Genomic DNA, 144,179 nt, shown 5'->3' with positions numbered 1-144,179 from the left:
AAATCACTTTATGATCCTCACTTTGAGGTGGAACTGGAAAAGAAAAACGCAAAAGGAATTCTAACGAAATGTATTAAATTACTGATACACATATTTTAAATACGCCGACTCGAACTGCTTGGTGTTTTTATTATTGCTCTCCACCTCGACTGTTTCGGCGACCTCCTCGTTCGTCTGCAACACTCCATCCTGATCGATCACAGCCTCCATCACTATCGTACTGTCTTGCTCCTCCATGTACTCGAAGAACTCCTCCTGCGACTCTTCCTCGAGCAGAGTCTCCGTAACGACGCCGTTGACGATCGAAAAATGTGAGGCGTTTATTAAAATATCGTCGGTGTCACCGTCGTAACGATAAAATCCCCAGATCCACAGCTGATTCTCCATGCACTTGATGTAGCCGAGCACCTTCGAGAAGAAATTGCTTATTTCGATCTTCGGATGGTCCTCGATAAACTGCCACGCCCTCAGGACGTTCTTCTTTTGGAAGCTGCTCAGATCGCGACCGAACGATTTCTTGTCGGCTCGCGAGTACGTGCTATTCAAAAACGCCTCCAACTCGATGATCTTCTCGATTATGTGCGTGACCGTTATGCTCGTCTTGTGCATTTTTCCCTTGGTCAGCAGGAGGAAATCCCTTAATTTTTTGAAAGGCGCGATCACGTTCTCGTTAATGCGATTTTCGAGCTTGTGCACGCAGAACAATTCAGGCGTTACGTTGAGGATCCACTGGGTGCGAACGTGATCGAATATCGGTCGCGTCAGTTCGGTGATATTAAGATTCTTCGCTTCCAGTTCGATGCTATTTAAACCGTCGAGTATCGTGTTGACAGGAAGTAAGGGCAGCATGAGGAGCATGTGGTAAATGTTGCGGAAGTACGAGTTCGTTTCCAGATCGCGCGAGAGATTTAACGAACAGATTTTCTTGTAGATGTTCTGGGTGTAGTAGAAGACGGATCCGCCGATAGTGGAATCGACGTACGTTTCTGTTAGAGCGTAATATAGGTTTGCTTCATAGTCCGTGACGATTTCTTGCGGGCGTAGTTCTGGTGCGAGTCGATCACGCAAATAGGTGAAGATTTGTCGAAATATCAACTGGGATTTCTTATTGATGATGCCGAAGAGAATTGGATAGTACTGTAATTACCGGTTAGATCTTGCTGACTTATAACTTAGTACTTACGCTTTCCTCTACCCAAACCAGTACCGTTAGAAGTTGATACTTAAAATCTTCGGTCGTGTCAATTTTGAAGGAAGCATCGACGTACATGACGGTGCTCTTCGAGACCATCCGAATCGTCTCGACGTTCGCAAATAGAATTGCCATACTCGAGTCTTCGCGAACGGTAATTTTGTCCTGATAAAACTGCTGGCCGGAGTGCGTGAAATGCAACTTGTCAAACATCTCCATTTCGATCGTCTTGTAAAATTCTTCGAACGAGGCCACCGGCTTCATCTTAAGCATCAGTTGATGCCGACAGATCTCGTTTATGACGTTGCGCAACGGAACCACCTGCCTAATTTCGGGATCCCTAAAATTAAAACTTTACTTCGGGCGCGAACCCACCGCAGATTGCGTACTGAATGCAGGCGTCTTCGTATATAATGCGAATATTGAGCGTCCTATCCGTTTGCATCTTTTTCCTCATTACGCAAAAGAACATCTGCTTCTTCCTTATTAATTCGTCGGGCGCGGGGTGGTTATGGGCCGATAACACCTCGAGCTCGGCGGCAGGATCGCCGTTTTCCAGCCTCTTCTGTTTGGCTTGAGCCGAACATGTGGGAAGGCCGCATCGCAATTGTCTGGAAGACGAAATGCTAAATGTTTTTGAGGAGTTACTTTTAGTGAAAAACGTTCTCCGAATTTTGTATTTTTATCACTTACGTTTTACGCGAATTATCAGTGAAAGAAATTGAATTCCGTATATTTTTATACGTCTTAGTGAAACTGTTATTTAATTATTTAGATTTTGCTTATTTAGGATTACTTGTATATTTTTGCCCAGTGAGGATATAATTGTGAGTTAATGTTTTTCAAATTTACTGAATAAACATTTCTAATTATTAAATTCAGTGAAAGAAAAATTAATTGAACTCTTTCCTATTTTAACGCTTAATCTGAACTAGCCTGGAAGTAAAAGTACAGAAGGTAGGTCCAAATGTACTACAACAAGGAAAAAAAGAAGAAATTTGAAAAAAGAATTTAATAAATAGAACCACGAACCTAAAGTATTTATCAATAATTGTTACTTTCGGTACAACGGAATTAAATAATTTGAAATCAAATTGTACAGCACAGAAATTCAATGAAGTTCTAAAATCCCCCTACTAACTAAAGTCCGCTGCTCACATTATAATTGTACCAATTTTCTCAGACGTTCAATTAATGCTAAATACATCTCAAGAATAAAGAAAAATAATATTGTCTTCTCCCGTTGCACTAAGGTAAATATAAAAGATAAAATAAAAAATAAATCGAAAAAGACAATCTTGAGGCGCAATTCAAAATATTGTTTACTCCTCAATTGTACCCATGCGCTATGTTCTTCTTTACTGGAAGCATATATGGTTAAAATGTCTCCGTGAATAAAAACGCACATCTGATTTTACAATATGCGATATGCTGACCTTTACTAGAAGCATATACAAATATCACTACAAATAAGAAAGATAGCGCATGCGCAAACCTGGTGTTTACAATATGCGATGTTTCCCTTTACCTACTGGAAGCATCTTTGGTTAAAATTTCACAGAAATATCACCATAATAATAAAAAAGTTGGCAATTGCACAGTCTGCGCCATCTGATTTTTACTATATGCGTTATGTTTGCTTTTACTACAGGCTGGAGCACGAAATGAAACAAAAAAATAATGAACACTAGGAAACTGGAATTTGATTTTTATCATAGTGGAGAATAATGAAAAATGTCTACCTTAACAATCCACACACTACTGCAGTACTCTTTCAAGCATGTCTTCAGGTATTCTTCCAATTTCAACCTCAATATTGTTCCGTAGGTCTTTCAGGAAGCCCCAAAGAAAACATCTAAAAAGGTTTTCATTCTAAGGCGAGTAACTTCAGCGCATTTTCCATGCATTGATCAGTACTTCCCAAAAGACCATAGCTATGTGCGCTATGTTTTTCTTTACTAGAGGAATCTATGGTTAAGTTTTCAAATAAATCTCCATAAATAAGAAAGTTGACATTGCGCAATCTGCGCCGCATGCGCATATTAATCGTCAAGATTTTTCTTGGTTGAAGTGCCATAGGTATAAACTACCAAATGCAAGAAGAACGAACTAAATATCTTGAAAACTGTAGGAATGGATAAGGCCTCCGACGGACGGACGCATAGAGAAAGCGGGTTTCATGCTTTTATGCAATACCTACGTAAATATTGTATGCAGCTCAAAATAAAACAATTATTTACACGAACTAACAAAAATGAATCACATTGGCGCAAAGAAAATAGCCCATATTTTGCATTTTTTGGGTTTTTGTGCATATTTAAGATAGATTAGCATTTTATTCACTTTTTAAACCATTTCTATTACAAAACAAGTTTCCAGTGGTACTAATTGCAACAATTAGATTTTTATTTATAAATTATAAAGATAAACAAATAATAATTGAAATTATATAAAAATTGTAAAATAGAAATAGAACAAAAGAAAACAATAAAAATAGAAAAAAATGAAAAGAAAAGAATAAAAAAATAAATGAAATACAAAAAAAAATATGGTGCCCAAGTTTGTCAAATTATAAAACGTCGACGGTATTCAGTTCAGCATTGATTTATAATGCAAGCACATTTTCAAGTTCAGCAAATGAGATGACGAATGTTGGCTGGGGAAAATGTTTCATTTCCGAGAAAATTTCAATGATTTTTTGTGCATTATTGAATTTTTCATCATATCTTCATGCTTTTTGCCATATTTGTTGCGCAGTGCATATTTGACGTGTTTTCATACATATAAGTTCTTGAGTTTTTCAAACCACCAATTCCCTTCGAATAGTTGCGTACATATAATTCTTGTTTTCTTAAATTTAGGAATTTGTCTGGACCGTCGATTTTTTAAATTTTTCTGAATTTCAATTCTCTTCTTCAAATTTTCGCTTTTCTGAAATCTTTTAATTGTTCCGAATTTTTTTGAATTTCGATTCCCTTCAAATTTTTACGTTTGTTTGACTTTCTGAATTTTTAGAATTTTTCTCTTGAATAAATTTTTCCGGTTGAATCTTTGAATTTCTCTAAATTTAATGAAGCCTCTTCTTCGAATTTTTGGTTTTCTTCAATTTTTTGAATTTTCCAATACTGAAAGTTAGAAATTTTTTATTTTTTTCAATATCCCGAATTTTTAAGATCGTTTCCCATTCGAAGGTTTACGTTTTTTTTTTAATTTGAAACGGAGATATGCATGTTGTGGTATTAGCTCAAAATGGGATACAATGGGAATTGAACACCATGAAGAACAGTTTCAAAGCATGGGGAAGGTTTTGAGTTTTTATTAAATGTCCTTTCTTTTATTTTGTTTCAATATGTTATATGTAGTTTTCAAACTTTTCTACTTCAGATAAGTGATGAGAAATTGAGACACGCCGTCAAATATTTCACGACTGGGGACCTAGGAGCGGAGCGTCGCCTGTAGCATAGCAGCGGCCATACACTTCTAATTAACACACGTTGAAGTCTTTCTTCTGTTATTTTTTACAGCACGCTTTGCGATTTTTCGTGTCCTGGCCTGCTCAGTTGTGCAGTACTCCTCGTCAGAGAATATTTTAACATGGATCCAACTGTTGTGTGGAAGTATCTCACGAAAAAACATTTGAAAAACGGCAAAATTATGCAGAGCGCACCATATGCAAGTTTTGTAACTGAATCAAAAGATCAAACAAATGCTGCAAAACATAACACCAGTCAGGCACACTGGAATAGAATACGGTAGGTAATTCTGTAACGTAAATTTAATATCGTGATTTATTTATTTACAACTAATTAGCAATGAATTTACAACAGTCTTGAAATTGATTAATTTATAACAGTAATTATTATTTATCACTCACAATTTATAACATAACACGAGTGGGAGACTAATTCTTCACTTCGCAACGGTATTGGAACTGACTGAAGCACATATTTCTCGAAAGTTCTCAAACACTCCTGAATCTTCTAGAATGTTTTCGAATAAACACGTCCTATTTTCCACATCCGCTTTCGTTTCTTATCGCCGATGACTAATTTTTATTGCGCCTCAATGTCTATCATGATTTCTAGAATATTCGCTACAATACGAATGCGTGGCCATAAGACCTCAATGAGCACACGTGCGTGAGCACGACACGGCTCTATCGAGCCAGTAAACGCATGCACAAACGAAACGTGTACATAAACATAACCGCTAATTATAAGGGGCTTTTCTGGACGCTTACGCGCAAATGAAGCAAGTTTTCGTGTAGAGACCATATTCTTGGTGGTCAAAACTGTGTTTTACTTTTTTATTAGGCGGAAGAAAGGAGACTGATAATATTCTATCAAGAGCAATGCAGAGCGCAGAGCGTTAGGGCAAATTTTCGTGTGGCGGCCATATTCTCGGTGGTCAAAACTGTGTTTACTATTTGTTTATTCCATCAGCTGTTCGCTTATCTTGGCCAGTGGCGTACCTCCATTGTACTTCTATAACAGTATAATGAACGGAAAAGATGCATACATTACGACGTATTCGCGATGGAGATTAGTCCTCTGGTGGCAACACATTGTAATTACTATTGGTGGAATAAGACCGCCATGTTGTTTATTTACAATGGCCAAAAGTAACCAATTTTTTAGTTTTTACAACTGTAAAACTAAATACACTTGCAAAAATTCCATTGGCAATCAATGTAATTAGACGTTAAAGAGCAAGGATAGTTTCTCAAGGTCATCTGAGGTCAATGGCATCTCTAATTGCATTCTCAAAGTCAGCCAAAGTCGATGGCCACATTTTTATGTGGGGTGTAATTTCATTCTCAAGGTCGTCCGAGGACAATGAACCCTTTGTGGTATCAAATTATGTTTTGAAGGTCATAGAAGTTCAATGACCTCATCTTGTGTGATGGCCAATTACATTCTTGAGGTCATCCAAGGTCATTGTCCCCATTTGTGTGGTGTCAAATTACATGTTCGAGATCATCCAAGATCAATTACCTCATTTTTATGTGGTGTCTGATTACACTCTCAAGGGCATACAACTACAGTCAAATAGAATTACTATGCGAGTACGTTAGGATTGCAAAAAAAGTCTATTATAAGTAACCGCCCTCGGACGACCTTGAAAATTATTGGGATCAATGACCTCGGACGACCTTGAAATGTATGGTGTCAATGGCCTCGGATGACCTTGAAAATTAATTTGGGGGTCAATGGCCTCGGATGACCTTGGAAATTAATGGGGCCAATGACCTCGGATGACATTTAGAATGAGGTCACCGCCCACGCGGCACGCGACTTTCACCTTGACCTAATTTCCAAGGTCACCGACACGGGTCACTCAACTTTCACCTTTGCCTATTTCCCAGTCACGCCCTGACCTTGACCTACTTTTTAAGGTCAACACCAGGTGGCGAGCGACCTTGAACTCGTCCAGGATCCGCATTGTATATCTACTACTGTTGAAGGAACTTCATTTGTGGCTGGCGTTCAATTATTTTTTTGCCATGAAACGTAATAGTAGCCCTGTCTGCCAGTTTTACTGTTTTTGACTAATGATTTTTGTTTTGATAATTCCAGTTTTACGTTATTAAAAAAGTATTTATTGCGCCTACTCTTTACTAAGCGGTTATGAACCAAATTCGATAGGTACGTGCACTTGCAATTAGGTAGGAATGCCACAAATAATAATAAAAGTTTAAATCGAAGAATACCTACTGTTTAAATTGTGGTCAGTGTAATTGTCAACGAATAGAAAGGTCGTTTTTAAGTTTAATCGACGTAAGGGAATGTTGGTGAGTTGTAAAGTTGTATGAGTGCACTAGAAATTGAATGATAAATTATGATCCTTTATTTGTAATTAGAAAATTAAGTTAATTACGTGTTCAAGCTAATTCAAGACAGTCTAGAGTTCTTAAGAAAAAGGTCTTTTAGATGGGATAAAATTTTCAAGGCTCAATTCACTTTCAAATTAGTACAATTTCACTTAAAAATCTGCAAGAATAACCCAATATTACCCAATAGGTACCACCTATACACCCCATTTGTAAATTACACCAGCGCCTCTAGTGTTAATGTGAATCGCGAATCATTTCACTTGTTGTGTTGTGGAGAAGAGTATATTGTTTACAATTTCAACTAAATACGTTTGTATTTACGATATGTACCTATTGGGACGCCAATGAACGGTAGGCGGCCATGTTACTGGTGGGCAAACAAATTAAATTTGCTTCACTAATCACTTTCTTCAAGTATGTGTATCCCGAGATGTATCCAGTGCATCTTTGCCTAAGCACTATCCTTCTCCCACCCAAGGTCTTTAAATTTACCTGTTACACCCTGTACAAAAATTCTACATTAAATTCTAGAATAAATTAAGAAATTGCTAATAGCTAAAGGCTTTTTTTTAATGTATTCTCCACATGTAGAAAAACCATGTATTTTAAAAATGGTTTGAAAATTTGACATCTCTCTGAAATATGCCTGCACTCAAAACTATTACCTATAACAAAGCTACTTATTATGTACTTTCTAAATTGAAAGAAACAATTTCAAAATTCGGAGACAAAAACAATCTTAGGGGCAGGCTAGATCTATACTTACCTCATATCACCTTTGGTTAAGCCAATTTCAAAAATATACTCATCGGCTTGAATAAACACACTCTCATAAACGCCATACCGTGTAACGGCCGGGTACACACCAGGCTTTGTGTATGTCTGCAAAGGCTTTATCTTGACACCCGGGGGCAACTTTAACCCGCCTAGGGACAGCGACCTTTTGTACTTTACAGGAAAATTCGATTTCATCACAATCTTTTTAGAGGGCTGCACAACGGGCTTCTCCTTGCCATTTTGCTGCAGACTCTCGGCAGTACCTTCCTCGAGAGTCGTCAGGATATCTTCTACAGACACACCGTCACTATCACTGACAGGTTTCGCCGTGTCGTCCCCGTCGACTGACTTCGCCTCCCCAGCAGATCGAACCTTTTCATCCCCATTGCCGTGAATCTCCTCCATATTTCTCTCGATATCGTCAATACTCAACTCGGTTTTGGGGACGACAGTCTCGTCATCGGCATGGGTCGAATCTTCGTATATAACCTCAAATTCGGAAAGCGAGTTTATACTGACCCCCTCCTCATTAGTCTTTGGCCTCTTGGTGGAGTGATCCGTGTCCGAATCTGACGTTCTCTTGCGTTCCTGGCCCAAACAGCACGCTCTCATAATCGATTCGGAAGTCAGACACTTTTTTCTAAATTTGTACACAATTTTTAATGTCGTCAAACACGCCCTGCAGATATACTTGGGAAGTTCGTCATCCTCGTTGATCTACAACGGAAACATGCCTCACACATTTCGACTGGGTAATTACTTACATTTAAACCGCTGATACAGAGATTAAATGCGGCAAAGATAGTTAGATCGTCCTCCAAGTCATCGGAGAGGTGTGTAAATAGATTTTTATCCGACATGCAGGCACGGCACATGACATTTTCGTCGGTTTCACTTTCGCTGGCCAACGAATTGCTATCGTCGTCGCTTAGGGCGGCATTGTTGTGCGAGATTGAGGGTATTGCCCCCCGTTTTAGTCTCTGAATGGGGCGACGACCTAAAACAGTCCACTGAGTGTCTCTTTAGGCGCGACATTTTACCTACTTTTACTGTAATCATCATCTCTCAAGTCGGCGGGTGCAAAATGCGACAAACAAACGAAGCTGCTCTGTTTGATTGTGGAATTGTTAAGTTCCAACCCTTCCAACCACTTCTCCCTCACTTCTAAATCCTTTGGAAACGGAACGCCGGCCGTGTTTTTACATTTCGGTACGATGCACCTCGTAGGGTTCATTGCGAATTTTTAATACAAATAGGTGTTAGTTGCACATATATCGAATTAGTTACACTAAACATGTGTTGGTTTAATGATTATTATATCCCGTGGCAACGTTCCCGAATTGCCCTTTTATGGCAACGATTTCAGTTTGGCAGAAAACGAATGCTATTTTTGTCAATAATAAACACACTAACATTAAGAAAAAACGATATCTATAGTTTGTCGTACACAAAAGCGAATACTAGTGGAGTAGGTCAAATGTACACTATGCGCTGACAATTTCCCGCCTATTTTCAAATGCTAATTGATATCAAATGACTACAGTCTTAAGTAAATATTGAATTTTGCTGAAATGGATTAGGTTTTTAATTTAACTGCAAATCGAATTCAAAGTGACTGGCAGTTTTCGTTTTACTTCCCAAACCACACTCTTTGTTTTATATACAGGGTGTTCCTAAATATGATGTACATGGAGAGGTCAATTCATTGGTTTGTTAACTAAAAATGTAAGAATTAGTAATTACCAACTAATGCGTACACTTAACGTAGAAGTTTGCACATACCATCGACATTATATCGTTCACAAGGAATCAATTAGAAATTACACTTAATTCCAAAGTTCTGCGCTAATTTGTACACTAATTGCAATTGATGTCATGCGCACAGCGTTTGTATTTTAGAAGATTTGTTCAAATTATACATATAATATGAAAATTGATAAACTCATTTCGTCTCCACATAGTGGGTATGATTATTTCCAGAGACAAGGTGCACTAAACGTAAACAAAGGTCGTTTATTTATGTCAAAAACGCGGCTGTTACCGAGTTACGCTAAAGGACATATTGCTCATATCTATGGTAGTGAGAATCTATAGAGTGATGTTTTTTCAGCGGTCATGTTGTATAACGCTATTTTCTTACCGATTAATATTCCATTGTAGTGTACTTAACCCCCAGGTTCTACGCTAACTTCACACTACAAAAACACGGAAATAAAATAAACCCGGCAACGTTTAAAAATGGCCACCCGAATGACTATTCCCTCTAAAACTAAACAAGATCCCGCTTAAATTTGAAAAGTGGCACGTGATCAAACATCTAAGGCAGGGCCCCCTTACGTTAGTTGTAGACAACGCTTTGACCTGAAGCACAGTAGGGAAGGAACGTTAAATAAAACACTGAAATTGTGAAAAGTTTGTTTAATAATGATTGTAATTATTATGATTGTGAAAACCCGGAAATTTAGTTGATGTACATTAATATAAACAAAACAAACAAAGCCAAAAGTGTCGTACTCTCGCAAAAGTCACTGCGAAGGGTAAAAAGAGTACGGCGTAAGAAAAACCTTGCAGTTTGATTAAAACAGTCCAAAAGTTAATTAACAAAATATTTTGTAAAAGTTTAAGCAGTAGTTAACAAAGATAGTAAATGCATATACACAATCTTGGTTACACTCAAGGTTAAAGCAAGTTTTTGGGGACAATGGGTCAGGTAGGAGCAGGTACCAAGATTCTGAGAAAGGGTTAAAAGTACAGGATGTGACTCATCTTTGGTACAATAAAGTCCTTTTGTTGAAAGCAAGATGGAAAACTACATGGCCTTGTAGGCAAATTTGACTAAAAACAAAATATGTGGAAATTATTGAATCGCCACTCATTTAACGCACATAGATTCTAAACTGAAGAGCTTTGATTAGCGTAATCTCGCTCCTGCAAGATGGGTAGTCCGCCCCTGGTTTCGGGGTTTCGAACCTACAGTTGGATGTCGAAGACAGTGCACGGAATTAGGTGCCCTAACACATAATTATAGACTACAGTTTCTTTTTCCACCTCCCGTGACTGCTTCATTCACGGAGAAAATTGTTAGTAACAAACAACAAGTCAGTACATACATTAAACGAATCGGTAATTTCCACATATTAAAATAAAATGATCAAAACTTATATGACTGTAACTTCAGGGACAAGACCAAGTAATCAACATCAATAAACATAAATTAAGCAAACATTACACCAAAAACGTAAACAATTACAAACAATAGCATAACGGTATCACACATATGATTGCATTGCGGTTAAACCAAGTAAATTTCAAAAACAAATATTCAAACACACAACAAATATAAAATGCGGCAAACAAAACACAAATACGATATAAAGTAATGCAAAAATTACTACCTGCATTAAATAACACCAAAATAACAACAAACATTTATGGAGCGACGCGTTCACTACCGCCATTCTAGACAAGATGCCAAACGTAACTCCCGTTCGTGCTTTCTAGGTGGCGCAAGCAGCTTTTTTCCACCTAGAAATTGTATGGTTGCCAACTCTCCAAAATGTATGTATCGTCGTAAGCTGTATATACAGGGTGGAACCTTTCGCCATATATATTTATATATATTTAACATTCTTATGCCATCGTCGCCATCTAGGTATTTCCTTTGTAATCAACTAGTTTAAACGTCAATTCTTCTTGTGGTAGAGTTCTTTTACTTAGTTCTTTATTTTTGCCACTAGAGGCTATCCAAGTGTTATAGATATCTTATTAAAATAGTTCTTTGTTTTGCCGCCCGAGGTCGTGCAGAGCTGTTATTGGTGCATAGTAAAGTTTATGCTCGCGTTTATGCTTTTATACCCGGTTGTACGAGCAATCCGTGTTCGAATCAAAATTTTGCTTTTGGTTAGTTAACGAAGTTGAATTATTGATTTTTATTGAGTATTAAATACGATTTACCTGATCAATGTCAAAAGTTAAAATTGTTTTCGCTATATCTTATGTGCCGCGCTATTCACTACCTCTCTTGTTTGTTTGTTTGTTTGTTTGTGTCGTTTTCTATTACAGATTGGCAGAACGCGCCCTATTGAGCCCACAAGGTTCAAAGGTACACTATTTCCGACGCCCCTTGATATAACTATTGATTACGTACTGGGTTTTCGATACAATCGAATTGTAATTACTATTTGTTTGAGATCCATTAAACGATTATAGCATTTATATAAATTTATAATATATAAACTAAAACTTAGGTCAACCGTTGTTGTCTATGGGTCAACTCCGCTTATTTATTCATTTACGAACTCATTCTCCTGACCTGACCTGACTGAGGAAGGGAGAAAGCAGAGGGGAGTTGTTTTGTATACTTCAAATAGTACCAATTTATGCGTAGTAGTATGTACCCCGGGATTCTGATCTAAATTTGAAATGTGTGTTACGTCCCTATAAATTTCCTTTTTTTTTTCTTGCAATATTTTAATGTTTTACTTTGACCACACCGCGCGCAATCGCAAACACACACGTTTGGGGACAACGTTACCTTGACGAAATTTGACAACGTCCGAATTTGATTGCGCCGTCGCTCTCTCCAACTGGTTCTCGCTTCAACAAGACACCTTTGCATTTTTCACCTCCTGGCTGACCAGAGAAGAAAGGAAAAGTATCGCTTGTTTTTCCGTTCGCGAGGGTAGCAAGAGTATCCCCACAATCCCAACTTAGTCTGTTTCCAAGATTGCGAGGGTGGCAAGATTATCCCTCAATCAAAGAGTAACTAATAATTATTAAGTATTCTTTGCCTCAATCCCCATTTTCAACTTTTGCGACTATGCGCAAGACTCATATCGCTTACGTATACGTACGTAAAAATTACGTTCATTATAAACACCTTCGTATGTTTCTATACAGTTCAACTTTGCGAAATTTTAGGTTTTATGTATTTCTTGTATACGTTCATTGTAAACAAGAGGCGCTTTCTTTCGGTGATCCAAACGCGTTTGGATTGTCAAATCACGTTCTTTCGAAGTGTGATCTTATAATATGATTGCTAAAATCGTGAACAAACTGAACATAAAAGTTTTATGATCACGAACTCCTAACCTAAACCTATAAATGCAAGGATATTTTTGCTAAAATATTAGTTTAGTCAATTTTCGTAACTGAAGAGGAGCATAATCGTGCAAGTACTTCCACTTGTATTTAAATTATTTTCATAATCCAAACAAAAAATACCTAATTCGAATGCAAATGTCTACTCCGTAAACTTAACCATACTTTAATTTAAATTCGCGCGTTCTTTCGTAAAACGTGATTCTACTAATCACGATCTCGAAATCATGATTGCGAAGTAGTCGAAAGAAAGCGCCTTATCACTTGATAGCAAACCGAATATTTATCTAAAATCTGATAGTGTACAACTGAATGCGCCCAATAATTTAAAATTGCCGCCTCCGTTGTATTGATAGTGTGGTACGCAAATCGTCCGATAGGGTACGAATACCGACCGATACATGCTATTTTAATTGTGAAATCGAGAAATAAAGGTATCAAAATTGTAGAATTTTGGGGTCATTTTAAAAAAGTGTAAAAATGTCTACAATTGCAAGAAATTTCCGCTCAATCGCTGTTAGGTCGCTTCGTATAAGGTCGTACTCCAGGCCTGCCATTGTAGGACTCCAGCGCCTGCAAAGTCAAAACGTTGATAGACCTCAAACAGATCTAATATCAAAACAGGTAAGTGTCTAATTAACTAGTGGAAAATGAGCATTTTTTGCCTCTTAAGCTGTTATGTAACACCTAACCTCTTTGTCTCAGTATCAGGCACGATTCTATTCACCGCAAATAATTAAATCGAAACCGTCAGTTAAAGAGATTGAAGAGCGTGTAATCAAAGTGTGCTGTGCATACGATAAGGTCACTGCTGATAAGGTATTTACATTTTTTCTTCTTTGCGTTACAGAGGCTGTCTGTGCCACTAGTGAGGAGTTACAGCGCGAAACCGCCCCTAACTTTAGACTTTATATCAGAACGTGTTTTATTGGTACTTCGTCTTTACGACAAAGTCGATCCTTGTAAGGTATGAATTCTCTAACTAGTGGTACCATGGCAGTCTCTTTTTATACTACACTCTCACTAATCGGTATTGTATTTCAGCTCAGTTTGGAGTCGCACTTTATGAACGACCTCGGTTTGGACTCCTTAGATCATGTTGAAGTTATAATGGCGATTGAGGACGAGTTCGGCTTTGAAATACCCGATATGGATGCAGAAAAATTGCACCGACCTAAGGATATTGTTAGATACGTCGCGGATCGAGAAGATGTTTATGAGTAGAGAGTTAAGGCTTTTTTAAATCTGTCAGAATTATTTAATTATTAAATAACATGTACTGTTCATGTTTTGTAAATTTAGTAGTGTCCGAATGTGACTAAATTTGTTCCTTTATGTGTCGATTTTATGAAATTGCTGTCTAAGGAAAGAGTAACCCTACAGTTTAGACTACGGTACTTTGGAGATGCCAAATTAATTGGAATTGGGGGGGCAATTTTCCTATTGAAGACACCACTACTCGTTTGGCTTCACTAAAAATATGTTTGTTTTGTTTCCCTTCCAGTTAGGAGTATATTGTAGTTGATGACTTTAGACATAGAGGAAATACAATTTTCTCTGGTTTAGGACTTTAGGTCATAGCGTTGTTTACAACTAACGTAAGGGGGTTCTACGTTACATGTTTGATCATGTGCCACTTTTCGATTTCAAATTTAAGCGGGATCTGTTTAGTTTTGGAGGGAGTAGTCATTCGGGTGGTCATTGGGCTTATAGTTAAGAGCAGTCCCAGCATTAAGTGTCGTAACTCATATGGTTACAGTTTTTACCATCCCCGTGACCGTCGCTTCACAGAGTGTTAATTTACAAACAAAGTCAGTACACAAACACACACCTGATTCTGCATTGAGGTTAAACCATGTAAATCTCAAAAAGAAAGATGGCAAATTATTACAGAATATAAAATGTTACATACAAAACACAAATAAATTTTAAAGAAATGCAAAGATTACTACTTGTATTAAATAACAACAAACAAAAACTGCACGACGCTTTCGTGACGAAAAGATGCCGTGATGTAGCAAGTGTTGGTGCTCTAGAGAGGGCGTCGACAGCTTTTCCCCTTCTAAAATTACGTGGTTGGCCGCTCTAAAAAATGTGTGCATCATCGTAAGTTGTATAGACAGGGTGGAACCTCTAAATACCTATCGCGTATTTTCTAGAGCAATATGCATACACAAATATGATTTTTGGGTACTGCGCATACCGTCGAGTGATTTTCAAAAGCGGTTCACCCCGGGTAATTGTTAATTCTTTCAGGCAAAGGAATGAAATTTGGTTTTCTGATGTTATTTGAGCAGATACAGAAAAATAAAAAACACTTTCTCATTGCCACTTTTTGAGCTCTACAAGACAGCATTGAGAGATTTTTAACAAAAAAAATTACAAGAGAATTGTCATTATGCACTCAGAATGTCAAATACAGGGTGTCGCATTTAAAAATAAAAAATTAATCCAATTTCCAGCTCAACCGGAAGTGACAGAAAACAATTGAAAAAGTATACAGAGGCGAACTAGCTTCGAGAGTCACCCAGTATACGATGCGTTTCAAAAAATAACCCGAAATTTCGTTTAAAAAAATGTATTTTATAACAGATGTTAAATTGACATTTTAATAGGTTTGAGTGGGCGGACAAGTCTCTCTTTAACAGTAAGAGTAGATGTCAATTAGTTTTTTCCTTGAAATTCATACCCGAAGTTATGACCACACCGTATATTTGTGAAGTGAAACAGCTTTGCTGAACACTGTATCTGGAAGCGTTTTAATTTGGGCGCTCGGTTACTAAGAGACCATAGTTTCTGAATTTACTTCATTGTTCTATTTAATTCTTGGTGTTCTTACACCATCTTGATGGAAACGATTATATTATCTTTGTTTTTCTCATAGCAGACTCACCATAGGCCTTTATTGTTGACATTTCACACACTTTGTTGCACTTTATTTCATCTTTTTTAAGCAAAATGTGATACAAATATGTTGATGCATTTTCTTTAACAAATAAAAATCGTCGAGTTCATAAAAGCACGTCTAAGCTACCAGTAGTAAAGAATAAATGCAGCTGAACATTTTATCCACTAAGAAAGGGGACTGATAATATCCTATCAGGAGCCATGCTGTGCGTTGAAGCCTGTGGCGGCCATATTTTCGGACACAAAGTTTGTTTACTTTTTTGCATTTTCGTGTTTATGCGATCCTTCAAGTCTCGTAGTGTGCGATTAATAACATTATTGGACAATGGTACATTGTAGTGCACGGAAGTGATAGCCAAAAAACACACCAAGGAATATCATTTCACAGGTAATTATAGGTTAGATTTCCGTAAAACAACAAACTAATTTGGGCTTCACTTTACGATCACTCCTCACTGCTTCCTTCTCCTTAATTTTATCATCCTTCAGGAACATAATAAAAAAATACTTTCCTCTTCAAACCCAAGTCACGAACTATAATAATTCCCCTTACTTTCTGAACGCCCCTGGTAGTTTTAGGAAACTAAACTAAAAAATTATTCATTTTATTAAAGCAAAGGCAATTTAAACGAAAGTATTAAATTTACTAATTCCTCAAATAATCCATTCTCCTCCGCATTTGTAATTCGTAATGCTGATTGATCAATTTGGTCGACAACACACACTCATCCTCCAATTCCAACTTGCACTCGCCTAAAAATTCGTGTATACAACCGTCCCACGTAAATATTTACCAAATACTTTTTACTGGCAGTGGAGGAATGAGCCAAAAATACTTCTTCTCCAACATTGTCGCTATACCGGGAATACTCCAAAATTGCCTGACTAGCGTCGGATATTTGGCAATGAGTTTTAGACAGTCTATTTGCAATGACGGTGGCTCGGATAATGAGCACGTGATGCGCATGGCGGAATGAGCGGCCGTTGAGCAAACCATGGGGTATAGGTCGCATTTTTTAACATTTGTAAATGCGACTCCTGTAAGCAAGCGAAGTAAGACACAGACTTGGAAGAATGCTGAAGATCACCTAAAGGTCTCCGATTCAAGTAGTAATGTAAAGTACCAGTCCACATATCAAGGTATACACCAATTAAACTACCCATTGTAAAACAGGAACCGTAAGATCGAGTGAGACAGTTATGCTGAATGAAACCGGTGTACGAAAAACCCCAGGACTCCCTATTGCAGCCTAACATACTAGAAAATCGCAACTGCCATTCGGACAAGACCATTCTCGAAGTGCCCACCCCGATCATCTACAATGACCAACGTTAATAACTACATTTAAATCGAAGATATATCACCTACAACGTCGGTCCCGTAAAGATTGGTTAATATCTTAATCTCCCAGTAGTGGTGAACGTTTTGTTGCAAGGGAAGGTTGCCCTTAACGGCAGCCGTACCCGAACTGTACGTCGGATGGAATAGAACATCGAGATTGTTATTGGATAAGACAACGTTAGGGATAGATAACTGAGAGTCAACTTCCCAATTCCACTTGTGTATTGGTTTCTCTTCGCCACATTTGCATTGTAAAACGCTATGAAAGTTTCGGTCTCTCTTCGGCAAGCTGTTTACGCATCTGCACCAAGAACCAGAGACATCAGCATCCTTTGCAAAATAATATGATATCATGGACATTTAATTAGAGCACCTTAAAAGCAAGGACAAGTACAACATATGTGGTTGACTGTTGTTTTGTATTTTTTTGCGATAACGACAACAGCATTGAAGATAGCAACAGTTGTCAACATATACAGGATGAGCTAACTAACACACTATACAGAGCTTTTTTTATTTCAAAACAAATTTTGATAAACAAAACAGGTCCATAGCCAAGCGGGGTTCAGACCCACCTAGAACGTATTCATGCCCCATCGGGGAACTATAGCTAATGGTTTTATAGTTCCTTTACAAAATATAAACCTACTCAACTCAATTTATATACAGGGTGAATTTTTTTTCACTTCGTAAACCGTAACGTAAGAGATACTAAGTCGGCTAAATGAGAATTTTATGCTGATTAATTATCGTATTCATAATTTCTTGTGACTCTATTGCTCTATAAATAGCAAAGTTATGGCCATAAAACCGAAAAATGTCATTTTCGAACATGCGCTGGCGTTCATTTATTTTCAACGATATCACTTTTAACAAACTCTTAGGGATTTTATCTCGGCTTAATAAAATATTCATGACTTGTGGGTTTCGAGTAAATCACACTAACTTTCTAATTTATTATGGACGCCATATTGGATTTTGATGTCACTAGATGGAGAAAAAATTACAAAATCGGCGATACCAAATACTATAAAAAAAATTGTATTTTATTTGGAAATTACAGTTTACAACGTATTTCTTCAAGAAATAATTCCATGGCCGATTGTGATTGAAACTAATTCATACGTTTATTGTCCAGCATAATCGCAATACGGCCCAACTAACGTGTGGGTGGCAAAATGTGGTAGGCCGATGCCGCAAGGTTCCGGTCCGTCGGGATTAGAATAGCGTTACGAATCGAATGTGGGCAGTGTAACATGTGTTTATAGAACTTGGGAGATATTCACTCATATAAGTGGCAGAGAAAACCGGACCAGCCTCTACATTCTTTTCAGTCATACAAATGTAAATGTTTGGAACAAGATAGTCACCCACGGTTTCAGGCACTCAGTTTTATGTTATCACCAATGTTTATTCATAAACATAAGCACTATCTGCTTTATAGTAATTGAATTTGTTTATAAATTCAATGCTGATACGCGCCCTGCAATTTGAAATCATGCGCGCGTAGCATGAGTTGCCTATAGAGCAGGCGTAGTAATTAGCAACTCGTACGATGCTCATTCAACCCATTATCACAGATTGTTAGTTAATCTGTGCCTTACACCGACTTTTAGGATTCAACCCATACTGATACAGGGTGTTACATTTGAGCTGTGCCTTAATATAGGGTGACAGGGTATTGGAATTGTTTAAATTTAAAAAATGGTAATGGGTATGCTCTTTCCGATTTTGTAAATATTTGTTCAAAATGCCTATCCCCAAGATGGGACGGCATACAATTCATGAGAACCAATAAAGGTCGCCACTGACAAATTGCAATGTAAAATTATATTGAACTTTAAGAATGACTCCGGGCTTATACAATCATTTCTTAGGGTGGTTTTTGAAAATATAAATTCTCCATACATTACTCTACAGCGACTATATAAGGTTTTAATTAGAACAGTAATTACTACAATATTGCTACAAAATTGCTAAAATAAGACAACACATTTTATTTTTTATTATAAACAATTGTTGAATTTTAAAGTATAGATAGGCGCTGTAAAATTGCTCCTCTTCTTACAATATTGAAGGTTTTGTCATTTAAAATCCAATATTGCGGCCAGGAGTCATTCTCAAAGATTTCATTTTTAAAAAGTTACATCAATCACAATGGCGACAAGCAGCAGAAGCGCAGCTATTTAATTCTAGATGTCGCTAAGGTACAACCTAAAATTGGCGCGCGTTTAAATACTTCTGCAAAAATATTATAGGGAACTGCTTCATTCGATTTCAATGGTGAGAAGAAAAGCCCTATTTCGACGAGCTTTGGTATCTGGTGGTTTTTTAAAAAGTGTGCTGGAGCCGCAATTAGTTTTTGAAAATATTCCGACTACCATTTCTTACCCAACAATGAGTTATCAAAATTTCAAATAAATTTAATCCAGGTAAAATACTTCAAATTTGAATTCTATGGTGCCATTTGAAAAGTAGGTAGCAGCTTTCTGATATTTTTGTTAAACGTACCTCACAGCTAATTTCCATGGAAACCAATTTGTTCACATTGAACATTATCTAGTGAGCCAAAAAATTGGATCTTAAGCGTACCAAGTTTTCTGAGATTGTGGCTTGAGTTCGAATAAATGTGATAATTTGAAACTCGGATTCGAAGGTGCAAAGGATTTAAAAAAAAATCCGATTTCAAAACATTTAAGGTTTCTGAAATTACCTGCCCCAAGCTTTGAGATTTGCACTTTTGGCACACGCTTAGTATATGCCCAACCACGGTCGTATTGCTCAGCTGATCATTTTTGACATGGGCACCAACCCAATATGTCGCATGATGAGATCTTGCACTCCGTTGAAGGTGGCTCTTATTATCTATTTTAGACTTCATTGGTCAAACGAATGAGAGCTAATTTTGAGAGTATGAGCTGTATCTGCTCATGGGTTGGCTCCCTTAGAGACAAGCAAAGAGGAATAAAATTTCAAAAAATTCTACCGCACCAAGCCCGCGTACATAATTTAGGTTTAACCATTATCGCGTAGTGCTGTATATCCAGTGGGTCATTTTTGGCGTAAGACCCCATTTCTTTCCAAACATTCGCCTACAGGTCCATAAAGCCTTGTCTAATCCAGATATTTGACTGCATTGCGCCCGCGGGATGGGCCCTCCTTATAGAGGAAAAGTCGCCTCTGTTCCCAGGGGAGGAATTCTTTTGGTAAACGGATTAAGGCAGGGCTTTGTCGTACTTTACAAAGACACCTGGAATTATTTCAGAAGTTTCTCCGTCGAATGGTATCTTTTCTGAGATATCGAATATGTTTTATACAAAAGTTTTGGGGTTCTTCAATGCCTACTAGGCAGTAATAATTTTAATTATACAGGGTTGCTCATAAAGGCGCGACACACCAAAATTGCATTTTTTAAATGGAACACCCTGTATATTATTCGATATTTCAATTCTTCACTCAATTTGTAACGTTTTTTGTGATTGTTTGGAATCATTATTTATTGTTTTTTGTTCAATTATTAATGGATTCTCTCTATTTTAAGCAAAATTTGTTATAAGCATATTGTACCTAAATTCAATCGTTTCCGGGTTATCGACTTTTGAAAATTAACGCTATTATTTCAAAATTCATTAATAATTGAACAAAAAACAATAAATAATGATTCCAAACAATGACAAAAAACCTTACGAATTGAGTGAGGAATTGAAATATCGAATAATATACAGGGTGTTCCATTTAAAAAATGCAATTTTGGTGCCTTTATGACCAACCCTGTATAATTAAAATTACTACCGCCTAGTAGAGATTAAAGAACATTAAATCTTTTGTTTTGGACTTTTTTTGATACCTTGTATATTTTCCCCGCCCGATCGTCGACCGTTTCCATACTTATCAGCGACCCTGTATGTTATTTTACACCATGTCACCTGCGTACACCACAAAAGTAGAAAATTTTCCTAACTCAATCCGACGAGTCGGGCTCGGACACTGTCGGAGTGACGTCAACATTTCTGTACCTCTGATTGACTGTCAATTCAGATTTGGACACTGAAAAACCGCAGACAGGTCTAAAATCTTGGTTAAGTATTCATTGCGTTTACTTAAAACCAAAATATATTTTAACTCGCAAGGTCGCAACTGGTAACCGACCTTCAAACAGTTCCAAGACTGGGCTACTAGATCAAAAGTTACAGCCCTTTGAATTTTCTTTCGAAATTGGTTTCTAGTCTATAACTTTTGATTGAGAAGTCTGATCGAAAAAGTACGAATTGATTTGGATTCTACGCACCCAACTTAATAAGAAAAAGTGTTTTCCCGAGAAATTTTGGTGTAGTCGATTTTTGGTAAAAAAAGGAAGGTTGTACACTCCTTTTTTTGGCCCAAATTACGAACGTCTTAATTCAAGCAATCAGTATTTTTCTTGTTGAATGGCTTTCCGGAACATAAATCAAATTAAAATTGTGCCGCAATATCTCCGTTAAAACTCCGTTATAGTTGCTCACTTTAATACTTTAATAACCATATAGGCGACCTATCTTCGGAATGAATTTTAAATTGCTGTCCAGAAAGTTACCTTATATACAGGCTGATTCAAATTCGAGGGCCACCATGGGGATCTCGGGAAGTGTAAGAGATAGGTAAGTAGTTTAAATTGGGCGAAGTTACGTATTTTGCAGTTTTGAAACAGGAAAATTTCCGATTACTTTCGGAGATATCCGGAAAAACACGAAATTTTGCAAAATCGTTTTTATTTTTTACTGAAGTTATTTAAAAAGATATTTCGAAATAAATGACACATTATTATGGACACTTTTTTCCCTCTACAAGATGCTACTTTTAAAATTTAAATTTGACGTTTCGTCTCCAGTCAACCATCATCAACTTTGACTTTTCTTATGGAAGCCATTCATTTTATAGAGAATTTTTTCCTGAGTTCAAAAATGTAAACATCACTAGCTTTTAATAAGAAATTAATTCGTAAAAACGCAAGAAAGTATGTACGTACACTACCCAAGACAAAGTTTTCTAGGCAAAAAATAAGATATTTTAACAATATTAAAAAAAGGGTGATGCTTATATTTTTGAAATCAGAAAACGATTCTCTATCAAATGACACAAAAAGAAAAATTTACTTCCTTAAGAAAAAACAAAGTTGATGATGGTTAACCGGAGACGAAACGTGGGATTTAAAATTTAAAAGTAGCATCTTGTAGATAGAAAAAAGTGACCATTATAAAGTGTTAATTATTTTGAAAAAGTTTTTTAAATAACCTCAGTAAAAAATCAAAACGATTTTCCTGATATCTCCGAAAGTAATCGGAATTTTTTCGTGCGCCACTTTGCCAAATTTAAGCTATCCCCATGGTGGCCCTCGAATTTGAATGAGTCCGTATAGTGAAAATCTTTCACTAAAACCAAACACAAAAACCAAAAATTCTTTCTCAATTCGGTTCGTGTGCCAAAATCTATGCTTTATAGCGTAATGTTGTGTCAGGGCCGGCGCTAAGGACCGTGCATCCCGTGCACTCGCACGGGGCGGCAAAATGTGAAGGGGCGGCAAAATCTGTTTTAAATAAAATCATAATAATTATTAAATTTCATAACCACCAATAATCACAAACAACAATCGCTTCACATCTGCCTGGAATTTCAGATAAATGACACAGGGAAATGAGACCCTATTACAAACACAAAGAAGCTGTTATATTTGTATTATATTACTTTATTTAGTGTTACCACTTAACGGCTTACTATACCTACTTCCTTTTTTAATTATGTGTAGTCATAACATATCAGTTATCACGGTTCACGTCTCACGATTTTGTAAATTTTCGCGACAACTCAATGGTGCCATTGTATTATTCAAAGAAGTACGTATAAATACCTAGGTGTAGATTACAAATTTTCTTAATTTTCGTTAGTGTCCATAGTTACTTCAGCAAGTACTGTCGCGTCGTTGATTGTTGATATTTTTCTAATTTTTATATATCACTTAATCAGTGGATTTCGCAACGCTTAGTATACGGCATAAACATGTCCGAAAAACGACATCGTCTTTCTGGTGCTCAGTATCGCAAACGAAAAGCGATTCTCGAAAATGAAAAACGAAAACAAAGCGATGCGCTAAATAAATATTAAAGATTACAAGACGATTACGAAACGGAACGTGAATTCGGAGAATCTTCTAAAAATCGCGATAATAACGAAATTCGCGAATCCGAAACACTCGCCGAAACGTTTGTAAATCCTGACGAACTCGATAAATAACACAGGTATGTTGATTTATCGTATCTATTGTTTATAGTATATAGTTTTAGTCTTTAGGTGAATTGTAAATTATTGGTTGGCGGTTTGGGGGGGGGGGCGGCAAAGTTAAATTTGCACGGGGCGGCTAAATTGCTAGCGCCGGCCCTGGTTGTGTTCATCCTCACTATAAATCAAACGAGTTCAAAAATCCACGAAAGTTAATAATAATAAAAAAAGATATTTGCCGAAACCCGGGATTGAACCGGGGACCTTTAGATCTTCAGTCTAACGCTCTCCCAACTGAGCTATTTCGGCTTGATGTTGAGCCATCCTTAGGTTTTGTTAATATTTTCAACTTTTACAATAATATCTCATTGATCTAAATTATTAAAGAACAATTTTGTGTTTTATTAGCACGGCTTAAAATTCTCTTTTACAAGAATCTCGAAAAGATGGCGCCAAAGAAGTCATACTTTTATAATTAATGCCCCATATATTTATTTACGTCGCCGTAATCTGGTGATACATTTTTCGTCACATTTTTTCGTTGGCGTGCAGCCCGATTCATATTTGGGTTAAAGTGACGGGCGCCTACGTCGCCGTTTCTGTAATTTTTTTCCCACTCGGCGCGCTTTTAAGATTTTGGCGAAAGGCGAAAAGTGCGCGCGAAGGACGGGGACCATGTCGTAATGCATAAAAATGCAATCGTCGCGCGCGAGGGGAACGACAAAAAAACACGGGAGAAGGGTTGGCGGTTGATTTGTTTGAGAGCAATGCACGTGCAATCACCAAGTCGGCGTCGTCGCCGACAGAGAGAAACGCATCTCTCTCGCGCTCCCCGCGCGAGTCTCGGTATGACGGCTATTTTGACGGGAAGGTCGGTCACATGACCGGTTGATAGTCGCGCGGCGGGCGGTGGAGCGCGGGGAGGTGAGGCTAGACTTTCCTCGGCGAACGTCTGTGGCCATGACTGCACATTCGCGAATGTGGTGGATTTCTGATCGTCGCCTTTGTTTCGCGTTATTATCGTGCGTTCGATTCGAAAACGAGAATAATTAGGCGTTAGTTTGATGGTGTCGATTTATGATGCGTGTAAATGAAAATTTGTGCTGCAAAATGTGTATCTGATCGTGCGTGTTGTGAGTTTGCGCAAAGGACGAGGCTCGAACCAGACACAGACATCGTCCGGTCGCCGAGTAGCAGCCAGAAGTAGACATGTTACGGTGAACGCGGGATGTGCGTAAGTTGCGTCGAAACGGTGTGTAAAGTGAGTACAGTTTAGTTTATTTACGTGAAAAATGTGCGCGTTTCTAAGTTAGCGCGGAAAAGATTGGCGCTCCTTTCGGGGGCGATCGCTTTGGAAAGATGATGGAAGTTACGCCTCATTTGAAGAGCGTTTTGAAAAACTACCAGCACAGCGCGACCAAGAGTTTACAAGGTCCGGGTCTGTCTTTGGTCGCGACCAAGTCGGAATCGCCAGATCTAAAAGAAGAGGAGTACGTCCAACCAGCTCCATTGCCAATCCAACAGCTTCCAATATTAACGACTGCCGATACAAGTTGTAGCGAACGTACGGAAACAACATTGGAAGGTGAGACGATTTCGTGCTTCGTTGTTGGCGGCGAGAAGCGACTGTGTTTACCGCAAGTTTTAAACTCGGTATTGCGCGATTTCAGTCTTATGCAAATCAATCAGGAATGCGACCAGTTACAAATCTATTGTTCGCGTTGCACACCCGAACAGTTAAATGTCCTCAAGAATCAGGGAATACTTCCGAGCAGCGCGCCGAGCTGCGGACTTATCACGAAAACGGACGCCGAAAGACTTTGTAGTGCCCTTTTACATTGTCAAGTTTATCCTAGTTTAAGGCCGCCGAAAGGCACGCTCTCCTTTACCGTTTATCACGAGTGCTTCGGCAAGTGTAGGGGTATTTGCGTGCCCGATCTTTATACGGGCAAGGACGCAAGGTGCATCGAATGCATGGACTGCAGTGGCGCGTTCACCCCGCAACAGTTTGTGTGTCACGTACATAGAGACTTGGAGAACAGGACCGTGCATTGGGGTTTCGATTCGTCGAATTGGCGTTCCTATCTCCACATTTGCAAGGATCAAATTGACCACGAGCGCCTTACCAAATATCTGGACGTCATCAAGGACCAATACGATGGACAGGTGCCGTTCGCGGCCCCCGTCGTCGACACTAACGTTACCAACATGAAAAGAAAACAGGTCAGTGTTTTTTTTTCTTTCATTTAACTACACGATTACTCGACCATTACCGACGGGCAAAAAACGGCCGTAATATTTCCTCGGTTCGTAAACTTAACGATATAAAAACAAAAAATTGAAATTTTGTAATACTTTGATTTAATTTACCTCGTAATTTACGCAATACAATAGTTGCTCTAGGGATAAGAAACTCCTTCATGATCAACTCCCGCACTAATTAATTATGGCCGTTTGCATCGACAAATTTAAGCAGAACTTAGCTTAAGCATAGCTTAAAATCCATGGCAACCATTATCTCAATAATCGTTGCCATGGATTTTAAGCTAAGCTTTGCTTAAATTTGTCGGTGCAAACGGCCATTAGACAATTTTTGAAACTTATTGAAGTGGAGCTTTACTGAACCTACCAATAGGACATTGCGATAAGTTAAAGTTAAATCGGATTAACGGGGTTGGTAGATTTTGTCACGGTTACAATTGGCATGGTAATTTTGGTTATTCACTTGAATTATGTTAAAAATTTACCGAATTTTGGTATTTCTGTTTTATTACATAAAAAATATTACAATCGAGATGCGATGAAATTTTTGAGTAGAACCCTCGAAAATTAGTGGAATTAGTATTGGAATTAACGAGGGGTAAACCGCTGGTTTAAAACGTGTAGGTACACCATTACTCATACTTCATACATAATGTTGTCTTACCACGAAGTATTACTCGGGGTATTACTCAAGTCGAGACTCAAGTATTACTCGTATTAGTCAAACCGTGTACACCAAATTACTCCAGCGGTTTACCCCTCGGGAATTAATGAAATTAGCACTGGAATGATCCTGGATTAGGGGAAATTGAGTTATTAGCGCGGAGCACCGAGTGCTTTTTCTAGGACCTTCTGATTTTTGTTTCATTCTTGGACAAGATTTGCAAAGAATTTTATGTTTATACACCGAGTCATACACACAATATACAGGGTGGTGACTTGCGTCGCGCATCATAGGGATTTCAATGTAAAATTCATAACATGCCATTATTGGCTCCCCAAATTATTTTAGAGCAGAAATGTGTTAAGGTTTTTATAGACAAAATTTTTTTACGTCAATCAACCGCGTTGGTTTCCAATTTTTTACATAATGAAGACAGAAAATTGGAAAAATAAAACCTGCATCTTTTTCAATAATAATCTGTGAAGCCATGGAATTTTATAATACAAAAACTACTACGTCAATATCCGTCATGCCATGGAATGTCTGCTATAAAACAAATCAAATTCTATCAAAAAGTATTATATTTAGAACAGCGAATTCAACATAAAGAAAGACCAAATTACTAAAAACGGTTTGCTAATACAACAATTGACAGTAAATGTTCGAATAAGTCACCATTAACTGCAAGACAGTAACCAAGTCGATCATAAAATCCAGCTGCTAATTGACAACTTGACATCTTTTTGTTTTAGAAAATTCCATGGCATCGCAGATTATTCAAAAAGATGCGGGTTTTATTTTCTCAATTTTCCGTCTTTACCTCGGTCTTTACTATGTAAAAAATTGAAAACTAATACGGTTTATTGACGTAAAAAATTTTTTCTACCAAAAACCTTCATACATGTTTGCTCTAAAATAATTTGGGGAGCCAATAATCGCATGTTATGAATTTTACATTGAAATCCCTATGATGCGTGACGCAAGTCACCACCCTGTATACAGAGCGAGTCAACACTTGTCACGGAAAAACCATTGAAACACTATCTATCAGAAGCGTCAAATCCGAGGTGAAATCAAAACGCCTATTCATTTTTTTTAATGCAACCAAAATCATCTAGACATTTTACGTTTAACCTTAAAAAATGTTAGAAGTGTGTAAGAAATTTGGAAATGTCTCGGAATTTTTCAATAATTTTGCCATAGAAATGTATACAAATCTCGATAAAAATATAATGAAGCACGTTGAAGATGTGTAGAAATCGTATAGAGTACAGAAATGTTCGAACAGTGCAGGAAAATGTGAAAATATCTCTGGAATATTTAGCGAATTTTAAAAATGCCTAGGAAATGTTGGAATTGTTTAATAGATATTGTAAATTTGTGCGAAATTATAGAAATTTAAAAAATGTGTCTGAAAATGTTAAAAAAATTAAAAAATAAGTGCTTATTTATTTTATATGTGAGGGCTCGCGCGAGGGAAATGTTTCAGAAATGGGTCTCGAGTTTTCGAAATGTCGAGGAAAATTGTAGCAATTTTGAATACATTTAAAACATTTTGGAAACGCTATGCAAGAAAACTTGAAAATGTTTCTAGAATATTTAAAAAAAATTGGAAACTGCTTCAGAACGGATTACAGATGCTTCTGAAATATTAGAATCGTTTCATAGACATTGGAAATTTGTACAAATTATAGAACTTTTGGAAACTTTCCTGAAATGCCGGAAGAATTTTTAATGTTGGAAATGTTTTAAAAATAAGAAAGAATTCTTGGAAAATTTTTCAGAATAGTGTCTCAAGTTTTGGAAATGTGTAGAAAGTTTGTGAAATGTATCGAAAATGTGTAGCCATTTTGAAAGTGATCAAACGTTTTGAAAAAATGCAGGAAAATTTGAAAATATTTCAGGTGAGTATTCAAGAATTTTGGAAATGCCTCCCAAATTACTCAAAATTTGGTAAGATATTAAAGAAATGTTGAACATGTAAAAGAAAACTTAAAAATGTTTAAACAAATTTGGAAATGTTTCAGAAACGAGTAAACAATTTTAGGGAAGTGTGAAATGATATTTTGGAAATGTTTCAAGAAATATTTCAGAAGCGAGGGAAGTGTTTCAGAAATGCGTCTCCAAGGGTTAACGCAAAGTTTGCAAGACATTATAGAAATGATTTGTACGGCTTATTATATTGGCTTATTAAATTTCCCGGGGCAAGTGAAAAACCATTCCCTATAGAAGTGCATAGTTAAGAAAAAACTTTTTTTGTTTTGATCAAAATCGGTGGAAAGTTATGCTAATATGGCAGACGAATGGGCTATCCGAAACGATGTTTCATTCGCCTGTGTCCACGTTATTTTTTCGAATCATCGTTCGAGATCGTTCGGGAATAAAAACTAATTTTTTTTAATGTAATACCCGAGGGAATAGCTAAGTACGTATCTGTTAAAACCAACAGAAATTCGAATAAGTAAGTCAGAATCGAGAACAGAATTCCCTCGAGAATTCCTTAAATTTACTTTAAATTTTGGGAATATTTGGAGTATTTTAACAATTGACAATTTTTTGGAATTTTTTTCTTTTTTTTTTAATTAGATTTTCTTGAATTTTAATCTTATACTTTAAACATTTTACAGTAGGGGTGAATTATTTTGTTTTTTTAAATTCTTTAATTTTTCTAACATTCTAAAGCTCGTTCTGAAATTTTCTGTATTTTTTTATTCTATACTTTTTTTGTGAAATCTCATCTTTCTCGAATATGTATTTATCACACTATACTTTTACATAAATTTACAAGAAAAATGTCAACATTTAATCTATTAACCCGTGGATGAATGTAAAACATTTGATTTTTTCTGGAAAATTTATATAAAAGTATACAGTGTGTGACCGTTATTTTATTCTTGTCTTCTACCTCATTCCCTCGCTCATTACGTAAAAATGCAATATATATGACGTCCATACAAATAAGAAAGTAGTATCCTGTAAGTTCTACGGAAACGGTGGTAACAGATTCTGATTCTGTGAAAAAAAAAGTGCCCATAGAACGTGCTAATGGGAACCGTCCATTTCCGACCGGCTAAGTAGGGAAAATCTCGGAGAAAATGAAAACGAAATTTGACATTTTCAGTTTTTCGGTGACGAATTTGAATCACCCTGTACATATTTTTAAAAATTGACAATTTTTTTGGAATTATTTATAAAAAAATTGTTAACATGTTGCGTTAGGGGGAATTTTGTAGTTTCCTGAAATTTTTTTAATCAATTATTTTTTTTAATTTATCTGAGTAATTTGGAGTAAGTAAAAATGGACAATTTTTCGAAATTTTAATTTTTATTGAAAAGATTGATTTTCCCGAATTTGAATCTTATATGTACTTTGCATTAGAGGGTAAATGATATTAAACTATCAAGATTCAAATTCAGGAAAACCAAATTTTTTAAATATAATATACTTAATTAAAAAATTTGGAAAAATTGTCAATTTTTAAAATACTCCAAGTTGCCAAAATTCCCTACACACTTCTTTATTCATTCATTATTTCTTTTTTGTACATTTTTGAGTGGAGTATTTTAAAAATTGATTTAAATTATAAGATACAATTTCAAGAAAATCCAATGTTTTTAATAAGAACAAAGACAATTCCGAAAAATCCTTAAGCAGTCAATTTTTAAAATATTCCAAATTACCAAAATTTCCACATTTCTGACACACTTCCCTCGCTTCTGAAATATTTCTTGAAACAAAATTTTATTCCTACACCTTCCCAAAAATGTTGTCTCCTATCTTTCCAAAATTTTTTAATTCCTGAAACATTTTATTTATTTTTTCAACATTTTTGAAACATTTCTGTTTCTTAAAATTTTATTATTATTATTATTTCTTTATTGACGGCCAAACCAATATTTTAAACATTATTCTCAATAATATTTTTTACTTAGTTTAATGTATATAATCAAAATAACGTATCTTTAGTATATAAACTATACATGATTATTAATCGTGAAAATAATTAAATTTAAAAAAATTTAGAATAATTTTGGATACATTTTCAAAATGTTTAAGGGTTTTCAAAATTTTCTACACATTTCCGCAACTTGAGACACACTTTTGAAATATGTATATATATTTCTTATTTTTTAAACATTTCCAAAATTGAAAAATTCATTTCAGGTGCATTTCCAAAATTTCTATACTTTCACCTCGACTTTTGCACAAAGTTCCAACGTCTATTAAACGATTCTAATTAATATTTCCGAAACATTTTTGAAACACTTCCTGAAGCAGTTTCGAATTTTTTTAAATATTCCAGACAATAAACAAAAAAATGAAGAAATTCTAGAAATTTGTAAAACAAAAAAATTCGCCCTATCGCAAAATGTTTTTATAGTATGAGATTCAATTTTTAAAATACTCCAAATATTCAAAAATGTATAAAAAAAAGAAATATACTGATACACAAATTTAGAAAATTTAAAAAAAAATTTGCAAAAAAAAATTAAATACAAAACCGAGAAGCAACAAGTTCCATAAATTAAAGGGTATTATAAAAAAAACAAAAAAGGAATTGAACATTTACAAAACAAACGTTTAAAATTAAAATTTCAGAAAACTAAAAAATTCTCCCTATAATACAAAATGTGTTCAAAGTAGGTATAGTATCAAAATTCGGGAAAATCATTTTTTTAAATAACAAAATTCCGAAAAAAATTCCAAAAAATTGGCAATTTTTAAAATACTCTGAATCGAGCTCTGAATATTCAAAAATGTATAAACAAGAAATAAACTGATATATTAAATGCGAGAAAGATAACTTAGAATTCACAAAAAAATTTAGAAAATTCAGAACGACTTCTAGAAAGACTAAAGAAGTTCAGAAAATTAAAAAAAACTGCAATGTTTATATAAAAATAAGTAATATTCAAAAGCGGGAAGCAAGAAATTCAGAAATGTTGTCATTTTTTTACGTTTGTTTTAAAACTTCAATTCCTATTTTTGTTTTTCTAATTCCCTTAAATTTTGAGAATTTCTTGCTTCCCGTTTTTGAATTTTATTTATTTTTATATAGGCATTTGCAGGTTTTTTTTAAATTTTCTGAATTTTTCGAGTCTCTGAAATCTTCTGAAATTTTTTGTGAAATCTGTGTTCTCTCTCGAAGTTATGCTCCAATTTGTATATAGGTATCATATTTTTGAATATTTGAAGTATTTGAAACTTATAATTTAGAAACATTGTGATTAGGGGGAATTTATTAGTTTTCTGGAATTTAAACACTCAAGGGCGAGCTTTATGCAGGTTATTGTTAGAGTCTAGGTTTTGTGATCGTTAATTTTCTGGTCGCAAACTTCCCAGGGGCATAGATTCCGTCAGAGAATATTTCGAGGGAGAATTTTGTCTCAAGGAAGGGAACATGAAGAAGTACGTTCTGAAATGGGGCGTGTGCAGTAAACAAAGATGAACATTTCTAGAATTTTGTAAGAGAATACGATTGGACGAATAAGATTAGTGGAAACATGGATAGAAGAGACGATTTGGAAAAAAATGGAGAATTGTGAACTGAAAGAGCTGACATGGGAGAACCAATTCGCGAAGAAGAATAAACAAAGGGCAGAGCGAAAGGTGGTATAATAACAACAGTAAAAAATCGAGTAGCCATAGGGGGTAAACATATGAACGATGAGAAGACCATGTGTAGGAGGGAAGTGTGGAGATAGGGGGATAAAAAGCGAGTGATGACGATTTACAGCAAAGAAGTAGACTAGTAGAGGAGAAAATGCACCGATGGATATTATTAGGAGATAGATCTAATTGCTAGAATGAGCAGAAAAAGACCATGGGTACCTCTTGGAAAAGACACAGAGAACATTAAGAAACACTGAATTCAACAAAGAAGGGATATTTGTTACAACACCAAAACGGAGATGGTGGAGGTCATTTTCCGGTCGATCGTAGTAGACAAGTCGTTTATTAATGGATATTGGAGGATAGCCTTTGCTTTTTATAGAAACCCGTTTTTGGGCCATATTTTTTATGACGTTCGCTGTTGACAAATCAAACTGTTTTGAGGACAAAATTCCTCGCAAAATTCTTTCATTCTTTACATTTTTGCAAGCTTTGATCTGTAGGGTCCACCGACTCCGGTCCTTACGCCTTCATCATCGATGTGCAAAATCACAAAATGTGAAACTGAAGAAAGAATTCCCTTAGATCTAGATGTATGAAAAATCTATTGCAAGCTGGCTATTGCCAATTTGATACGTGTTATTTACCTACTAGTTCTTTTTAAATCAATTTTCACTAATATTTCAAATAGGTACCCACCGCAGACTGTAATTGACATTTGTTGTAGTAATCAATCTATCCGTTCAAATTGAAATTCGACAATCTAATGTTTGCAAAATTGCTATACCGCGAGATTTCGTAATACGAGACATTTCACCGAAATGTTTTGCATATAGTGAACTGAATAGTCTGCGTTGGTAACCGGTCGATCAATTATAGAATAATATCAAATGCGTTAATTAAACACCGCAACGAAACAGCGCGTAGCGATTACTTTCCACACCTTAAAAAATTCAAATTACCTTCACAACCTACACTACTAATCCATGTATATTTATAGAAATCCATAATCTTTCAGACGGCGCTCCAGACACACGCATTAAAATGGAAATGTTAATTAATTCGCCATTTGCGGTAATTTACCATAAAAATATTCAAAGGCCGATTATTAAGCAACCTTTACCTCCTACGAGCGTGACATTTTTCGTCCTCCCTTTTTCCGACGTGCCGTGGCGGCGAAGACGGAAGCCGAAGCGATTTCGCGCATTTTATCGACTCCTCTTGGCACAAATACGCGAATTTTTCGCGAGTAGGTAAACGAAAAGCCAAAACCGCCCGACCGACGCTCGCGATCGTTTTTAAATCTGACGTACGCGACCAGCGGAGATTTTGCCAAACGAAAATAGAAAAATATTTCTCTAATTTTAGTTAAAACAAACCGAAATATGTAACTCTCGATTTTTGTTTTTAAAGCGGAAGAGGAGTGGGGGGCAAACTCCGAAATTAAATCGCGGCCGAGGCAGTTCGAACAGGTGAGAATTCGCGGGTGATCGACGTAGCGACAACGAGCGGGGCCAAATTTGCCGCCACATTAATTGTTAAGGATAAACAAACAAGTGAGCGATTGAAAAAAATGGCGGCAACTTTCTACAAAACAAAAACTGTGTCCTACGGGCATTTCTCTCAAATTTCAGCGGGGATCCTTTCTATGAAAGCAAATTGAAATAAAGTGCGAAGATTGGACTGCGCATGCGCCGACGTAGCTTTCTTATTTGTTCATTTTTATTGACATTTTAACTGAAGATGTTTCTTATAAAAACGAATTGAAACCGCTCCTGCACTCTGTAGCGCAGTGGAGTGAAAGGTCAACTGCGGTAGGGAGGATCCCTGCCTTTGAGTCCGGGTTCGGGCTTGGAAGTTGGGTTGATAGAGCATCCTACCCACTTATTAAAAGGCCAAAAATTAAAACACCAGGGATGATTTTCAAACAAGATTCAAGTGAAAAAATTCAAAAAATGAGATTTAAAAAAAATGTTCAAATGATTCTTAAATCTTCGAAGATTTTTGAATTTTTTTTAGCCGTTGCTGCCAGAACCGATTTCAAATTTAAGGTTGTTTAATGCGAATAATTAATCTTTGGATTAAGGCTTTCGTGTCAAGTACGATTTACAGTCCTAAAGGTTTAAATTCACCCTACTTTCAAAAATGTGATTTAAGTTGTATTGTATTCTTGAAATCTTTTTAAAATTCCTTAAAATATTTCAGAAATTGTCTTGAAAGTCATTTTTTTGCCATTTTCTCTTCACTTTTTTGAAATTGTTTTTCAAATCTCTTAGAAATTATTATTTTTTTGCGGAAGTTTTCTTGTAATTTATTCGAATATTACCGAATTTTGTTTGAAATTTCTTTCGTAAAATGTATTGAAATTTTTTTGAAATTGTCTTGCAATTTTATTGACATTTGCTCTCGCATTTGCTTAAAATCACGTTGATGATTTTTTGTAATTTTTTTTGAATGTTTTGAAATGTGATTGAACTTTTATGGAACTATCGTACAATTTCCGAAGTTGTATTGTAGGCTCGATTGTAGGATTCTTTAATTTTATTGGAAATTTCTTAGACGTTCATGAAAATTCTCTTGACGCATTTTTTGTAATTTTTCCTAAACTCTATAAACATTTTCTTGAAATTGTCTTACAATTTTATTGAAACTTTCTATCGTGAAATTTTCGAAAAGTATTCTTGAAATATTTTAAAAATACATACAGTTTTTTATTTAATTGGAAATTTACTTGAAATTTCAATGGCGTTTTTTGTAAACCTATCTTGAAATTGACGAAATTTTAGTAACATTTTTCCTAATAGTTATTAAAATTTTCTTGAAATCGTTGAAGATTTTGCTGTAATTTTAAACAATTAAAATTTTCTAAGTTGTCTTAAAATTCTCTTGAATTTTTTAAGCTTTTTTTAAAAAAAACTTTGAAATTCATATTGTGGTATTCTTGAAATCTAAAATTATTTAGATCTCGATTTAGATTGTTTGAAATTCTTTTCAAATTTCTCTGGCAATTAGAATTTGTGTAAGATTAAAACAGCGTCGTCGTATGCACTCCATTGCATTAAATGGGACACAGTATCCAAAGCCGAATATACGTATATTACACCCTAAAATTGAAGACACTAACGTAAAATACTCCATTTTCTGTGGTATTTGTGCGAAATAAACCAACTCTAGCGAAGATGGGAAACATATTTTTTACGAACCCCATCAATATATTGGTTCTGTTTTGAGCCGAATCAAATTCTTTTTCGCTTATTTTCGCCTTTTAGGATACTCATCGACGATAGGTCTTGCTATCTAGTTTCCTTGATTAAGATAAAGAAAAATCGTGAATTTTCCATACTATGTAGGGTATGTTTACCGTCAATTCAATGTCGTACTGTCTTCCACGTTCCACCCAATTGAGTCGATATATTTTTTACGAACCCCATCAATATATTGGTTCTTTTTTTAACCGAATCAAATTTGTTTTCGTTTATTTTCGCTTTTTAGGATACTCATTGACGATACGTCATTCTATCTAGTTGGTGGAGTCCACCAGCTGAAATTTACATCAACAAAGTCATTCTATCTAGTTTCCTTTTTTAAGATAAAGAAAAATCGCAAATTCTCCGTACTATGTTGGTATGTTTATCGTCAATTCAATGTCATACTGTCTTCCACGTTCCACCCAATTGAGTTGATATGTTTTTTACGAACCCCATCAATATATTGGTTCTTTTTTGAACCGAATCAAATTTTTGTTCTCTTATTTTCCCCTTTTAGGATACTCATCTCGATACTCATCGACGATAGGTATTTCTATCTAGTTTCCTTTATTAAGATAAAGAAAAATCGCAAATTTTCCATATGTTTATCGCTAATTCAATGTCATACTGTCTTCCACGTTCCACCCGATTGAATCGATATCTTTTACGAACCCCATCAATATATTGTTACTTTTTTGAGCCGAATCAAATTTTTTTTCGCTTATTTTCGTCTTTTAGGATACTCATTGACGATAGGTCTTTCTATCTAGTTTCCTTTATTAAGATAAAGAAAAATCGCAAATTTTCCATACTATGTAGGGTATGTTTATCGTCAATTCAATCTCACACTGTGTTCCACGTTCCACCCAATTGAGTCGATATATTTGTTACGAACCTCATCAATATATTGGTTCTTTTTTGAGCCGAATCAAATTTTGTTCGCTTATTTTCGCCTTTTAGGATACTCATCGACGATAGGTCTTTCTATCTAGTTTCCTTTATTAAGATAAAGAAAAATCACAAAATTTTCCATACTATGTAAGGTATGTTTATCGTCAATTCAATGTCATAGTGTCTTCCACGTTCCACCCAATTGAGTCGATATATTTTTTACGAACCCCATCAATATATTGGTTCTTTTTTTAACCGAATCAAATTTTTTCCGCTCATTTTCGCCTTTTAGGATACTCATCGACGATAGTTCTTTCCAAGGGTCTTTCTATCTAGTTTCCTTTATTAAGATAAAGAAACATCGTAAATTTTCCATACTATGTAGGGTATGTTTTTCGTCAATTCAATGTCATACTATCTTCCACGTTCCACCCAATTGAGTCGATATATTTTTTACGAACCCCAGCAATATATTGGTTCTTTTTTGAGCCGAATCAAATTTGTTTTCGCTTATTTTCGCCTTTTAGAATACTCATTGACGATAGGTATTTTTATCTAGTTCCCTTTATTAAGATAAAGAAAAATCGCAAATTTTCCATATTATGTAGTGTGTATGTTTATCGTCAATTCAATGTCATATTGTCTTCCACGTTCCACCCAATTGAGTCGATATATTTTTTACGAACCCCATCAATATATTGGTTCTTTTTTGAGCCGAATCACATTTTTTTTCGCTTATTTTCGCCTTTTAGGATACTCATCGACGATAGGTCTTTCTATTGCTAGTTTCCTAAAGGAAAAGAAAAATCGCAAATTTTCCATACTATGTTGGTATGTTTATCGTCAATTCAATGTCATACTGTCTTCCACGTTCCACCCAATTGAGTCGATATTCTTAATCAAACCTTTATTTCAGGGAGATCATTGACCAACAATAAAAATAGTAGTGGACTTATGTTAGATCCCTGAGGCACTCCTAAGAATTGTATATATTGTATTGTATAATACGTTTCAAATTTGTGACGATGACTCTTAAAAATTCTTGAGGTTTGTAGAGGTTTTTCGCGGCCAACTGATCGAACTGTCATCATTTTGATATTTTCAGGACGAACCTTTGACTAAAACGGCAAACTACTCGGAATTCGCATTCCGTTACGCGCAATTGCTTGAAAAAAATTCGCTCTAACGATGAGAAAATAAGCACAAAGGCGAGACGCGTTTCATTAATTAATTGCAATTCCAACAGCGCGATTACATTGTTTCCGAACGTGTATACGCACTTTCGCAACGGCATTGAATAAGTGCAATTAACGCACTTTTCCCACAATCCAGCGGAGCGATACACGAAGATTATTTATTAATAAATCAAAATAACGTACTTGCGTAATTAGTTTGGCTTTAATATGTGAACAGAAGCTATCGGTTAATATAACGAAATCCGATGATGGCGAGGAGCCAAGCGTTTTCTTGGCACCGCGACGGCCACTTTTCCGAGAGGACTTTTACCATTTGTTTATACCAAAAGGCGCGACTTCGATCGCGTGCGATACAAAATTATTGAGTTTTTCCCAAAATCGAAAATGCGCTGCCAAATGTGATTTTCGAATTCTATTAATAAGGACTGAGTAACCGTTTCGAGATGAAAGGAACTCGCGCGCGGTTTTTCTTCCCGCGCCCCCACCGAAGGATAAGTATTTAAAATCCATAATTAATTACGAACGGAGTGACATATGTTTCTAACAAAGATACACGCATGGAGATAAAATTGCGAAACAAAAAGGCACTTATTTCTATTTTAAATGTAAAATACCTATGATGCACGCGTTTATATTTAACGCATACATATCGTAAATTTCAAACTAAAAACGGCGGAACTTATGATGTAACAAACGATCGTTTGTTTGTTTAATTAATTAATTTCATTAATTAGGCGGCGAAGAAGTGGAGGCGAAAGTGTGCGCTCAAATGTGTTTCAAATACTCGCAGATGAATGTACTGTTATCAGACTAACCTTAATGTTTTGACCTTTAAAGTGAGGTTAGGGCAACAAACACACACATAACACGTCATTTGGAATGTATTTGTTACAATTTTTTTTTACTACGCTTGGATTGCCTCGATATAATCTTAGATTAATTTGTACCGTCTCGGCAAAAACGCCAAGTGGAATTAATAATAGTCAATTAAAAATAGGCACGCGGTCGCCCTTGTTGTTGTGACACCAATGTTACAAAATTCGCTTCGAATGATACATACAGTGTAGAGCATGATACTACAAAGTTGTAGTATCATGAGTGTAGAGGATGGTGTAACTTAAGGATCAACTTAGGGGCCACTATTATATCCGGTGTGAAAATCGCAGTGTGCGTAATGTGCGAATCGTCCCTAAAGATATCGCCGAGGTGGCAAGAATTTCACTTCTGCGTGAGCAGAGAGATAGAAGGGAGGAAAGTTATTGGTTTACCTCAAAAAAAGTCTTAGCAATGTTTAGAACATTTTCGAAATATCGATGTTGTGGATCGTTGGGAAATGTTTGATTGCAGATGTATGGGAAATTATGTTTTTGAAAAAGAAAAGTGTTTAAGAAATTTTTGAAATGTTTCATGTTTTTAAAGTGTAAGAATTGTCGCATGTTGGAAAAATTCTGGAAATGTGTGACATCTATTGGTGATTTCAAAAGTTTACAGTGCGAATATCTCTCGGGCGGTATGTCGGTGGAGGATTACTTACAAAGAAAAGAACGTGTGGACGGAGGTCAAAACACTTTAATTTGATTTAATCGAATTATGCGCTGTGAAGAAAATAAGTTATTTTAAAGATTAGCTGGAAGATTAGGTTAGTCCGGCCAACTTCACGGAGTCGCGGACCTATAATAGGAAATGAGTTATTTCAAAGCCATTGGCGCATTAACGTAACCGCGTTTTTACAGAAATATTTTTTTCTCATGGAATTTAGACGCCGTTTTACGCTATTGGTGTATAATTTTGTGCCGTGATAAATATAACTTCACTGCAAAAATTAAGACAATTTTTTAGTAAGGCACAACATTTTATTAGAACGGCGCACGGTAATTAGCATTAGCACTTAATTTCTTCAATAAAAAAAACATGTTCTTGACCATGCATAAGTACGCCACTGACCACAAATTGAAAGTATGTAGATTGGTAGTAAATTTATTTTAATGCGGTTTTGAAGATATCCAGACAAAATGGTCACCCTGTATAATAATAAAATATCGGAAATATGAATAAAAATATGCACCCAAGATAGAGGAGGGGGAGCAATCGTAGCCTCGGAAAATTGAAGATCCCCGTATGAAATATCTTGAAAACTAGCGTGTCGGAAGAGGGCGCTCTCAAAGGGAAAATCTAGCAAATTCTAGTAAAAGCTTGTTTTTGAATTATGAAAGGAGGAATGATATAAATGGGTGTGTAAATATTAGAAAACAAGTTAAAAAGTAATCGTAAACGATTTACATAAAGCGCATTTCCACTTGCATTCATTTCCCATTTATAAGATGCAACTTCTGATAAAATCGTAAAAATCCGGCCACAAATATGAAAGATAGCGTTGCACCTGGGCAATCCATTTTTGACGTGTTACTTCAATTTCAGTTTATGAGAAGAATTTCATTTCAATGCTTTTCTAAATAAGAAAGTTGGAACTGCGCATGCGCAAACCTAAATTTTAAAACTAATGTTAGATTTTCCTTTGTTCCAAGCGCCTAAGTATCAAATTTCACTTAAATGGTGCCATAGATAAAAAAGTTGGCACTGCGCATGCGCAAAAGAAAATTTTGAGACTGGCGCTCGATGATCCTTTATTCCAAGTGCCTATGTATCACATTTCATTTAAATTCTTCCATAAATAAAAAAGTTGGCACTGCGCATGCGCAAAACCAAATTTTGAAACTGGCGTTTGATTTTCCTTTATCCCAAGTGCCTATGTATCAAATTTCGTTTAAATTCTTCCATAAATAAAAAAGTTGGCACTGCGCATGCGCAAAACCAAATTTTGAAATTGGCGTTTGATTTTCCTTTATCCCAAGTGCCTATGTATCAAATTTCGTTTAAATTCTTCCATAAATAAAAAAGTTGGCACTGCGCATGCGCAAAACCAAATTTTGAAATTGGCGTTTGATTTTCCTTTATTCCAAGTGCCTATGTATCAAATTTCATTCAAATACTTTTATAAGTAAAAAAGTTTGCAATTCGGTTTATAAATGGTCGAGATGCGAAAAGGGCACTGTGAATTTTGAATCGATTCGATTCAACTTTTGGCATTGCGTATTATATGGCTAAAGCTATGCCCATATTGAATTTCATGCAATTCAGTTCATAACTAACGGAGATGTAAAAGCGATCGAACATTTCTAAACAAAGTTATCGTTCACACGGACAGATAGATGGACAGACAGACAAAGGAACAGACGGAGAGACCAACCGGCAGGCGACAGATAGCAATGCAAAATTATAAACGATCTCTAGGATCGTTAATAAACGGCAAAAGTGTAAAATTATGGAACATGTAAAAAACGGTTTTTTGTTTTTTTTTACAATAACTTTTTTTGTAAGCGGTACAGAAAAAATTCCTTCCTTGGTACAAGACTCGACACCATAACGAACCAAATAGCGAAAAAAGTAGAACAATAGCTCTTAAGATAAAAAACTAGTAGCGTCGCAAAACGAGCGGACGGACGGACGGACAAAGTGGCCACAATAGCGCATTTTTTTTTATTTTTGTGGAAATGCACTAAAAATGAGAGAAGATGGAATGGTGCAAAGGTTGGGCAAATTTTCGTTAAACAAATTGTCAAAGAAACTAGAATGATACAAATGTGTGCAGATTGTGTGCAAAATTTCGGAGAAAAAAATGACCAGCCGCATGCGTTCGATACCCAAGAAATGAATTTGACGCATTTTTTATGAACACTTGGATTTTGACTATTTGCATTTGGATAACATGTCGAAATCGTGGTTCTTCACGTATTTTATTGGGAAAACTTTGAAACTCATTGTTTTGATTTCTAGATTAAATATGGTATAATACGTAAATCGTTGACGATTAGTAAATGGTTGAGCTATGGCTTAGTATCATACTATCGATGTTCTCGTCCTGACGTTGACTTTTCATGGTACTCTCTTCCGACACTTCGTTGTCACGGTATTTGCTTCGACTTCATCAATATGTCTCGTCTGGCCGATTCATTTTGCCTTTGAGAGTACTTTCCCCCGACAAACTGTTTTCGAGATATTCGCTCTTATCCGATCACGATAAGGGGTCGAGGAGGAGGACTATGGTTGGTAATTATTAAGTCATTTCGTTGAGACCTTTCATTAGAGTACCATGAAACCAGCCCCCCACCCCCCTTCGCCCCGCCCCGTCGGCACTGATCTCGGAAAAGAGTCGCGTGGGAAAGTTATAGTTTGCACAAGCGAAGGGTAGATCCCTTCAGTTTTACTTGGAACCACTAAATGTGCAAAATCTGAGACCCGTTGGTTGTCGCATGTAACTCCCTACAAAAAATTTCAGGACTTTAGGACCATTCATTCCCCTAGAAGTGGTTCAAAACGGCAGAAGTAGGTGCGGACGGACCGACATCAACTTCTTAAAAATATACCGCACGAGGAATAAAAAATCCAAAAAAATTCAAAAAAGATTAACAAATTAAAAAAAAAGAATTTAATATGTTATGTTCCTAGATTACATATACAGAGTACTCCATTTTTTAAAAAAAATGAGATTATTTCCTACAACTTTTTTCCTGGCTCTGCATACTTATTCTGAAAACCACAGATTATTCAACAATCATTATAAACTCGATTATAAACAACCTTATAATAAACATTTTTTTGTATCTTTTTTAACTAAGAAAATATAGGGCACATTGACCATTTTTTTATGCTCCCCCGTATCTTAAGTGAGCGTATATATTCAAATTTTGATTTTACTGTTTCAAGTTCGGCCCAAAAAGAGGGCCTGACGCTTATAGTACTAACGACGAAGATACCCTAAAAAACTGTCGAAAATGGGACACCCGGTACACAGTTTCAGTGTAAAAATTTCTCGGACGGAATTCACATGGATGCAGTCTTTTTATATCTGAATAGGCGAATTATTAAACCACAAAAAGGTACAGTAAATTTACAAAAATTCCATTCTTGTAGCAAAACAAGCAGCAAAGGGGTTCTGCAATATACAGGGTGTCTCATTTTCATTTTATAAGACATCTCCGTAATTGTAAGTGCCATCGAAATAGTAGTATAGGCATTATGAGCTCTTATTTGGACAAACATAAATGGCAAAATAAAAAAAATTGAAAATATTTGCTCGTTTAAGGGATATGGATGAAAATCAAATTATTATCAATTTTAGAATGACCCTATATTTTCTTAGAAAATTATTTTTTTACAAAACTTTCTTTATAATGATTGTTGAATAATTTGTCGTTTCTAAAAGTGTACGTGGCCAGGTAAAAAAGTTATCAGACCTAACTTCATTGTTTAAATGAAACGCCCTGTATATTTTAATCTAATAAATACCATGTTAAACTCTTTTCAAAAATATGACACACCAGGGATAAAAAATTCGAGTGATTACAAAAATTTTAAAAAACATTTTAGTTATATTTTTGAAAAGAGAATTTAATATCTATCTTTCTAGATTAAAATGTAGAGTGTTCCATTTAAAAGAAATGAGATTAGGTTCTACAATTTTTTTTTGCGTGTAGCGTGTAAATAATTTCACATTTTGATTTTACCATTTTAACTTTGGCACAAAAAGGGCACATGCCGCTTATATTACTTTTTCGGTAGTAAATATTAGCAAAGATATATTAAAATCGTCTTTCTAGCTTCTAATTCGGGAATTTTCCCGAAATTTTAATCTTTTATTGAAATCGAGGGATCTGTCTGTCTCCTCTCCCTGCCCAGTATTATTCTTTTTTTGGAAAATTCGGAGTTCTAATTCAGAAACTTTCCCGGAATTTCAATCTTTTATAAAAATCGAGAGGACTGTATCTCCTTTTGATCGAAATAATTTCAGCCGAACTCGCCTTCGGTTCGCTCGGCATAGGTACACAAACGTAATTGGTACACTACGAAGGCGAGTTCGCCCCCCCCCCCCTTCCAGCAGTGTCTTATCTTTTTTTTTTGGTCTGAATTCTTCTACTTAATTCGAAATTTCAATTATCTATGAAATCGAGAGAACCAACCACCTTGTTCTTGTAAACCTCCCCCCCCTGCAGCACTTTCTCTCTTTCCTGGAAAAAAATGTGGAAATTTTCCCGAAATTTAAACTTTTATTAAAAACGCGAGATCTTTCGGTCGATTTTTGGTCGAAGTGTCTTATGTTGAACTCTCCTTCGACTCGCTCGGCATTGGGTTCCTCGTAATTGGTACACTACACTGGCTTACCCAGTATTATTTATCTTTTTTGGAAAAAATCAGGAAAAAAGTTCCCGATCTATTTCTCGAAACTTCAATCTTTTATTAAAATCGAGAGGCATGTGTCTCCTTTTGGTCGAAATACTTTAAGCCGAATTAAAAAATAATAATTTCTGAAATGATTTTTAAAAAAGAAAGACTTAAAACAGTTTAAGAAATTTTTTCCTATTTAAAAAGAATCCGTTCTAAAGAAAGATTTCTAAGAGCCGGAGAAAACATTTTGGGAATGATTTTTTTGAGAGTATTTTTAACGAGATTTTTAAGAAAATGTTCACGGTTACATAGAAAATGTATAAAAATGAAGAAAAAAATAAAGGCAGATTTTTTAACTAGAAATTTTTTAACAACTAAGAAGATTGTAAAAAGCATTTCTATAAAATTTCCTATAAATTTTGATGAATGTTTCTCGTCAAACTTCATTAACTTCCTAAGATTTTGGAGATTTTTAAAATGGAAATGTCAAAGATTTTTAAAAAATGTAAGAAATTTTTTCTATTAGTAGATACTATTAAATATGTTGCAAGGAGTTTGTAAAAAGCCATTTTAAAAATTTCTTTTCCTGAAAGGTTTCAAATATTCCTAGAAAAACTTTCAAAAAAATCTTTGAGAGGATTTTTAAAATGGGAATTTCAACCCTTTCAAAAAAAGACGCCTAAAAGATTTTCAAATGTTTGTCTTTGGGAAAATTTTTAACGAGATTTTTGGTTCTAAAAAGTCACAAAAAATACATGTTGGGAGATTTCAAAATTTTTATAAAAAATTTGGTATAACGTTTTCTGAAAAGATTCTCTTGTGAAGTTCCTAGGAACTTTCAAAAAATTCTTTTCGGCAGTAACAATTTTTTTTAATTTTCAACAAGGTTTTGAATAGTTTGATAAAAGGGTCCCAAGACATTTTTCCAGGAATATGTTGAACGAAATTTGTTCTAAAGGTTTCTAAGGGTCGGAGAATATGTCAAAGAACAGACTGCGAAAAACAATTTGAATAAATTTCGTTTCTAATCAAACTATGAAATTTCTAGGACAATTCCTAAACAGACCTCAAGATAATTTTTTTTCTGAAAAAATTTTAAAATTTACTGGTGCAATACAAACTGATTCGAGTGACGGAATGCGATATACGTAAAAAGTAATAGTACTGTATAAATTACATTTACGAATCACATAAATCATACATATTCTGTTGTTTAAATTTCGAATAGGTAATTTAGATATTTGATCATTGTGCCGTTGGTCATCGAGGATTGTTGGATAACACATGAATAAACTTGCAGATCGTTACTAGATGTGGGTACCTACCCCTAAATCACAAGGGTTTCAGACAAAAATTACGTTCTCACTGTAAGACTTTTTTAGAGAAAAAAATTTATGGTTGTGCACTTGAAACTCAGGCTGCTACCGAAAGATGTACAAGGGAAAAAAGTGGTCGACAGACCAAATGACCACTCTCGCTTACGCTCATTTCCAGTACATTTATCTTTAATCAACATTGCGCTGCTTGCTGGAAAACGACCGGAGAGAAAATGCCATCGGCGGTGTACGTCAATTATGTTTTTTCTCGTTACATTCTGTGCGGTGGCTGCTGCCATTCAACGCAACTTAAGTGCATCCTTTCGAAACAATCTACGCGAGCGATAAATTTTCCTGTCGACGTTATTTCGCAAGATAAAACGTACACGGGAGCCGTTATGACCTTCGTCCCACTCGACCATAAGCCTCCTTTATGAACATTTTTCTTTCGTCCATTTAACCTCATATTGTTATTCGGGAGGAATATTCCAAATGTTATTTGCCAAATTGATATTACGGACGCCCACCGCTTCGTTACGAAGAAATATTATACGACCCACCTAACCCTCTTGTTGCGTGGGGGGCGAAATGATTGAATTTAAATGTAATATACCTATAGAGCGGGCGATGTTATAAATCAAGAATCTAAGAGCGAGTGAACGTCTGATGGTGGAAAACTATCAACGGTCCAAGGATGTTGCCTCGAGGCACACCTTTTGTTAAGCTTGTTAGTGATACAGGTGATCTTTTTTGCACTGGAATTTAATTCTCCCAAAATAGTCCAGGAAAACCCGTCCTGATCGCAACTGAAATGTAAAAATTCACGAAATTTGCTGAATACCTTTTTTTGTAGTAAAGCAATCTGTCGCGTATTAGAATAAAGTGATTTTTGCATCCGAATAATTTCAAAATCTGAGAATTCATCGGTGGATGACGCCTGACGATTCGACGCGAACAACTCACTTCCCTCCACTTTTTCTTTTTGTATGACTCGTATTTCGTCCAATCACATTCTTTGACACTCAACTCCACGTGGAGTACAGAATCCTGGTAAGTCTGTGAAACCCATGCACGCTTGATAAGAACGACTGCAAAATTAATAAAATCTCCCTGTAATCCAATCAACTACGCCGTGTCTCACGACTTACCGACGCCACCAGCTTTCGCACGCATTTAAAAAGTCCCGGCCACATACAAATACCGTAATATTCGAATCGAATAAAATCATTTAACGGTCTCCCGTTACAAGCACTTGATGTCCCTCCCCCGTCCCCTACCATCGCGTCGGTGTAAAATCAGCACCAAATCGGGGAGGTGCACAGAGTTTCGGCTAGATCCTTTAAGTTGGCCGTTTATTGCCACTTCCGACGAGGAAAGAACGAGAAGGGAAACGACATGTCTGGGGTAATTTTCTATTCGCTTCCATGTGCGTGGTGGTAGGTCAAGCGTTTTTTCGAACAAAATTCTTGTTGGTACACGGTTCGGACGAAGGGGGCGAAATTCTTGAAGGGAACGCGCGGTCAGGTGGGTCTTCGATTCTGCAAGGGTAGAGGTTCGCAGCCCGTCCGGTTCTTAGAAACCTTTGTAAATTTTTTTTATAGGAAAACATTTTTTAAACTGTTGTCTTTTTTAAATTTCTATTTTAAAAATATTTTCAGAAATTTGTCTAAAAGTTTAGTTGGAAACTTCCTATTTCCAAAATTTTCTCAATGTTTTTTTTCACTATAGAAACAATTTTCTTTACATCGAAAGATCTTTTCCCAACAATTTCTTATTCTCTATGAAATTTTTTAGGAATTTTCTTTGAAATCTTCTCATCATTATTTTTTTTGGTTCTTATTAAAAACCTTTCTAGACGGAAAAGATTTTTTTTTAACAGAAAAAAAATTCTTAAACGTTTGATTAAACCTTTTTTGGAACCTTTGAAATTTTCATTTTAAAAAACTTCAAAAATTTGTTTAAAAAATGTTCCTTGCAATTTGATGACAAACACTCATCAAATTTTTTTGGAACTTCTTAGTTTAAAAAAATTTTTGTTGATATTTTTGTGAATTTTCTTAGAAAATCTTTGAAAATTCCACTTAAAAAATCTTCCGTATTGTGTTTCTTCATTTTTAATTATTTTCTCTCTTAGAAATCTCTCTTAAACATGTATTTAAGAATATTTGCAAGGAAAGTCCATGAAAATCTCTTAGGCGTCTTTCTTCAAAGCCTTGAAATTCCCGTTTAAAAAATAATCCTTAAGATATTTTCGAAAGTGTTCCTATGAATTTGAGAATAGTTTAGCTACACTTTTCAACAAATTTCCTCGAAATCCCGGATATTGTATTTTTGAAATCTTTCCATACATATTTTCTCTGGCTTTTAGAAACCTTTTTTTAGAACGGGAATTATTTTTGTTTGTTAAAAAAATGTTGAGAAAATGTTTCCTCTATAGAAAAACGTTTTTTAAATCTTTTCCCAAAAATGTCATACTTATTCTCTGCAAAATGATCTTATGACCTTTTTGGGAATCTTCTTTGAAATCCTGCAAATTCCCCTTTTTCGAAATCTTCCCATAATTACTTTCTCGCTTTTTATTAGAAACTTTTCTGGGCGGAAAAGATTTTTTATAATTAAAAAAATGGTAAAGATTTTTTAAGAATCATTTTTGGAATCTTTGAAATGTTCATTAAGTAAAGAAAATTGTTTAAAAATCGTCTTTGGAATTTGATGATGTTTAATTATAAACATTCATCAAATTTTATTGGAAATTCCTCAAAAATGCTCTTAGTTTAAAAATATCTTGTTTCATTTCAGAAATTTTCTTAGAAGGTCTTGAAATTCCTATTTAAAAAATCTTCCTTTAATTTTCTATGTAACAGAAAACCTTGTCTCAAAAATCTTGTTTAAAATTAAATCCCTGGAAAATCTTTGTAAACGTTTTTTTTAAGCTGTGAAATTCCCGTTTTAAATATTCTTTTTTTTTAACAAGGCGTTTTGCAATCTCCTTGTAATCCTGGAAATTGTATTTTATTAATCCTTCTAGAAATTTTGTTTGAAATTCCTATTTTAAAAAATCTTGCTAAATTTGTTTCTCCTTTCCCAAATACATATTTCATATTCTCTGTTTTCTTGTGACCTTTTTTAGGAATCTTTTTTGAAATCCTGCAAATTTTTTTCTTCAAATCTTCCCATAAATATTTTGTTTGGTTCTTGAAACTTTGCTGTAAAGAAGATTTTTTTTAAATGAATAAAATTTCGAAAGTTTGGATTTTCCTTTTTAAAAATCTTTCCAGAAATTATTTTGGAAATCTTCCTAGGAATTTGATGAAATTTTTCAATTTTTTTAAATCTAATCATAAAGATAAGAAAATAAAAAAAAGTGAAACCTTCGAAATTTCTATTTTAAAAACCCTTCCAGAAATACGTTTGGAAGTAATCCTTGGAATTGGATGAAGATTGGTGATAAACATTCATTAAATTTTATTGGAAATTTCTTAGGAATGTGCTTTCTTGTTGATCTTTTAAGGAACGCTCTTAGAAGAACTTAAACTTTCTTAATTTTTTTCTATTTTTCTATGTAACCTTGTTTTAAAACTTTCTTTAAAAAACATTCCCATTCTTTTATATATGGTTCTTCGGTTCTTAGAAACCCTTAATTTAGGACGGAAACTCTTTTTTGGAAATAAGAAAAAATAAACATTTTTTAAGAATCTTTTGAGATTTTTGTGGCGCTAATTTTTAAAATCTTTTCAGAAATTTGATTAAGTTTAACGAGAACTTTTTAAAGCTTTGAAATTTCTATTTCGAAAATCGTGCTAAAATTTTTCCCTCCGTAGAACCATTTTTCTTGGAATCATCTTTGAAATTCTGAAAATTTCTATTTTGCAGTCTTCCCATAATTATTTTCTTTCGCTCTAGAATTTTGCGGGGCAAGATTTTTTTAAATGGAATAAAATTTCTAAGTTTTTTTAAGAATCTTTTTTGAAATATTTAAATTCCTATTCTAAAAATATTCCTAAATTTTATTTTATCTATGTAAACATTTTCGAGATCTTAGAAACCCTTCTCTAGATAAACATTTTTTAAATAAGAAAAATGTATATCAATCTTTTTTGGAATTTTTGAAATTTCCATTTACAAGCCTTTTCAGAAATAGTTCCAAAATAGTTTTTTAGCATCTTTTTTGAAAGCGTTTTCCAAAGTTCAGTAGGAATGTGGTTGGTGTGCATTGTTTATTAGAATACTTTTAAGATTCTTTTTTGAAATTTTAAAAATCATTCCTAAAAATTCTTTTGGATGTCTTCCTAGGAAGAAGCCTTTCAGAGAATGCTTTCGCAATCTTGGTAGACACATTTCGGTCTTGTGTTTTTTTAGAACTGACGATGAACATTTTGTTGATAATTTTTTTTACCCTTTTGAAGATAAATCCTTATTTACTAGAAACCTTTAAAATTGTCTATAATCCTGAAAGCCTTTGAGGTCTTAAGTATGCAAATTCGTGTAAATCTTCTTAGTAATTCCATTGGACACTTCTCCAGATCTAGGAAATTTTTTTAGCAACTTTTTTTTTAAATCTGACTAGAAAAGGTTCGAAATCTCTTAATGTTAGAAATGGAATGTATACAGGTTTTCCCAAGAACTTTCTTAAAAAACCTCTGAAGCTTGACGCACAATTGTCCGGACGAAATCGGCACGGAACGCATTGATTAATTTTTGTTTTTGCAAGTGTTGCCTCCTAGATAGTCGGGTGGCTTTTCCGAGTTGACCTAGACGTTTATTGGGGGTTTCTGAACTTATGATCCGGATCTTATACCTATTTTGAAATCCCCGAAATCTCTTGGGGACGCCTTTTTTCTTAGGAGGAACACTCCATCGAGTACCTAAAATCTACCACAAAATATACTTCAATCGTGAATAATCATCGATTCGCTTCGACGCCTCGCAAAGTTTATTAATAAACGTACAGGGTGAGTCGTCTTGGTATTTATCACAACGCTGCGTAAAATTCAATCGGTTTACGCGGGCTTTATTTTTACGCACCAGTTAACCATTAAATTAAATAAGTTTTGAAAAAAAAAGCTTTGATGTTTTTTGTTTTATTTTTTCCTTTGGTAGAGAAACGTAACTTTAAACCCGGAAGCTGGCCGAATCTTTTTATAAATATAACTTTCTGATTTGTCTCTCGCGCTATTGCGTTGTGCTCAACTTGAGGATATAATCTCCTCCACATTTTTTCAACAAGTACGTAATTATCGCTCGATTGATTTATCGTTTATAAGTAATTTTTATAATGGGAATCAATTGCACAAGCGCGCGATTGTTGTTGTCGCCACTCGACTACTTTATCATTGCAAGAGGGAACACCCTATAGAAATTAATTACGGAATCGACTTTAATTCGAAATAAATCGAGAAGGAATGTTCGAGATTAGATTTAACAACAATCATTAACATTTTTTTCCAACGATCATAAACATAGAGACTGGAACATAAAGTTAATAATAGTAAAAACTGATCGTAAAATTTTCATCGTCCAAACAAAAGAATTGGAATTAGTCTCGTTTCGCGTTTCTGGCCGCTAACGATATTAAATTTATGCTTTCGAACATAAAGCTTTTTTCTAGCGCGCCTTAAAATATAATTCACTCTGTACATAAAACTCGTCACGGTTGACAGGAGGAGGCAATTTTGTACGATAAGTTGCGGCCGTAAAAAAAAAGAGAGGCGGAAAATGAGTTCACCTATTATCGAACTAATTTGCTCCGCTGCCTCTCGTCGATTGCGACACGCATCTCTCGACTTTGAATCCTGCTGATTTCTTCCTTTTTTAAGACAAGTGCAGTAGGTCTAAGTTCTTAGCTAACTTCACACGCAAAAAATAAGACTACGGATCGCATCTAGAAAATTCGTTTCGTGCCATTTTCATGATCATATTCGAAAATCGTCTGTACCAAGATTGCCTAAATGACTAATTGCGTTTACGGTTCGAGCTTATAATGCATCCAAGAGGTCTTGGAATAATGTTAGCAAAGTCCCCTCTCCCTCTAGCAAGCCCACCCCAAACGAGGAAGAGAAAATTTCGCAATGACTAATTTTCAGGGGAGCTAGATTGAAATACCAAGCCTGATTACAGCAAATTAAAAGTAAAAAAAATTTGGACCAGCATCGTCGATTTTTAAAAATCAAAGACATTTTGGAGGATTACATAGCCCTCCACTGGCAAACGAAATTTGAGTGGAGGTGCTATGCTCGCAATATTTTTCTTTTTTTTTCAAAATTGCAAAATCTTTTAGAATATTACTGTGCGCCCCCCTCGGGGCTCATTCGAAGAAAAAACTGCAGAAGAGATGCTAGGTTGAAACTAAGGTACCTAACGACATTTTGCACTTATCCACCCCACCCCCTCTCTTGAACTAAATTTGCTGTGGGGTTCTAGGTTACAGCCGTAGTAATCTCGACAAAATTTAAATCAAAAAATTTTTCTTCATATTTTTTTAAACTGAAAACTAGTCTTTTAGAATATTGTTGTTGCCCCCCCCCCCCTTTTCAGTCGTAAATGAAATTTGCAGTAGGGGTTGTGCTATGTTGAAGTCGCAGTATCCGCCTAGTAATGCTAATGGTATGAAAAATATTTTAGACTTTTACGCCTCACCCCCCACTCGGAATTTGCTGTGAGGTGTGGGGCAATTTTGTTCGTTTTCTTTTAGTCTTCAAATTGAAAACAAATTTTGACTAGCAAGTACAGCCAAGAAATAGCATTTTGAATATTATTATGACCCCCCCCCCCATTCTGCACATGCATTCGTCTGAAATGAAAAGTGAAAAGCTCATGATATTTTCTTTTTTTCATTTCAAGTGAATTAATTTCCCAATAAATTAAAAATGCTTCATAGTTTGTTTTCTAAATTGAACACTAATCTTTTGAAATATCCCCCCCCCCCCTCTTTCGTTAATGAAATTTGCATTGGGACTGCTAGCTTCAAGTTTCTGTAGTAGCCCAGTTAATGAATGGCAAATATGGCTTATATCACAAGAACAGGTTGTCGGAGGGGGACACTCACAAAGGGCGATTGGGACGTCTAGAAGGTGATGTTAGACCTTTAAGAGCGAATAGTAAGTGTCGTATCGACAGTATCCGCGACTTTTTCCTTAACCTACAGATCACGACCGTGTGCTGTATAATCGTCACTTGATGCGAAACCGTTGTCTTTTAGCCTTGAACGAAACTCGTAACTTTCTACCCATATACGAAAACATAAACATTTCCAATGTTTCCAAAGTTGGGTTTTTGTGGCATATCTTCGAAAGTCATTCGAATTTTCTGATTTTCTAACAGCACGAGAATACCTCTAATTTTAATTTTGGAATATTACTTTGAATTAGAGGGAGAGGGGGTGGTACTTGACCAAGATAGTTAGAAAGCGAAACTGTGCTTGCGCTGTGGAAGTTTAAATTAACCAAAAATGAAAAATGTGTTTTTAAAAATATATTGCTGTTGCCCCACGTTGGGCACCAAATAAATAATGCTTTGTACAATGATATGCCATCACTATACACTCCACAGGGACATACCTAGCTAGCTCAAATTACAATTTGGCTTTTCCTTTCTCCCTCAGGGCACTAACTTGAAAGAATCGAAGGGCGGCACTACTTACCAAAATCTCACAAACCTCAGAAACCAAAAAAGACTCTCACAACAGGCTCGAAGATACAGATTTATTTCTATTTAAGGAGAAACCACATCGCTATTCCTGACGACAATCAAAATTCCTCTGCACCGACAGAACTGATAAAGCACCTGCATCCCTTATCTCGCACGTGACATTGTCGAAAAATTAATTGACCACCTCCTCGCAAGTATAGTCAGTGTACAAAACTTTGCAGGAAAGGTGCAGGCTTATTTTCATTCATTTTTTTAATTAACTCTCGGCAGATATAGTCAAGAAACGAAATTTTGCAGTAGGAGCAACTAAGTTGATCTCGCAGTACTCGACACCAGTAAAAATGAAAAATGTTGTGATAATTTTTTTCTGAATGAAAACTAATCTTTACCCACCCCCCCTCCCCCCTCCCAACTCTGGAATGAAAATGGCGTTGAGGGTTCTAGCTTCAAGTTACTGCAACACTGCAAAAATAAAAAAAAATGGCTTATAATTGCAAGAGCAGCCTAAAATCCCGCCCATTCAAAAATAAAGGCAAAATAGATAAATAAAAAATAAAAAACGAAAAGTATGACTTCTTGGGATGTTATCAAATCTGACTACCGATGTAAAATTAAAAAAAAAAACTGACTATTTTAGATATTGTTACGTAGGATCCAGTGGCGTAGTAAAAAGAAACTTTTGAACCGCTTCTGAGGATTAACCCGAAGTTGGTATTTTTTAAATGCAACACCCTGTATATTTTAACGTCAATTTGTTGTATTTTTTTTCCTAATTACATTTATATATCATGAGAACGCATATTGTTTTCATTTTAGCGATGAAAATCAATTAAAAAAACCGTATTTTTTACTGTTTTTAAATAGTAGGTCATGAATTCATCGAGATTTTGATTTGTTTATTGTATCCATGGTAACTAAGGCAGCCGATATCAATCAATAAAAATCGGTGACGGTAGAAACATGTCATTTGAAAATTTTGAAAAATATGATAATATAATAAAACAAGTATAAATTGTGCACAACTCTTGTGCAGATAAAGCGCATTTTTTTAAACCGAAATAGCTTTTGTTTTGACATCACCAATTGATATATTTCTTGCAGACGTCTCAATCGCCCTTTGTGAGTACCCTCTTCCGACAATCCGTTCTTAAGGTATAAGGGAATATACCCGATCACGATAAGAGGTTAAGGAGGAGGGTTATGGTTGCTAGAAATGAATTCCTTTCGTTGAGACCTTCCATTAGAGTACCATGAAGGATAAAACTAGTTCCACTCCCCCTTCCCCTCCACTTTTTTACGGAAATACACGTTTTAAGGTACCAGGAATCCGAATCAAACAAAATTTCGATATCAGTCTGTCTGTACTCTCATTTCTGGGAACCAAATGGTACACAATGTATTCTTAGACCAGGTCTTAGACATAAAAAAGGGCTGTATTTTTTCGTGTTATTGTAATATTTTGTATACTTTTTATGTTAATAATAATAAAATCAAAATTTTATTAATAAACTTTTTTATCATGTGGCCCGCAGATGTGGAAACCTTAAAATGGCCCTTGATGATAAATGAGTTTGACATGGCTGAGCTACAACAACGTAAAATCAAAAATGTAGCCAGCAAAGTAGGTCTAAGTTATAAAGCACTACATTAAAAATAAAATAAAAATGTTTAGATTTTTAGGATGACAGCGAAAAGACTGTCGACTTCTGCAGATTTAGTACATATAATTACACGGATATCTAATTGTCATTTTTACGAGAGGAAAATCACTGTAGAATTTTAGTGCACACTACTAGCATTTTTTCCAATTTTTTTTTTTTTCTAGCATTTTTTAGGATTTTGTAGAATTTTCTCGAATTTTGATTATTATTTTAATTATTATTTTGACTATCTCAAAGGAAGGTCGATATGTAAACAGTCCAAAGAATTAAAAAAGACTGTATAAAATATAAATGCATTTATTTACTGATTTTAGTATTTTGCAATTTTATTCAACTAGAATTTTCGGGAACTTCTTAGAATTTTCAAGAAATTTTTAGAATTTTCTAAAATTTGCAGAATTTTGCAGATTTTTTTAGAATGTTATTATTTTAGTATACACAAAATTTGAAGTGGCTTGCCCCTCGTTTTTTACTTTCTTAATTATTGAACTTGATATTGCGTGGCGACTAGGCGCGGACTACCAAAAGTCCGTCGCAAAAATCTTAAAGGACTCTTTTTACCTTACGACGCCAAAAATTAAAAAACAATTAACAAGAAAATAATAAAACAATTCTTTGTTTAACAAAAATTACTTTACACTCCTTCCCAGTGACTCATATATAAATGGCGTTTTCGTAAACGTGAAATAGTCGCACATTGATGTGTGTACAAATCGTTCAAACATGAAAAGAACTTATATAACTCATAATTTGAATTACTATATTCAGGTTTAATTTTGTTATTATCATTGAATCATTATACCACTATAGTCGGTGTAAAATGTATAATTCCAGTAAGCGTAATTCATGCAAAATTAAAAAAAAATATGAATATCTTTCCCCCTTGGAGGAGAAAAGAAAACGATGGTACAATAGCCATGTTGAATTTTTTTAATTTTTATTTGCTGTATACACTTACATAATAAAAGTCCAGCTAAAAGGGCGTTCTACCCCTAATCTTTGTTGGGAATTCTTAAACCTTAGAAAATTCCGTCCGTCCGTGGTCTATCTACTATTATCGTTTTCAAGACATTGAGTTCTTTCGACACGAAAAATCAAATCTCGGCGATTGCTTTGACGATTTATAACCGAAACGGAAAAATTCCCCTTCAAAAGCGAGTTCGCCTGAAATTTTACGACGCCGATGTATCTGTCGTCCTTTTCGGTGATCAATCAATCACATAATTTTCCCTTGGTCATTGTACAATCGACGGAAAAGGGAAAGTTGGCATAAAGCTTTTAGACAAAAATCTGAAGAATTGTAATGAAAACGACCGCAAGTGAATTAAGAACTTGATGGATGGACATCCAAATAAAGCAGCTCGTAAGGAATTTTAAATGAAGATCTTTTTTGATACCGTCAAATTAATAAAGACTCGCCGTTCGCGCCTCCCGTTAGAATTATAAAATTTTTTTTTCGTACGTAATCCATCAGCGGCTAATAATATTAACTAGGTCGATTGTTCTAAAAATTGATCGGACATTTTTATTTTCGTTTATATTTTTAATCCGTGACGTTTTCGTAATTATTAATATCGGGTCTCGGGCGCGCGAATGACTTTAATTGATTAATTTCGACGGACGCCGCCGCCGGCCGTCCTGAACAAAGACCGATCTATCGATTTTTGACGCCTTGTTTGTCCCGCGAGACATTAACGGATTTATTTCGTCTCTCGAAGGCGGGGAAGAAAAATGAGATGTTTTTCTTTCCGCTCATAACTTCGATGTAAATTAAAAGTCACCGCCAACTTTAATTAAATCGGCATAATGCGTTCGCACGAAACCGTCGTCGGCGTCGCCGCCGCCGCCGTTGATAAAACTTTGTATTTCCGTCGACTTTTCAAAAGATTGTATTAAGTAAGTAGGTCGTTGATAATGAATGTGAAAAAAGCGTGGGACTCGTTGCGTTTTAATCTCTTCGCGCTGTCTTTTTTTATAAACAAAAGGATGATAGCAACAACAAATTCCATTTTTCAATCTCGATACGGGTGCGACCCACCGGAAATCGCGTTCGTCTTCTCCTGTCGCATTTTTGGCCCCATCCTTTCCTTGCAACTGCCATGCGACTTCGTGGGCTGTTAACTTAATGGCACACGTTTTCGTCTTGAAATTAGCTATTTCCTCATAAGAGTCTTGTAATCGCTTTCGCCACTTAGATGGCAATTTGAAACATTCTGTTCACCAGTATTTTTACAATTAGGGAGATGGTGTTCACACCTCCCCAGAGCCCTAACATCATGATACAGAACTAAATCAGTACAAATTGTGCAGATAAAGCCATTTTTTAAACCGAAATAACTTAGTGAATGCGGTTATAAGGTAGTAGCATGCTATCGATGTTTATTTTCTTGGCAGATGATTAATGGGGAGGAGGCTCTGTACACATAGGCCGCCTGACATACATTCAAAATCCCCCGACACTCCATCCTGCAGATATTTGCACTGAAAGGACACCATCAATAGATATGTGTCGTCCTGACGTTCCACTTGCCTTTGGAGTACCCTCTTTCGACACTTCGTTGTCAAGGTATTCGACTTCACCAATAGATGTCTCGTCCAGACAATTCATTTGGTCTTTGTGGGTACTTTCCTCCGACAAAGCGTTTTCGATATATTCGTAAAGTTTTGACATTACCAATAGATATATTTCTTCCAGACGCCCCAATTGCTCTTTGTGAGTACCCTTTTCCGACAATCCGTTCTGGAGATATAAGGAAATATATCCGATCACGATAAGGGGTCGAGGATGAGGACCGTGGTTGGTAGAAATTAATTCCTTTCGTTGAAACCTTTCATTCGAGTACCATGAAGGATCCCCCCCCCCCCCTCTTTTGATAAGGGATCAGAAAGGAGGGCTTTAGTTGGTAGAGAACGGCTCTTTTCATTGATACCTTCAATTGGAATACCATGAAAGGTAAACCCGGCACACCTTCAAAGTATAGGCTACTTATTGACGCACCTCGATCAGAGGACCATTTACATCAGCACTTAAAAAACACCAATCGCTACGAAATTAGGTAGATCCGAGGGTAGATCCGTTGCAATATCATCTAAGTCTCAATGTCATCATTTTGAAATGCCGTACACCATTTTAACCTTGTTGAATCTACCCCTCCTCATTTCGAATCAACTGAAGAATAGAATAAGTGACGTAGCCCCCCCCCCCCTCTGCTCGGTCAATTTATACTCTAGCGAATATTCTGAAATCCCGATAGACATCGAGGCGCTATACGCGATTAGTCATCGGCTATGAAAAGCGAAATCGGAACTAACGGGGGCAATGGCGTAATTTTTCAAGAACATTCTAGAATACTCGGGAGCGTTCGGGAACTTTCTAGAAAGATGCCAGTGATAAATGCTTGGGAAAAAATTGATGAGCCCTCAGAAGGGTTTCACATGGTCGAAAATGATCAGAGAATTGTCGAGACTTGCATATTGGTGTTGGAGAAAGGGTCTTTAAGTATTCCCTCCTCAGAAGGATTTCACTTGATCGAAAATGACCAAAACATTGTTGAGATATGCAAATTCTTGGTGTTGGTGGGGGAGGAAGAGGAGACATGGTCTTTTAAAAACATTGATCCGCCCGCACAAGGGTTTCACTTGATAGTAAATGACCTGAAGGTTGACGAGACGTGCAAATTTTTAGTGTTGGTGGTGGAAAAAGTGGAGGAAGAGTCTTTAAAAGTAAAAAAAATTGATCCGCTCCCAGAAGGGTTTCACTTCATCGAAAATGACCAAAAGGTTGTATAGGCATGCCAATTCTTGGTGTTGGTGATGGGGAAAGGGTTTTTAAAGTTTTCAAAAAAAAGGTTCGCCATCAGGAGGGTTTCTCTAAATTGAACATCACCAGAAAATTGTCAAGACATGAACATTCTTGGTGTTGGTGGTGGAAAAAAGGTCTTTAAAAGTCCAAAAAAAAATTAATCCACCATCACAAGGGTTAACTTGATAAAAAATGACCAAAAGTTGTTGAGAGATGCAAATTCTTGGTGGTGGAGGAAGTGGAGACGTGGTCTTTAATAGTTAAAAAAAATGGATCCGCATTCAGAAAGGCTTCATTTGATCGTAGCAAAGCAAATAACGTAATTAAAAAGTGTGTCGGTAACTTCGAAAACTAATTTACAAAGCAATAGTAGCTAATATCGGTATCACACAAACTAATTAAAAGATATAACGTTAATCAAACTACTATCAGAAATGAATTCTCGGAGTTACAGCGGTAAATGGGTCTCGATATCGGTATGGTCATATCTTCGGTAAATATCGGAGCGATTTACAATAGTAATGTTCTCCAAACGGTTTAATTAATACTTGCGGTTACAATTCAGGAACAATTACTCGTATTTGTCGAAGTGTAGGTAGACAAAATGCATGTAAGTAGGTCACATGTAATGCTGGTATCTCGTGATTAATTTCGCTGGAATCTGCCGGTAAGGTAGAAACTCATGTATGGAGAACTTGATGATGATAAGATGGCGATGGAACTTCCACCAATGAATTTTCCTCGCGCAATATTGAGAAAACCCAAAATTCTGCGTTTTCCACTCAAGAATGTTTTTCACGGCTCTTCTTTCACGGATAATGCGATAGCTGCTGTCGTTTCCAGATGTTGAATTTTTAATTGAAGTGTGGGGGTAGGTAGCTAGTGAACCTACGTGTATAAGTCAAGTTATCCACTTCTACAATATGGTATATTTGGAAATGTAACTTACTTACAGGAAAATAATTCTTAATTCTAGTACTTTGGTATATATTATGATCACTGATGTTCCCATCAATTTATTTGAGAGTGTACTCAGTTGAGCGGGTGGTTGTGATGTTCCCTTTAAAACGAGAGGGGGGAGGGGGGCATACCCTGATAAATTTATATAAATTTAATTTCAGCGCTCTAAATTGGTAAAAATACATGATTTCGGATAACATAAGACCTTCAATTCGCTTGATGTATAATTATCATGTCCAGTGGTGCCTTGATTGAGAGTATATGCTATATGTGTAACAAATCCTTGAGAGTATACAGCATATATGGAGTATACCCTATGGGAACACCGCTGCCTATGATACATAAAAAATTAGGTTTTTGTTCAATGGTCTGGTTTTATTCTGACCGCAGAATTATTATTTTCATCTTTAGTTTAAGTACGTGAGGGTGTCCTCTACACAGGCTTGCCTTAGAGGCCTTAAGTTTTTTCTCTAGTATAGCAAAAAAAATGTTATTAGTTAGTTTGTAATTATATTGTCCATTACTGTTAATTTTATTTGTCTTAATTCAACTACTCTGCTGCTGTACCTGGGCAAAAGTAAAAAAATTATTATTCTTATATCGATGTAGAAAGTACAATCAAGTAAGTAAGTAATAATGAAGAAAAGAGTAAGCCAGAAGTAAGAAGCCTAAAATTAAAAGTCAAAAGGTACATGGCCTTAGAACTTATATATCCTCAAATGCGTCAGCGAAGTGACGAAAGCAAAATGTCGGCGTTCTTCTTACAAGTAATTATTGAATATTGAATGTCGTTTTGTACAAAGAAGTGCGTGCGCCGAAAAGATTAAGGAGAAAACTACACGACCTCGGACGGCAGAACAAAGAACTGTTCCAACAAACTTACTACAGGAATATTTTACATCTTAAACTAGGGGACTACAAAGTCAATACCTAGATGAAGCAAGTGGATGAAGTGGAGACAGTTTTTAAAAATTAAAGAAAAATCGATCGACCCTCAGAAAGGTTTCACTTCACCAAAAGGTTGGCGAGATATGCAAATTCTTGGTGTTGGTGGTAGGGGTCGATCGATACGGAATTTTTGGTCGATGTCGATAAAATATCGGAGTGTCGGCCATTTTTTACAAATCTAATGAAAAAAAAAACATGCGAACGCTCCATAGATGGTAGCCATATTTTGAAGATTTTCATTTTGTTGCGCGACACCGTTTTCCATGTTTGTTATTTCACGGCTGAGGTCCTGGGAGCGGTAGCGGAGGAAGGGTTTGGAAAAAAATTATATGGCCACAGAAGGGTTTCCATTTGGTAATGAGAAACTTGATCGAAAATGTCCAGAAGATTCTCGAGAGAGGCATATTCTTGGTGTTGTTGGTGGAGAAACTGGAGAAAGGGTCTTGAAAAGTTCAGGAGGGTTTCACTTGTTAGAAAAATTGCGGATGTTGTTGGCGGATGAAGTGGAGAAATCGTTGGACCTAGTGGAGCCGAAAGGAATGCGATTTTTGATAATTCGGTTTGTATTAAAAATAACGATAATTTAATAATAGACCGAACGTAATGATTGAGAAATTCCTTTGACCTTACGACGCCGCAATTAAAAGTGAGAGAGAAAAAAATGATAACAAAACGACGAGAAAATTTTAATTACTCCCGCCGCCGCCGTCCGTATAAATATTCATACCGCGACCGGGTCATTATAATTTTGGAATTTTCGTCGTCGAACGGTGTCGAAAATTAGATAATAAATTAGAAGTATGCAGGCGCCATGTTCGCCTCAGGCTACAGACATCTCGAAGTATCATCTTATTTGGGCGGCGCGTTATACGCAACCTTCACTATGCACACGCACACGCATTTGCATCTAAAATCGAGTTCATCGTAGCGTGCCGTGAAATAATTTCGGCCGACGATCCAGCAGCGCCTTAATACCTACTTTCTAAAAAAATTGTTTCCCCCTTCGGCCGAAATATTGCTCGCGGAATACCGCCTAATGGACGCGCTCGCTTCCTGTTGTTCGAAGAATACATAAAAATTCCGAATGTTGCCAAAAATTTTGGAATTCCGCGAATGTTCGGCGTCCATTCATTAATGAGACAGTGTGCCCTTAATAAGCGATCGGGACGACTTGCCAAGGCGGTCCACCCAGAAAGTGCCTCCGAAGCGCACCACCCGTTTGCCTGCAGCCGATTTTTTCAATTCCATCGGCGATAAAGGGAGGTTATCAGGCGTGTAGGCGACGACCGTGTTTTGTTTTCAAACAAATTGCTTACAAACGCCAGCTTAGTTTTATTATAACGCAATAAAAAAACAACAAACTTGCGTATGCAATTAAAGCAATTTATTGTGCGTAGACGCGTGAGCAACGACCAGATCGCGCCGTGTTGTTGCATGGAGCAATTATTTCAAAAATAATGTTTGTATTTTGTTGACCCACAAAACAACCCACTACAACTTACGCATGCGAAGGTTATTTCAATATGTAAATAACATTCACGTTAAACGAAAGTATGTAAAATACGGCTCCTAAATTGTTTTAAATATTTGCGGACGTTCGACTTCGAGAAACGCGTGTGTTTATTTCGTACTCGAAAAATATACAGTTGCGAGTGAGTGACGTAAAGTTAAATAAATCATGAAGATGGAACTTCAACGCCACTTAACGATTTGGTTTTACTTAAAATAACAATTTATGTCGTTCAATTTTTCCTCACTTGATCCGTGTGAACTCGGAAGTCAATTGATATACTCTAAAATTTTGAAACAACCATCGCTTTCTCTGTCTCCAAAAATTAATGGATTGGTCTATCGTCGCAAAATGTTCTTAGACCATGCTATTGACCCATTTTACAGAGGGATGGACAGAGTTTTCTTATACTAAACAAGAGAAAGTATGCATTTTTGGCATTTTGAAAACAAAACTCATTAAATTCCGGTAAAGTGCATTTTGTTTACGAGGACATTTCACTAACTAAATTATGTACCAACTGCCTAGTGATTGTCTGACTGTCAATAACTGCTGGTGATTTACAATGCAACACTTAGGAATATAATAATAAAATCCATTTGAACGACTTTTTCATTGTTGATAACAAATTAAGTTTATTGAGCGAGTATACCGGACATCGCGGCGCCAGCAGGGACTATCAAGTCGATAAAAGATTAGTCACCAGCGATAAGAAATCTTTCAACTGTAATACGCCTTCTAGACGTCCCGTGAAGCATGTTTAATGGCAACGTTCAACATTCCAAAATCGAGGCCGAAGTGATTATTAGTAAAGTTTGCACTCGTATGTGATAAATGTGTAAAATACATAAATTCATTAATAATTAATAAATCACATAAAAGATGTTATGTTGGAATTATCAAGCTAAAAAATTCACTTTACCTTGACGTTTTGAAATTACGATCATATTAGAATGTAGGCCATGTAACGAGAACCCGTGAACGCACTTCTTTGATTCAATTTATTTATTTAATTTTGATCATAATTTAATGTACCCGCGTAGGGGCGTGCCAAAATAACCCTACCACAGAGGGTACTACGTGTTGTAAGGGGCGACTAAACAACAGCAAGTCAGTTGCAACTCTAGTACAATAAGGACAAGATCAGTGTGATATATTTCCCAATTCCGGCAGTTTTAGACAATAGTAATTGAGTGGTATAGTTTCTGTCACAGACAGAAGAATGAATTTTATTAATACACGGGTGTAGCGATTTTTAGGATCTGGAGTTGATATTTTCTAAGGTTGCACAGTTTCTCAAATTGGATCGTGCAAGATATAAGGGTTGGGCTCATTATTTAACAGGAATTTTTAAATTGTATTTGATTTGGAATGTGGGTTGGCAGTCTTGAAATACGGTCCTGACTTTTTAAATGCGTATGAAAACTGACGGTGCCGGTGAGTCGTGAGATATGACCTGATTAGTTCAAATTACAGGACGATTGTGTATATTTTTGCAGTCGTAACGTGACTTTTACGGAGTCATCAGGAAATGGACTCCACATTGAGTCGATTTCCGACTGTTAGACTTTCTGATTAATCAAAAAGTAAAGTAGTGGATAGTTGGTTTTTCGGAGGGAACGGTCATTTAAATTGGCATCGAATCGCGAGAGAATTCGCGTTGAACCGTGAGTGTACGATCGTGAAGCGGTCACGGTAATTTAGCGTAGAGTGCGTTTAATTTGTGTTAGAAAATACCTTGGAAAATACACGTTGAACCGCCAGCGAAGTGAAGTTAATCAGCTGTAATTTATCATGTTTTGTGTTATTCGAATTAGCGTAAAATGATCAGCGGAGTTAAGTCGACCACATGTAAATAAGCGCAAGATGGTTTTATTTTTCGAAAAAATGGCATCTAACCGTGAGAGAATTCGCATCGAACCGTGAGACAATCAGCGTGAAGCGGTCAGCGCAGAGACGTCGGTCACCTGTAATTTAGCGCATGGTGCCTTTGATTTGTGTTAGGAAACTTACGTTGAACCGTGTGCGAAGTAAAGTTAATTGCATGTAATTTATCGTAGGGTGTATTTTATGATATATGTTATGCTGCGACGAACTTTCGCCGGAAGCTCGCGCACCAACGGTTCTCCTTTACACAAAAAAATAAAAGGTATAATTACAAAAAATGAGAGTAAGAAGATGGAAACATCCAGCGGTAATTTACAAGTCCAAATCTGTAGACGGTAACGGCGGCAGGAAACAGCCGAATGCGAGTGCTCCGGGGGCCACCAGTCGATCTCTCTTGGTTCTGGACAAGATTGGGGTCGCCGATGGTAAGCTCCAGGTAACTCGAATGGAAAACTTAAAGCGCACAGCAGTTTCCCTAAGCGGGAACAGTAAAATAATCCAATGCAATAGCGGTTTCTACGGGAAAGGAAATGCAGGAGCCGAGAAAATATCTTCCTGCTTATAATTAATGAAACGGAAAGTAACAATAACCTTAGCCTTACCTTGTAATGATTGAAATTATTGTGCAAGCAAAAGCTATAGATACGGTGCCATAAAGTTAATGTTACAGCGGTCTGAATCCAAAATAAATTTACGGAAAAGCTCAAAATTTAATACGGTAAAACACCACAGGCAGAGAGAGAGAGAGAAAAGATTTTACGATCCCCTCTAAATTAAGGTGTCTTAAAAATACGGGACCGGTGTCAAAATTCAAGTATTTTAAGAGGGCACCTAACTGTGATATATTTTAATCGGAGGCTATTACCTGTACCTGTACATTCAACTAATTACGGTTAATTATGCTCCAACCAGTCGCCCTGAAATCTCCACATTCGGCAGTCCAGCAATGCCCTTTTGTGCCTTGAAATGTGAGGTCAAACGGCGTTATCTCCGTAACCTGCACGGCCTTGCCGGTTTGAATGCTGGTTTTTCGTATACCATTAGAAAACTAAAATCGATTAATTAACTAATGCCCGTTTGCACCGACAAATTTAAGCGGAGCTTAGCTTAAGCGGCCCTTAAAATCATGGCAACCATTGTCTCAATAATCGTTGCCATGGATTTTAAGGGACGCTTAAGCTAAGCTCCGCTTAAATTTGTCGGTGCAAACGGGCATTAGAGAGCTTTCGGCGGCTGTAAAAACAATATTCTTATGGGAACGGTTACAAACGACGGTTCAACTGCACACGCCTCTAGAAATTAAATCAATTACCTGTAGCGTCTACCTTCAACTCCTAGTTACTTTCGGAGCGACAATCTTCGTAACGAAGCGACCAACTTATAACGCTTCTAGAGACTGGGTGTTCATCTACAGAGCGATTACTAAAACTAGTGATTTCGTGGCGGAAAACCGGTGCTTCGTTCCAGTTTAAACATTCAGATAGTGCGGGACAAAAGAATGAATTGTAATATCACGTGGTTTTGAGTTTTTGACTGTGCTGCTTCTCGATAATCAGAATTTCTGTTTCCGAACCCCTTGCCTAGTTACAGCTTTTCGTTTGCAGTGTCAAGAGTTGGGTTCTTTCCAAGACGCTCTGTCATTTTTACGTCTTAAATTAAGGACGGTTCGTTATATTATAAGGAACACATGGATGTAGTGTAGAGAGCATTTTTAATGGTTTGGTGGTTGAATTTTAAACAAATTGAGAGTTTCTTCCAGTTATAGTAGTCCATCAGTAGCTGGATTTATTTCGATTGTGTATGTGGGCTAGTCGTCCTGAAATACGGTCCTGACTTTTTAAATGCGTGCGAAAGCAGGCGGCGCCGGTGAGTCGTGAGATATGTCGTTATCGAGACTTGTTACGTAACGTGGGTTTTGCGGAGTCGCAGTATGACCGTTAAACTTTCTGTTTCATCAAAAAGTAAAGTAGTGTGAAGTGGGTTGTTCGGAGGGAACCGTCATTAAAATTGGCATCGAACCGCGAGAGAATTCCCGTCGAACCGCGAGAGAATTCCCGTCGAACCTTTGAGACAATGGAGCGATTAGCGCAGTTAGCGTTGGATTTGTTTAGAAAATATACGTTGAACCGCGAAAGAGGTCAACCTGTAATTTATCGTAGGGTGGATTTTATTAAGTCGACCACTTGTAATTTAACTCAGGGTGGTTTTATTTTGTGAAAAAATTGGCATCGAACCGTGGGAGAATTCCCGTCGAACATTTGAGACAATGAAGTGGTTAGCGCAGAGTGTTTGACTGGTATGGGGAAACTTACATTGAACCGGGAGCGAAGTGACGTTAACCTGTAATTTATCGTAAAGAGTGGATTTTATTTTGTGTTATTCGAATTAGCGTGAAACGATCAGTGCAGTTAAGCGACTTACATGTAAATTAGCGTTTGGTAGTTTTATTTTGTGAAAAAATTTGCATCGAGCCGTGAGAGAATTTGCGTTGAACCGCGAGAGAATCAGCGTGAAGCGGTCAGAGCAGTTAAGTCGATCACCTGTAAATTAGCGCAAGGTGTTTGATTCGTTTTAGATCGTTCGTATTGAACTGCGAGCGCAGTTAAATCAACACTTGTAGTTTATCGCAGTGCATTTTATATTTTTTGACATGCGAATTCGCGCCTAGAAATGAGACAGGGTGCAGTTAACCACCTTATAAAATATTACTTTTCACAAGGGACTAAAATCGTCGGACCAGAAATTGCCTGTATTTGTGGCGAATACGAGATACAGCATAAACTTAAACGCACAGAAATAAAATTATATCATAGATTTTGAGATGAATACCGATAACTTAAACAACGTAATTTTCGGCACGTCTGAAGCAGTGGATTGTGCGGAAATTTTTTTTTAAGTTTAAGGTCGCGTCAAATATCTTTGTATGACAATGAGTGACCGTATTTCAACTTCAAATTAAAGCAGTCATTCATTTTTACGAGACCTAGGAATTAGTATTCACTCTCCCTTTTTTTTCGACCATTTGGATCAACCTACTGGATCAATCAGTAATTCGATTTTGAACGACCGAGGTGTAGTTTTATCCTCGGTTTTATCATCGTTGTATATTTAAGGTAACTATTTTCCTGTATTTAAAACAGTAATAAACATTTTGTGTTGCAAATTTAGATTTTGATCGCAAGAGAGAACTCTTAAATGTGGTTTCGTTGTTGCTAATCTTAAAAATTTTGGTATAAATCTGCACTATTACCTAATTAAAAAAAGGCTAATGCAAATAATTAAAACAAGGTGAATTTTTGGAAAAGAAAAAAATTTTTTAAGGGCGTGTTGTAATAAAATGCTTTTAGTACTACATCCGATTTGCACATATCGGATCATTTTAGTGAGACTGTTCAAAGGTCATATACAACAAGTTAAAAAGTAATCGTAAACGATTTACATAAAGCGCATTTCCACTTGCATTCATTTCCCATTTATAAGATGCAACTTCTGTTAAAATCGTAAAAATCCGGCCACAAATATGAAAGATAGCGTTGCACATGGGCAACCCATTTTTGATGTGTTACTTCAATTTCAGTTTATGAGAAGAATTTCATTTCAATGCTTTTCTAAATAAGAAAGTTGGAACTGCGCATGCGCAAACCTAAATTTTTAAGATTTTCCTTTGTTCCAAGCGCCTAAGTATCAAATTTCACTTAAATGGTGCCATAGATAAAAAAGTTGGCACTGCGCATGCGCAAAAGAAAATTTTGAGACTGGCGCTCGATGATCCTTTATTCCAAGTGCCTATGTATCACATTTCATTTAAATTCTTCCATAAATAAAAAAGTTGGCACTGCGCATGCGCAAAACCAAATTTTGAAATTGGCGTTTGATTTTCCTTTATCCCAAGTGCCTATGTATCAAATTTCGTTTAAATTCTTCCATAAATAAAAAAGTTGGCACTGCGCATGCGCAAAACCAAATTTTGAAATTGGCGTTTGATTTTCCTTTATCCCAAGTGCCTATGTATCAAATTTCGTTTAAATTCTTCCATAAATAAAAAAGTTGGCACTGCGCATGCGCAAAACCAAATTTTGAAATTGGCGTTTGATTTTCCTTTATTCCAAGTGCCTATGTATCAAATTTCATTCAAATACTTTTATAAGTAAAAAAGTTTGCAATTCGGTTTATAAATGGTCGAGATGCGAAAAGGGCACTGTGAATTTTGAATCGATTCGATTCAACTTTTGGCATTGCGTATTATATGGCTAAAGCTATGCCCATATTGAATTTCATGCAATTCAGTTCATAACTAACGGAGATGTAAAAGCGATCGAACATTTCTAAACAAAGTTATCGTTCACACGGACAGATAGATGGACCGACAGACAAAGGAACAGACGGACAGACCAGCATGCAGACGACAGATAGCAATGCAAAATTATAAACGATCTCTAGGATCGTTAATAAACGGCAAAAGTGTAAAATTATGGAACATGTAAAAAAACGGTTTTTTGTTTTTTTTACAATAACTTTTTTTATAAGCGGTACAGAAAAAATTCCTTCTTTGGTACAAGACTCGACACCATAACGACCCAAATAGCGAAAAAAGTAGAACAATAGCTCTTAAGATAAAGAACTAGTAGCGTCGCAAAACGAGCGGACGGACGGACAAAGTGCCCACAATAGCGCATTTTTTTTTATTTTGTGGAAATGCGCTAAAAATTGTTTCGACAGTCTCGTACATAAGGAATGTAACCAACAAATTTCATGAAACTGTGACTACTTTTGTGGTTCCATCAAAAATTGCAGTTAGAACTTTCAAAAACTATTTTTGACTTCATTATTACGTAGCGCGAGTAAAAACTAGGGTTTTAGTGAAAATAGAAAACCATAGATCTCGCCATAGATCAATCATCCATCTTACTTGAACACAAGGCCAATAAAATCTATGAAGGTGTAAGACAAGCCAGCCCGGGCAGCATTTGAATGACAAGGACAGCTGGTTAAGGCAATCCCAGATCTTAAAGAAACCTTGGAATAGCTATCATCAGATCAAACATTTCTGGCATGGTTTAGTTGTACAGGATGCTTCGAAGAAATGTAGCCAACAACCAAATGCTGCACAATCGGCGATGAGGAAGTTTTCTTCGTTAATATAATTTGTTTAATGCGCGACCAAGTCGACAGTTTGGAAAGTTCTGTTAAGTTAAACAAATTACAAGTTGGAAAGAAGAAGACGAAGAAAAAAAGGTGGCGTAGCGGTATATAAATAATGGTGTTTTAATTTCGTGAAACTTAATTATAGTCGTGTATATATAATAAAAGTTTATCGTCAGTCTTCGATTTCGGCAATTTTATTGCTTCATTCCATTCTTACGGCCCCGTATTAATAGAAGACTACCTTGAAGGTTCTTGCCCGAAGACAGCCGAACCGTTACTGGCGCCTAATATTTGCACAATATCCATTACTTTTACATTACCATAAACGCCTCAAAACTAAAGCCCGCCAAAACTCCTGCATCGACACCTACTTGCACGATTTTCGCATCTGGAGCAATAACCTCTCTCTCGAAGGTGCTTGATCTGAATATTTACCGTCGTCGGGTGGTGCGAGATGAATAAATTTTCCCGAACGAAAAAAAAATGTTCGTGACATCGCTGCTATCTATGGTATGTGTAAAACAACCAAGGCATTGTTTCTTTGCAGAATCCGTTATATATATACACACTTACTTCCTACTCATTTACCGTGCAGTTTTGGGATCAGCTCGTCTAGAAATCTACGTCTACGAACTCGTCCCCGAGACTTGTTTGGTAAGGTTCAAGGTCACTCCCACTTTTTGCCTTTACTTCAAAAAAGTACGCAACTGTACTTTATCTATCGAGAATACAATATTGCAACTCGTCTATCTGCATCTACCCATTCGAATACCAAAACCGACCTTGTTGATTGGGCAATAAAACGTGTTTACGATCTAACCGCGCATAATTTTGTAATTTGCGAGAAAACGAAGAAATTTGAAAAATGGGCACTTTTACGACGCGTTATCGAATCAAGGCTAAGGTGGCGTGTTCTTGAAGACCCTCAAATCATTACAATAAACGACCAGAGTTGGGCTGTCACTGCCAAAAAAAGGTAACTTGTATTTTTTGGTTAGATCAAATTTGAAAAAAATTGCTTGTAAATTAAAGTAAAATTTCCATGTGGAGTACACAGACAGCAATAAATATGCAAAAATATGCATATGTATGCGCACATCCTATTTAGGAGTGTCCGAATGCTAGAATGAAAAACAAGTTAAAAAGTAATCGTAAACGATTTACAGAAAGCGCATTTCCATTTGCATTCATTTCCCATTTGTAAGATGCAACTTCTGTTAAAATCGTAAAAATCCGGCCACAAATATGAAAGATAGCGTTGCACATGGGCAATCCATTTTGGACGTGCTACTTCAATTTCAGTTTATAAGAAGAATTTCATTTCAATGCTTTTCTAAATAAGAAAGTTGGAACTGCGCATGCGCAAACCTAAATTTTGAAACTACTGTTAGGTTTTCCTTTGTTCCAAACGCCAAAGTATCAAATTTCACTTAAATGCTTCCATAGATAAAAAAAAGTTGGCACTGCGCATGCGCAAAATAAAATTTTGAAACTTGCGCTAGATTTTCCTTTATTCCAAGCACCTATATATCAAATTTCATTTAAAGGCTTCCATAAATAAAATAGTTGACACTGCGCATGCGCAAAACCAAATTTTGAAACTGGCGTTTAATTTTCCTTTATTCCAAATGCCTATGTATCAAATTTCAATCAAATACTTTTATAAATAAAAAAGTTTGCAATTCGGTTTATAAATGGTCAAGATGCGAAAAGGGCACTGTGAATTTTGAATCGATTCGACTCAACTTTTGGCATTGCGTATTATATGGCTAAAGCTATGCCCATATTGAATTTCATGCAATTCAGTTCATAACTAACGGAGATGTAAAAGCGATCGGACATTTCTAAACAAAGTTATCGTTCACACGGACAGATAGAGGGACAGACAGACAAAGGAACAGACGGACAGACCAACAGACAGCAATACAAAATTATAAACGATCTCTAGGATCGTTAATAAACGGCAAAAGTGTAAAATTATGGAACATGTAAAAAACGGTTTGTTGGTTTTTTTACAATAACTTTTTTAGCAATAAACGCAGAAAAAATTCCTTCCTTGGTGCAAGCCTCGACACCATAACGAACCAAATAGCGAAAAAAGTAGAACAATAGCTCTTAAGATAAAGAACTAGTAGCGTCTCAACGAACGGCCGGACGGACGGACAAAGTGGCCACAATAGTGCATTTTTTTTATTTTTGTGGAAATGCGCTAAAAAAATTCGAAAATTTGGAATTCGGGAACTTAGCTTTTTCGCAGTAAGCACAGAATTCTCGCCGAAGATTGTCGAGCAAGCCGAAGGCAAGTTCAGCACAACATCTACCCAGCATTCAGTCCTGTGATGTATCAGGAACGTGAAACTTAACGTGCAGGTTTTCGCCAAAAAAAAACATTATTTTGCGTTATTTAGTATGGGCAAAATAACGTTTAACGTTTCTGATACATTATAGGGCTGATTATCTATCTTTTTTGGGGAAAAAATTGGGAGTACTTTCTCGAAATTTTCAGTCTTTCAAAATTAAAAAAAAAATAACAAGTTAAAAAGTAATCGTAAACGATTTACATAAAGCGCATTTCCACTTGCATTCATTTCCCATTTGTAAGATGCAACTTCTGTTAAAATCGTAAAAATCCGGCCACAAATATGAAAGATAGCGTTGCACATGGGCAATCCATTGTTGACGTGCTACTTCAATTTCAGTTTATGAGAGGAATTTCATTTCAATGCTTTTCTAAATAAGAAATTTGGAACTGCGCATGCGCAAACCTAAATTTTAAAACTAATGTTAGATTTTCCTTTGTTCCAAGCGCCTAAGTATCACATTTCACTTAAATAGTTCCATAGATAAAAAAGTTGGCACTGCACATGCGCAAAATAAAATTTTGAAACTGGCGTTTGATTTTCCTTTATCCCAAGTGCCTATGTATCAAATTTCGTTTAAATTCTTTCATAAATAAAAAACTTGGCACTGCGCATGCGCAAAACCAAATTTTGAAATTGGCGTTTGATTTTCCTTTATCCCAAGTGCCTATGTATCAAATTTCGTTTAAATTCTTCCATAAATTAAAAAGTTGGCACTGCGCATGCGCAAAACCAAATTTTGAAACTGGCGTTTGATTTTCCTTTATCCCAAGTGCCTATGTATCAAATTTCGTGTAAATTCTTCCGCAAATAAAAAAGTTGGCACTGCGCATGCGCAAAACCAAATTTTGAAATTGGCGTTTGATTATCCTTTATCCCAAGTGCCTATGTATCAAATTTCGTTTAAATTCTTCCATAAATAAAAAAGTTGGCACTGCGCATGCGCAAAACCAAATTTTGAAATTGGCTTTTGATTTTCCTTTATCCCAAGTGCCTATGTATCAAATTTCGTTTAAATTCTTCCATAAATAAAAAAGTTGGCACTGCGCATGCGCAAAACCAAATTTTGAAATTGGCGGTTGATTTTCCTTTATTCCAAGTGCCTATGTATCAAATTTCATTCAAATACTTTTATAAGTAAAAAAGTTTGCAATTCTGTTTATAAATGGTCGAGATGCGAAAAGGGCACTGTGAATTTTGAATCGATTCGATTCAACTTTTGGCATTGCGTATTATATGGCTAAAACTATGCCCATATTGAATTTCATGCAATTCAGTTCATAACTAACGGAGATGTAAAAGTGATCGAACATTTCTAAACAAAGTTATCGTTCACACGGACAGATAGATGGACAGACAGACAAAGAAACAGACGGAGAGACCAACCGGCAGGCGACAGATAGCAATGCAAAATTATAAACGATCTCTAGGATCGTTAATAAACGGCAAAAGTGTAAAATTATGGAACATGTAAAAAACGGTTTTTGTTTTTTTTACAATAACTTTTTTTGTAAGCGGTACAGAAAAAATTCCTTCCTTGGTACAAGACTCGACACCATAACGAACCAAATAGCAAAAAAAGTAGAACAATAGCTCTTAAGATAAAAAACTAGTAGCGTCGCAAAGTTAGCGGACGGACGGACGGACAAAGTGGCCACAATAGCGCATTTTTTTTTATTTTTGTGGAAATGCGCTAAAAATCCACAGTTCTGTCGCCTTTTGTCACTTTCAGCTCGCTCCGCATTGGTACACAGAGCAACTTGTCATTTCATTGGAGCCCCAATAGCTTTGGCCGAAGATCGCCGAGCGAGGCGAAGGGTAGGTTGCCACACCCCACACCTTGGGAAAAAAATCAGAATTTTATTGATTCGGGAACTTTCCCGAAATTTCAATCTGTTATTAAAATTTTGCTCGAAATATCTTATGCAGAACTCGTCTTCGGTTCGCTCGGCATTGGTACACTACCGCCTTGTCCTTGCAGCCTCAATGGTCTTGGTTTCCTCGGAGTTTATACACTACGTTCGCCGAAGATTGCCGAGCACCTTTTTTCAGAATTCTAATTCGTGAATCTGTTATTAAAATCGATAGGTCTTTCCGCCTTCTTTTGGTCGAAACACTTTATGTCGAACGCGCCTTCGATTTCGAATTAGTACACAATGGACCTTATCAGGATTTTCGGTATACCTCCTACCCATTGTCTCCCGTTTCTGGAAAGGAATTCGGAAGTCTTCTAATGCGGGAACTTCCCAGAAATGTATTTATTTATTTAGTATCCCTCTCTTGTTCTGGGCATAATGCTTTTTAGAGGTGCCTCTGCAGAAGGTCTTAAGTTGTTCTGTACTACTCCGGTATTTACCTTACGAATTAGGGAAACTGTAGGAAAACCTAATTCGGTGTAACTCGAAACTGGTCTAAGGTAATTCCCAACTCTGCCACAGATGAAAAATTCACCTCCACCCAGGTTCGAACACCCGACCTCCGGATTTATAGCCCAACGCTCTACCATTGAACCACAAAGTCGATGAAATGCCAATCTTTTATTAATATTGAGAGGTCTGCGTCTCTTTCCCTGAAGATACTTTATTAACACACAGACACTTTGTCCTCGTTGCAGTCAGAATGGTTTTGGCTTTTTCGGTGTTGGTATAGTACGCTCGCCGAAGATTGCCGAACGAGTCGAGTGATGTAGTGTAATTTTTACTGACGAGTTTTGTATTACATTTTTCCCAAAATCGTCGTTTTTAATATAAAATTGCAATTTACCTGCTATCAGTTTTGACAGAAGTCTGACAAAGAGATAGGAGGCTGAGAAAGTGTTCTGCTGTCACGAAAACTAAAATTTCTTGTCATAAAGTAGTCATTTCATGATTATTTCGGGACAGATCTCGTAATGAATAGTGGCATAACTCGTGTAGGGTGATCCAGGACTGTCAGAACATCAAAATTTCACCAGAAAACTATGTTTCCTATTGAAATGTAAGGAAATGTGTGAAACGGTTTTTATATTTTAGGGTTAAATGCTTCATTATAGAAAGTTTCAGGGCCTTAGGACCATTCACTTATGCACTTGAAAATTCTACCAAAAATAATCTTCAACGGCAAACCTGAAACAGTATTAAAGAAACTTTTAGAGCTCTTAAGTAGTGTAATTATTTTAAAAAAAATGAAGGGGCTGTACGCAACTCTAATAAAAACTCAAAATTTGTATAAACAATTTTGAATATTTTCTTTGCCATTTGAAACATCACAGATCCTCATAAATTTGCTAGGTGTTGTCATTGTATACAGGGTGTCTTAAATTGGCTATATTTGTTATTATTATACTCGTTATTATACTTACAGATTCGGTTAAATTGGCAAAGTTGTGTAGTTTTTGATGCTGATTCGTTTCGTGGATAATTGGAAAAAAAAGTTTAAATCGCCATTTTTAAAAAGTTGGAATATTTTAGTAACAAAGAGAGCTATCAAAGGACGAATAGCAAAAATTGAGACTCAAAAATTTTGTATTAGATATTATTTTTCCTATAGGCCTATAGAAAAGAAAGGGATAAATTTAATGGACGTAGAAAATTTTTGTCCAAAATAGCGGTTTTTAAGATTTTGACATCAACTTCCTTTTTTTAAATGGAGGCCATATTGGATTTTTACTCGATAGAGAAAAAAATTACAAAATCAGTGATACTAAACACTTAGTATTTTATTTGAGAATCAATCTTGCATTTTTTCCTCGAAGTTCACACTGTATTTCCTATGGCAATAATTCCATGGCCGTGTCGATGGTGACTATGCGAGACAGTACACGAAGGAATTTGGTTTTAATCACCACCAGCCATGGAAATATTGCCATAACCCATAAGAAATATATTGTAAACTTCCAGGCAAAAATGCGAGATTAATTCCCAAATGGTTTTGTAATTTTTTTCTCTATCGAATGACATAAAAATCCAATATGGCGTTTATTTAATTGAAGTTGATATCAATAGGTATCTCGAAAACCGCCACCTAACAAAATTTTTTTCTACGTCCATTGAATTTGTCCCATCGGATCTTGCCACTTTTATTTGAAACTTTTTCGATAGCTTGTTATTAAAATATTTGAACTATTTAAAAATGGCGATTTTCATTATTTTCCAATAATCCACGAAACGATTTATTTTTTTCAAAATATCGCATCGGAATATCCATCGGCATAAAAAAAATACACAACTTTGCCAGTTTAACCAAATCTGTAAGTATAATAATAACAAAGGTAGCCTCCTACTCAATTTAAGACACCCTGTATAAGGTGTATATCAGGGTGTATATAGATTGATTGTCATTGTGTCACAACATTCGGTTACGGAAAGTTTCAGAACGATTGAAGGACACTCCTCAGCGACCATAACTCCTCTTTACAGGACAATTATTTATACTTTTAGTTTTATTACTTACGAGTTATTACAGAAATGTTGGAATCACGAACTTATAAATTGGACTGCTGATCAAACAGTTGCATAGAGGTAGAAATGGCCCTTGGGCGCCGCCATGATGTGCACATTTTAGTTATTTTCTAGGGGAATTTTCCTAGTGCTCAAGTTTTGAGACTATTGCAGCCTTGGAAAATGACATGTGTCACAGTAATTTATTTAGAAAACGTGAGGTTAATGTTGGGTTAATGCTTGTTTATTAGTTGATTTGAATTTCGCGCCATGTGACTGCACTTCATGGCGGCCCCCATGTAGGTGTCATTTGTTAATTCAGTATTAGCAGTCCATTTTAATTTATAAGTTCGTGGTTGGAATATTAAAGTACTTTCCGAAACTCAAAACAGTCCCGAATATTCATTCAGTACTTAATACGAAATTTTTCATCATCTGTTTTTTTAAAGTTTATATCCTCAGCCAAACACTTCTCGAACTCTGAAGGGGCCACGGGGCTAATCAGAACTAAAAAAGTGTACCAAAAGTGGTCAAGAATATTCATTTGTCAAGAATACAAAAGGCTTTTAAGAGGTTTTCTATAATACTCCATTTTTGGAAGTATATGCGGGGGGCGTCCCGCGTCGTAACATGCAAGTTCAATTTCAGCGGTAGAATGAACCAAAATCGACATCCAAACAAACCAAAGCTGAAAAAAATTAAAGAAGAAACAAGTTTTTGTAGTTTTTGAAACGTTGCTCTGAAATGATTAGATAATGATTAGAACTATTAGTTTATTTGGGGAAAATGCTCGTTTTGGTCTCCTTACTCCTTTGACAATATTTATTTTTATATTATTGTGTTTGAATGTTTTCAATGTTTAACTTTTTTTTTTCTTTTCAGGTAAGGACGTGATGCCAAAGCGACCTGGTGGGATTTTTCATATCGTTTCGAAGTCGTTTATCTTTATCTATGATAATTCCCAGCCCATATCCACAAAATGACGAAACAACAGGGTCAGTTTTTTTACTACGATAGTATAGTACTATAGTAGTAGTAGTCAGTTCTAGCGTCGTGGCGTTGCGATAATTTTCCGCGAGAGTAACTCAAAACTATCCGGCTCTCGCGCCACATGAGCGGGCAAAATCGTGATTTCATTGTAATAATTTAGATTTTCATCCAAGATTAGTTAATAAGCGGTTAGTTAGACGACCATGTATCATTGTTTCTTCGTAACTCATAGCGTATAATTACTTACGCAATATACGCGTATAGTATATGTGCGTTGCAATCATAGTGGACCAATTATATTTGCCGATTCTCTCGCAGCGGGACGCGTCGAAATTAGAAAAAGATCAAAATTTAATCACATTCCCGTTGCGGGGTCGTCCGCCGCAACCACGTCCGCCCGATTTCACTATTTTAGGCAGATAACGAAAAGTGGGCCAATTCGAAAATAGACGCATTCAATCAAAATTCGATTGTAATTTTAATTGCAAGGTCGTCTCGAGTGACGATAAGATAAGGCCGTTAGTTGCACAAGATAATATGATTCAAAAATATAAATGCCATTGCAAAAGATTGCGATTGTCTCCGGGTTTGTCTTTAATTATCTTTAATAATGGGCGTTTCTAGTTAGCAATAATTAGTCCGATATCGGACCATACAGGTTGATGTCATGTATAGGTACTAAAACTTAACAACCGTTTTTGAAGAAAGCTCTATAAGTGTGTAATTACATTTAGGTATAGGACATTGTATTTATAAAAAAAGAAAACTTTTTGATTAGTAAAGAGTGTAACTGCAAGGTAAAACCAGATACGAAAAATCGCATACTATTTTCAGTAGGGGGATTTTTTGTCCCTTCGCTCGTATTCGGAAACCAGACTTTTGATCCGGCTCATACACAATAGCTCTGATCCTTGAACTCGTAGAAATCGATTGGCGAAAGTTTTCGTTCCTAAAAAGAAGAGAGTTTCAATGTATTCTGTATAATTCGTAATGGTTACTTCTGGTGTTCCACAGGGTTCCATTTTGGGACCTCTTTTGTTTATTTTGTACATAAACTACTTAACTGACATACTGAAGCACTGTTAGATACAGGTGATTTAAAATTATTCATCAAGTGTGGCCTTTTGTAACAATACATAGACAGTCTTGTGCAGTGGAGTTTGGCCAATTGTCTACTACTAAATAGTTCTAAATGTAAAATAGTACTCTATAGATAAAACCATACGCCGATTGCATATGCTTCATTCCTCTCGACTATAACAAGAGCTGATGTGGTAAAAGAACGTGGTGTTTACTTTTACAGTAAGTTCATATCATGTTAATAATGTAGATGTAGTACATAATCTCGCTTGTCAACGATGCCCTTGGTGATATATTTAGAAACTGCAAATTGTTTCAAAACAATTTGATACCCTACAACTAAGAATCATAAATATTCTTCAAACTACTCAGAGAAAATTTCTCAACTTTCTTTATTACTCCCATATTATATTTTTTGTTGTGCAATAGTTTATCATTTTATCTGCCACCACCAAGAACTAATTTTTTATGCATGCACACATTTTGAATTCATCTAGAATATATAATTTTTGTCAAATAAGGATATTTTCAATTGTACTCTAAACAACTTATTCAAATCGCCTAGATTCATTGATTAAGCGGCAGAGCTAAGCGATGAAAGTTTTATAGGGGAGTCGATTGGACCGATTTGGTTCAAACTTTGCACAGTTGACCTATATGCCACATGTAACAAGTCTATTGAAAAGGGGTCAAATCCAATGACCCCGCCGCTTTTTAGACGCTCTTTATGGGTTTATTTGGAATTAAACAGATTTTGTAAAAAGGTAGCTTTTTAATCTCACTTTGGCCGGCCGGCTGGGTTGAAAACCCAGCTTATAAAATGTAAAAATGTAAACATATTGGCGCGGTACGACGCAAGTTATCGGTACGCGTAAAAGCAGAGTGCGACATCATCGAAAAAAAGTTAAAAACATTCTATAATCCGAACGAGCCCAATTGTGAATCTAAAACATCCAGCGACACAAAAAATTGCATCTAAATTCGTCCAGTCGTTTAGGAGTTCAGCCCATGCACAGAAGAATTTTTAATATATACAAATTCACACAGGTAGGCGTTGGCAATGTGATACGCCGGTCGAGGAGGGCCTTGAACACGGAAAGTGAACTAGAACTAAATGACCAGCTTCAGTCGCTCGTAGAGTGGATGACAATAGTGGGGCAGCTATCTCTGTGGAAGGAACAACTGAGACCGTTTCTTCGATGTGAAACTGAAATTGGCCCTCCAGCTCAGCTGCGCTCTGCACGGACCGAATATAGAATCCTTAGTTCGCGTCGTGGCGATTTTTTACTTGTTCTCTTGTTGGAAATGCTGAGGAGAAGATCTTCGTCTGCAGAAAGTGGCTTGGCGGAGATGATTTCTCGCTCGTGGCTTAAAGTCTTTTCGGAATCCACCCAGTGAACAGATTGGTTTAATATTGCACAACGCGCTCTGCAAAAACGGCCGGCACAGTTCGACAGCAAATACGGTCGCTTACCGAATCCCCATTCTCACCATTGGCAATTTGCGGCAAACTTAGGATTGGCGCACAATCGGTGAGTTTTTGAAATTAAATAAATATTAGCGGAATTATAATTGCGGTTTAAGTAAAAATAAATAAATAAATGTGTAAATTATATTCATTAACAAGTACAGTAGCGGTAATCGACGGCAACGTGACTTGTCGGCGGAACGGCGGCGGCAAGAAACGGCTGAAGGGACGGACGGACTCGGGTGCCACCAAGCGAACAGTCTCGCGTTTGGTCGAGGTCGGTGATAGCAACGGCATCCAGGAATCGGACGGGTTCAGAAGATGGTGGTGGTCACTTCGGCAAAACTAAATCGGACCTGAAGATCAGCCCGTGCCCATGGCTACCTAGATCCTTCCACTCGTCCCGATCAGTTAGCCGTATGGAAGCCTTCCGAGCCTCTGCCTCCACAGCTAAGTGTAAAGATTCTACTCCCAGAAGGTTCTCCATGGCCAAAGTTGGCGTGGTTTTCATGGCTTTAGTAACTCCCAGACGGGCGAGTCTCTGTACTGTGCCCATTTGCGTCCTTTAGGTTGCCCTGCTGCAAGTGCACCGGTCAAGTATTATTGGCCTTATCCCTACAGTATGAAACCAATATACCAATCGAGGAGGCAAGCCCCGTGTACAACCAAAATTCGTTCTGCAGGTCCATAGACATGCAGTGCAGTGACTTTTATGCTCATTCGCTCAATGTTCCCCTTTCCAGGACCGGCGGGAGGCTCTGATGACTCCCAAATATTTCACTGATCTGGTCAGACTCAGTTGATGTCCTCGAAGAGTGAGCTCATCAAGGTCCGCTCTCCTTCTAACCTCGGTCTTTTTCGGATCAACGGATAGGCCATGGCTAACTGGCAAACGCTTCGACCGATTCGATACAAATTTTGCACAGCTGTTCTATACTTACGCCACATGTAAGAAAATGGGTCAAATTCAATGACCCCCGTAACAGACTAGTTCCAATTTAGTTTGAAATGGTTCCGTAGTATGGAAATGTCCAAAATTACCCTTATAACTTGGCTTTTGACAGCTAACAAAAGTAGGAATTAATTGTGTAATCTTTTTACTGGTTGCCGTTCTATTTATAATGTTATTAGCACCTCGTATAAACAAATTAGGTGCACAACTTTTATTAATTAATTGGGTTTTTGACGTAACTTTCTACTACAAATATAGCGTAAAGAAATTTTTTGAACCTTGGACCCTAACGCTTTCGTGGTAATAAATTTATTTAAGCGCGAGCAAAATCAAATAATGCACCGAAACGAAAATGCTCGCTCACGTATTATAATACAGTAACGCTTCCCTAATGAAAAACGCCATCTAAACTGGTCGTGCTCGAACTTCCCAAGTATGGGGAAGTTTCCCACCCAATTTTCACTTGTGAACCTCCCCGTTTAAAAATCCGAAACGACTCCTCTTAATACAAATCCCGTATTTTCATCACGTGCTCGGCTTTTCGCAAGACGGGACACAACTTTTGAGGTCTGTGAGATCGTGGCAACACTGTGACGTTTCGACTCTTATCTACTTGTACACTCGTGTCTTATCTGAAAGTGCTCCATTATTGCATATTAGTTCCATTCTCTTGTGCTATGAAGCGATCCACGTATAAAATACTTTCTACTACTAAAAGTACTTTCCAATTCTTCAATAAAGTATGGAGTGTTCCATTTAAAAACAACGTAACGTTTGATACGCCACTGGAATGCATCACACCACTGGTGACCAGAAATATTTTAGAAACACCGAAACGGTAATTGTGTACAATTTTTTAGATGCTACATACACCCTGTATATTAAAACCAAATTTTTATTCCTCAATTATAGCGAATTTACAATCACCCTATATAAAAACTAACCACGTCACCTTATTCTATCCATTGTTTCCAAACTAACTAACTTAGTCATTTAGTAGCAAAAAGCTAGGGATCATCAAATCAATTTTTATCTTTCATAGAATTTCAGCCTGGGAAAAGCTGATGAGCATTTCTTCTTGACAAAAAATGCGAGTGGGCTGTTCGCTCACCCTGTACAACTGTGAAATTCTGGGCATTTTTTTCCAGAAAAGTGAAAAATAGAAGTGCGGCGTCGTCGTTCATACCCAACAACCTGTAGCCTTCAATTTCAACATTAAAGACGAATATAACTTTGGACATACCGGAGGAGTACTCCCCTCCCCATCTCATACGAACTATCTTACTTTTGATGTCCTCTATTCGAAATGAAGAATAAAAACTTAAAGTAGGTATCTTCTTTTTATGGTTAACAGCTGTTTTTGAAAACGGGACCACAAATTGCCGAAAATTGATCAGTGGCGTACGGTCTGAAGACACAAATTAATTGGGATTGGGAATTCGTTAATTGTGAACTTGTGTACGCTTCTGTATCCGTTGCCAGCATCGAGCAGGTAGATTTTCAAGTAGACCTCTCGTAGACGTTGCAAGTCGCGGTCTTAACAGGCTGTTGAACTCGCCTCTGCGGGGACGCTTACCTAGGATGACAAATGTTGCTCGTACTCGCATCCGAAGTTTCTTCGATTAATTAGTTGACAGTTTCAATTTTCGGCGCGCGATAAACGCGGAAGAGCAAGACAAAAGGTCAAGTTTACCGTCGTCGAGTACTCGATTTTTTCAGTTCACTTCAGCCGCCGCCGTCGTAATTTGGAACCGTCGTCGGATCGTGGGTGGGCCGCATAACAAGTGAGAAATGGTAAAACATCGTGGTGTACCCGAAACGGGGGTGGCGCGGAAGCGTCGGCACACGGCGTCGTCTGCGTCAAATCAATAGTCACGGTCGCGCCGTCCAGCAGTACTTTAAAAACAGTTTTACTCTTTAAAATTCACATCGCTTTCATTGATAACGCGCCGATGACGTTTCCCACGACGTCATCGCCGTCAACATCAATAATTAACGTCCACCTCGCCCCATCCTTCGCCCAATCACCCATCAATACAACAACCCCAATTCGGGACCTAATTAATTATCGAGCAAACTTAATTAAAAATGTTGAGAATCTCTGAGCAGACGTCTATCCCGTCTCATCAATCTGGGGGGCTACCTCGCGGCGCGCCAAACGCTCTGGAAACCTTTTGCGCCCTCCCGCGCGACTTCAAAATCGAGACGAATCCGACGAAACGTAATTTCCCACCCACCGGAAAAACCTACAGGAACGGAAAACGGCAAGAAAACACAAATGCCACCGCGCGGAGGGTAAACGCCTTTCTCCTGCAGTTAGTTCCGGTAAATCAATTTTCGTTTTCTATTAAAAACAAATTTTCCAAAATTGGAACGCGAGTATGACGCTTTTATGTATTTTACGCACGGATTTGTGTATGCCAGCCGACTTCGATATCGATTTCTGATACTTGGCTCGCAAGTAACAACGGAGATAACTTTCAGGTTTCCGGAAACCGCACAATTTCCAATTTAAAGGTCGACTCTCAAATTGTAACGGTCTCGAATTTTGTTCCAATGCTAATTACAGACTTGCGCTTTCATAAAAACATGCTCGTACAGAAATATTTAAATGGGAGTAAGTGCGGTTCTTCGAGCCGGATAGGCGATAGATTTGTTTTTTTAAAATACACTGCCTTCAAAAATCTTGTTTCTGAAATTAACATCGGAGGCACTTTTTCTATATTAGAAATCGCCTATACGAGCTTGTTGGAAATTACAAAATGGCATCCAAAATAGTGGAACCACTTGAAATAAGCTTGCGCAGAATCAATTAACCAGAGTATAAGAGCAAAGATCTATTGTTTTTGCTAAGGACTAACAGGTGCTATTGATTTTACTAGGAATAATGATTACACGACACCATCAGAGCTTTTTAGTACCTATGGGGTATATTATGTGGTAGGAATTTTAAACAAATTGCAAAATCGAGAGGGTTTCTGAAAAAATGAAATCCAAATTTGGAATTTTTGAGGACGCAGCTCCATTGTTTTATGATGCAACGAACAAATGAAGCGGAAGAGGCGAGCAGATTGATCGAATCGAAGACATTGAAGAACAAAGCAGAAGGGTAGGAAAAAGTTCAGACGTCTAAGTAGGCGCTGTAAACGAAGAATATTCAAATTGCAGAAGAAAAAAATCTGAAGAATATAACGCAGCAGCACCGCACCGAATCCCCGATGGAAGAAGAAGCCAAGAAACCGAAGAAGATTGAGGAATCGAAGCAGTTGAATGAAGTCCAAGGAAGACGAAGCCTGGAACACAGAATTCAAGATATAGAAGTAGCCGAAACAGCTGTAGAATCGTTGACAAAGGCTATAAAAATAAAAAAATAAAAATAAAAGTATTTATGAATCGAATTCTTGAAAAATTTTTTCATGCGCTTGAAAAATAAAAGAAGTCACGCATGCGTCCTATTTGCCAAAAAAAACTGCGCGTGCGTAGCCCGTTCGTTAGAAGTTTATAAACGTGCAGTAGTTGAAATAGAATCTTGAAATTTGGTTTGCGAATTGAAATAAAATAATTTCAAGATGGCGCCGCTTCTGAAAATACCAAAAGTTGGGACCATCTTGTTTTTTAATAGTTGTTTTTAAATAGAAACATACCTTTTTCCATTTTGCCGAAATGCGCCATTTTAAAATTTAATTGAAGTGAAGTTTTTGACATTTTTTTATTGCTAATTGTGAAAAATCGCAGCAGCCCTGGAAACATTTTTAACCATAGTAGGTAGATACGAAGATGGTGAAATTAGGGAAAAAGTTACACAGTTAACGAGAATACCAAAAAATTCCGAATACCCTCGAAGATATACCAGAAAAACCGAAATTTGCCGATTTTGTTCGAGTTTCTTTAATTTTTAACTATACCTAAATTTTCTAAAAAAAAATTCAAAATTGTAGTCTTCATAAAACCTTCTTTATAAGGATTGTTAAATAATCTGCCGTTTTCAAAATAAGTGTACGGAGTTAGGTAAAAAAACGTCGGACATAAAAACTAAAATATCGACTCAAAAATATTAAAACAATTTTTTAAAAATTCAAAATTCTCTTTGAAATCTTTTAGTTAGCATAATTACTAAAAAAGTAAAAAACATTCAAAATTCTTTTTGAATTTTTTTTATATTTTATTGAATCATTTGAAACTTTCTAATTTTTCTAAATCTGTTTTTATTCTTTTTGAATTTTTTGAAACACTTGAATCATTTTTCCCGGTTTCAAAGATAATGAAGTATGGTATCTGTGTAGATTAAAATATACAGGGTATTTTATTTTATATTACTTTTTTGATAATACCAACAAAGAAGATATAAAAGTGTCGAAAATAAGACACGCCGTATATAAACAAGATACGAAGAATCGCATACGATTTTCATTAGGGGAATTTTTTGCCCTTCGGCTCGCATTCGGAAACCAGACTTTTAATTCGGTTCATATTCAATAGCACTGATTCTTGAACATCGCTATCTCTTTTCGTTCTCGAGTTAGGCGAGAAATAGACGGACAGACAGACGGGCAAAACCGTCACATAAGGTGATTTTTTTTCTTTCGAAAATTTCCCCTAAAAATCTCAATGTATCTGAATATGCGAATTATTAAGCCTCAAAAAGGTGCCTTAGCTTTGCAAAAATTCTTGTAAAGGGTTTCTGCAATATACAGGATGTGTCATTTTTATTTGTATAGGGTATGTTCGTAATTGTAAGTGCTATCGAAAAAGTGGTATAGGCGTCATGTGGATAAATCTTGAAATGGTAACATTTGAAAATATTCGATTCTTAGTTAACAGAAAAATGTTTATTAGAAGAGTTTCTTTATAATGATTGTTGAATAATGTGCCGTTTTTAAAATAAGTATACGGGATCAGGTAAAAAAATTATCAAACCTAACCTCATTTTTTTAATGGAACGCCCTGTGTATTTAAATCTAAAAAATGTTAAATTTTCTTCAAAAAAATATAGCACACCAGGGATGATTTTCAAACAAGATTATGATTTAAAAAAATTCAAAAAAGAAAATGTGATTCAACAAAATTTCAAAAAAGATTTTTGAATTTTTTTTATCTTTTTAAAAAGATCATACAATAATAATCATAATAATGTTTATTTACGGAAAAGTTTCCTTGTACAAAACTTGACATTAAATATTAAAAATGATTCTCTTATATGATTTTCTAAATGAATTGAATGAGTGATGGTATCAGTCAAAATCAATGAAAATATACCGGGTGTTCCATTTAAAAATGAGGCTAGGTCCGATAACCTTTTTACATAACCTCGTATACTTGTTTTTGACTAAGATAATCGTATGAATATTTACACTTCAAATTAAATCTTGCCAGGACATATTTAATTCTGTAAGGCTTTAAGCTGTTTTAACCATTCTAGTGCTTCGGGAGATGTTACTTTTTTTACTTGGTGTCGAAAATGGAACACACGGTACAATTTCCTTTGGAGTACGTTCCTAATGAGCGAGTAAATATTTTGGATGCTTCTTTTTGAAAATATTCAGTGTTCCAGACAAAATTTCCACTCTGTATAAACTAAGCAAAGGGGTAACTATTATCTTTACTGGAAATTCACAATCTTAAAATGCGAATTTTTCTAACACAAATCAAACACACCGTGCGATAGTTATAAGGTGACCAACGCTGATTTTCTTGCGGTTTGACACAAATTTTCTCGCGGCTCAGTGCTAATTATCTCACGGTTGTCTCGGAACAAACAATTTTGAGTCGCACCATTCCAGGACTCGAACCAAATTTTCATGGTCATTTTCAAAACAATCAACATTTAAGTATAAAATTTGGTGGAAAGTGGAAAATTTTATGCACGTCTCCAACATTTCCGGAATATTCCCAAAAATGTTTCCGCATTTTTTTCGAATCCTTTTCAAAATTTGCTGCACACGTTTCGAAAATATTTCTAAAATTGTTTATACCTACATGTGGATTTTTTCCCGTACATTTCCAAATGATCTCTACAATTTTCCATTTTCAAAACAATCAACATTTCCAAAATGTTCTCCTTATTTTCATAATTTTCAATTTTTTTTAACAGTTTTAAATCTCGTCTATGCTGAAAAAAACCTCTGCATGTCTGTTTACAAATATTTATAAAATAATCAACTTTTTTATATGCCCCTAAATTAAATTTACTGAAAAACGGAAAAGATGTCCGATACGTTATTCTCGCAACATTAAGACGTGTGTGCGGGTGCACCATCCTGTTGAAACCAACAGTTTTCAACTACTGTTTTATTTGTGTGCCGTAAATTGTTGAGATCGTAATTAATACAGTATGTACTTTTTTACGGGCCGTATAAAAAAAATAAAGTCTTGTTTAACACAGCCATTTTCGTAAAAATTCGTATAATTTTGTTGTGTAGCTAAAAACATCGTTTGTTGATCTAATGCAAATTAATCAATCGGAACTATCCACGCGTCCCTAATTACAAAGTAGAGTAAAAGTACCCAAACGTCGGTATTTTCGCTTTCAAAAATTAAATTAGACGCTAAAACACGACCGCATATCACCGTAATAATTGAACGTCAATTAAGCTCTAACAAAATGGACAAATGGAATAAGCATCATAGAATTGCGTCAAAGAAAGCGGAATTACATCGTAAACGTGCAGGTGAATTCAGGTTTTTTTGCATCTGTAATGGATCTGAGTGCTAATTAGTATTAGAAAAAATTAAAATTTATAATGGCGCGATTATGTACGGGCCTAAGTAACCGGCGAGATGAAAGCAGACGGACGTATTTAGTATTTCCATTATCGCGTACTCGAACGGTTATTTGCACACGCGCTGATTTTTAAACAGACTCGTGATTAATGACCACAATGGAAAGAGGGAAAGACGGCAACGTCGCCGCGTCCGAAAGACATTGAAAAAATCATAGTTTCGTGCCAATAAAAAATTCGATTTCTTCATCGTTTTATGGGGCTTATTAATAACTTTCGGCAATAAAAAAAAAGGTATTTAATTGGTTCGAAACGCGAGCGGTGTCGCAATTTAATTATCTCTCCATTTTGAAGAACGATCGCCCCGAAATTAAGAGCTCACAAAAAAAGGAGACTGTGTCCCTTTTGTTAGGTCTACTTCATTTACTCGGCAACTGCTCAGCCCCGGCGAATAACGACGTAGAATGAATGAAAAGATAAGCGCCGTCGGTCGGTTGAAAAGATACGCGCGTCGTCTCTGAAAAACCCGTAAAAATAAACCGGCCTGAAAATCCCGACCTCAACAGACAGGCCAAATTGGAAAAGTTTGAAATTTTTTTTATATGCTAATCCCCGGTTTTTTTTGTGGCTTACTGCAGCGACTTCTCCCTTTCTTTACTTATTCGTTATTTGACCGTTTCGCTAATTTGATTACGCAAACCAAATTTATTTATGGCCACGTTTATTTGTCGCGCCGCCGCCGCCGTCCAAAGTTAAAATGCGGCACAGATTTTCTCCGCGTTTTAAATTGAAATTCTCGTTGGGATGTTTTCGTAGCGAATTGACCAAAAAAGCCATTAAGCTAAAGTGTTTCCATGTTTTCCCAACAAAATCAGTGGATTAAACGCACGTGGTCTTTGAAAGTGCATAACATTCACTTCTTGGACAAGTTAAAGCGATTCTCGGCGATTCCACATTTTCAACGAAATCAAAAATCATTTTAGCACATCTTTTGTCCTTAAAAATAAATATATGAAACGGAGCTATAGCGTTTCCGCGTTTTCCGAACGAAAAGATCAATTTTGACGTCAAAAATACTTCAAATTGATTTCTTGTGCATCAAACTAATGCGTTTAGACGTGTTTCTGGTTGTGTTTAGGCAATCGGTTAGATATTTCTTACCACTTCCCAATGGATAAAAGAGCGCAATCAATTTACAGATATAACTGTAAATATACGTATGTATCTGGGAACTCTTGAAAGTTGCCAGATCTTTCTGGGAATTTACAGATTTTTCTGGAAATGTACAGATCGTTTTGGGAATTTACAGATCTTTTTTGAATTTGCTGATCTAGAATTTACACATCTGCCCTTGTTTAGATTTGCACTAGCTTTTGTATTACTCTACTCTCGACTCTACTCTTAAGAAGTTGGTTTTGTTTGTGAATACACTTATCTCAATATGGAAATCGGGGTAATATTTTCAAGCAGATGTGTACAGTCCCAGAAAGATCTGTAAATTCCCAGAAAGATCTGTCAATTCCCAGAAAAATTTGTAAATTCTCAGAAATATCTGTAAATTCCCAGAAAAATCTGTAAATTCCCAAAAGGATCTAGCAACTTTCCCAGATACATAAGTACGTATATTTACAGTTATATATGTAAATTGATAAAAAAATAACTTGTATGGCCGCTTCCGTAGTAACCTGAAGGAATAACTGAATTTTCTACCTCTACTTTTTTTCCGTCTCCTGAGGTTTGCTATAGATCACGTATGAGGTCGTTTACCTCTTGATCTTTTAGGGCTTTCATTTGACCTATATGGTCTATGTATCAGTTGAAGTACACGCCCTACGATGAAGGAGAACGCGCAGACCGATGGACGGATAAATCGGGAAGAAGTATTTTTTCCATAATTCGGGAAGCATAAGACGTGCTGAGCAGTAGTGGAGCACTGAGTCCTAGTACAATTATTTGAGTGCCTCCTCCCCCTCTCTTCCCTTCTACGACCTTATTATTTCATTCGTATTTCTGGAATTTTACTGTTATAACACCATTCAATTCATGATTGAGACAAAAATAAATAAATAATGTTACAATGCGTTGTTCCCATCAAATGGTTTTCAAGGTCCTCTCAAGTTTTCCTCAAATTAGTTTCACGTTTACTTCTTTAACTTAAAAATAAATCAGGTTCTCATGCTGTAGCGTGAGCCCGCTGCGGATTTCAATTTTTAGATTATACAGGGTGTTCCTAAATGGGAATGGGTACATACGGTTCTTTAGCTCATTTTACGACTAACATTTCATATAAACACAGGTCTACAAACGTTTCGTTACCGATTCTACAGTGTGTTATAATTTCACTTTTTTTCCTTCTGCAGTTTTTGAGATATTTTGCTCAAATTTGGAATATAAGTTACGCTGAAGGGCTTTTTTCGGTGCTTTGAAAGTAAAATTTAAACTGGTCTAGTAGGTCCTGTGTTTAGTTTAGTTTAGGCAGTTCACATTTGAAATTGTATCTTGCGTTTGCATGTGATTAAAGGTTTCAATTGTAAAGTGTATGTGAAATTATAACACCCTGTAGATCGGAGACTAAGTAGCCTCGATCAACTTCCGCAAATTCCAAAGAATTAAAAAGCTTACAAAGCTTGTTTGGGCATATTACCTCGCACACAGGCGATCGACAAATAACATAAGGAATCTTAAAATTGCTTAGTTTTTTCCATAATAATCCAAATAGTTTCAACATACAGAATTTGCACTTGACTCACAAAAACACTTGTTGACAGCTTCAGGAAACTTCACTTGTTCTTGATACCACTGAGCTTGAGGACAAAATCTGGCCTTTTGAAAATTTTCGGTGGCTGTTCGGACGGTGCAAACTTTTTACTTTTAATGAGAAGAGAACCTCAACAAAAAGTTACTTTTTTAACTCGATAAAAGTTTTTCCGTAATTGGACAACACTTCTCACACAACTATACTTAACTTGCTTCTGCGTTTTTAAGTAAACAAATAGGGCTGACTGCCCGGACAACAGATTAGATAAGAATAGGAACGCGCGGTTGGTTGAAAAGCGTTGGTGCATCTTATTAATATCTAACTAGCAGTCCCGGCGAACTTCGTACTGCTTTTGGCATATCCCTTTTTTCCCGTACTCCGTTCCCGTTTTTTTCTGGTTCCTGTGGGAACTTCATTGAAGTTCTTTCGTAGTACACCTTAACGTCTTTAAAGAAACCTACGTTCTACTGTAAATTTGTGGTCAGTGGCGTACTCCAGCATGGTCAAGGGGGGCCACTATTTTTACTATATATTTATAAAATGCACAGTGCACACCTACTATGCTGCTATATCCAAAAAAGTGTACTCTTTAATAATATTTAATGAAAACTAGTAGTTCATTAAAAAAAATAAGCCCCCCTTTGAGCATGCACCCCACTGACAACAAATTTAAAGTAGTTTCGTAGATTGGTAGCATTTTTGTTATAATTAATAATAATATTTATTTATTTGCAAAATGTACATAACATAAGCACAGGAAGCAACATAACGTCAAATACAGTAAATACAAGAAGCTGGAATTTTTGGCACCATAAAAAGCTTTTCTAAAAAATTTTATTTTGAAGACACGAGTCCACCCTCTATTTTCTTGAACGCTCTTAAAATCCCTTAAAGACCCGACTCTTATGCAGAAGACAAAAATTTTAAAAAACTATTAGAGGCGTATACAATCTCTTAAAAGCTATTCGGGACTTTCAAAAACAACAAAAGACTACATGCCAATTAAAGGCTATCAGCGCTTCTAGGAGAACCTTGTATTCTCTTAAAAATCTTTTAGACTCATCCCGGTTTTTAAAGGCTTTAGTTTTACGAGAGAAGGCCACAATAAATTCAATCAATTTACAAATCAAAAAATTCTTTTTTTATAGACTTTTGGAAACTCTTAGAAACTGTTGACGACCCTTCAAGTTTCGCATATTATTAGTTTTTAAGGACTCTCAAAAAACCTCATCAAATCATATATTTGAGACAATTGAAAACTTGGAATAAAGGCTCTTGACGACGAGTCTTAAAACCTTTAGAAGATTCTTAAAGACATTTGGCGGCTCTTGAAAACTGTGAAGGATTTTTTTTTTCATACGAGCATGATCAGCACCCTAAAGACCCTTTATTAGTAGGTATGGGGTCATTTGGCCGTAGGAAAATTTTTTGGTGGGTAGGAAAATATTTCTGCAGTTAACTAGGGGTACAAGGTCAAATTTTGGCAGTTGGCCTGGGATGCGAGATCATATTTCGGCGGTCTGCCGGTGGTATTTCGGTAGCTGGCTCACCATCTTGGAATAAAACTTCAACCACCGTTCAAAGTCCAAAGATTGAGCACCGTGTAAAGTCCACACAGCATCCGAGATGGCGGGCCAACTGCCGAAATATGACCCCGCACCACGGACTAACTCCCAAAATATAGCACTAGTGGCCAAATGCCGAAATATGACCTTGCACCCCGGACCAACTGCCGAAGTATTTTCTCATGGTCCAAAAATTCTTCCCACGTTCAAGTGACCTACTGTTTTATTGTTCGAGCACTCTTAGAGAGTCTGTAAATTTTCGGGACTTGAAGACTCTCACTGATAAAGGCCTCTGCGCAGGCCAGTAGCCAGAGGATGGCCTGGTGGGGCGGGCCCCACCTAGAATGTCGTTTTGTCCCCACTGGAAATTACGGTTGATGGTTCCTTTACAAAAATTACAGGGGAAGCCTTTATCTAAAATTTGCTCCACCTAGAAAAATACCGGCCACCCTTGCTACTTCATTCTGGCTACGGGCCTGCCTCTGCGAGTTGTTTAATGCTCTTAAAGATCATTAACTCTCTCAAAATATGTTAAATGCGCGGCTCTAAAGAGTAATCTCGAGGGTTGTAAACGCTAAACGACCCTTTGAGATTCTTGGAAGCTCTTGGGAACTGTTCACGATTCTTAAAGATCCTTACACATTTTTAAAGATTCTTCAAACCCTCTAAGAGGACTTTAAAATTAAAAATAAAGGCAAAATAAATAATAAAAACTTGAAATGAAATTTGAAATGACCATAAATGGGTTTAAAGGGCCTTCAGGATTTGGATTTATATACTCTTAAAGATTATTAAAAGTTCTTCAGGGCCTCTGAATCATTTAAAGTTTTTTCGAGACCAAAAACTCTGAGGAAACATTCTTTTAGTAATCGATAAGCTCTTAAATACTTCCAAAAACTCTCGAAAACCTAGAGACCTTTAACCATAAAAGGTTCTAAAGGCTCTTCGAGATTGGGATGTAAATATTCTTAAACATTACTCTCAGAGCCTTTTAAAAGCAGAGACCATGGAAAGCTCTTGAAAAGAAAAACATTTAGTAGCCCATGAATCATCTTAAAAATCAATAACGCCTCTTAAATGTTCTTTAAGTAAAGATCTTTAAAGACCGTAAAGGGTAATAAAGTCTCTTAAGGTCTCAAGGACCCTCTTGATGACTCATCGGTTTGTTGGATTCCAAAGCTTTCTTGATTTCATCGCTTTACGTCGACTTGTTTGGTTTCGTTAGTTCTTCTTTATCGAACCATTCGTCCGATTTACTTCGGGCTTCTGTGACTTTCCTCCGAGACGATATCATACAAGAGTGAAAGTTGGAGTACACGTTTTGCAGTTTTATGTGCTAATTATTCCCTAATCACTGTCAATTTCTGCATAAGACCACCTAATTTCCGGTAATTAGTTCTAATTAATTAAGTAGCAATGTTTTTGCCACATTAACACGTACGTAATGATTTGGTCTAATTAAAATAGTGCTCTATATTTTGGGTTCACAGAGTTGCATTTGTTTTGCCGATGATTTTAATGGCGTAATTACTAATTTCGACTTGTAATTACTGACCAATACCAATTACATTAGTAGTGGCGAATTTGTAACAATTTTAAGGTAGAATACATGTACATTTTAATGGAACTTTTGAAACAATTTTTAGGAGTTGCCTTGCAGATGGTATTGTAATCCTAAGATTACAAGTTAATTACTTTACATAACTATTATACTTTAATTTGGTGCAGACGAATTAATTTAAGCAATTTTTAGTTTTAGTTCAGTCTTCATTCTAATGTAATTAAATTTGTTATTAATTCTAATTATCTTTAGCAGGAAATTTTAAATGATTATAATAAGCGTAATTAACTGATTAAACTCGCAGGATTACTCAATTGTGCCAAGTAATTTTGCTTGAATTAGCAATCCATTTTGCTCAATTAAAATCGATTCAGGCCAATTAGCAGTACGGAAAACACTCTGGAATGATATGTAGTTAGTTAGTTTAGAGCCCTTTCCAGTTTTTGGGTGGCTATTAATTATAGATGCTAGGGCATCACAAAAGAATGGACGTTAGTTAACTTAAAACGAAATTCAACTTTTCGGTCGCGTTTTTTTTTTTTCTTAAATTTCGCGGCTTGTCCTTTGTTTCAAGTTGCGTAACCCTAATAAAAATTCCGCTGTCGCCGCCTTACTCCTTTCGAGCAGATCTATTATTTTGACGTTGTTGTATAATCGGCGATCTCCCCCTCTTATACCTATAATATAAAAAAGTACTTTATATGCATTTAGGTACCGCGAGCGAAACCGCATACCTTTCAAAAGAGGCTTTTGTTCTATTCCTTTTTTGAAGCGATCAAACCATTTTCTTACATTTTTTCCGGTTGTACACATGCGTCATTCATCTCGGATTGCATATAAAGAACCCAGATTGAATTCTTCTCCCTCTTGTTCTAAAAGGAACGAGATTCTTTTGTTCCTTTCAAATCGCGTGGATACTTCGAAGTTTTGTTGTCCGGAAAAAATCTCGGAGAGCAAGCAGAGAAAGAGTGAGAGGGAGAGTTTCAAATTTCGAGTCGCGGAACAATAAATTGGTAAATAATTGCGCCGCCGCCGCGCCGTTGGATTTATCGGGTGCCGATCAAAACAGCGCGCGTACTTTACAGGAAACTCATTTCCGCTATGCGCTGTTTAATGCAAAAGATGTTGTGTTCACTGCTATTAACATAAAAACAAATCGGGCGTTATCATCTTTGATAATTTTCGCACGCTTTTTTGTCAAATACACACCCAAAATATTCCCCTTCTCGTCGGGTGAGCTTTTATTGTATCCGAATGCTGGAGAGAATATGGGAATATATTTCTGCTGACTTGTCGATTAATTACTAGCTACAAAAGCTTACGCAGCTTACTAATCGAGGGTCGGCAAGAGTATTACTACGTATTCCTCTCGGCCATCCTGTTGCTCAGTTCGCTCCCGAAGTGGTGATCGTCTTCTGAACCACTGGAAGACTTGGGTCTCCCAGTGAAACAATCCTGAGCAAATGCAAACCCGTATGGGGTGGGCGCCAAACCCGAGGCCAAACCGGTACAAAATCCTGCCAAAATGAACCTAAAAATAACCCAAAAATGAATGACCATTCGAGTTTGCAAAGCTCCAGCACTAGGGGGTCTGACTTCCTGTTTGAATAATCGATAGCACTGCAGTCTGGGATGATGGATGGTGATCGATAATCTACTTCGAATTTACCGGGAACATGTGATATAAATTAATTTTAAATAATGAAAAATATTGTAAACAACGACAACAAATATGCTTACCTAAGTTAAGGTTAGCAAACTCCATTCACGTAAATACGTTTAGATAAATAATTTCGGGAATTTTAGCTGGATGCCTCAGGAATTTCATAAGATTTCAACAGTGCCTTTCATTGCCACGACAAAAGCCAAAGTGACATTTCCTCAATAGTCCCTATTCATATTCTCTATTAACACACTGAAGGCGCATTCACTCCTATGGGTACAATACACTGTCGGTTGCATCTGATAAGAGCGCCGGGTGATACCCAACGTTTCAGTTTATCCACGGCGACCACTCGCATATGTGGAACGTTTTTGGATTGCATGGGAACCTTCTGTATCCACGATTACATACCGGTCGTCGGGTGTAACCGTGTAAGCAACTTTCTACTCTTACCAGTAGATTTTATCATTGTTGTACACATGAGGCGCTTTCCTCTTTTTGCCAATTCTTCTTTTGAGTGCACGTCCTTCGATCCTATTCCTTGATTTGATTGTCTCAGCTGCGTGTTCTCTCATTGCCTCCGAAACGAGATTAAGCGCTTTGACGTCAGGGAGCGTCAAGGGAAGATTGAAGATTAGAATTTGCCACAGGCGTGGGTGGCATTTGAGATTAATATACAAGGCGTTTACATAATTTAGGATATCTGGGAGATTTTTTTGTACGTGGTGGTTTGGAACTTTCCACATATGTTTTATATTTTAACAATTCGCAGGAAGGCGACTTCAAAATTCAGTTACGATGTTTGTGATCGGCTTGTGCGATGGGAGACGGGGGTTTTCTTTGCTTTATGTGGGGGCGTAATGTTTATTGAATTTGTTTGCAATGGTATTTTTCGACCATCTTATTTTGCATAAATGCCAAATGTGACTATTTTTAATGACTCTTGAATATTTATGTTATTGAAATACTGTTATGTGATGGGTCTCCAAACTTTACTTTGTATGAAAATATTGTACCCCTCTATTATACAGTGTGAACATTTTGTCTGGGACACTGGATATATCTTCAAAACATACTTTTTTTAAAGGAAACTTTTTATGGTATCCAAAATTATAAAGTTCTTCCTACTTTAAATTTGTGGCCAGCCGCGTATTTCTGCACGGTCAGGGGAGGGGGAACTTGTTTGTTCTAATGGCCACCGACAGTTTTCGTTACATATTCTTAAAGAGTGCACTTTTTTGCGTAATCAAATTTAAGATCGTAAGTAAGTAAGAAAGTTGGTTTTGCGCATTTGTTTAACACGTGCCCGAAATAATAACCATGACTACCAACAGAGTCCTGGAATTTTTTGCAGTAGGTAGCCTATACCTCGAAGGTGTGCCAGCTGCCAGCCGGCCATCAAATTTTGCTGTGAAAAAGCCCCCCCCCCCCACGAATTATTTCCTGAGATGCTGAAAGTAAAACGTGCATAACTTTTACATACGACAACCAATTGGTCTCATACGCATGCCTTTAGTGGTGCCAAGTTAAACTTTAGAAAATGGAGGGGGAGGGGGGTAAACACATGGTTCTACCTTTCATGGTATTCTAATGAAAGGTCTCATCGAAATAAATTGGTTTGCAAAGACTATTACTCTCCCGTGCGACTCTTTTTCGAGATCAGTGAGCAATGGGCTCTGACGGAGGGGGGGGGGGGTTACAAATTTATTGTATCTCTCATTGTATTCTAATTAAAGGTCTCAACGAAAGGAACCGTTTTCGACCAACTACTGCCCTTCTTTTTGTCCTCTTATCAAAGCACGGGGGGGGGGGGGTAGTTTCATCGTTCATGGTACTCTAATGAAAGGTCTCAACGAAAACAGTGAACCTAATACGAAAAAAGTGGGAGAATAGCGCTGGAGATAGAGATCTGATAGTCACACAGCGATAGGGACGGACGGGCTGGAAATCTAGAGACTGTCCTGGTAATCCACTTCGGAAATTCCTCCTTATTGAGCTTCTAGGCACGTTCGAGAGCTCTCTTTCAGTGATAGCCGAAAAAACAGACTCCACTTTAGATCCAAAAAGGATATACAGCTCTGAAGTTTTAATAAAGCTCTGCAAAGGGCGCAGAAATCGTCGTAAAGGACCTAGGAAATTTGGGTCCCCCGCTGTGGGGGTGTCTGCAAGCCCGTACTTACGCCACAGCCCCCAACAATCCTGCGAGGAGGGTCCCAAGCGCGTATAAATTATGATTTTGGATTTTCTTTGGCAAATATTGCGAAACTAGTTTTTTATGTAAATTCGAATTTTAAAAACGTTTGCCTTAAGTCACCCTCACCCCTGAAAAGTGAGAAAAAAAATTTTTTTTTAATTATGTATCCTTAAAGTCGCCAAAATTACATAAAAATATTTAAAACCGTTTTCGAGAGGTCGCCTTGTAACACGATAAAACATACTTGTACTTGTTATTTAAATGATAGGTGGAAATTGCAATATTTGATGGTGTCCAAACACTTCTAGATAGGATTTACCCATTCATATTGTTTTGTAAACTGCAGGGGCTCTCGTTTCTCTGGGTTGAAATAAAGCCGCAAAGCCGACGATGAGAGCGAGCCACCCTGTAGTTGAAAATTTACGTGCTGTGGAAGTAATTTGGGTTTGGCATTGGAGATTTCAGATGGGACACCCTGTTATTTTGTTTAGAAAGAACGTGAAAGACACTTTGTCAGGTGAACACAGAATTTTGGGATTTTATTTAATGGTCATTGTAATGTTTAGTTACTTTTATTATAAATTGTGAATTTGTATAAGTAATTTAAGAGCTGTTATAATAATAATATGCATTTATTGGCAAATGGGGTTCACAACTAACAAAATTAATAAATTCATTACAAAATTAATATAGTAATATTGTATTTAAATGAGTGTATGAAACTCAAGGAAAGCGGAAATATTTGCTTTAAACCGACGTAACAAAGAAGTCTTATCTGAACACGTGCGTATAAAAGCTGTTAATTGTTAAGTGCGACACAGATGGGAATTAATTTACGTAATTCGTTCTTCGTCGGTCATAAACGAGGTGGAAATATGGAGTGGAGGTGTCAATCTCTTAATTAAGCGGAGGAAGGTAATGACGCGGCGGTCCGGGTGGTTTTTGAATGCGTGCGTAATTAATCTCGCGAAGAAGTTTCTTTCCGCATTTTGTCTCAAGTTAAGCCGACAGCTTGTTTACGTCAGAGTTCCAGCAATTGGCCCTCTTCGCTTTAGAAGGGTTTTTATTAATTGACAAGTTCGTCGTCCAGTTTATGAAAGTGTCACGTTGATGTAACAGGTTCGCTAATATCCGTTCAGCCAAATTTAATTACAAATGTGAATTTAAAACTCTTTGAGTTTTTCGAAAAAGTGAAGTTTCAGCAATCAATTAAATAGTGGATAATTTTTGGACATACTGTGAGTAGGTGCTCACTTGTTTTTATTTCTTGAGATCTTTTGAATTCGTTCATTTGTTTTTTTATGTCCGTTCTGTGTACAGAAATGCTTTATGTTCGCCTTACAATTTTTATTACAGGATTTTGTAATTGTGTTTCTTTTGTTTGATAATAAATGGTTTGGAAAAAGCGTGGGCGCATACAAAGGTATTAGGGGCGCAAACATATGCAAACCAAACGCAAACGATCAGTAGAAAAAAACGTCAAATTATGTAATTATTGTAAAAATTGGGGGGGGGGGGGGAGCTATGAATTTAGTCTCCCCAAATTTGATTTTATCGTAATTTTGAAACCACCGGCCGTACGCAAATCATCTGCAAACAGGCGCAATCCATTTCAAAAAGGAAATAATGTTTGGCTCCCTAAAATCGGGGGGTCAAATTCAACAGGGTATTTTCTCCTTTATTCCTGAATATTGTTTGATAGAATTTTGGAATTGCGGTTAGAATTTCGAGATTTTTTATATGAATTTTTGGAGAAGATTACAATAATATCAGAAAATTCCTCAGCCTAAATTGGGTTCAACGTAATTTAACAGAGCGATGGATATCCAAGAATGTCCTGCAAAGTTTCAGCGAAATTCTTTCGTAATCCCTGAAGAACTTCTGAAAAATCGCAACTACAATAATTGGAAAATTCCGTAAACGGGGGACTAAGTTTAAATGAGCTGCTACTACAACAATAAATTAATGCAACTGGTTTTTACACATGCAATTGCCGAACTCAACAATAGATACAGAGTGTTCATAATTAGATGGTGTTCCTTTCCCGAAGTAATAATTTCGAAAGTTTAGTACATCAAATGTAATGCGGCAGGACAGTTCGCACAGTTTAATTTACATATAAATAATTGAAAGCGGCTCAAACATGCAGCATTAACGTTTATATCACGTCATGCAAATTTAAGGTGTCATCAGCGCGATTTCTGGCCCCCCAAACGACATTAAAAGCCGTCATACAAATGACACGAATCCGGTTATTATTAGCGAAATTAATTGTATTCGGGGAAGGAAATTTAAAGCTCAAGAGGGGTGAGTCGAGCCCTTAATAGCCGTCACTAATACACACTGTTTTTTTTGTTTGCATTAAGTTTATACGCCGTGTTGACAAATCGACCTTAATGTTTGCATAACAAATGCCTAATAAATATCAGTGATTAATTATCTCTACACCGCAAAGTTAACCTCAAAATGAATAACGAACGAAATTCGAAACCTGCTTGTCGGGTCCTCTCCGGTTTTTTGATAAACGTCGGATGACAATCGAGCTCTTTGTGCGATGCGTTTATAGAAACATCTTCGATAAATCGACAAAAATGTTGATACTGGCCTGTTAATCTCCAATAATTTTTTTTTGATAAAGCTCCTCTTTGTTTGAAGAATCAACAAAATGTTGGCGTTATCTGCACTGTCCCGCTGAGCTCATTTGTTTATTTTTTACGTTTAAAGGTTTCCATTAATACCAGCTTGACGAAATTTGATATCGCCTTGTTAAAGGTGACCTCCAAAAAGTGCGTACATGCATAACATTGATTTACTTGCACCAACATAAATCATCATTTATCAACTTTCCGGGATATCATTTCTATTTCGGCATAAGGAATGAAACTTACAGTGTTGTTGTATAAGTATTACACAGCTGGCTCAATTAGTCATTTTTCGCAAAAGGTGGTGGAATTTACTAACGTTGTTTTTCATTTTTTTGATAAAAATACTTCAGTCAAAGTTGGATTCTTCCATTTTCCAATGTTTTTCAAAAATTTTCGTTGAAACGATTCTTAAAAAACGAAATTAAATTCATATTCAGATCTTATGCTGGATTTCGTTTTTTAAGTCAACGAATAAATCCAAATTAGGAGTGTTTGGGACACAACTTATATCGGAGAGGGTTTTTTTAAAGTATCGATATCTCGAAAACGGTTTTAATATTTTTTTTTTTGAAATTTTGGTGGCTTAATAGGGATATGGGGGGACAAATTTTTAACATTTTTTTCTTCTCAATTTTTAGGGATGGGGGTGACTGACATTTTAAAATTCGAATCTACATGCTTAAGATGTTCAAAATGTCGTCTTTCAGATTCGAAACTTTTTTGCACTCTACGTCCAAATGAATTGCGAACATTCCAAAAATTTTGATAGACTTCGAGGCGCCATGAAAGATAAAGAACGAAGGTGAAGGTGACGTAATCTTTTCGAGAAATATGACATTTTTATTCTAGAATGTTCGCTACAACTTAGTTCCTATTTCGATGCGTTCTTGTTAAATTATGCGAACAAGAGTGGGAGAATAAATAAAATAAATGATATAAACTGTAAGTGATAAATTGCAATTACTGTTATAAATAAACGACGTACGTTACAATTTCATGGAAATAATTTCCGGACTGTATTGCACAATAGGGTGGAGCCCTGGAGTCCCATCAATTTGAAACCACATGTCAAGATTTATGCCTTCGTCCAATAATGGGTCTAATTGATTTCTTAAAAATAAAATTTTTCAAGAAGCTATTTCCATGCACTTGAAAAAAATTTAAAAAAGTAAATTATATGAAATTTAATTCGCTACAACATTGAATAGCGGCTCTTTTGTATACACCGAAACGAAGATACAAGTGGATTTTTTCGGTTTTTTCAAGATGGCGGCGGGAGCGAAGTGGGGGTGTGCGCTTGTGCATGTGCGAATGTGCATCTTAAAAAATTTAGAACTACCGGGCCGTTTGTAAGCCCCCCCCCCCCCCCCTCTGGATTATTACCAAAAAAGTGATCGAAAATGCAACAGTCGATACAAAAATCTTGAGTTGATCGTAACTGCCAGAACTAATTCAAAAACGCATCCTGATTTCTGTAATAAGGACTTTTTCTTTAAATTGAGCCGGATCCATAAAAAATCTAAGTAAGTGCTTAGTCCTAAACAGAAAATATTATGCGATTTTATTAGCAGCGTGTCTAAACGCATTGGCGGCATGGCCCAAAAAGTGATTTCCATGCATTTTTGTGGACCACATTTATTTCGATTAAAAAGTTTCAAAGTTGCTATTTTCTCACTAATTTCATTCGGAAAACGTGAAACCGCTGAAGACGTGTATTTTATGGATTTTCACTAACCACATGCGTTTAGACCAAAATGTGTAGAAATGAAATGCGCTTGGCATAATTCGTAAAGGCGAACTATTTCAGGGCTCTAGAGGGCAAAAAAAGAAACATAATGACATAGTACTTTTGCTTAAATTTACAAGAAAAATTCCAAAATCTAATGTTTTACATTCATTTCTCGACAGTAAACATCCACGGGTAACTAGATCTTGCATGATGGCGATGTATTTCTTTCTTTGTTCTCCATCTCTGATCTCATTCCGCAAAAATCCAATATGGTGTCTATAAGAAATAAGAAAGCAGTGGCCTGGAGCTTCTACATTTAGCGTGCTATGGAAAAAACTGAAAAAAGGTGCTAATGGCTAACCTTTTCAGCTAGGGAAAATGAAAACGAAATTTGACATTTTCAGTTTTTTAGTGATCCCAGTTATTTTCAAAGATTTTTCAAAAATTTAAATTGGATTTTTTTAGTCACTAAAAGGGGAAATTTTCCATGTAACCTACCGTCTTACCGTTATAGAGGTTTCAATGGCGAGTCGCGAATTTGAATCACCCTGTACACTTGCTTGATTTTTTTTGTAATTTGCATGAATTTTATGTAATTTTTGTAGATTGTACCGGAAATGTTGTAGGCCCTTTAGCGGATTGTTGTGCCCTTTCCAGAGCTTTCTTGGAACTTTAGAGTTCCTTTTTAGAGCTGATTGGCTGTAGCTTTTTCGGCTCGTCACCACTGACAGAGAGCTAGCAAGCTCTTGAACCTGCCCAGACGGCGTTAGAAAGCTCCAGAATTTCCGTAGTGGATTACCAGGACAGTCTCAAGATTTTCATAGCTTTGTCCGTCCGTCCGTCTGTCTACAATTGTGTAACTATATTAAGCGCCACTGTCCTTCATTTTTCGCTATGGTGTCAAGGCCTTGCACCAAGGGAAGAAAGATTTTTCTGTGCAAAAAATCTATTTTTTTCACTCTCAATTTTAAACTTTTGCCATTTCTTGTACTTAGAAATTCGTCACGCTTATTTTGATCCTTGGTTAGTCAAGACTCAAGCATCATGCTTGCTTAGTTTAAGAGAGTTCCAGACCCAAAGTCTGGGTCTAAACGCAAATTTCAGTTAGGAACTATAAATTCTACGATAGATAAAAAGAAAATTGGTAGCCACGGTTATTACTTGGGGCGCTGATTGAAAAAAAAATGGATTGCACATGCGCAGAACCAACTTTCTTACTTACGGATGGATATTACTGAAATTTTAACGAAACGGTGCTTCCTAAAAATAAATTGCACGCACAACAAGAAATAGATCTTGCACCCGAAGACAAGAAGTGGCATCAAGCGAATTATTCTCAAATTTCAGCGAAAGGTGCTTCCTATATAATAAGCAAATTGAAATCACGTGCCAAAAAATGGATTACGCATGCGCAGATAACTTTCCGAGTTATAAGCCGATTCTCCTTATTTCGGTCAATTGGCTGGGGTAACTATTTTTTTCGACAAAAATGCTGTAATAATCCAGGATGCAGCTCAGAAGCGACTTGAAACCAAAAATCAAAATTCCCGTCAAAATTCTCAAAATCACACGGGAGTAGCCCTAGAGACTTTATTGATTACAAGGAAGGCAAAAGAGCAACTGAAAACCTTTCAGGAGCATTTTACAATTTCGTTATATGTAATAGTTTTCAACCTGTACAACAACATGGGGGAATTTTATCTTCCTCGTCATGTTTTTCTTAAATTTTATTATGTAACATAATAAGTTTTTTTTATGGGGCTATATCCAAACAAGTAGAAATTGTGTTACATCGCCAATAGATATGTGTCGTCTAGCTAGACGATCTGTCCGCCCTTTGACAGTACCCTCCTCTTACACTCCGTTCTGCAGATATTTGCACTGAAAGTTTTTACATCACCAATGGGAATATTTCTTCCAGACGCCCCAATTTTCGTTTGTGAGTACCCTCCTCCGACAACCTGTTGTCGTGATATAAGGCCGATGACGATAAGGGATTGAGAAGGACTGTGGTTGGTAGAAATTAATTCCTTCCGTTGAGACCTTTCATTCAAGTACCATGAAGGCCCTTGGTAAGGGGTTAGAAGGAAGGACGGTAGTTGGTAGTTCCTTTTGTTGGGACCTTTAATTAGAATATCAGGAATGATAAAATTAATTGCTACCACTCGGTCACCCACGAAAATGTGCGTCTCGCGGAAAAGTTATGCTTTGTACAAACCAATTCACTTCGATGAGACCTTTCATTAGAAGGGTAGAACGTGTGTTCACCCTTCACCCCCACCTCCCATCAATGTTTTACTAAAGACATGCGTAAGCAAAATCTGAGACCCATTGTGTTAGGTGTCTGTCACACTTGTAAGGTTACCACTGAAAAAACATCACTCTGTATATTCTCACTACAATTGACATGACCAATGATGTAAGTCCTTGAGCGTAACTTATATTCCAAATTTGAGCCAAGTATTTATCTCAAAAACTGCAGGAGGTAAGCAAAAACTTAAAAAAATCTTGCAATTATAGCACACTGTAGATCGATAACGAAGCGATTAAGGATCTACATTTTATATGAATTATATTTAAGAACACCCTGTATAGAGCGATTTGTTTACCATTAAGAGGGATTGATTCGGAGTACTACGTGTTTCATTTAAAAGAAGCACAGCCTACTCACAGTCTCCCCTAAAAGTAAGGGTGAAGTAACAAATATTGAGCTAGCCGTAGAAGCGTTGAGTGAAGGATCTAGGTAGAGTGGTAATGCCTATATGAAAAGCGGTCATCCTTTCCGATCTTTTACTAAGGTAGTCCCTTCTCTATTGCACATCGCGTCTCTGCCCCTCCGAGTCCACGTTTTGCAACACCGACAGCTAACGCCACCGACAATTTCGACGGCGCTTTCCTTCTTTACAATTTACAAGTATTCAGTATTTTCGCCCAGCCGCCCTCTCCAACGAAATCAGTCTTTAGCGTAACTCCAATTGCAACTATCGAAAACCGTTGTAACACACGTAAACAAAATGAGTCATTCTATTTTCATGCAATTGTATACCTGCAAAATATCAGTCCCTTAGCATAATTATTGGATCAGATACCTAATTAAGAGCAGTTCTAAAAGCAGCAGGTACGTACGGACGAAATTCAAAAAAGTATACCTACCTAATCACAAAGAAAAGTATCTCATATCATTTATGTTTATGTATTTTGCGATTGTGCGAGTAAAGTAGGTATTATTTAGAAATTTAAAGAAACTTATCCCATCACTATGTTTATTGCTGATGTAGCAATTTGCATAAATGCAAATATGATTTGCAACACTCATCCTACAATTTTAGCACACTACCGACTTATTTTAAACCGATAACGCTAGGTATAGGTACTCTCTCGCAATTAACGTGACAATTTGAAAAAAAGACGGTACCTACTGAATTTTATAATGATAAGTACCTGTGACTATGTATATTATCATTTATTTTATGTGTTTCTCTTTATCATAACCGGGAAAGTCAAAGACAACTTGTTTAATTGGCGAATCTGCTGGTAACTTTATCTAGCTATTCTGCTATCATGATTAAAGGCTTGCTTTTGATGCGGCCGCTTGTTTTATATAGAATATACCTAGATATAACATGTGCATTATAATACTTTTAAATAATATGTTTCGGTCACCGTAAACATACTGTTTCGATCATCGATCACAAATTAATTTTACAAGGGCCACATGCAGCCTCTGATACGGACCTACCGTAACCGTATATTTCGCCTGTTGCCCTCGCAAATTTAATAATGCGATAATGTAATTGTAAGGTTAATATTGTGGTAGCGAAAATATGAAAATAAAATAATGCAATCCGGATCTGGATCGCCGACTTGGTTGTTGCCGTCGGGATCTGAGATCACTCTTGGCCGCCTATATCTCAAACCCCACGTTCACTATACTTTTAACATTGCATTGCCTCTCTACCTAGATCCTTCACTCAACGGTAGAAGCAAACATTACTGCCAAAAGTCAAAATTTAATAATACAATGGGGCGTTTGCAATTCTGTATTGTAAGTCTAACTAAAGTGGGGCAGATAAATGCCAGAAAATGCTTGAATCATTCAGATGATGATACAATCATGAAATGTTATATAAATACGCTGACCACTTTAATATGACTGTCGGTTTTCCAATATGGCGGCGCATATTAACTATCATGAGTGGTTAGTATTTTTCAAATGATGATACTACCATGAAATTTTGTATGAATTTATATGAAAACGGTGGCCTTAAGAAATTCAAGATGGCCGCCCTTGTCTAAGATGGCGGTAGAGAATATGCAAAATATTAGCTATTATTAGTGATAAGTACAAGCGGCGGTCATTTTTATGGCGTTTTCACATTAAACAAACCCTTGTAGAAGCGTTCATACCAAATTTCATGGTAGTATCATCATTTGAAAGATACTTACCACTAATGATAGTTAATATGTGCCGCCATCTTGGGAAAACGGCGTCCATATTAAATGTGGCCAGCGTTTTTATATAAAATTAGTACCCTAGGAGCATTCATACCAAATTTCATGTTTGTATCATCTGTAAAATACTTGTCATTATCTGCCCCACGTTACAAGGGTAGTTTCAGATTTTGTGAGAGAATTTACGGGAATATTTACATAAAAGTTAGGAAAATGACACAATCTTACCGACGAGGACATATTGAAGCAGGAGGCCACCTTGGTACCGAGTACTTTAATTTCTGTTAGTAGGAGTTCAAAATTTTGAAAAATTGAGTGAACTACGCTGCAGAATCAAGGCACGAGGTGATATGAGAAATTACCCGGTGAAATTTTCCCGCAAAGTAAATTAAAATGCGGGTGGGCGAGTTCGCATAATTTGCGATATTATTTATTTGCGTTTTGTTTATTGTTATTATTGTAAATTTATGCTCCGTTTGTTTTTATACGTTCGTCGTTGAACTTTGAAAGTTGTTTTCTGAATCAGATTATGGGCCTTAATTTGGTTAATTTAGGGTCGTCGGGAACGGGGGAGACGTGCGAAAATGTAAACGGCACGACCTGTGGGGGAGTGGAAGTGGCGTGACGTGGGCTCGTTTTGAAGTACCCCCAACACACACATACACTCACACACCAAGCTAAAGCCTCGTTAATAAATTTTTAATATCCAATTTCACAAGATTTTACCTTGAAAGTAAATTAGGGAAGCAACAATCACGCTCGCTCGCTCTCTCTGTTACACTCGCGTACATAGACGGCCGCTCGCAAAAGATGACCTCGTCGAACTTTATAAAGAAAAAAACGTGGGTGAACCGCATTCGAGTTGCAATTTTAAACAATTACCGACGCCCACCCGACGACATAAATTTCATGTAAAACACACGAAATTGTTGTTTATCATTGCGATTACGACGTGAATTAGACTTGGTGATAATAATAATAATAGTAATAGCGGTGGTAGTAATAATAATAATAACAAAGTTTGGATTTCAACATACGCCCGCCATTTTTATGTAGTCGTAAATGTTCTGGTCGCGAGTTTATAACTCGCATAAAACCTGGAAGTTGTCACATTTCAACTACTCAAACTAAATCCGAAATTGTTGTTATACGCGCGGCCACCGGAGGACCACCCTCGTCAATTCTAATTTCGAAACTTGCTCATTAAGAGCGCGCCTAATTCAAAACTTTTCCCCCAAAACTTTTGACAGATGTCCAACAACTTTCAAGATTATTAAAATCTCGGCCTCTACGCTCTTGTTTCCTGCCACTGCTGCTCGTTAATTCGCCTCGCAATCGATACGTTCAGAACCAGGTGGCTAGTGTCGGCGCGACGAGGACGGCATGAGGATGTGTTAACATATGCATACGGTAGACTGTATTCGTCATGCCAGATATAATTATTATTGCAATATGGAAGCACCGCCGTCCGCGTCCCGCCACCCCCCTCACCTTTGCCTGACTGCACCGTCCACCGCAAGGTCATTTCTAGTGCATCGCTTCAGCTGTTTCATTATTATGGTTATGTTGCGGTTTATACTATTATTGTGCGGTCGCGTTACTGCATGCATCTTTTAGTACGTAATCGAGACGCTCATTCCGAATGCATTAGCAAAATGGCTTCCGTTTGTGAAATTTCCGCATTGCAAATTTCACACCCTGTATAATTACGGAGAAAATCTGAATTGCAAAGGGTACCTGACCTGCATGAACCCGCTCAATCAATGCTTCCCGCCTGCGAAAATTATCATTCGTTAGAAAGACAATTTTACCAGCTAAGACCATACAGGGTGGCCCACGAAGAACTTCCGCTTCTCGAATATGAACCCTCGCAATATTTTCTAGTTGGTGGTTATACTGGAAGTTGATGCCAACTTGATTATTTTAAATAAAACACCCTAGGTATATATTATTTCAGTTTTAGATTCTACGATGTCACTGTGTTTGTGGTCGCACTCCTCCGAAACTGCTCGACCGATTTTTTTGCATCTGAAATTGTTCTCAAGTTCATTGGAAAATGTTTCAACACCAGAAAACCCAAATATAACAGGAGGTTTAATGACTCTTGAAGATTTTCTAACCCAAGAAGTTGGTGTAACGGTGTCATCTTCAACAATCTCAGGATCAGGAGGAAATTCACGAGCATCATCTACTAGATTTTCGTCAACAACGTTGTTGAGGCCAACTTCATCTGCATTTTGAATCTCATCTGAATTTTGTTCAACGATGTCTGAGAAAGAACTGGATCTACAGTATTGACTTCAGGCTTAACGCAAGATATTTTCATGAGAAACATGTGAAGTAGTTTTTTTCAGCACTTTGTGACGTACCCAGGCCAGTCTCAAGAGACTGTGCAACTCAAGATTTAAATTCAAAACTCCCTCCCAAACTAACTGAACCCCATGGCACATGATCGTCTACCTAACCGGAATAAGAAAATAATAGGACCACTTTCTACGTTGTGTTTTAAGAGTCGCTACAAAATATGTGTTGCTTGTCAGTAAGGAATACAAATAAAACAAGTACATGCTTTAAAAACGGAGATTTAATCCAAATAATTCGCATTGCATGATCAAATAAACATGGTAGTTCACCGAGTACAAATATTACAAAAGGCTGGGAAAAAAGAACCGACCAAGAAAAAAACCAGCCAACAAATTAATAATGAACGTTATAGCAAAATTAGTTGTCTGTAATGAATGCATATTATGATGATTATCAAGTAAATTTATATGATGTCGAATCACAGGCTCCACTGGAATTTCTAAAGAATCAATATTTCACTCACATAACAAAAAAACAATCATTAAAACATTACAATAAATTCACATAGTAGGTTTGGATATTGGATGGCCAGTCCAAATCTCACACCGAGTAGTCTTTAGTTGCTCTGGTCTTGACATGGCAACATTGTATGAAATCAGTAGGAGTTGGCCTCTCAGAAGAGCCTTTCACATAGGACGGATACCCCAAATTGATAACAAAAACAAAAGGTCACAACGAGAACACGCAGAACGCTTTTAGTGGATCCCTGCGCAAGTGAGGCCGGGCTTAGCCAGCAGCCTCATGTACGACTAAGCGGGACCCCAACTCTTTTACTTACACATCTCTAGGGCCAGTCCAACCCACTAGTTGTAAAGTGCCGGGTTATAAATTACCGAACTCCAGGCTCTCTACTATGAGTACTGACAGTAACCGATCAAAAGACAAATCATGACATAACAAAAATAACAGAGCAACCATCGGCAAACTCGCACGCATACATAATCATAAACAAAATATACAGAATTTAAGTAGGCTTTGACAGTTGACATATTTGCACTGGCATAACAAAGACCGACACAAAACCAATGTTCGGTCGCTACATGTCACGGATCGACCAATCGGATTGATTAGCAATATCGGCAAGATGGCTCTTTTCGGAGACACAAAAAACAGTACATAAAACATATATCTCTGCGTATGTCAGTTCTGAACTTTAGCCAGCCTCTGCTACTATTCGAGATTAAATATGGGTATCAAGTATAGCACAGTACATATTCGAAACAAGTCACCCTGCCAAATATTAATAATCATAATCACCCGGTTCAAATAAATAGTAGGAGCATAACGTTAAGTATCACATTACAACAAAACAAAGGAACATGTCGTGGCAAAACATTAGTATAAAGTGATTAATTCTCAATGCCAAGTGCAATATGTAACAGTCAAACATATTCATGTTGCAAACAAAAGCGAAATGTGCTGCAATAAATTCAATTATAAATTAAAATGTGGGTCTGCATACTGTATTGAACATCATCCCTAAGGGAACATACTGTATCTAAATATAAATAAAAACACGTAAATCGGTCAGTAATTCATGTTGCCAGCGCTTGGAATAAGGAGTACTGTAAATTGGAAAACAACAGATTTATGTAGAATCTCTATGCATTTAATTCAAAGTACGCTCAGAATAATATTAGAAACGAGCAATGTGTATTTAGCGTACGTTATAAATGACAATGGTCATCGCTATACTGGAATGTCGTTAAATTGACAAATAATCGAATACGATCACACAATTGCTAAAGGGATAAAATAACGAGTACGTTACTTCTGCCCTCAACAAAAGCACCAATACCTCGGTTCCATTACAACTTCTCTTTTGATTCGGGAAAAATATAGAATACAGGGTGTTCGTTACACCCGAAAACGGCAGTTAGAGCTCGTTAAAGCAAACAAATTTTCTTAGTTTCAGTTTTTGATTTGGTGCCCTGGTTCGAAGTTATTGGCGTTAGTTTGTTTTTCGAAAAATCGTCACAATTGCCCTTTTTTTAAGGACTATTGAAAAAAAAACATTTTTCAAAACTATCTTTCAGTTCTCTAAAACATTTGTATTTACAATTATTTTTAATTTAAACATTTTTTTCTATCTATCCTGCGAGGGGGGGGGGGTTATTTTGGAAATCGAAACTGAAAAAATGTTTAGGATCAGTGTTGTAGTAGATGGTGTAGGGATTTGCCTTCAAATATCGATGGGGTGGTTATGAAACTCTCTTAACCAGACCTTCTTCATACTGCTGTGACAAGAATGACCAAAACGCTTGTGCCAAAGATCAGCCAAACTTCTTGATTTCTCCATTGATACATATTCCATTCGGTCTATCCAAATTCCCAGCATTACTTCCTGTTGCAATCACTTTATCGTTCTGATTAACAACTTTGCATCCTGTCCTCCTGTCCATACCTCACAATCTTTGGAAAGGAAAGCGAGTGCGAGGCACATTGATACTTTCGTATTATTGACGTTCACAGCCAAATTGACTTTTCCAACACATTGTCCTTTCATTGTAGAGTTTCAAAATTGGCGCATTCCTGAACATTCTCGAAAAGATTAAGGTCCTTGCACATGTGCCAAGTTGCGCCAGAATCAAATCGGTCTTTCTCTGAACTCAACGTCCATATAGCGCAACATGTTCTTGCCGTTAGTTTTCTTCTTGTCGAGCTTCTCTTAGCACAATTCAACGTGATATGTCCGAATTCATAACATCTGTAACACTTCATAGAAGTCACGAGACCCTGGTTTCCCAACAAATGCAGCTGCTTGATTTTCACTAAAGCTTACTTTACATCCTGAATCAACTTTGACTTTAATAAAGTCCCCGGTAATTTCTATACCTGAATTCTCCAGTCTCACAATCATTGGTTGATATTAATCTGGACGACCAGCGCAATCCAATTTTGCCTATTCTGAAACCATATTCAAAATCTACATATTTCTGAGATACTGTAAAACACACTTCCACACTTGATACACCTTTAAGAAATATTTTCCATCACTTCTGAAACTTCTTAATTTTTCTAAATATTCCAAAATATCGTTTTCATATTACATATCTTTTTAAAATTTTCTACACGTTTTTAAAACATTTCCAATTTTTTGTTATTTTGAAAGTTTTCGGTTTCTAAAACATTTCTACAATTTTTTATAAATTTTGAATAATTTGGGAAGAATTTCCAAACTGTTCTATACATTTCTGTAACTTTTCCCTCACATTTTCATTACTTGTCAAACATTTCCAATTTTTTCAAAATTCTTGAAATATTTTGAAGAATTTAGAAGAAAGTTTCTTTAAAATGTTCTACAGGGTTTAAAACATTATTTTTTAATAATTCTGGAAGTATTTTCAGTTTTCGATTTTTCATTTTTGAAATTTTTCTAAAATTTCTTACAACTTTTGAATATTTTGGGAAGCATTTCCAAAATGTCAAACATTTTCAAATTTGCCACACATTTCCAAAACTTGAAACAACTTTCTGAAACATTTTCGCACATTTCCATGTCTTCTGAAACATTTCTTAATTAAAAAAACACATTCGATGCATTTTTAAATTTCTGAAACCCTTCTTAATTTTTCTAAATATTCCAAAATATCGTTTTTACATCTTTTTTTAAATTTTCTACACTATTTTAAAACATTTCCAAATTTTTAAAATTTTTTGAAATATTTTCAAATTTTCGTCCGCTTTTCCATTTCTGAAACATTTCTACAATTTCTTACAAATTTTGAATAATTTGGACATTTCCAAAATGTCTTAAACATTTTTTAAATTGCTAGATACACATTTTCTACACATTCCTGAAACATTTCCCTCACATTTCTTAACTTTGTTCAATGTCTAAAATAATACATTTACATAATAAGCAACAAGCAGACATAAATATTCACACATGATTCTTAAGGGAAAAAATGAGTCATACAAATTGAGAACGAAATGATGTGTAGATAAGTACTATACAATATTAATTTTATTTATAATTACTTTGGACAATTCACAATGTTGTATAGGATGCGTCACGGTAAGTATTAATATATAACAAACAATTAATAAGACATTAAACTATGACAAACAGTAGATACATAAACTAGCAGACAGTTCAACAGACTACTTTTCATTGCAGAATTTAAAATATTCGCCGATGGAGTAAAAACAATACAATAATATAATGATAAAATTCTGCTAATGAATATGGTTCTATCTCTATCAGTAATTTTTTTATTTCTGTCTTAAACTTATCGAATCTATTAAATAGTCTGTATATGAATTTTTACCTCTAAAATTCTTGAAATATTTTCGAATTTTCGTTCAATTTTTTATTCTGAACTATAGTTTCTTACAAATTTTGAATAATTTGAGAAGCATTTCAAACATTTTCAAATTTGCTATACATTTTCCATACATTTGCAACACATTTCTGAAACGTTTCATACAAATTGTTCTGTCATTGTAGTCATAATTCCAAAACTGGAACATTTCTGAACATTCTCGAAGAGATTAAGGTCCTTGCACATGTGCCAAGCTGCACCAAAATCAAATCCACTCTTTCTCTGGACACTTCAACGTCTATATAGCGCATGTTCTTGCCGTCAGTTTTCTTCTTGTCGCACTTCTTAGGACAATTCAACTTGATATATCCGAATTCATAACATCTATAACACTTCATACAAGTCATCAGACTTTGGTTTCCCAACAAATGTATCTGCTTGATTTTCATTGAAGTTTACTTGTACGGTCATTGACAAAAGGAATGACCGCCTAATAGATAGATAAACTCCGCAGCACAAGCAAACAACATGCCTACCACATCGGGCTCTATTGAGAGTCTTTAAGAGCTATTAATAATTTTTAAGGGTATATTTATTTAATATACATATCTTAAAGCTAGTCTTAAAGCGTATTTGAGACCCTTTACGAGCTTTAATGGTCTCCAAGGTCTGTAACGGTCTTTAAGAATTGTCAAGAGTCGCCAACAATTTTCTAAGAGCTTCTAAAAATGTCTTGTGATAGTGTTAACGGGCCTTCTTCTTTGGGTTGGCTATGTGGGCCCTTAAAAATCAGTCTCTTATAGTTCAAGAGTATTTAGCCTTTAAGAGTGTTACTAAGCCGATCTTGAAAGAGCCTTTAAGATCTATAAAGAGCAATTAGTCTTTATTCGAGTGGCGTGTCTTTGATAATCTTTGGGATGCACCAAACTGTAGTGTGCCCTTAACGAACTTCTCAGGAAGTCACTAGTAGGCAGGCGCGGATCTACATATTTTGCGCCTATGGGCCCCTGGACCCCCCCCCCCCCCCAACCAATTAAAAGCATTTTATACCGCAACCAAAATTATTTTTTACTCATTACAAAAAGTTTTCTTTCTCCTAATTTTCTCAGATCGATTTAATTAGTAGTAAAACACAGTTTGCTATATTAATTATGAGATCTATAAACTGTTATTGAAACAAAGTATAATATCTGTAATCATTGAATAGTAAAAAAATAGCTAGGGGGCACCTTAAGTAAGCGTTTTCAACAAAAAAAATTGCGGGAGAAGCCCTAAATTTTCCACAATCTTAATACATAATTTCGTCGAAATGTGAGGTTATGTTACTCCATATTTCATGATTATAAGAGTGGCAAGAGTGTGCGTAACATTCTAACTTCAATTTCTTATGAGGTTATGCTATTTTTCTACGATAGTACTGTAGAATTATTTCCCAAATTTGTTTTTTGCCGCCCCTAAAAGTTTACCCCATGCTAAATCCGGCCCTGCAGTAGATAACGAAGGTCAACTTTTAGCATCCATTACAATAAATGTTCGTAATTTTGGCTTCACTGCACCTTACCCAAGTGAGTGGTGGATGGATGTCACGTGAGTTTCATATATAACAAGTTTTTTTGGTGAGCAGGTGGCGCACTTTATTAAATTACGTTCTCTTTGTTGTGGTGTCTGAAAGTGTTGCAATTGCGTACGGTGCTAGCAATTACGGAATTCGGTACGTCGTGTTTTGCCGTTGATCAAATTTCGGCGGCGGTTTACGTGTTAATATTATGCGTGACGTTATTCTGTGAAACAAAACGGATTTAGTTACCCTTTAAGTTAATGAGTAAAGTTCGTTAATGATTGGACGAACTTTTGCTTTTGTAAACACAAAATGGACGCACGCCCCCTTGATTGATCTAATTTGTTAGAATGCGAACGGAACAAAAGAATGACCGGGGCGCGGATCTCGTCCGCCAATTTCTTAAATCGAAAAAACGTTTCGTCGAAACTTTCTCTCCGACTCTTGCCACTATGAATGGATTGTGCCCAGGGGTGACATCGACAGCACGCCGCGCACCCCCAGTGCCCTAAATACGCTTTTATCCGTCATCCCCCAAACCCCTTGTTACCGGATCGATCCAGTCTCCGTCTCTGGCTAGGTCTGGCCTACTGCCTGGGCTGACGTAATTCGACTCCGTAAAAACGACGCCACCCCCCCAAATCGCGAAACCTGCCGTCCCACCGACTCGATTAACTTTTACCCTTTCGACACTATCACTAATAAGAAACCGTAGGGGAAAAATGGCGAAATTTCCGGCTTTGTGTGTGCGGGATCCGCATCTCGCGCGCATGCCTACACCCTCAATATCGCAGTGCGGTGTCCGGCTAGCCGGAACCCAGACGGGGAATCCGACGTCTCTAACACCCCGACACTTACCCCTTCACAACCCCCACGCAATCGTCTCTACGCATTCACCATCCTTTTGCTTCTCTTTCACTTTCTTTTCCCAAGCGAAACCGACTACTGCAATTTACACCCCTCGCCGTCGTAGTCGGTCCACCTGGCCTCTGCCTCGCCATTACAAGTAGCGGTAGCTGTTGCGTGCGATTATCTCGCCGAGATTGTTGTCATTAGATAAGCAATCGCATTCCTAAATAACGCAATAAATTCCTCCTTGGGATATTAGCGATCGCCGATAGTTTTATTGATTCCCATACTCATTCATGATTCTCACGTTTCCGAGTTATGTTGTTTATCTTGCGCCATCTCCACAAAGGAAGAAAAAAAAGATGCTTCGGACGTAAACGCGTCGCATACTAAAATCCTCTCTCGGACGAGCGCGTAGTATGGAAAAATTCCTTTGAAGTTATCGATTGAAGCGCGCCGCCGAAATTCTTGGAATTTACGCCGAGTCTGGATTCCGCTCGCGTTTTTCCCAAAACTCTAATCAAATTGCTAATCGCCGCGCTAATTTAATTAGCGTTTAATTAATAATCCGTACGATTAAAAATGCCCACCCGTAGTAATTCATAAACTGTACACATTTAACTTTTTAACATTCTTTCAATACTTGGGCGCTTAATTAATTAGTAATTACAACACTCTCTGCACATGTCAAAGTTTCCTTGTATTAAAATCCACAATGGCCTAAAACAGTACAGTTTGAATTACTACGTGAGGGCTTAACTAATTTAATCCGAGCTTTCGATTTTTCAACATCGTTTTTCGCTTAGATTTGGTAATTGTTTCGCCAGCGCCTAGTTATAATTTGACTTAGGTAATTAAATTATTCCACAATTCTTAAAATTAACTAAGCCTACTTAAATCGCTGAAAATAGAACAAAAAACTTTCTTTCAACCTAAAATCCAATATGGCATACATTTATCAAAAGAAAGTTAATATTCACTTTCTAGTAACCGCCATCTTGAATATTATTTTACTTAGAGAGATATTGAATTTGATGGCAATCGGCGCTTTTCCATTTCTGAAACATTTTTACAATTTATTACAAATTTGGGAAGCGTTTCCAAAATGTTCTACACACTTCTGAGACATTTCCATCACTCCTGAAACATTTTTTGATTGTACCAAAATATCGCTTTTGTCTCTTTAAAAGTTGATGTGATATTTTCAAATTTTCGTTGGATTTTTTCTGAAATTTTTCTATAATTTCTTACAAATTTTGAATAATTTTGGAACCATTTCCAAAATGTCTTAAACATTTTCAAAATTGCTACACATTTTCGATACATTTCTAAAATTGTCTACACATTCCTGAAACATTTCCTTCTCATTTCCACTTCTGAAATAATTCTTAATTTTTCTAAATGTTCCAAAATATTTTTAAAATGATCTACACGTTTTTGGAACAGTTCATATTTTTTTAAATTCTTGAAATATTTATAAATTTTTGTTCGCTTTTCGTATTCTGAAACATTTTTTATTTTTTTAAAAATTCCAGCCAAAATACATCATTTTTAAAATTCTGGAAATATTTTCAAATTTTCGTTCGATATTGCATTTCTGAATTCTGTCTAAAATTTCTTACAAACTTTCAATAATTTGGAAAGCATTTCCAAAATGTTCTACACATTTCTATTACTTTTGAAACATCTTTAAATTTTTTTTAATTGCAAAATATATTTTTAAATATTCTTGTGATACTTTCAAATTTTTGTTCAGCTTTTTATTCTGGAATTTTTCTATAATTTCTTACAATTGGGAACCATTTCCAAAATGCCTTAAAACATTTCCAAAATTTTACATTCCTGAAACATTTCTCTCACATTTCCACTTCTGCAACATTTCTTAATTTTTTTAAATCTAAAATATCCTTTTTACCTCTTTGAAATTTTTTACACGTTTTCAAAACATCCCATACATTTCCGAAACTTGTGACACATCCCTGTAACATTTCCCTTACATTTTCATTACTTCTGTAACATTTTTAAATTTTTTATAATTCTTGAAATATTAATATTTATTGAATATTATTAATATTCAATATGTAACTTTCATCAAGGTCTGATGATGGAGTAATATTTTTAGTACTTACCGAAATCGATATCCAAACAAAGAAAATCTGTATAATTAAGTATATGAATTTTTTCTACCTGCGTTTTAATATACATATATCTTGTTATTCCTATGGAGCTCTACATCGATAATGTTTCAGAAAAATGTTGCATATGCGATACATTTCTAAAATTTCTTGCACATTTCAAAAAGTTAAAGACGCATTTCTGAAATAGTTCCCTCACATTTCTATCACTTCTGAAATTTTTTCATTTTTAAAAAATCCCCAATATCGTTTTTGCTTCTTTTTAAAATTTCCTTCACGTTTATAAAACATTATTTTTTAAAATTCTTGAAATATTTAATGAAATTCGTATGATTTTTTATTTTTGAAATATTTCTATAATTTTTTACAAATTTTGAATAATTTGGGGCGCATTTTCAAAATTGCTACACATTTTCCATACGTTTCGAAAATTTCTTACACATTTCCAAATCTTGAGGTACATTTCTGAAACATTTCCCTCCCGTTTCCATCATTTCTGAAACATTTGAAATTTTCTTCACGTTTTTAAATCATGTCCAATTTCCAAATTTTAAAATTACCGGAAGTGCCACCAATTTGAAAACATTTTAGTTGAATTCCTCTTATCGGCGCTAGTATATTTTCCAATATTCCGAGGTCTTATGTTCGAGATGTAAATTGGGGGCATTCGTCGTCGGACACCCTGTGTATATTCTCTTTGGAACTCTTAACTTTTGTTATTCCCGTATTTTCGTAAATTCCATACAGACACCGTATATCGACTGTTTTTGGTAACTGTATTCTCTATGTTTTAGTAAAAAACATTCCGAAAATTCAGTAGTACATGTAAATTGCGAAAATCCTTTGCGATTCTACAGTATATTTTGAACTTTCTTGATACTGATACACTGATTTTTCAAATTGTATAGACATCGTAGATTCAGTAGTTTCAAAGATCGATCTTCTAGATTCAGTAGTTTTCGGAGGATTCTGTGAATTGTGAATTTTTTTATTAATACATGGACATCCTTATCTTGGGCACAGTGTATTCCTGAAATATTCCCCGACAGACAAATGATCAATAAAACAAAAAATTTAGCGACAAAACATCTCAACGCGAAATTATGGTACCTATATCCAGAAAAAAATTATATGTTTAATATATTCTATGAATATCCCAATGTATTAAAAAGAAGAAGAAACGTATATTTTAGAGACACACAACACACGAGTTTTTTGTTACAAAAAATGTTGTCAATCGTGCCGTGTAAAAGATTGAGCTGTATCTAGAAGAGTTGGTTAAAATGTGTATTAGTCAATATATTCCACGTATATTCCAAGAAGTTAATTAAAAATATGTATATTTTAATGACAATGTAAAATAGTAGGTATTCATTTCTCGCACTATATTCAGAAAAAAATCGTTAAATTTATTAAATAACTGATGTATTCCAGAAATATGCCATTGTATTTTAAAGACAAATCATCAATGAATTATTAATTTAGCGACAAAACTTATCATTAGGGAATTCTATGGTTGTACTAAAAACAGCGATATGTAAAAAAATTTGTTGAAGTGCTGTATATTTGATATTACGAATAACTTTTTATTGCAATCGCTAATATAATATATTCCCGAAATATTCCAATGTATTTTAAAGATAAAATGATAAAAATATTTTAATTTATCGACAAAACATAGCAATAAAAAATTCTAGGAGTGTATTGAAACATCCAGAAAAATTCATTAAAATGACAATATAGCTCGCAATATAGTATATTCCACGAATATTTTAATTTATTAAGAAAAAAGTATATTTTAAGTACAATACATTATCCCAATAGCGAAATCTTGTGTTTTACCACAAAAAAATGTATAAAATAAATTCATGTACGGAATATTCCAAAAAAATATATTGATAAATAGAGATAGAGCATTTCATTCGGCGGTAAAACAACATCCTTTTAAGCACTTCTCGCATTACATTCAGAAAAATTGATAAATTCACGATATCTAATAATATATTCCCCAAATATTATATTGTATTTTAAAGACAAATGAAGAAAAAATGTTATTTTTATGAGGTATTCCACGAATATTCCATTTTGACAAGACATTATTCCGATAGCAAAATCTTGTGTAATATTCGCCAAAATAGATAAACAAACCGTTCGACAGGAAAATATCTTTCCATGCAGATTTTGCATGTCCCAAAGAAAGTATTAAACTGGTGTATTAAATACATGACTGGAATATACCAAATTATGTATTTATGAACAGTTGAAGAAATATTCATTTTGGAGACAGAATGCCATTTTAAGCAATTTTGGCATGATTCAAAAAAATTGTTAAACTTACTACCTGAATAATATATTTCCGGAATATTCCAATGAATATTCCAAAATAAATGTTCAAAAAGTGTAGTTCAATTTTCATATGCTATGGATTGAAACATTTTTTTGAAATTTAGATTTTTTTAATTCTTGAAAGCTTTCTGTTCAGTTTGTAGAAAATCGTTATTCAAGTACCAAAAAAATTGACAGAACATTATTTTTTGCAAATTTGAGTTTTATAACAGGAGAACATGTTATCTGAGAGTTTAAAAATGCGTTTCGGGTGCAATTTGAAGAACCCAGATTTCGAAATACTAAATTGAAACTTTAGAATTGCTTGAGGTCAAATTTTTTGAAATGTTTGTAACTTCTTTGCAACGAATTACTAGATTATTTTGTGAATTATTAATTAGAAGCAATTACAATCAATTAAGGTCTAATTTCAGATCTGATTACTCGTAATCTGCCTGTAGGATCTAATGCGAGACTATGGAAAAATTCGAAGTTTACGACAGGACACGCAAAGCCTCGCACTTTTGAGGAATATTTTCGTTTTTTTATTCCCTTAATAAAAGGTTGTTAATTTAGTAATAAAAATTTAATTTAACCCCTCGGGGTTTGTCCGACGCTTTTTATTACACTTTTTACCGCGACGTTTTTTTTGTTGTTGTATTAATTGGGCCAATATACGTAAATAATTCGTGGACTCGTCGATAATCCCCGTCGCGCGCGCGGCGGCGGTTGCGTATCGCGGCGGGGGGTTTTCCACCATTGCGGCGGACGTAAATAAGTAGACTCGAGGAAGAGGTTGTGTGTGCGTAAGCGGTAAAAATAGGTCAACCGGCAGCAACATTAAATCAATCTCCCTACCGCAGCAATCGGCGGCGGCTTAGAAAATGGGGAGGAAGGAAAGAGAGCGAGGAGCCTCGCGCGCTGCCGTTCGCCCCAGCCGGGGTGTGACACCCTCTCGTGTAATTCATCAAGCTGCCAACTCCGAAACCGAAGAACACTACTTCCATCATTGCGGTAGGCCTATTTCGATTTCGCGCTTATTATACTATTTTAATTAATTGGGGAAAGTTCGCGCGATCGGTCCCCTTAGATTAATTCTTAATGTCCTGGTGTGCGCCGCTCGGCATGACACTATAGGAACGGGGAGCTCGTAAAAAGAGGCATTCTTCAATCTAAAAGGAGTTCCTGACAGGGGAAGATGAGGTCGCATTCAGAGCAGCTTCATTCAGCGAGAAGTAATAATGAAAGGGGTTCTATTCAAGTTACGCTTTTATGGCCCTCCTTACCGCTGATGAGAAATACTAAAAAAAAGGCACGAAACTCTTAAAATTTACAGGCTGTTTTTCTTCGCGCGATTTAATTTCGTTAATTCCGAACAAAGGGCGACATTTCGACTTAAGCTCCGCGATTATAAAAGTGAAACGCAAATAAAGCGTTTTAGGGTGAACTCCGATCGGAATCAAGTTAACAAACAGGCCGGGGTGTAGAAAGGGCGATGTCGACGCTAAATAGACATCATTTTTTATTAAGGCCTTTGTGATTATCTCAAGTGCGTTTGTCCGTTAATAATAGAAGTTTTGTAAACTTGGCCGTTTGCCTAAAAAGCAAAGGGAACAAACAAGAGGGAGACTCTCGCTGTCATTTATCGTTGTGTTTTTCTATCTACGCGTAATCATTTCCAAGGGGCGCGCTTCAGTTGTAAAGATAAACTCCGCGCACTAATCATCGACAAAAGAAATTTGTCTCTCAAGATCAGTTATATCCTGACTTATTTAGTACATGATTTTGCATAGTTTCACCGACTTTTATCAAGATGGGGGACATGTTACGTTCAAGCAAATCTTGACTGCCATTCAGCAATTAAACATAATTGGTACAAATTTGACATCGCGCAGTCTGGGCATCTATGGTGAAAGTTTCAAAGAAATATCTATAAATGAGAAAGTAATTTTCGAATACGGACATGTGATACTAAAACTACAACCACCGTTCACAGTCCAACAAAGGTTGCCGGCCGTTCAAAGTCCAAATGTTGGTTGCCGTTCAAAGTCTACACACTTTGCTCGCCGTTCAAAGTCCAAAGGTTGCTCACCGTTCAGAGTCCCAAACACGACGTAATTTACGCTGGTTTCAACACAACGGTGGCCCGGCACACAACTAACTGCAAGTTAAATATTATAATAGACAGTAGTTAAGAGAACAAAAATGTGTTTCCCATGGCAAACTCTGTTTTTACTACTCTTAATAATGCAAACATTTGTGTATCATGTTTATTTGTCAAAGTAAGTACAATGAACCTTATATCATTGTAAACAGAAAAAAATGCACTTTTTAAATTGTCACAGCCAACTATGATTACCATTTAAAAAAATGTAAGTTTGCGTTATAACTCGAAAATTATAAAAGAAGAAGAAATATTAATAAATGTATCTTATTAAAGGGAAAAAAATCTATAATTTTTGTTCTTTGCATATTTCTGTATTTCTAATACTAACGATTCTACAACAGTTAAATGAAAAATCACTAAAACCGGTTTTTGCTCATATCTAGTAAACTGTGGATTTTTTTAAAAAAACAAAAGCCTATCTTGGATAAACTCTTAAAACTACAACTCTTTCCTCATTTAACCAAATCTCTATGTCTTACTGTTTCCGAGATCCTAATGCTTAAAGTGAAAAAAACTCACCCTGTATATCGAATGAATTGTGACCAAAGGACACAAAAAGGTTTTTCAGAAGGAATTTTTAAGAAATATTATAATGCAGCTCCCGTTTATCCGCAACCCGATCGACGCCATCTTGACGTAGCTGACAGGGATACCACCACGAACTTATAAATTAAGGGCCGGTTGCACAAACGCAGTTTAAACTTCGTTTAAATTAACGCAATGGATTAAGACATATGATTAGTGGAAATTTGACAAAACGTCAAATTTCAACCAATCCTAGACCGTAATCCACCGGTTAATTCCAAGCTAGGTTTAAACCAATAGTTCAATGGTTTAAACTGTCTTTGTGCAACCGGCCCTAAGATGGACTGCTAATGCTGAATTGACAAATGACACCTACATGGGGGCAGCCATGATGTGCACTCACTTGGGCGCGAAATTCAAATCAGCTAATAAACAAGTATTAACCTCACATTTTCTAAATAAATTAGTGCGACACATGTCATTTTCCAAGGCTGCAATAGTCTCAAAACTTGAGCACTAGGAAAATTCCCCTAGAAAATAACTAAAACGTGCACATCATGGCCGCGCCCATGCTAGGGCCATTTCTACCTCTATGCAACTGTTTGATCAACACTCCATCTTAATTTATAAGTTCGTGGATACCACAGACCACAATACAATACACCCATTTAGGGATACCAACATAATTTTGTTTATAATATTGTATATACAGGGTGTACAATATTGTAAAAATCTCTTTTGCTCGTATAATGCCGTTTAGTAGTTCTCTGAAGCCATTCTTCCTTCCAGTTTATTTCTTCCAGTTGTCTCCTTCGATCCATAATCTGTTTCATCTCTTAACAAGTGTGTCCTTTATGTTTTGTAATCTTGTTCCTTGTTTAAGCCTTTTCAAAGTACGAGTACTATAATAGTACATTATATCAAGGTAAAGAAGTACAGTATTATTGCCTGAGCACCAAGATTACATCTCGAGGCGCTTGCGCCGAGGGGTGTAAGGTGCGAAGGCAATAATAGACTTCTATACCGTGGTATATATACTATTTTTTTCACTACTAGCACTTGAAATCCTCTAAATTAACATATTATATTGATAAGAGAGTTAACGGTTGGACAGAATTTTTGTTTATTAATTTAACATGTCAATCAAGTACGTGGAAGTACAAGTCAAACAGGCCGTATTTTGTTCTGTCATTGAGATATTTTCAAAGAGTAATTTCGTTCGATTTTTTTCAAAATGTGATAATTTTAGGTATGTAATTTCTCTGGAAATGGCGGATGGTGGTAATTCATTTTAGAGAACTTGTCTAAACGTTTATTGAGCGAAATTTCGGGTTGTGTTTTCTAAAAGTGACAGCGTGACAGTTCTCATTATTGATTACTAGTTAATAATATCCACATTATTAACCACTTTGAACAAATGCCGAGAAAGCCTACTTTACAAGTGGAAAAAAGGTTAATAATCATGTCATCAGACGCTAGTAGTGAAAAAAACAACTTTCTGGACTTTCATTTTATTCCAGAAATCCATGCTTTGACTAAGGGTTTGGTCTTATCCCTCTTAATAGGGCCCGTGTCAAAAATTTGGGTTTTGAATTTAAATTTTGGCCAACATAGGGAAATTGGCACAAGTACCGCTTCATAGCGAATGTGACCGGGTGGTCAAATAAGAATAGCAGGTAAGCAATAGCTTATTACGTGTTGGGTTTCGAATACGTTTATAGTTCTCATCGTTGGGTATGCATAGCACGTTTTTGCACGGGAGTAAAATCATCTCATTCGTCACGCGACACGCACGAGTAATGCCTTGCGAGCCGAATGCGAGCTCGGCATTTGGATGGATATGTCTCATTAAAATCATCGATGTTCTTTTGAAATTGACAAATATTCAGATTTAAAGCGTATATTTATATAGCATCAAAGTGAATAAAGTGAGCGATGATTTTTAATGATACGTATTAGTTTATCGCATTTATAACAGTATAAACGACTATTAATAGGACAGTCTCAATAGTTTAGTGAGTTAGACTGGCACCTGCACCCTGTAATCTGGAAAACTGCCAGGAACAACTGTATCAGGGGTTATCCTACAATATATGTACTTGTTTGGATGGTGAAAATTTTATCACAATTTGCCCCCCCCCCTCCGACAATTTAATCAAAATCCCCCACCCAGGACAATTTTTAGAATTCCCACACTGCACTAGACTGCCGGCACGGCACGTGTATGTTACAATAGAATTCTATAGGGTGTTTTTTGGGAGCTTTAGTTAAAAGTTTCTGGGAAAGTTAAATAGTTAGGTTTTTGAAAATTTGCACTTAGGAGTTACTCTGAAGGCCGAATCGATGTAAAATATTTCCAAAATGGCCGCACTTCCGGAAATACCGGAAGTAGATAGTAACTTCGTTATTTTAAATGGCAACTCCTATTTTTTATTGCATTTTTGGATTCTACGTGAAATTTCAGTTCTTTTGATACCCATATGTCGATATCTGCCATTTATGGTTTTTAAGTTATTTTGACTTTAAGAAAAAAATTGGCGGATGCAGATGGTACCTTGATAATTGATTACTTGAAAACGGTTGTAGTCATGGCAACCTATTTTTATCAGTGCATAGAGAATGAAAAGGTTTTTTTTTTAGTACACTTAAAAAAAGTTAAGTTGCGTACGACCGCCCCTATGGATATCCAAATTTATGAAACTTCAAAGACTAAAAACTCAGTTTTTTTTAAATGGAATGACCATGTTCTTAATATTCCATGAGATAGAGAATTGAAATGGGCATATTTTGACAATACATGTTCCTATAGCTATCTTTAACAGTTTCTGACTTATTCCCCTTTTTATTGAATTGACACTATTTTTTTTGGATTTTCTTTTTAGTAGTTGGCCATGATTCTATAACAATTGAATTTTAAACAAATCTAGTGACACTAATCCATCACCCACTGTTATAGGTTAACATAAGTTTTTCAAAAATCGAAAAATGACTCGCAGTGGTTTCACCTATTTTGGAATTTAATTGTTATTTATGGCGAAATGGGCAAAATCGCGGCGCGTGCTTTCCGTACATTCATGCGAAAACTGGAACGAAATTGTATAAATTTTGGAAATTTTCTACCCCTAATGCACTACAAACCGTTGAAGCACAAGCGATACAAAGCTCTACAAGAGAATATTTAAGAAAATGAATTGAATTGCAAATGCAAGATTAACAAAATAAATTCAATGCAAAATATAAAAAAAACTTCGTTGAAACATTTTTGGTATGGAATTGTTGCTAGAGCAGATATCGCATTACCTGTTCAGTTGAACGACTCTGTTTAGATTTTTCAAAAATTTTCCGCCCTATATCCGTAATAAATGAGTTATTTATTAATGAATTATTTAGACTAGAACTAGAATCAATGGTATTAAAGAATCCATTCCTTGATTTGTTTAAAATTCGATTGTTATAAAATCATGGCCAACTACGAAAAAGAAAATGCGAAAAAAAATGGCATCAATTCCGAGATCAATTCAATGAAATGGGAATAAATCAGAAACTGTTAAAGATAGCTATAGGAACATGTAATATCAAAATATGCCAATTTCGATTCTCTATCTCATGCAATATTAAGAACATGGTCATTCCATTAAAAAAAACTGAGTTATTTATAGACTTTAAAGTTTCTTAAATTTGGATCTCCATAGGTGCGGTTGTACGCAACTTACTTTACTTTTTTTAAGTCTACACTAAAAGAAAGCCGTATTCATTCTCTATGCAATGATAAAAATGGGTTGCCATGACTATAAACTTGTTCAAGTAACGAATTATCAAGGTACCATCTGCATCCGCCATTTTTTTTAAAAGTCAAAATAACTTAAAAACCATAAATGGCAGATATCGACATATGGTATCAAAAGAACTGAAATTTCACGTAGAATCCAAAAATGCAATAAAAAATAGGAGTTGCCATTTAAAATAACGAAGTTACTATCTACTTCCGGTGTTTCCGGAAGTGCGGCCATTTTGGAAATATTTTACATCGATTCGGCCTTCAGAGTAACTCCTAAGTGCAAATTTTCAAAAACCTACCTATTTTACTTTCCCAGAAACTTTGAACTAAAGCTCCCAAAAAACACCTTGTATAACCTAGTACGTTCTGCTCGTTACCCGGGTGATCCCGTGAGCGTGGCCGGCGACAGTCGGCCCGGCGCCGAATAGCCATTCGCCACTGCAACACAACTCCCATTACCTAGCGTCGTCGTACCGGTACCGGTCGTATCCATCCGGCACGTGTGTAGTCAGGCTAAGGCTGCCACCTTCCGGTGGTCGATGTCACTGGTTCGAACCCAAGCGCGCGCGCGCGCGTTTTTTTTTTCTATAATGCATCTTTGAAGTGAGCGATTGTGAGAAAGATGTAGTCACTTCTGTATGCACTCACCAAGTGCCACTTTTGATTTTTTTGTATAACCTTGGCCAAGAAAAATTACGAAAAAATATCATATTCATTCATTTCACTTTAATATTCTTGTATGCTTACGCTGTATTTCTTTTGCAGGTGCATCACGACTTAGGACTGATCAAAACGGAAATGTTAGATATTCCGTTGAAGAAAAACAAACTAGAAGACTTCGCTCACCTCTCGTTCAACATGCAGCAGTTGTACACGGCCGCCGCTTTGGATCCCGTGTATCTACAGTATTTACACGATATACAAGCGAATCGGCATCACATGTCGGCGTTCAAACCGTTCCCGCCGCTCGGCTTAAAGGAGAGCAAAATACGAATGGGCATCGGCCGATATTCGGATCCGCCCGTTCTGCAGAATCCCGAACGGGTGGTGCCGCTATCGGAGTCGAAGCGCTTCGAGCAGAGTTACCAGCCGAACGTGGCGCTGGCCCCGCCCACGCCGAAAAAGCTGCGATACGGAAGAGGTGGCGAGAACGTTCATATTAAAGAGGAGTGCCCGGTGTCGCCGGTACTAAAGGAGACCGTCATCAAGCACGAACGACAGCTCGAGGTGGTCGACAAGGTGACGGAACAGCAGCCGAGCGTGATAGACACGACGTCGTCAGCGTCCGTCGTCCATCCGACCGACTTGCCGAGGTACAATTCGGAGATCGAACTGTCGACCGACACCGACGACAGTGCGTCCGAAACGTCGGAGAAACAGCCCGACGTGCTCAAAATTGAGGAGGCACTGAAAGGCGTCTGCGTCGACGTTAAAAATAGAATATTAGAATTAGTTAGAAATATTGCCAAAGAGCACGAAAACGCGGTTCGGGAATGTCGAATTAAGGACAATAAAATATCGGAGCTCGAGTTCAGGATTGCGCAATTGGAGAACGAACGGAATAAACTTGAGACGATTAAACTAAGTCCCGTGTACAACGGCGTGATAAGTAAAGACGGCGCTCCCGAACACAAACCGAGTGAAATTTGCGAGGTCACGATAATAAAAGAGAATCTTGACAGTTCTTCCATTGTAAATAGTGAGGTCGAGGAGGCGCACTTGAAAAGTGTTATCACGGAAAATCAAGCAATAACACCAAATATGCCCTCTGAGTGATCGTTTCCTCGCCGACACCTTCTTTTTCTTTTGTAAGTTGTACATACGTTAGCCTTGTAAAGGTTTCTTTCACGCTATCTAATAGTCACCTTTGGAAAAAAAAGTACGATATTTAGAGGGTTTATTTGTTTCGGAAAAGCTTGCGCTTGGATCAGTCCATTTCAAATCATCTAGAGGGCGCCAATCGAATTTGTTGTGTTAAAAACTTCCATGTAAAAAAAAACTTTTATACAACAAAATACCAAAATTTTTAAAAAGGGAAGTTTTTGAAGTTTAAAACTACAAAGGTATCCATTTTGGGTAAAAGAAAAACATTGAAATTTCACCGATTGAAACTACATTCTTGCTAATGTTAATGGTCTGTGACTATTATTAAGAGTTTTTTAAAATGTGCAAAACATATAATCTCGATAAATAAATGAAAAAATAACTATAGGGCAGATGGAATGGGCTTGGTATCAAACGAAAGCCTGCTTCATTTTACATTTTTAGATTTTTAAAATTTGAATTTCCCACGTTACAGCAAAGTAAAGAAAATGATCTGGCCAAATCGCTTCAAATGTTCTCAATGATTCTCAATTTCATTTTCCTAGTGTTTAGAACTGATTGAGAGACCGAGCAAAAGTTTTTTTTACACGGAATTCTGACTACAGGGTTGATTATAATGTGCTGTACTGGTTCACTGTAGCGAAATCATACTATCAGTCATGAGTCATAGCTGCAAATCAGTCGAAGCACAGTAATAAAAAAACCATTTAATTAATAATTATTTTACAAAAATATGCCTTTTACAGTGAGGACACTAGCGCCAAGTAACATGTTAATGTAATTTTTGAAAAATTCACACAATCGCCTAGCAACCATGAAAATTAAATTTGATCGCGTGGTCTCTAAAGTGAGCGTCGCCAGACAGACTGATCATCTGCGAAAAATTTGGTCCATATTGTGGACTTAATATATTTTTTTTTCATAATTTCAGTAGGTTCAAATTGGTTTCCATGACACTAAAATTGTTATTAAAAATTTGAAATTGACAAAATAATCGAAAAAGGCAAGTTTGAAATGGATTGATCCGCTTTCGATATTTAAATTTGTATGTTTTGCAAATGATTGTTAGATTATTTGTCAAAATTGTTCTTGTTATTATCCGTTTGTTTTTATTTATATTTTTCAAATATTGTTATAAAAATAATATTTTTTATCAATTGTAAAGTACAAAGCTGGTGCTTAGCACATAGCAACTCTTGTATAATATATAGTAGTTCTAATGTAATCCTCCATACGGACGGAACGTTTTCGAATTGTCCCCCCCCCCCCCCCAACTTTGCATCCACGACACAATAATCGCATCAATTGACGATTCTAAGACGTTCCACGATTTTAATTATTGTGTAAATGATTCGCGAGTGCCTGTTTACGAGTGAGATAGTTTTTTTAATTGTGTCTACTTGCAATACGTCCCTTCCTCCGCATAGCCCGAAAAATTGACCAATCGCAAAATTTTTATGAATTCTCTCAGGTACCTTCGGAACAATCAAAATCATAGGCGCTTTTTGTCTTTTTTTTTGGGATGTACGGCGAGACGATTCTTTAAGAGTCTCGTTAATCTTTCTCTTCCCCTCCATCCCCGATTGTATAAATATTCTATTTATTATCTTGCCAAAAATTTATATTTGTACTTTTTATTATGAGAAAGAACTTTAAATAATATATATATTTATATTTGTTTTCTTTATTTAAATTTTTAGTTGCTATAAAATATAAGTATAGAGAGACGTTAATTATTTGAAGATGCTTTACTAGAGACATGATATTTTGTATATTATTTTAATAACTTGTGTTGCAAAAATATGTGATAAATTTTCTGTTATACGTTAACATTGAGACAGTATTTCCAAATAATTACGTAAGATTTACCAAATAAGAATTTTCGCAGATCTGAATTTTCATTTACCACTCAACGCGATATTTTTTTCTTTTATTTTAGGCAGCTGACGATTCCTACGAAATTTTATAAAATGAAAATTCGACAAAATTGCGAAATTGTCGATTATCATTATTTATTGTTGTCGAAGTTCAAATTTTTGTAGATCTCTAAAAAGGGGCATTATACTCTTAAACTAGATGTACCGATAACTGCCAATTATGAAGAAAAGCAATACCTACACAAATAAAAAGTTTAATCGACTCTCTCGCAAAATTGTTTCAAAAATTGTTACATTTGTTATTAAATATATATTTTGTGATCTCAAAATATGTAGGGATGCTGTTGAACCTGTATAATATTTAAGATAGATAAGTTAGTGTGTGTTGCCTAAATATTTAGTTATTATAAAATAAGTACATTACAAAATATACACAGATAATTTCTAAATATATATTTCTGAATTTCATGTGTCATAAAATATATGGATTAATTTATTACTGCCCGTTTTCTTATACCCTCCTTCCTAATATTGACTGAATTTTAAAACTGCTACCATTTTTTTTAACTACTCCCACCTTTTTGTGTTTTATAATTTTTTTGAGAGATTTTTAAGACAATGACATGATTGTTTACTTTATTACATATTGACGAACAACCCGAAATTTCAAGAAGTCATTACGTTGGGGTCTCGGTAACGCAAGGTCTAAATATGCATTAAATACGTAAAAAAACATCTAAATATGAATTTGGGAGTCCTTTTATACACTAACCTCGAAAATTTTTAAGCTACAGTACGTAAATTCAAAATCTGAACATACAAATTTCCTATGTTCAATTCTTAAATATACAAGTCAAATACCCCTGAAGATATACAACCAAACTTACCTATTTCCATCTTTTTCAAATGTTTTTTTAATAAACCAATATCTAAATTATTTATTAAATTAAGATTATTCTATTCTTAATAAAATGTATAGGTACAACAGAATAAATAAAAATTAGTGAAAAGGTTTTTTTCTTGTTTTCAGGTTACCTGTCAAATTTGGCCCTTTTCATTATTTTATCGCGTTTTGCCACATTCGCCGATAGTTTTATAACGAAACATTACAGATACATATCTTCCATAAGTCTCACTGCGATATTCTGCGCCAAAAGTTGTATAACCCAAAAATGCCATCGGGTTTACCAAGAAAAAGTAAGCAACTTAATCTTATTCGTTATTTTGAACTCAAGATAGACATAATGGTGGTCCAATTTTACCAGTCGCAGCAGTAAGAGAGCTGAGGTTATTTTAGTAATTCGTATACGTAACAAGTCCAAAACATAAGGCAATGTAAGAAACCCGTTAGCGATGTTGATGGTTTCACACGAGGCACGAGCAGCGATCAGAACCATCTACGAATGGTTGAATGTAGATAGGCGTTTATGTCAATGGTGCAAAGATTAATTATATCAAATGAATATTTGTGTAGATATTATAGGCAGGTTACGTTTGTATTTTAGAACGTTTTTCGTTTCAGTCCCTTTTGCAAGTTCTAAAGACTGATTGAATGGGTCCAATTGTTGCGAATATTGGTTTCCGCTATCAAAAAGGTAATGCAAGAAAATGTTAAGGCTCGGTTTTATAACAGCATTGTATTTATAAACGTTTATAAATACGATAACAGTTCGGTTGAACCCGTGGTTGACCAATCTCGGGTGGAACTTGAACCTGTGGTTGAGTCCTCTTGCGTTTTATAAACACTTTTCGAAGCGCGGTTGGCCGACCCGTGGTTGAAATTTGATTTCTACGACACTGCCTCGGAAATTCCAACCAATGAGAGCGCAACGTTTAATTCTCCCTCCACGCATGAGGACGCGGATGCCAGTCGACCAACGAACTATTGCTGTTCACCACCTTTTATTGGCAGTTGAAATTGAAACTCATCTCATCCTTCTCTGCTTTAAAAAGTCGTTCTTCAAGTTAGAAAAAAATATTTTGTCTTTCTATTTAGCTTCCCGCTCGCAATAGATCCCGTGTAGGGTCGGGAAAGAATAACCCTACCGCAGAGGGCACTGCGTGTCGTAAGAGGCGACTAAACAACTGCAGGTCAATCCGGAGAGTGGTTTGGGGGTGGAATGCTTTGGGGGTGTTTAAGATTCGTTTTTGAAAGGTTGAGTGTGAAAGTTGAATGAGTATTTCCTTTCTATTGAAGCATCTACGCTTATACACAAACGCAGATGCTAGCGATTGGTATGAATCTGCCTGAATCTTTTACATTCTTTAGTTCACATCTCTCGCATTCATTGTGGACGATGCTCGAGTACAATTTTGCCTCCCTCCCCTTCCTTCTCCTAGAAGTGATAGTTTTATGAAACAATTGGTACATGTCGCAACAGTACTTGAAATAGCATTTCTACTCAAAAAATTCGTAAGCACTCCGCCTCGTATCTTCCGCGTATCCCACGAGGGGCAGGCTAATCGTAAGTTTTTTGTATCTCTTTTCCTCCGCCCTCCACAAATTTTAAAACTCGATACCTTCCGGGGCGTTCGCGCGTTCGGTCCGAAAGTGCGGACCCCCTAACGGCTACGGATTTCGCAGTACCGACACCACAAGACGCGAAAACGATGGTCCCGCTGGGGGGAGGGGGAGGGGGGCTCGAACGATTTCCTCTATTTTTACATATTTTTATCGTCGTGCCGTACCTATATCATTTATGCAAATTTGAAAAAAAATTCTGTTGTTAGCACAGATACCACCCACACACCTGTGCACGTGCAATTCTGTCCTTTTATGCCTAAGAATATGTGCACCAAATTTGGTTCCAATCGGGTGGTAAAAAGGGGAAAAATCACGGTTGCCACCTGTGTATCTTTAGTTGCCTAAACACCTGCAAAACGTGGAGATCTTTCTTTTTGATGAAGTGCCACGCTGTATATAAAGCAACTTGTTGCTCATTTGTTTATTGTTATAGTAATTAGTCACGTGGTCGGGTGGTCCGAAAGGAAGTTGTTTGGTTGTTTTCATCCTGTGATATCATCAATGAATAAGAATATCATCTATAGACTATAAAACCAAGAAAGACGTGAAAAATGTCGTCAACGATTCCATTCGATTGCAAAAAGTTCGTTTGTGCCATTTGCCAAAATTACCTGTCGACGGCCCCCGTTTACCTCCTGCAGGACAATCGAGATTTATGCAGCAATTGCGTCTTCGGAGACCTAGAGAAGGCATTTCGGAACGTGTCGTTAGAGAGGCTGCTGGTTAACGCGTACTTTCCGTGTAAAAATGCGAGTCAGGGCTGCACGCTGACCTACAAATTTGGCGAAGAGGACGATCACACAAGCAAGTGCACTTTTAAACCGATCGAGTGTCCAATACGCAAGAGATCAGAATGCGAATGGAACGGAAGGTTTGGAGCGGTGCGTGAGCACATTAGTGAAAAACATGCCAAATTAATTTCGGAAAATGCCGCCTTTATAATTAACGTGAACGAAGATACGATGGACACTTTTGTTGTGTTAAACAGCAAACATTTTTTTACTGTCGACTACGTATACAACTCAAGTGGTGGTGTCTTGAAGTACACCATTGCCTTATTGGACGTTGGGGAACAGAATTTTCAAGTCGAGTTGAGAAACCACTCCGAACCTAATAGTCTTAAACTATTAAAGGAGCATAAAGCGGTTTGTTATATCGGCGACCTACCTCAACGTGTCTCCGAAGAAATCAACATAGACAAAATGAAACCGGCATTGAATAATGCTACGTCAATATCAATAACTCTCAAAGCACAACAAGATCTCGGTAACAGCACAAATTTAGTAAAATCTGATATTGTGAATTTCTTCAAGTGCAGACTGTGTCGTGAAAACTTAAAACTACCGATTTTCGAAGATGCCAATTCGTCACCAATTTGCAGTTATTGCTACGATAATTCTAAGGAACAGTTCAAGTACAAAATGGTACCAGAAGACAATGAACTCTCATGTTTATTAGCAAAAGAAAATTACTGCTGTAAGCATAATTACTGTACGAAAATAGTCAGGGGCACTTGCATAGTTAACCACGAGCGCTCCTGCCCTTTTCGTATGTATAAATGTTTCACATGTCAAAAAAACTTGTTGTACAGCATAGCGCAAGAGCATTATGAAACAATGCATCCTGATGCGAACTGTTTTGAGCAAGAGTATGAATTTGTAATGCAGGCAAGAACTTCGGTTTCGTGCTGTACACTATTTCAGCATGAGTTAATTGTGATTTTCTTTACTTTTGATCCTCATTTCAAAATCGAAGTGAAGCAGAGTGGGGTTATTCCTAATTATAAAGTTATTATTGAACTGCAATGTACAAACAAAGATTTGAATGCCCCATCTCTAAAGTATGTTTTCAATGAGACAGCTGGTCAATCTGTTAACATAAATTCATGGGATCTGCTTGCTTGTTTTACCACTGAAATTGGTGTAAGGATTTATTTTGATTCCTGTAAATAGAATAAATGTACTTTTATAATAATTGAAATTGTTGTTATTACCCAAGTTATAGATTGAAAGCGAAATGTTATGTAGGTATAGAAAATGCAATTCCAAGTTTTATTCAATAACAAATTACTGACAACCAACTAATCAGTCCAATTCTGTAACTTTAAATAGCCTTAGCAACTTGCTAATAGTGTAGGTAATTGCTAGATGAGCAAAATTTGTTAAAAGTGGTATTCTGTACTGACACACTTAGCAATTTTTAAACGCTGTTGTAGATTCAATTGTTCTCATAACTCATCTAGTTTTTTTAATATCGTTTGGATTAATTTTTTCATGAACTAACATGGCATTTTTAGCGCATTTTCCAAAGAAGTTGGGTGCGCTATTGCAGCCACTTCCTCTGTCCGTCTGTCGGAGGACTTAACTACTTCTACAGTTCAAGATATTTAGTTCGTTTTTTTTGCATTTGGTAGCGTATAGCTCTGGCATCTGAGCCAAGGAAAATCTTGACAATTAAACTGCGCAATGTCAACTTTCCTATTTATAGAGAGATTTTTTTGAAATTTTAAACAGATGTCTAGTAAAGATAAGCATATCGCATATTGTAAACATTAGATACTTATGTGCAACTGTCAAATTTCTTATTTATAGAGAAATTTTAATAACAGATGCTTCTAGGAAAGATAATCGTATTGGGCACCTGAACCAAGAAAAATCGTAACAATTAGACTGCGCATGGGCATTATTATGGCCATTTTTGTGACCTTTTGGGAATTACTGATCAATGCATGGAAAATGCGCTAAAGTTACTCGCCTTAGGGCGAAAACTTTTTTACTTGTTTTCTAAATTGTCCACAATTATGGAATGTGGCTCCTATGTTGTTCTAGCGCCGCATTGTTTGGTATCTGTATTGTCCATGGCGAGCAAATACAAATTGCAAGTCAGACGTCACTTTAAAAGTCACAACGCGTCTAATCGGTTAAACTTAAACCAAAAAAATACCTATCCTTACAATTAAAAAGTTTAAACAGTTGTGAATTTAGGTGGTAAGAGTTTAGTAGGCCTAATGCGTTTAATTTTAGGGCCAGTGACCAAGGTTAGTAAAGGGAGTAGGTTGCCTCGTAACTTTCAGCCAATAAACGTTAAGTATTAAAATGCGCGAATGACGTCACCCAGAATCCCATTTTGTCCAGATCATAAATAGTACAGTGCCACCCATGCTCAGAAAAGCCGCGGAAAATATACGAACTAATTTGAAAAAATTCAGGTTGGCCAATATAGAGTCTGTAAAACGACGCGATACATTCCGCGCCATAATTATAAAATATTCCGTTTTGACCAGAGGTTGGAACAATTTAGGGGGGACAATGCCACCACTAGAAATTTCATATACTTTAATAAGGAAAAACAACAAAAAGGTAGAGTACAAGCCTCTGATTTTCGTTGTCTTGTACGGGTTTATTCGATTGTGGATGAATTGAGAGTTTGAACTGCTCGTAGTTAGGTATATTTACTTATTATGTACATATAAGTAGGAGAGTAAGTAAATTTACGTTCTCTCGCTCCCAATTTGCTACATGCTTGCATTTTTTAAAATACAGAAATATAAATTATCTCTGTGTCAAGTTTTTAGTAGAAACGGTTGTTCCCCCCCTGGAATTTTCAAAAGTCGGCACCTTTGGTTTTGACAGTTGACGCTTCACGTTATTTTAGTTTACACTTTACTTCTTGTAATTTGCCTTATTTTATGTTTTCCGTCTCCAGTTTTATACAAACTCGTCTTTTTCAAGACGCATATAGAGAGGAATAATAAATAAATAAAAATTCCCTTAAAGTGTTTTTAAATTTTTAATGAGAATGTACGGTCTAAATTTCTAGCGCCTTCGGACACGCCGTCAGGGACTTTCTGAGCGTGGTGCCACTGTATATGATTATATATCAAGATAGAGAAGTCCAGGTATATTATTGCCTGAGCACCACGATTACATCTCGAGTAATTTCCTTCGAATTTTTTCAAAATGTAATAATTTTAGGTATGTAATTTCTCTGGAAATGGCGGATGGTGGCAATTATTCATTTTAGAAAACTTATCGAAATGTTATTGAGCGAAATTTCCGATTGTGTTTTCTAAAAGTGGCGGCGTAACAGCTCTCATTATTGACTACTATTTAATAATATCCACATTATTAACCACTTTGAACAATTGCCGAGAAAGCCTACTTTACAAGTGGAAAAAAGGTTAATAATCATGTCATCAGACGCTAGTAGTGAAAAATAGTATATTAGGATACAAGTGTATAATCAAGTCTTTAAAGCACGCGCAATGAGTATAATGGCACGACGCGAAGCGGAGTGCCTTTAACGTTGCAAGTGCTTTAAAGACCAATTATACACGTGTATCTCATAGTATTACAATGAAATATTGACGTTATACTCGAATACATGTCTAAAGTGGGCTGGGTGTTCGTAATTTCACGATTTTATTGGAAATGTCACTTGATGTTTGCTTATAAAAATCATCGTCTTTGTGAATAAAGCGATTTCCGTTGAAAAAGATGATACACCGTCCATTAAATCGCTTGTTGTAAAATCTAAACAAACGTTGGTAGGTGTAAAATCCAAATCCAGTAAAGCCCATTATAAAGAATATGAAAAGTGTTTCCATGGATGAATAGGAAGTTACTTACGAATAAAGTCTTAAATGCATCCATAATGCTAGTATACAGGGTGATTCCTATAGTACCTGCCACCGTTTGGGAGCGTATAGGGGTTGCCTAGGGGAGTATTTTGATATAGGACACTTGGGGTCGGAAATCTAAAATAAGGGCGCCAGAACCAAATTTATCTTCTGGAATTTCACGCCTGTATGTAGGCAACCCAACCGACCGACGTTTCGCGCGGAGCGATGCAGAGCGAGTTAGCGCGAGGAAGCGACAAGGGAAGGACGGAAAACGACAGTCAAAAGCAATAACGTTTACAAGTGTTCAACGTGGCCACCGTTGTTCTCAATGCACTTCCTACATCTAGCCAACTATTATTATACTATTGCCATAGTGTTTATTCACTTGATACGCGTCGTTGCAGACGGGATTTCGTGGGTTTAAACAAAATTCTGATCAAGTGTCAGCCACACATCGCCGCCTGAGATCGCTCCGTGTGCACCGCCGGCCGGTTGGGTTGCCTACCTACAGGCGCGAAATTCCAGAAGGTAAATTTGGCTCTGGCACCCTTATTTTAGATTTCCGGCCCCAAGTGTCCTATATCAAAATACTCCCCTACGCACCACCTACACGCTCCCAAACGGTGGCAGGTACTATAGGAATCACCCTGTATATGAAGGAAATGTAAAAGGTTTCTTCTATCTTTTGGTGCATTCATTCAAAACTTCAAACAATGCTACGATTAAAAAGTGGAACAGATTTGGAAGCATACGCTAAATTACGCGCATTTGTGAAAGCTTCAACCAAAGAATAGGTACAAGCCCTAGAAATGTTCTGCATCTACAGAAAGCGATGTAAGAGGATTTTTTATTTCACCCAGATGACAGTTTCAAAAGTCATACTTGAAGTATCATTACTTAGAAACTTTAAAGCACGTGTGTTTTAAAGGCCTTTTTTCGCACGCATTTGAGTGTTTAAAACGGATTAAAAAATTAATTATTAACGCAACAACAGAGCAAGTTCAAAAAATGCAAAATGGATCGAAATGGTACTATATATGGATGTGCTGAAAAGTTCCTACATTGCATATAGAAAGAAACATGCTAGCGAAATATTAAACACTTTATTCAAAATAACTTACATTTCATCTTCATAGTCTTCGGCCGGGAAATGCGGACTGCACAGTCTATTGCACACTGGGTTCAGGTTCCCCTTTCCCCCATCAACCCATTTTACCTTTACTTTTGGAAAAGCGAAAAACTGAATGCGATCCATTTGCTTTCGATTTGTTGGAAATGAGAGTACAGACGGACCGACAGACCGATCGAGATTATCGTTGATTCGAATTCCTGATGCTTCAAAACGTGTATTTCAGTCAAAAAAGTGGGGGGCCACACAATGAAATACTTCTGTTACTAACTTGCGAATGGCAAAAAGGGGAATAAATCATGGTTGCCACCTGTGCGCAACTTTAGTTGCCTAAACACCTGCAAAACGTGGAGGTCATTCTTTCTTTTGAGGAAGCGCCACGCTGTATATAAAGCAACAAGTTGCTCATGTTGTAGTCACGTGGTCCTGTTCTGTGGCGTGTCCGAGAGGAAGTTTTTTTTATTGTTTTGTGTGATCATAAAATCAAAAAAGACAAAAATGTCGTTAACGATTCCATTCGATTGCAAAAAGTTCGTTTGTGCCATTTGCCAAAATTACCTGTCGATGGCCCCCGTTTACATCTTGCAGGACAATCGAGATTTATGCAGCAATTGCGTCTTCGGAGACCTAGGGAAGGCATTTCGGAACGTGTCGTTAGAGAAGCTGTTGGTAAACGCGTACTTTCCGTGTAAAAATGCGAGTCAGGGCTGCACACTGACCTACAAATTTGGCGAAGAAGACGAGCACAGAAGCAAGTGCACTTTTAAACCGATTCAGTGCCCATTACGCAAGAAATCCGAATGCGAATGGAAAGGCAGTTTTGCATTGGTACATCAGCACATTCACGAAAAACATGACAAATTCATTTCAGAAAATGCTGAGTTTATAATTAACAGGGACGAAGATACAATAGACACTTTTGTTGTGTTAAACAGCAAAAATCGTTGTATAGTCGATTATGTATACAACTCGAAAAGTGGAGACTTGAAGTACACCGTTGCTTTATTGGATGTTGGGGAACAGGATTTTCAAGTCGAGTTGAGAAAGTACTCGAAACCCGATAGTCTTACACCGAGTTGTAAACCATTAAAGGAGCATAAAGCGGTTTGTTATAGCGATGATCTATCTCAACGTATACCCGAGCAAATTATCAACTTGCACGTAATGAAAGGGGTGTTACAAAATGCTACATCGATATTAATATCTCTCGCAACAAAAGCAAAACAAGAACTCAGTGACAGCACCAATTTAGTAAAATCTGATATTGTGAATTTTTTCAAGTGTGGATTGTGTCATGAAAACTTAAGACTACCAATTTACGGAGATGCCAATTTGCCACCAATTTGCAGTTATTGCTACGATAATTCTAAGGAACAGTTCAAGTACAAAATGGTACCAGAAGACAATGAACTCTCATGTTTATTAGCCAAAGAAAATGATTCATGTAAGCATAAATACTGTGATAAAATACTCAGGGGCACTTGCATAGTTAACCACGAGCGCTCCTGCCCTTTTCGTATGTATAAATGTTTCATATGTCAAAAAAACTTGTTGTACAGTATAGCACAAGAGCATTATGAAAGAATGCATCGTAATTTGAACTATTTTGAGCAAGAGTCTAAATTTGTAATGGAGGCAAAAACCTCCCGTTCATGCTGTACACTATTTCAGCATGAGTTAATTGTGATTTGCTTTACTTTTGATCCTAATTTCAAGATCGAAGTGAAGCAGAGTGGGGTTATTCCTAATTATCAAGTTATTATTGAATTGCAATGTACAAACACAGCTTTGAATGCCCCGTCTCTAAAGTATGTTTTCAATGACATTGCTGCTCAACCAGTTACCATACTTTCACGGGATCTGTTAGCTTGTTTTGATGCTGAAATTGGTGTAAGGATTTATTTTGATTCCTGTAAATAGAATAAATGTACTTTTATAATAATTGAAATTGTTGTTATTACCAATTATAGCGAACTGTATGTATAGAAAATGCTATTACAAGTTTTATTTAATAAAAAATTACTGACAACCAACTAATCAGTCCAATTGTGTAACTTTAAATAATAATAATAATAATAAGTGACATTTATTAGATTACTGGAAGTACAGAAGGAAATAAACATTCAAATAGATCATAAACTAAATAATTAAAATTAAATGAAAAATGAAATTAATGTTCCGTAATCTAACGGGGCGAAGTTTAGTTCTGTGGTGAGACATCCTACAACTGCTCTACCACTTAACCCCACCCTAAACTAAGAAAATAAAACAATTAGTGGAATGAACTTAAAAATATGTATATTGAAAGGGAGAGAGAGAGAGATAAATAAATCAGTCGTGGTTCTAAATAAAGAAGAAGAAAAGGAAAAGGGGAAGAAAAATAATCAATTGTTTTGTACCTTATAACCTTAGCCCTATGCTATTACAAGTTTTATTCAATAACAAATTATTGACAACCAACTAATCAGTCCAATTCTGTAACTTTATCTTTAAATAACCTTAGCAACTTACTAATAGTGAAGGTAATTGCTAGATGAGCAACAAATTGTTAAAAGTGGTCTTCTGTACTGACATACTTAGCAATGTTGCTTAAAATTTTAACATTTCAATTGCTTAGCCCTAGAAATAGGTAAAGTGTTGTTAAGTCTTAGCAAGTGTATTTCACCTGTTCAAATATGGCAGCTGGATGGTTTGAATACGAATTTTTAAACGCTGTTGAAGTTTAATATCGTTTGGAGCATTTTTTCATGAACTAACATGGCATTTTTAGCGCGTTTCCAAAGAAGTTGGGTGCGCTATTGCAGCCACTTCCTCTGTCCGTCTGTCCGAGGACTTAACTACTCTTATACAGTTCAAGATATTTAGTTCGTTCTTTTTGCATTCGGTAGCGTATAGTTCTGGCATCTGAGCCAAGCAAAATCTTGACGATTAAACGGCGCAATGTCAACTTTCCTATTTATAGAGAGATTTTTTTGAAATTTTAAACATTACCTATGTCTCTAGTAAAGATAAGCATATCGCATATTGTAAACATTAGACGTGCGCATGCGCAACTGTCTAATTTCTTATTTATAGAGAAATTTTAATAACAGATATGCTTCTATAGCGCGTTCGCACCTCCAGATTCAGTATGGGGTCTTATGGACTTAGACCATATAGTACATGGACTGCTAACTCTAACTAAAATATGGTCAATGACATCGCCTGGGTATGTGAGTTTCAGGGTAAACGAGTCTGTCCGAAGTTGGCCGATTATACACGATTTCAAACTGTCAACCTATAAATTAACAAACGTCAATTAATTAATCGTTTAGATATGCCAAAAAAAGCAAACCTATTATTTGTGGAAGTATAGAAGATAATCAAGAGTATTTAAAGCTTCCTGTACTACGCGGTTACCATAAAAGCTACTCTTTACGCAATTCGAGTGGTGTTCATACGACTTTAGTTTACCCTGAGATTCACATACCCACGACTACAGTGCCCTCTATCCGTGACCACCCATTTTGTATTGAAAGTATAGGGCTAATAGCAGTTCATGTACTATATGGTCTAAGACTATTTGCCTCTCTTACTAGTTTACGTCATTCTTCGATAATACTATCCTTGTTTCTAACCACGCATTGATGTCAAATGGAAGTATTAAAACAAAACATAATCTCCTTGTGCTGTCATTGTCACGTTTGGCAAGCATGTACTGTATGTCCATAACGAGGTCCATAAGCACCATACTGAATTTGGAGGTGCGAACGCGTAGGAAAGATAATCGTATTGGGCACCTGAACCAAGAAAAACTAGACTGCGCATTATGTCCATTTTTGTGACATTTTGGGAAGGTGATCAAATCATGGAAAATGCGCTAAGTTACTCGCCTTAGGGCGAAAACTTTTTTACTTGTTTTCTAAATTGTCCACAATTTTATGGAATGTTGCTCTTATGTTGTTCTAGCGCCACGCTGTTTGGTGTCTGTATTTTCCATGGCGAGCAGTAAAGAGAGTAGGTTGCCTCGTAACTTTCAGGCAATAAACGTTCAGTATTAAAATACGCGAATGACGTCACCCAGAATCCCATTTTGTCCAGACCGTAAATAGTATTTATCACAATTGTTATTATACTCACTGTACATTATATATCAAGGTGGAGAAGTCCAGTATTATTGCCTGAGCACTAAGATTACATCTCGAGGCGCTTGCGCTGAGGGGTGTAAGGTGCGAAGGCAATAATAGACTTCTCTCCCGTGGTATATATACTATTTTTTTCACTACTAGTACTTGAAGTCCTCTAAATTCACGGTCCGTATACTCGGACCGTGCTCTAAATTAACATATATTGATACGTTGGACAGAATTTTTTGTTTATTAATTTAACATGTCGATCAAGTGCGTACCAGTCAAAGAGGCCGTATTTTGTTCTGTCATTGAGATATTTTCAAAGAGTAATTTCGTTCGAATTTTTCAAAATGTGATAATTTTCAGGCGCGGAGTTAAAGGGGGGTCGCAGGGGCGATCGCCCCCCCCCCCCCCCCGGACACTCCTAGACAGTGGTAGTTACGCAGGCGGTCACCTATTGGAAAAGACTTATACATTCCAATTCTTAATCATTTAATAACTGACTTAAAACATCGTTTTAGTGAAAAAAAAATTATTAAATTTAAACATAAATATTAATTAATACCTAATACTCTTCTGGCAGCTGCAGATGATAACTTTTGAGTGAAGTGCAGCTATACTCTGTGTCCCAGATGAGGAAACCATAAAAGATGGTCAAATAATTGAGGTAAGAAATTTGTTGATTTCGTTTTTATTCTTGTCTGATGTTATTTGAGCAGATACAAAAAAAAAACATTTTCTCATTGTCACTTATTGAGTTTTATAAGAGACATTGAGACGTTTCATTTCGGAGAAATCATTATCAATTTTATTTTTTTATATGGCCCGTAAAAAAAGTAGATACTATATTGAGTAGCATTTTTTACTACGAATACAACGATGTACGGCACACAAAAGCAAACAAAAGGGAAACTGTTGGTTTCAGCAAGATGGTGTACCTGCGCACAATGCCCTAATCGTATAAGGTTACCTATATTGGACAAATTTCGTGGAAAATAGATTTGCGCCGACAAAAAGAAAACTCGCGACTTCGCCATTTAGCCTTTTTTCTGGTTTGTTCTTTCATGAATTTATAAAGATTTAGTTATTTGTTCAATATATTATGTATTATGCCCAAAATTTTCTATTTTTAAACGTATAATAAAGGTTTTTTAAATATTGACTTTAAAAATTGTATGCGCTCCTCCCCAGACCAAATCCTAAATCCGCCACTGATAATTTTAGGTATGTAATTTCTCTGGAAATGGCGGATGGTGGCAATTATTCAGTTTTGAGAACTAGTCCAAACGTTTATTGAGCGAAATTTCGGGTTGTGTTTTCTAAAGGTGACAGCGTGACAGCTATCATTATGGACCACTTTGAATAGCTGCCGAGAAAGCCTACTTTACAAGTGTAAGTGGAAGGTTAAGCAAACGTGACAATTTCAAAATCGAAGATTGAAGGTTATAAAAAAATAAAATGTTGTAGATAAAACACAAACAAATTATAAATAACACAAACTTAAACTTCAGGGCGGCGCTTTTGACGATAGGTACCTTTACGTAGCCAGCGTTGGTGCTCGAGACCGCGTTGTTATAGCCGCACTGCAAGGGGTAGCATTTTTGCGGAGATTTCTGTAACTGATTTTTTAACTCACCATTGACTGATTCGCCAACGCAACAACTGACCACTACAATTTGCTAACGGATGACTCGTCACTGCGACAACTCGCCAACGAATGACCTTGTCTAGATGGAGTGAATTCGTCGCGAATTTATACGCGCGAGGCACTAGGCGCCAATACTTTGCGTCCACAAACATTACGCGAATTTATAGTACCTACGCGCGGGAGAATCGCGGCGAATTCGCTCCATCTGGACAAAGTATTATTAAACATAATTAAATAAAGAAACAGAAATATGCGACCAGTGCCTCGTTTTTTCCAAGCGTTCGCCTTCGATTTTGCAGATAAGGTGATAGCATCGAAATTAGTAAAGGATTAGTAAAGCCAAAAACGTTTATTTCACATGGATAGCCAACTTGTAAAGAATAGTTCAATCAGTTTGAGAAACGGTTCGTGAGTCTCCTTATATTGATTGATTTACTGGTCTAACCACGATGTCGTGAATTTGAACATGCAGTGGTCTCGAAAGTACAAACAAGACCATATCTGCAATGTCTTCCGATTTTAGTGGATCTAGTAATTGACTAAAGTTCTTCAAGTCTAGATTGCAGTCCATGATTTCTGTATCGACCAGGCCAGGACTGATACACTGCAAACTGACTTTACACAACGAAGACGTCATCATAATACTCACCGATATCCTAATTTGGCTTCCGATTGTGTTCAGCTCTTGCCGTAGCGTCTCTGCCAGAGCCTTTACAGCAAATTTGCTGGCGAAGTACACGTTTGCATCTCTGGCGGGAGGTACTAAGTGACCCCCTAAACTGCTTATGTGCACTATATGGCCCACTATATCATTTGCTCTCATCACTCTTATCGCTTCCCTAGTCATCATGCAGAGACCCATAACGTTGATGTCAAAAACCTCCCTCCACATGCTTGTTTCCCCATCGAACAGTCCAGTCTCTCGCATAATACCGGCGTTATTAACCAAAATGTGAACCGGTCCCAAATTTTCTTTAATCCACTCGAATGATTTCAGCACGTCTTCCTCCCTAGAGACATCGCCGGTAAGATAGTAGTACCTGCCTTTTTTTCCCGCCAAGGCCGACTCAAGTTCTCTTCCACGATCCTCGCGTCTGGCAATACCAACGACCTAAAAACTCACAAGGGAATAACGTCAGTCCATATGAATCGCTTACATGCACCCCCGCCTCAACCAATTGCGTTGCAATCGCCCGACCGATCCCCGAAGTTGTACCTGTCACAATTGCAACCTTTCCTTGCCATTTTTCCATGTTTACCTGAAATGAAACTCGACTAGAAACAGTGCGATACTTGCGATAAGCCCCGGAGTTATGAAACAATTATTACCTACTACTGTGTCACTGTGGAAGGCAAGCTCAAATGTTTCTCAAGACTGACTCGTGGCACAATTTGGTAGTGAACAGTGAACCATGACCAAATTTATATAAACATGATCGCGTGCGATGACCTATCACAAAACATTAAACCACAGAATATGAAGGTCTTATTCTGTGATAAGACCTTCACAGAACAGAAACATAAATGGCGCTAAATTGTCACTGATTACAG

General features: G+C 36.4%; 7 protein-coding genes across 9 annotated transcripts; 4 read left to right on the top strand and 3 right to left on the bottom strand.

Annotated features, from left to right (window-relative positions):
- Window positions 1-55: 55 nt before the first annotated feature.
- Window positions 56-9,328, bottom strand: LOC116178502. Its single transcript, XM_031498013.1, has 6 exons — window positions 8,847-9,328; window positions 8,567-8,799; window positions 7,792-8,519; window positions 1,582-1,803; window positions 1,184-1,532; window positions 56-1,137 (listed from the first exon to the last, which is right to left on the bottom strand). Exons 1-6 carry the CDS (start codon window positions 9,034-9,036, stop codon window positions 79-81), a joined length of 2,781 nt encoding a protein of 926 aa, XP_031353873.1. The 5' UTR covers window positions 9,037-9,328; the 3' UTR covers window positions 56-78.
- A 3,916-nt stretch (window positions 9,329-13,244) lies between these two features.
- On the top strand, window positions 13,245-14,237 carry LOC116179637 (acyl carrier protein, mitochondrial). 2 transcript variants are annotated; one of them, XM_031499442.1, is made up of 3 exons: window positions 13,245-13,526; window positions 13,753-13,869; window positions 13,947-14,237. In XM_031499442.1, exons 1-3 carry the CDS (start codon window positions 13,383-13,385, stop codon window positions 14,124-14,126), a joined length of 441 nt encoding a protein of 146 aa, XP_031355302.1. In that variant the 5' UTR covers window positions 13,245-13,382; the 3' UTR covers window positions 14,127-14,237. The 2 variants fall into 2 exon arrangements, with proteins under 2 accessions (XP_031355302.1, XP_031355303.1); XM_031499443.1 differs by lacking the exon at window positions 13,753-13,869 and adding an exon at window positions 13,608-13,721 and having other exon boundaries at window positions 13,247-13,526.
- Window positions 14,238-15,589: 1,352 nt separating this feature from the next.
- On the bottom strand, window positions 15,590-17,598 carry LOC116179607 (SPRY domain-containing SOCS box protein 3). Of its 2 annotated transcripts, XR_004147006.1 has the most exons (6): window positions 17,179-17,598; window positions 16,898-17,126; window positions 16,611-16,847; window positions 16,457-16,562; window positions 16,266-16,397; window positions 15,591-16,217 (listed from the first exon to the last, which is right to left on the bottom strand). XR_004147006.1 is itself a non-coding variant. In XM_031499408.1 (5 exons), exons 1-5 carry the CDS (start codon window positions 17,509-17,511, stop codon window positions 16,385-16,387), a joined length of 918 nt encoding a protein of 305 aa, XP_031355268.1. In that variant the 5' UTR covers window positions 17,512-17,598; the 3' UTR covers window positions 15,590-16,384. The 2 variants fall into 2 exon arrangements, 1 of the variants encoding a protein (XP_031355268.1); XM_031499408.1 differs by having other exon boundaries at window positions 15,590-16,397.
- Window positions 17,599-24,310: 6,712 nt separating this feature from the next.
- LOC116177862 (ski oncogene) lies at window positions 24,311-127,640 on the top strand. The gene is made up of 2 exons (XM_031497013.1): window positions 24,311-25,626; window positions 125,662-127,640. Exons 1-2 carry the CDS (start codon window positions 24,763-24,765, stop codon window positions 126,670-126,672), a joined length of 1,875 nt encoding a protein of 624 aa, XP_031352873.1. The 5' UTR covers window positions 24,311-24,762; the 3' UTR covers window positions 126,673-127,640.
- A 2,988-nt stretch (window positions 127,641-130,628) lies between these two features.
- LOC116178252 lies at window positions 130,629-133,095 on the top strand. The gene has a single exon (XM_031497704.1). It carries the CDS (start codon window positions 131,673-131,675, stop codon window positions 133,071-133,073), a length of 1,401 nt encoding a protein of 466 aa, XP_031353564.1. The 5' UTR covers window positions 130,629-131,672; the 3' UTR covers window positions 133,074-133,095.
- A 4,175-nt stretch (window positions 133,096-137,270) lies between these two features.
- On the top strand, window positions 137,271-138,908 carry LOC116178251. Its single transcript, XM_031497703.1, has one exon. It carries the CDS (start codon window positions 137,370-137,372, stop codon window positions 138,789-138,791), a length of 1,422 nt encoding a protein of 473 aa, XP_031353563.1. The 5' UTR covers window positions 137,271-137,369; the 3' UTR covers window positions 138,792-138,908.
- A 4,050-nt stretch (window positions 138,909-142,958) lies between these two features.
- LOC116178618 (farnesol dehydrogenase-like) lies at window positions 142,959-144,132 on the bottom strand. The gene is made up of 4 exons (XM_031498168.1): window positions 143,958-144,132; window positions 143,786-143,887; window positions 143,278-143,739; window positions 142,959-143,232 (listed from the first exon to the last, which is right to left on the bottom strand). Exons 2-4 carry the CDS (start codon window positions 143,879-143,881, stop codon window positions 143,047-143,049), a joined length of 744 nt encoding a protein of 247 aa, XP_031354028.1. The 5' UTR covers window positions 143,882-143,887; window positions 143,958-144,132; the 3' UTR covers window positions 142,959-143,046.
- Window positions 144,133-144,179: the final 47 nt, after the last annotated feature.

The sequence above is a fragment of the Photinus pyralis genome, unplaced genomic scaffold (assembly GCF_008802855.1).
Source record: "Photinus pyralis isolate 1611_PpyrPB1 unplaced genomic scaffold, Ppyr1.3 Ppyr1.4_LG8, whole genome shotgun sequence".
NCBI classification, from domain to species: domain Eukaryota; kingdom Metazoa; phylum Arthropoda; class Insecta; order Coleoptera; family Lampyridae; genus Photinus; species Photinus pyralis.
The sequence above is the reverse complement of the archived record's forward strand: the minus strand, read 5'-3'. Positions and strand labels throughout refer to the sequence as shown.

Coding starts and splice junctions, on each gene's coding strand:
- LOC116178502 (XM_031498013.1), bottom strand. CDS start 9,036: ATGAACCCTACGAGGTGCATCGTACCGAAATGTAAAAACACGGCCGGC. Junction 1,533..1,581: donor TACGAAGACGCCTGCATTCA/GTACGCAATCTG, acceptor TTTTAATTTTAG/GGATCCCGAAATTAGGCAGG. Junction 1,138..1,183: donor TGGTTTGGGTAGAGGAAAGC/GTAAGTACTAAG, acceptor CGGTAATTACAG/TACTATCCAATTCTCTTCGG.
- LOC116179637 (XM_031499442.1), top strand. CDS start 13,383: ATGTCTACAATTGCAAGAAATTTCCGCTCAATCGCTGTTAGGTCGCTT. Junction 13,527..13,752: donor CAGATCTAATATCAAAACAG/GTAAGTGTCTAA, acceptor TTTGCGTTACAG/AGGCTGTCTGTGCCACTAGT. Junction 13,870..13,946: donor ACAAAGTCGATCCTTGTAAG/GTATGAATTCTC, acceptor ATTGTATTTCAG/CTCAGTTTGGAGTCGCACTT.
- LOC116179607 (XM_031499408.1), bottom strand. CDS start 17,511: ATGTCCATGATATCATATTATTTTGCAAAGGATGCTGATGTCTCTGGT. Junction 17,127..17,178: donor ATCTTTACGGGACCGACGTT/GTAGGTGATATA, acceptor TGGTCATTGTAG/ATGATCGGGGTGGGCACTTC. Junction 16,848..16,897: donor CTTGAATCGGAGACCTTTAG/GTGATCTTCAGC, acceptor GCTTGCTTACAG/GAGTCGCATTTACAAATGTT.
- LOC116177862 (XM_031497013.1), top strand. CDS start 24,763: ATGATGGAAGTTACGCCTCATTTGAAGAGCGTTTTGAAAAACTACCAG. Junction 25,627..125,661: donor CCAACATGAAAAGAAAACAG/GTCAGTGTTTTT, acceptor TTTCTTTTGCAG/GTGCATCACGACTTAGGACT.
- LOC116178252 (XM_031497704.1), top strand. CDS start 131,673: ATGTCGTCAACGATTCCATTCGATTGCAAAAAGTTCGTTTGTGCCATT.
- LOC116178251 (XM_031497703.1), top strand. CDS start 137,370: ATGTCGTTAACGATTCCATTCGATTGCAAAAAGTTCGTTTGTGCCATT.
- LOC116178618 (XM_031498168.1), bottom strand. CDS start 143,881: ATGGAAAAATGGCAAGGAAAGGTTGCAATTGTGACAGGTACAACTTCG. Junction 143,740..143,785: donor TGGTTGAGGCGGGGGTGCAT/GTAAGCGATTCA, acceptor GTGAGTTTTTAG/GTCGTTGGTATTGCCAGACG. Junction 143,233..143,277: donor GAAGCCAAATTAGGATATCG/GTGAGTATTATG, acceptor GTCAGTTTGCAG/TGTATCAGTCCTGGCCTGGT.